This window comes from Glycine soja, chromosome 12 (assembly GCF_004193775.1).
Source record: "Glycine soja cultivar W05 chromosome 12, ASM419377v2, whole genome shotgun sequence".
Classification (NCBI taxonomy): Eukaryota; Viridiplantae; Streptophyta; class Magnoliopsida; order Fabales; family Fabaceae; genus Glycine; species Glycine soja.
In genome coordinates, this window is record NC_041013.1 from 37,060,039 (window position 1) to 37,197,941 (window position 137,903).

Consider the following 137,903-nt stretch of genomic DNA (forward strand, 5'->3'; position numbering starts at 1 on the left):
TTAGCATGCTCCTCACCATGTTCAGCAAAGTTCTGTTCCTTCTCTCAGCCAAACCATTGTGTTGAGGAGTATAGGGTGTTGGAACTTAATGTACTATTCCTTTGCTTTCACAAAAGTCTTCAAATTCCTTAGAGATGTATTCTCCTCCCCCATCTGTCCTCAAGATCTTCAAGGTTGCTCCATTTTGCTTTTCTGCATATGCCTTAAATTTCTGAAAAACAACAAACACCTCACTCTTCCTTTTGATTGGATAAACCCATAACATTCTTGTGAACTCATCTACAAAGATTACAAAATATAAATTTCCACCATATGTACAAGGTTCAATTGGACCACACACATCAGAACAAACTACTTCTAGTGGTTCTTTAGCTCTAGGAGGCAAAGGCACATTGAAGGAATTCCTAGGTTGTTTTCCTGCAACACAACCTTCACATACTTCTACCGGTGCTTTGATTTGAGGCATACCACTGACCATGTGCTTAGCAACTAATCTACTTAAACCTTGGAAGTTTAGATGTCCATACCTGAAGTGCCAAAGCCAATTGACATCATTTCCTTCAGCAGTTATGCAGTGAACATCTGCTACATTGAAATTTACCTTGAATTTTCTATTACTAGACATCTTGGCTTTCAAGATAAACCTTTGTTTTTTATCATATACTTTCAACATCAAGTCCTTCATCCTCATCTTATATCCCTTCTCAAGCAGCTGTCCTAGACTCAGTAGATTACTATCCATTGTTGGACAGTACATCACATTCTCAATTACATCATTGCTCCCATCCTTTCTCTTGATCTCCACATTTCTTATACCTTCACAGTTGATTAAAGAACTATCAGCAAACCTTACTTTGCTGCCTTGTGAAGTATCAAGATTCACAAGCCAATGCTTGTTTCCAGTCATGTGGTTAGAGCAATCCGTGTCCAAATACCAAACTTCTGATCCTCCTTTGTCAGATTTCTCAGTCACCATTAGCAAAACCTGCTCAGAGTCATTATCAGCTCCTTCTGCTAAATTTGCCTCATCACCAGCCTTGTTCCTCCCTTCTTTCTGTTTGTGAGTAAATTCTGAGGCAAAGTGTCCATACTTATTACAATTGAAAAACTTTACCTTTCTTTTATCAAATTTCTTTCCCTCATTCTTCCAACTCTTCATTCCATTCTTGTGTTGTCCTGAAGATTCTCTAGTTTCTGATTGAGTTTCTTCAAAATTCTGGCTATGAGTTTTGCGACTTCCCTTTCCTTTATGAGTGCTCCACTTCCCTCTTCCTTTGCCTTTTGAGGAATGAGCTTGTAAAGCTTGGTTCGTGGATCTTTCTGTGTCTCTATCGTTCAGCCTTTGCTCATGTGCCTCCAATGAACCTTGCAGCTCCTCTATCTTCAAATCCTCAAGATTCTTGGATTCTTCTATGGCACACACAATGTAATCAAACCAAGGTGAAAGTGACCTCAAGATTTTATCCACAACCATCTGATCATCAAGCTTCTCTCCACAACCCTTCATCAAATTGGTAATGCTGAGAATTCTTGTGAAATAATTAGCTACCTTCTCAGTTGGCTCCATTTGAATCATCTCATATTGTCTCCTTAGAGTCTGCAATTTCACCTTCTTTAACTTTGCATCTCCTGAATATGCCTTTTCCAAGATGCGCCATGCCTCATTTGCTGTCTTTGCATGAGCAATCTTCTAGAAATTCGCCTTGTCCACACTTTGATGAATAAAAAATAGAGCCTTGCAATCATGTTTCTTGGCATCTTTGCATGCGGCTTTCTGCGAATCACTTGATTGCTTTTCAAGTTCTGCAATTTCACATTCCACAACCTCAAGAACATCTTGAAATCCAAATACAACTTGCATCTGAATCCCCTATTCTCCCCAATTCGTTCCATCAAGAATTGGAAGATTGCCCATGAGATTTCCATTTGAGCCTGTCATGATCACGATTTTGTTATGTTGATGAAGCTATTGCGAAACTAATGATTCTACCTCCACGAACTCACGAATCTTTTGCAACGGAAAACAATGATTTGAACTTGTGCTCTATGATACCAGATATTGGAATTTCAAGAATGGAGATGAGAGTATTTTAAGAAGGAATAGTGAAACTTCCATATATCAAGTTCATTAGAAAATAGTTTTTATAACAAAACATGCGGGGTCACGGATCAAAACTGTTGAAGCTGACCAAAGCTACCTAACTAACTTGACTTTTGTGTCAAAACTTTAGTTGGTAACACTACTACGACTACTTTCTTTCTTTTTTATTATTTTTTTTAACTAGAATTATATGGATACATCGTATGTTGTTTATTTGGGTATGTTTAATGTGATATGTAATTGATCTTCTAAGTATATTTTTTTAAGTTGTTTATCTTAGTAAATATGATAGGATGACGACGTAAAGCCATTAAACTCGTCACCAAATTCCTAATATATAAATAGCCACATTGTTCCTTTCATGTACGTTTTATTTTACCTACCTATAGTGTCGTTGTTACTATGCTAAATGAGCATCAAAGTGTCTACAATTATGCATCCTCCCACACACGTGAGGACCCATTGATATTGATGCAACCAACTGATTAAAGTTGTTGCTACAGCAATTTCTTTCCTGACTATAAGTTAAGAATTTTTTAGATAAACATAAAATAAGACAACACTTTTCAAGAGGTTTTGAAAAACTATTAACATTTCCCCCCTTTCAACTGTATCACTTTGTCGGCGTCTTTGCTAGAGAGATCAAAACACTCCTATAAGAAGTGATTCCTAATAATGCTTTGAGTAATATCCTTTTATAAAGTAATATTAATTAAAATATTGGCATGCACGGGTTAATTCCGCTTTTTTTACTTTTACTTTTCTTAAATAACTATTTATAAAAAGATGTTAACGCAATCATTTGTCATTATCGACGAAGTTAAAAAAAAATGTAACTTGATCATAGATATTTGAATACGAAAGAATATGTAGAATTAGAAAGTTGGCGGTGTGAAGTTACTAAACATTAAGATGTTAACATAGTTTTGTTATACTTAATTATATGAAAAAATGAAAGCAAGGGAATAAAATCTAAATTAGTGCTCTTTCTTTAATAGTAAAGATACATTGCATGTATACTAGGGTTCTGTTCACTATGTGTTTGCATTGCAGAGTTATACACTCTTCCTAGTGACTAAAAGCTGCTAGTGTCCACCAAAGGATGCTTTCGAAGTTCTAACTTTGTCGTATTTGTTAGCAAATGGATTATGAATTTATTATTATCACAGTCGTATTAGTAATATTCTAAGAACATGATAATTAAAGTGATTCCTATTAGTTATTTGGCAAAATTACACTTTTACTCTCCTAGTTTATCTTCAATTTTGGATTTGGTTCTCCTATAATTTAATTCACAAATTTGATCCTCCAATTTTATAAATCCTTACAAAATTGATCCTGAAAGCCCGATTTAGACGTTGACGGCCACGTATCAATGCCATGTGTGACTGCCACGTGCGACTGCCATGTGTCAGGGTTTGAGTGGTTCCTTGTAAAGACTTCATTTTTTGTAGGTAAAATTATATTTTTGGTCCTTTAATTTTACTCTAATTTTGATTTTGGTCCCCTTATAATTTAATTCACACATTAACATATGGCATTAACATATGACAGTCACACGTGGCATTGACACGTGATAGTTAACATCTGAGGTTAACGGTCAATGTCCAAATCGGACTTCCATGACCAATTTTATAGGGATTTATAAAATTGAGGGACCAAATTTGTAAATTAAATTATAGGGGGACCAAAACCGTAATTGGAGATAAAATGGGAGACCAATTTTACAAATTTGCCTAGTTATTTATATAGGTATAGCATCTATATACTAAATTTTTTTAGAGGATAAATTTGTTAACTTTTATATTAATTAACTTTTTATATTAGCAATAATTTTGTTATTAGTTGGCATTGTAAATTTTTTTACACTGACAGCGACAGGATTTAACCTATATAATCTTCTTAATTAGTTTTCAAGCTCTTTTGATTTCCATTGGATTATTAATGACTTTTATTTTTCTTCTTGGGTAGTGCATTAACTTAGTTTTAAAAGATGCCCACAGAATATATATATATATATATATATATATATATATATTCACATGCTTACAAAGGGATAGTAGACAATTGGATATGGACGTGACTTAAAGGTTTGTCTGTCCTCGTGCTAAAGTCATGCAAGTTTCATATATAAAAAAAAGTTGGTTTAGTCCACATCAAAAGTGGGGTTATATTGACTTTAGTTGGCTTGATATTTCTCTTTTGGTATGCGAATATGAAGGGAAATCAAAAAGATCAATTGTATTATGCTTTATTATATGTCACCGACAAGAAGTATTTTATTATTTGTTTACATTAAATCAAAATATATACTATTAATTAGTTAGCATAAATTAATAATAAACTATTTTAAAAAAAATATAAATTTTAATTAAAATACACTTGCAGTATAAAGATATCTTGTATTATCATCTAATTACAAATTATCATAGATAATAAATTTAATTTATATAATAATTATTTTAAAAATCATAACTATGATATTTTTGTTTGATTAAGGGTATAATATTTTCTACGCTTACGATACAAGAAAATTAAACTAAAAGAACATCATTATTATAATGAACTATTTTATGATCCTATATTTAATGTAGTTATATGTGTGTGTAACTAACTTAATATTTTAGGGAACATTATTTACATTGCTAGCGAATAAATGGTTTCAGAAATTTGGGTATAAAGTAGAAACCTAAAAAGGTCGCAACTATGCTCCACATGTTAAACAATGACTAAAGTTAGTTATGGTCTATATGTCTGCCACCAAATAAGAATAATTTTCATATATATATATATATATATATATATATATATATATATAAAGCATGCTTTCCTTTCCGGATTTTCTTTTCCATCTTGAAATAGCATACTGACAATAACAGTCTTGTTGGTGAGATTCTGTCCTTTTTTAAGTACACGCGTCCTATGTAATTTTTTTAGAATTCGTTAAATATCTAATGCCCTTTTCTAAGGTTGTTAATTTTCTCAGTAAAAAAACAGGGGATCAATGAAGAATTGATTATATTTCAAGTTAAACTCACTGTTAATTAATGATGAGTATTGCAATTTAAGGAATCTTTTCTTACCGAAAGTGATGGTAATTTTAAATTCTTTTATTTTTAAATATAAAAGAAAAGTTAGAGTCTTTCATGATTAAATTCATTTTGTACGTTTTTAACTACATCCATCTTTTTAGGTTTTCTTGTGCATTTTTACATATTTTTTACTCCTAATTTTTTGCATTCTTGATTTGTATATTTCATATGAAATCGGTTGTGTATATTTTATCTTAAATAGAAAAAAAGCACGGGAAAATATTTTTTTCTTCCCTCTTAAAATTTCTGAATTTTGTTTTAGTTTCTTCAAAAATATTCATTCTATTTTTTACCTTAAAGGTGTCATTTTTGGTCTAAGTGTCTAACTATGCTAATTTAGTTAGAAAGATTCTAGATAAGAGATAAAAAGATATATCTATTTAACCTGTGTCGTTATGACAATAATTAAAGACATAATTATGAGATATTTTGGATTGTTTACCTTATTAGATAAATAAATGGTTATAATATGTTGATGTATATTCTTAGTCTAAAAGATAATAAAGATAATATTTATCAAGTATTTATACCTCATGTATGAGAAATTATTTTAACAGGTATAGGTCATTCATTAATCTCGGTTGAGGTAACCTTATTTTCTCAAACACTATTTATTTTTATATAAGCAAAACAAATACATTAATATTGAGATAAAGATACAGGGGTACCCTTTGCAAAGGTCCAATTATTTCAAGTTTCTTTTGCAATGAATGAAAAGACCTAATGATTTAAGCAAGATAAAAAGAATAAAAAAAAAACTTTTAAAAGTTTAATGATGCAAGTGTCCAAACCAAGATTTGTCTCATTTCTATAACTTGAAGATAAATTCAACAAACTTAAAGACAACCATTTGAAGAACATAAAAAGCATAAGAGTTTATATTCAAGATGCAACTATTGACTGAAGTTTATTTGGATGAATCAGATAGTTTTTGAGCTAAATAACCAATTAATGCCCATTATATTTTCTATTTTTCGTTAATGTTTTGTATTTTATTTTCATGTAATAAATTCAAATGCCTCTTGACATCTTTTGGGTTAGGTTTTATGTTTTTTAGCTAGGCTTCTCAAGTTATTACATTGTTAGTTGAGCTTTATTTCTAATGAAAATTTAATGTAAGTGAGAATTAATTCCTAGTGGGATGTTTAGAGGGAAGTCTAGTCTATATAAATAGGGGAGACTTTGTACCTTTGAGGAATATTGAGTTTGAACAAAAATATGAGTTTTCTCCCTTTTGTGAGAACTTCTCTTAGTTCTTAGACAAAGAATTGTATCTAATCTTATCAAAATAACTTATGGTGATTAAATTTATGACTTATGATTTACCTTCTCACTTATTTCTTGAGTGTGACATCAATATCTTTCTCTAATAGTAAACCAAAAATCATTTTCTAAGTTATTCAAGATGATCTGTCTCGTTTTCATTTTCATATCATTTGACATCAGAGTTTCGACTTCTTAAAGTTTAGGTTTGAGTTTTGTTTGTCCAGTTCTTGTTTTTTCTAGTTTGTGTTCATATTTTTTATTTCCTGTGTCATCTTGTTCTATTTCTTTTAGTTTTGTTTTCATTTTGTGTTTCCTTCTTCCGGTTTTGTGTCTTTTCACTCCCTTTGATCTTTATTGTGTTTTAGATTTCTTTTTGATTTTTGAGTTTTGTCCAATAAAGAGAGAGAGAAATTCATAAAAAAAAGAGAAAAAAGAAGAAAAGTTGCTAGAACCATTATTCTGATTAAAAAAAGAATGAAAAAAATTGTAAAAAAAATCTGGGAGGATTCAAGAGTGCATCAACAACATATAGCACAATCCAGTTTGTGGAAAAACAAAAGATAAAAAGGAAATCAAAGACTTTTGTGAATTGGAAGGATTTTATACTCTCTTTGTGAAATTTGATCTTGTGTCTTTGTTCTTATCTTTGGTGTATCAATCATCCATCTTGTTCTTATCATATTCCTTTAGAGTGTGTTTGGATAGAGAATTTTAACTGAGAAAAGTAATTTATCAGAAAATTTGAATTTCTGTAATTTAGAAATAAGTGAGAATTTAAAATTTTGGAATTTTAAAGTGCTTTTTATGAAGAATTTAAAATTTTGGAATTTTAAAACAGAATTTTAAATAACTAAAAATATGGAATTTCAATTTCCTTCTAAAAGGTGAGAAATTGAAATTCTCTTCTTACCGTCTTCTTCAAGAAACAGCATCTGAGCTCCTAAGATATCAATCGAGTGTGAGCATAGAGAAACACATATAATTAGCACACTAACCATATCTTTTTTTTTTTTTTTCATCCTCATAATTTTAATTTTTTTTATCCAAACACAAAATTTTGAAAATAAAAGAATTTCAATTGAAGTATTTGAAATTTTTAAAATTTAAAATTTCTCCATCCAAACACACTCTTAGCTCTTTTGTTCTTTAAATTCTAAGTCACTTGATTGTTTCTCTTGTTGTCGAAAAAATATTATTGATAAGGTTATCTTTTAAGAACTTTAAGAGGAAGTTGAGTGATAAAATGCAAGAGTAGCGAGATCATCATCAAACATCTTGATGGTGTGAAACACAAGTGATTTCATTATTTGAGTGAAACACTTATTAAGGGGAGAGAATCCATATTTTTACTTGTTTATTGTTGAAGGTATGACTACTCATTGGAGTTTTGTATGGATGAGATGGAAAGGAAAAATAGAAGACAGTTAGAGGATTTGAAGCTTCCAAGCTTCCAAGGAAGAAGTGAAGTGTTTGCATGCTACCAATATAGCGTAAAGAAAAAAATTAAGGTAGCCGTTCTTGTGTTTAAAGAGATAAATAAATGGCTATAATATGTTAATGTATGTTTTTAGTCTAAAAGATAATATTTGTCAAATATTTATATCTCATGGGAAGTTATCTTAACATATACAAGTCATTCATTAATCTTGGTTGAACCAACCATATTTTCTCAAACACTATTTATTTTTATATAAGCAAAACAAATGCATAAAGATTGAGGATAAAGGTACAGGGGGTGCCCAACCCTTACACAGTTTGAGCCATTACATAACCAACCCAACTATGCCAATTAATCTGCCAAATTAATTAACTAAGCACGTTGTTCTCAATGAATACGGAGGATAATTATATTATCTATACCATATCCACAAATCCTATCTCATCTTATCAGTAAGTAGCTTTTGACAAATTCCAATTCTGTTGTGTAAAAACCAGTAAACGTGAATCAATATAAATTCTCCTGTAAAAATTCTTATAGAAAAGTTTACCCAAACAAATTCCATGATTTACGTAACAGTTGTGTATGTGACCATGACTTTGTAACTACCCATTTGTTCAAGAAGCTAGCTAGCGCTGATCCCATCTACACATACATGCTTACCCACTACGCGAATTAATGAATAATGAAATTAATCTGCACCTTTGCCTTTGTGGTTTAGCCATCACACCACACGAATAGATAGGATATCCTGCATTATCTTCTCAAGCAGTAAATTAGTCATTATTTGAAGGATGCATGCATGCTTTCAAGAATTCTTTCTTAGTATAGACAAAAAAGGCTCATGATTACAATTAATTCGTTCGCATATTTTTTCCATACAAAAGTTGAATTGCATCATTCTTTGGAACAAACGGTTAGAAAAATAAAATAAAAATGAAAGAAATAAATAAGAAGAAGAAGATGCATAGTCTTTAATTAAATAATAAAATAACAGTAGAAAAATAATTTTAATTGACATCACATAAATCAATAATGTACTATATCATACAATAAGAACAAAGAAAAAGTAAATTAGGGGAAGAAAGATATAGTTTGGGTTGAAGCGCGTAAACGCTATTCTCAGAGAGAAGACGCCCCACTGCATTGGTAGAAAAATTTGATTGTACTCCTTTTCCAAGATACGACAACCCGTTGGTTCCGATCGTGTGCACCAAAAGGATCCCTGCACTTTCTGAACACCAATGCTCTTGCTCTCACAAAAATAAGTTTTTGTTGCTCTATCATCTTTTCAGAAAGGAGGAAAGATATATATATATATATATATATATATATATATATATATATATATATATATATATATATAGGCAAAAACCACCTTGTGCAAAATAAACACAACAAACTAGTAGACTCATTAAAACAAAATCTTAAGAAAATTTAAAATAAATATTTTATTTTATAAAATAGAATTAATATAATTAATATATATTTATAAATTTTAAATTAAAACACAAGTATTTACCAACATTTCCCCACATAATTTAAAATTTTAAGATATATTTTCTAAAAGATAATTTGTATAGAAACATGAGAGAAAGAGCATGTGATATTGTATTTCGATATAAGGAACCTTCTGGGTTTGAGCCTTATACCTAGTGTTTATTAACTTCCACCCGAAAAAAATGTAGTGACTTGATTGTCTTGAACTACATATTCTTTAACCGGACCTTAGTACACAACCCCTACAATATTGACGTTCAATTAGGTTCTAATCAGTGGTAGCGCGTTACACGGTCTTGCGCTTGTATCTTGTTTCGTGAGTGTCACTTAGAGATTAGTCCATATCTCACAGTGGCGGCCCCACCACCACACTCACTAGGTGAATCCTCAAAGAGTGGGTTGTGACCCCCACCCCTACAATAATTGTCATCGGATTCATTAAGAGGTATTTTGTTTTTTTTTACCAAAAATACACATATATAAATACTTCAACCTTAATATTGTCACAATTTATAATACACTTGGTCATAGGAATGAGAAACGGAACAGCTCCGCCAAATTTCATTTTGGTGTACTTTAGTCAACAAACAATTTCGTTGTTACCCATTGAATTCCATTCATGGGATCACCAATCACACGGAGACGGGTGTCCATTGTTGTAACTAAATAATGGGCTTTAGTCTCATTCTCCTTGACGACTCAAGTACTTGTTGGTGCGTCAACCCTTTTGTAAGCGAATCCGCAATATTATTTTTTGACCTGACAAAGTTAAGAGAAACGACACCATGAGAAATCAAATTTCTAATAGACTTATGTCTCACTCTTAAGTGTCTTCTTTTTTCATTAAAATTTTTGCTAGTAACTTTAGATATAGCAACTTGACTATCACAATGCGTTGGAATTGGAGGTATAGACTTATTCAACAATGACAAATCACATAACAAATTTTTAAGAAACTCAGTCTCACTAGTAGCAGTATCTAAAGCAATAATTTTTGTTCCATAGTAGAACGTGAAATAATAGTTTGTTTAGTAGATTTCGATGATACTGTACCACCAGTTAAAGTAAAAACATAATCACTTGTTAATTTTGTTTCCTTAGAATTAGAAATCCAATTTGCATCATTAAACCCCTCAATTACCGCAAGAAAACATGTATAATGAATGTCATAATTAATGGTTCCTTTTAAGTATCTAAAAACTCTTTCTAATGCAATCCAACGAGAATGATCAGGATTATTAGTATACCTTCCTAATCTACCAACTGCATATGCAATGTCAGGCCTAGAGAAGTTTGTCAAATGCAACAAAGAACCAATAATTTGAGAATATTTATGTGAAGAAATTCCTTTACTCAAATTTTTCTTTAACTTGATGGATGAGTCATAAGGAGTAGAAACAGGTTTCACATCAAAATAATTAAACTTCTTCAATAGCTTTTCAACATAATAAGATTGGGTAAAAGTCATGCCATCATTTTTCTTTATAAGCTTAATTCCCAAAATCACATCTATTTGACCAAGGTCTTTTATGTCATATTGCTACCAAATATCAATATGTCATCCAGATACAAACATAAAATGACACATCCATTATCATCAAATTGTTTCACATACACACATTTATCACTATCATTAATTTGAAAATCATACAAAAGAATAACTTATTCAAACTTTTGTGTCATTGCTTTGGAGCTTGTTTCAAACCATATAAAGATTTAACGATTTATTTTTTAAGGAAAAAGATTTTCAAAGAAAGTGACATCTCTAGATTGCATAATAATAACATTAGAAATTTCAGTCACTTCTGAATTAACAACTAAGAATCTATAAGTAGTATTATGTAAAAAATATCCAACAAAATACAATTAACATTTTTTTTCAATTTTCCTTTTCTTATTAATATGGATATTAATACCAAATCCGACCTCTGTATAACCTCTGCAAAGTAAAAGAAGTTCTTGGAAAAATCAAAGAAAAAGTCTATTCTTCTTCTGTAAAGAATTCTTCCAATAATTTTTCTGACCCTAATCTTTTCAAAAAAGTGTGCGCAATACTTTTGTGCTTACGAGCCAAAGTTTTTATACAAGAAAGCCGAAGTATATATGTTATTTGATACAAACTCTTTTTTTTTGTGGATCCATTGTAATAATGAGAAAATTTTTGGCATATCCACAAAAACCGATCAATAATATCAAAATAAGATAAATTGGCCCAAACTGGTTTACACACCCCCACACTTTAAGATATTTCAGATTTGGTTCTCTTTTTCTCCATAGCTCATAAAGATTTTTTTAAAATTTTTTTATAAGATACTCTATTAAGAATGCAACATGCAGAATATAAAGCTTCACCAAAGTGTTTACTTTATTGTTTTTGTGTTATATTTTCACAGGCTTATCTTTTATCAATGGGTTATATATAAAGAGACAATCAATCAACATGTAGCAACAAAATACTTGCAGTAATAATAATAACGTTAAACAATAGAAATTTAAAAACCAAACAACAAACGTCCTGATTTTAAAGACTTGTGTTCACAAGATTATTTGACCAAGTAAAAGATAACTTCCTAAGGCAGGAATGAAAGTAGTGAAATGTTTTTAGTTTTTCACATAAACTAATTCTAAAAGCATTTTATCTTTAAAACCATCATTAATAAAGAAAATATATTTTAATTATAAATTTCAAATTATAAGAAAATATTTTTCAACATTCTCACACTAATTTAAAATTTTAAGAAATGAAATAATATAAAAAAGCATTTTTAATGGAGCATAAAAACTCAATGTATCCATTATACACATTTTGTTAAAACAGGATGCTACCGTAGAAAAGACTATACAAGAAGAAAGTATAAAGTTTTTCTCTCTAAGACTGTTAGAAAAATAAAATAAAAATGAAAGAAATAAATAAGAAGAAGATGCACAGTCTTTAATTAAATAACAAAATAACAGTAGAAAAATAATTTTAATTGATACCACATAAATCAATAATGCACTATATCATACAATAAGAACAAGGAAAAAATAAATTAGGGAAAGAAAGATATAGTCTGGATTGAAGCGCGCAAATGCTATCTTAGAGAGAAAACGCCTCACTGCACTGGTAGAAAAATTTGATTGCGCTCCTCTCCCAAGATATGACAACCCGTTGGTTTCGATCGTGTGCAGCGAAAGGATCCCCGACCTTCTGAACACCAATGTTCTTGCTCTCACAAAAATAAGTTTTTTTATAGGTAAAGAAAGAGACAATTTTGTTGGGAGAAAGAAATCACATGTTGTCCTGTCATCTTTTTACAAAGGAGGAAGGAGATGTATATATAGACACAAACCACCTTCTGCAACGTACAAAGTATTATCATTGGAGATATGACCGTTGGAAACCAACCTACAATCACCAAAACAAATATAACAAACTAGTTGACTCATTAAAACAAAATATTAAGAAAATCTAAAATAAATATTTTATTTTATAAAATAGAATTAATATAATTAATATATATTTATAAATTTTAAATTAAAACACAAATATTTACCAACATTCCCCCCACATAATTTAAAATTTTAAGATATATTTTCTAAAAGATAATTTGTATAGAAACATGAGAAAGAACATGTGATATTGTATTTCGGTATAATGAACCTTCCGGGTTTGAGCCTTATACCTATTTATGAACTTCCACTCGAGAAAAATGTAATGATTTAATTGTCTTGAACTACATATTCTTTAACCGACTTTAGTACGCAACCCCTATAATATTTACGTTCAAGTAGGTTCTAATTAGTGATAGCGCGTTACTAAGCTTTGCGCTTGTATCTTATTTCGTGAGTGTCACTTAGAGATTAGTCTATATCTCACAGTGACAGTTCTACCACCATACTCACTATGTGAATCCTGGAACTAGTAGGTTGTGACCCCACCCCATACATGCTTACCCACTACGCGAATTAATGAATAATGAAATTAATCCGCACCTTTATCTTTGTGGTTTAGCCATCACCACCACACGAATAAATAGGATATCCTTCATTATCTTCTCAAACAGTAAATTAGATGCATGCATGCTTTCAAGAATTCTTTCTTAATATAGACAAAAAAAGGCTCATGATTACAATTAATTCATTCGCATATTTTTTCCATACAAAAAGCTGAATTGCATCATTCTTTGGAACAAACTAGGCATTGAAGTGCTGCATCAACATATAACAGCTATTATAATTACAAAGTCGATCGACTTATTTTTTTTTCATTTCTTTCCTTCACGAAAATTAAGGATGTTTCTTCCGGTCGTGTTGAGATCGCACGTGGCGTGGGGCAGTAAAATTCCCTTGGTTTACCCGTGCACTACTAAAAAAATAGATACAGCGTCAGTTTTAATAGCCTTTCAAAGATAATTTTTAATCATTTTTGTAGATTATGTTGTGAAAATTGAACACTTTTTCATTTTAGAATAAGTTTTTTTTTAAAAAAACACTTGTATCTAAGACAGTCTAAAAAAATCGTCTTTGAAATCTTGTTATTTTTAACCCAATTTTTTTTAAAAAATCGTCTTTGAATTAATATTTAAAAAAAAACATTTCTGAGACCCTCAAAGTCAAAAACCTTCTTAGAAACGGATTAATTTTTTTATTATTATTTCTAATACCATTTTGGTAGACAATTATCTTAGAAAGTTATTTTTTTTTTTTTACACGAAATTAAACCGGCAGGCCCATCTTCTGCAAGAGCCGACAGACGTTAAGAATGTTGTTCTTTTATAATAATAATAATAATAATAATAATAGAGAACAACAGAATTATTGCCATAATTAACACTTTCTTGAACAATAGAAAAATAAAATTTTAACTAGATATGGCCTTTGTCAATGCTAATTTTTAGATTACAACTCTCACTCTATCTGGATCTACAAGCATTATCTGCTCAAACATTAAAATACACTCTGAAATTCAAAATTTTATAAAAGAATATAATGTGAACAGAAAATCTAGTCAATTACAACTAGCTTCAAAGTGTTCTAAATTTAATAAACCATACTTTTAATAAATGAATTGTTGCCCAAGAACCTAAAAAGGTTGCATGCTGCACGATACTATCATTAACTGTTAATCATAGTTTGACAAAAAAAATGATATTACAAGTTACAAGAATGTACTATATTTATGTTAATTTTCTGTTGAGAAGACATATAAACCACACATAAAATCACTATAGCCAAAGAATGATAAAACAAAAATAACACTAGCCAAAGTGGGATGAATCCAGTATTTCACTATGGCCAAGGTGGGATAAATCTTGTATTTCACTGCAGGCTCCAGTACAAAATGTCACTTAGGTTGCAGTACCAAATACTTTTATTTGTGATGTCAATGCCCACTAAAAGCATAAATAAATGTCATGAGGTAAAAAAAAACACATGAAAAACTAAATATTACAAAGAAAATATTCAAAGACAAACTTAGGCATACTTACATCACAATTACATCTCCTTTTTTAGAGAAAGCAAGAATTACACTGAACATGGTGGAAAGTCCATCAGAGTACATAAATGATTCAGGGGTTCCTAAAATTTTTGCTATTCTTGCTTCACAGTCAAGGTGGACATCTGGGAAAAGGAAAGTTATCATAAGCATACAAGCATTTCCTCAGAAACAAACTTTAAGATTGAGTCCTACCAATTGTCCCAGCAGCACTGCATAAAAAATTGACAACTTCTTTGCCATTAATTATGGTATGTGACCCAACAGCACTGCATAAAGATATGTCTAACAGAACATTAGACTAGTTAGAACTACACAAAACAGAACATCTCATATTTATTTCATGTTTGATGCATAATATAAACAGAGCAATACATGATAAAAGGGAAAATGTGGTACACTTAGTTCTAATAAAAAGGGTGGAATAAAGAAAATAAAAAACACAAGTCTCATACCATTCTTTTTTTAATGTCAAATGCTACATAAAGATATGGTGACTTCATGTTCTAATTACTAATGTGTTTCTTACTTATAAACAGATGCAAGTAGAAATAATGAGCTAGAATGGAATAAGCGTATTAAAATCATTGAAGGCACAGCTCAACGACTTGTGTATTTGCACAGATATTCAAGACTAAAGGTGATACATACGGATTTGAAGGCAAGCAATATATTGCTTGATGAAGAAATGAATCCAAGAATCTCTGACTTTGGCTTCGCTAGAATATTTGGATTGCAATGATCTGAAGAAAACACCAATAGAGTTGTTGGAACATAGTAAGTATACACAACAAATCTGATAGAACACCAAGAAAATATTGTAATTATATCTATCTATCATATCTACTAAATAAGGAACTCATGGCTTTTACAAGTAACATGATAAACACTCGAGGATTCAGTCATTGTCTAGTTTTACCCAATTATACAATTCTTGTTGCTATGATACAATTTTCCTAGTAAACTTCATGATTCTATTCTATCCTAATAGGTAAACTTTCTTTATTTCTTAAGTGGCTACATGTCTCCAAAATATGCAATGAATGGTGTTGTCTCGGTCAATACAGAGGTATACAACTTTCGTGTGCTGCTACTTGAGATTATTAGTGGGATGAAGAACAATACTTGCATCCACTCAAATCATCCATTCAATCTCATAGTGGAAGCAACGACAATCGAATCTAAGTCCTTGTGCATCTATCACAACCCCTCAACACTGGATCGATCATATTATAGTGGTTCCATCAAATTTAACTTTAAATGCACATTTTCTCACTCAACTATTATATTGTTCTGAAAGCCACACAAGAACTCGCCATTATGGTTGCGAGCGCTATTCATTCCCCACCAAAAATGAAATTTAAAATGAAACGAAATAAGACATTCTAACGCTAACCTAGCTTGCATCATTATTCTAACTGAAATAGTCAAATAGGGGAAATAAGATACCGACCTTGGATGATGACGGTAGTAATTGAATGGCGGCCAAATATGTTCGATGACAGGGCGGGCCGGCATGGAAGGGTGAGTGACGAAGAGGGTGAGCTGAGTGAGGGCAGCGCGCAGGTGGTGAGTGTACTGACTGAGGGCACGAAATTGACTCAGTTAATTAAATGAGTTCACACGACTAAATGATACAAAAACCATGGCGATTTTTCCAAAAACATTGTGAAAATTATCATATGTATCATTCGAAGATGATTTTTCATATGACTGTCTTCATTTTCAAATTTCGTAATTACGAAAGTGTCACCGCGTATTATATTACAATGATTTCAGAAGATCAATGTCGTATGTGCGTCATAAAAAAATATTTTTTTAGTAGTGATGATTTTCTCTAAACTCTTTTTTTTCTGGATAAAAAGCTAGGTAACATAACATTGTGACACAGATATTGACATGTAGTATAATGACTTTATTAAAGCCACACAGCATAAGGGTATATCAATCCATTGCAGCAGAGAGATTCAGAGAAAGAAAGAAAGTGTGAGATTGAGAGTGAAGTGAGGGCGAGGCTTTTGTCTTTGTGTTTGTTTTTTGTTATAAAAACAGTTACACACCCTAACACAATAGAGACACATAAAGATATAAGAGTCGAGTGGATCAATGTACGATAATTACTAATTAGTATTATCAATCAGTATCAATAAAATTAAATTATAAAAAACCACCCCATCCTCAACACTCTTGTTTCTTATTTTTGTCTAAATCACATTTATCTTTTTAGTGAAATTCAATTTTTTTTATTAAATTAAAATAATTTCATACCAAAAAATTCACATAATTGATGTAATAAAAGGAGGACAAAATAAAGTTGTTTAATATAAAAATACAGACTTCTCTTTTTTATTTAATTAATTTGGTAGATAAAAGAATAAAAATATGTGATAAACAGTATTTAAATGGATGAAAACATGTGAACTCTGACCAGTATCATTCCTTCCTTCACGATCTTTCGAAAAAAGGAGAAATGAGAAACTGTGTGACTAATGAATTTCTCAGCCATCCAAATTTATGCCTTTCCATCCTATCAAATAATTAAGGGGTCAATCTTTTCACCCAAAATTAATTTACATACCAAATGAATCATCACAATTCTTCATTCAATTCAACCTAATCAATGTGTCTTTGTCCTGTTCCTGTGGATTGATCCTGTCTTTGTCTGGCAATAAGCAACTTTCCCCTGTTTCGTTTTTAGTCTTATTTAACGCCCGCATTCATCGAACCTTTCATCATATGTCCATGTCTCCTATCCAGTATTGTTGCTGTGGGTATATTTCATTTTAGAATTTTCATATTTATGTATAAGATATACTAAATTCTCTTATAATAATTTTCTTAATTAAGTATCAAATAAAAAAAACTAAATACTTTACATGCATGTTTTTGAAATAATAAGGTATTTTTGTCAATTTGTTTACAAAATATTTGGAAGGATCATTGAGAAAATACTATAAGGTAAAATAATATTGCTCTTATATTTATGTTCATATCGAAACATAAACAAATGAATAGTCTCTGAAAAGTTAGAGTCTAGTTTAAATTGTTGGAATTATTATTATAAAATTCGAATCTAAACATTTAGAGAAAATCGACACCTCTAAATATTTTACTAAAAAGGGATTTATATAGCTCTTAATACGGATAAAAAATATAGTTCTTAATTAACTCTATTTTGCATTTGTAAAATTTTAACTAACATGTAATTAGTTGGCTAATTATGTAAGTAGTTCTTTTTTCCGTATAACTAATTGTAAAGCTGCCCCTTGCTTAGCTTAGTTCCAAAAAGCAAAGAGCTGGTGGGTCCATCATAGCAGACAAAGGGTATCCCCATGATTACTGACCTGCAATTGGGGGGTATCACACCCATAAACAGTTACTTTTACCAAAATTGAGTTTGGACGAAATATCAAAGAGAGAGAAGAGGTGCCTAGAGTCATTATCTCTCTTTTGGATATTATACTAGTTTTAAGCAAGCATAATTATAGATGAAAGATTTAATTGGATTGAGGTTTATATATGTTTCAAGAGCTTTCATTACCACTAAATCGTGATAAGGTTATCTAAACCGGACCTACTACTCATCTGGTTCTTTTCAACTTCAAGAGTTTAAAGACTCCAAAATCCTTATATTAGGCTGATTGAATTAGTTACAATTTACTTATGTAATTTTTTTATTTGTAAGAATCAAAAGTAATATGGGAGATTCATAATAATTTATACATTTTGTTTAACCAATTAAGTTATATCCTATGGGTGATTGATACACAATTTAAAAGACAATTAAGTTAATTTTGATATAAAAAATAAAAAATACTACACATTTTCTTGTGATGCACCAAATATATTAAATTGCAATGTTATTATTTTTAGGATAAAATATGTTTAAAGTTCCTATAAAATTTGAAAAGTATTAATTTTGTTTTCATAAATTTTTTGTATTAATTTAATATCTATAAAAATAAAACATGTTTTTGTTAGTCCTCTATAATAACTCATTAGATAGTGTTCTAATGTGTCTAACGAATTTAATTACTTTCTCTTTTTATCTTTTCAAGCACCGTTAAAAGACACCAGAATCGATTGTTGCTTCATCTTTCTCTTAATCTCATCAGAAAATACGAGAAAATCGCTCAGAAAGTGACGAAAAATTACAAATTTGAGGTTTTAGTTGTCAAAAAATGTTTAATTCATTTTGAGGAACTTTAACTGCCACACATTATTTAATTCATTTGTAATCAAATTTCATGTGTAAATTTGTTAATCATATCAAATTATCGTCTGACAAAATTACCACTAAGGACCAGTATATAAATATTTTATTTTTGTAAGGAACAAATTAATAACAAATTTTTTATAAGAACAAAATTAATACTTTTTAAATTTTACAAAAATCTCAAACATATTTTACCCTTATTTTTAAATTGTTTAAATAATGTATAATCTTCCATATCACAATATCATAACCATCTTCCTAACTTGAGCAGTTCCCTCTAGGGCGTCAAAAGATGTGATAACCCCTTGTCTATTGTTATTTTACTGATAAAGACTGAAAACAATCACTCACATTTTGAGAAAAGTGGGGAGTTATATATTGCAACTAAGATTTGTGTACTAACAATGGTTTATCACAATAGAGGTAGGCGTGCTTTATCTACTTTAATTTAAAAGTTATTTTATAAGTTAAATATCGAAGTGACTTTTAAAAATGATATAACAGTTATTTGTCAATTTTTATTTTCTTTATTATAGGAAAAAGGGAAAATGGAAAGAGAGCAGGGAGAGAGAGAGGGGTAAAAGAGAGAAACCGCTAGATAAGAGGAATTATTTTTGTTAAGTTCTTTTCACCTATTTCTTTCATAAAAATCAAGTTCTTCAATTTCTTAGAAATTTAAAAAATATATTTGACATAACTTTTCCTTTTAAAAATGTAGAAGCTATTAAAAAACTAAATCCTACATAATTTTAGACAAAACTTTTGATAGAGGCTATAACATCTTTCATTAAAGAGTAAAGACAATTCTTTCAATTGGGATAAAATTACTATGAAAGCAAAACTCTCCTTTCTTTTAATTTAAGTATTTAACACAATTATATATTCTGTACTTAAATTTTATTTATAAGGGAAAGTTTCAAATCTTAAATTTTTTACTTAAAGAATGGACTTCACCTTGAACTCATTCCAATTTCAAAGTTTAGTCGATTCCTAGCTAAAAATTACTATAAAAGAAAAAACACATTATATAATTGATATTATTATAGGGGTTTGTCCCTTTGTTATAATAAATATTTATACATTCTTTAAGCAATTTTAAATTTAGGTAAAATAAATTTATATTTGAAATTATAAGATTCATAATTAACTTTAAATTTATGAGTTAAGAACATTCAAAATTAATTAATTATGCATAGTTTATTTAAATCACAACAGTATTTATATTGCATTAAGCGCTCCCAGCCATACTTGTGCATGCTAGAAAATTTTCGGGCTGCATTTACACGAGCATTATAAAAAGCCCACTAAAATTTTGAGTGCGTTGCAAAAATATATGTGCGTCGAGGGAAGGACGAATGCAAATATTCTGAACGATGATTAATTTTGGACTCAAAATGTATAAGAAGAGCTCAAACAAAGGGAAAAGATAGGAGAAGAATAAATCTAATTCAAGATTGAATTTCTTAGAATAATAGTTTTGTGGACGATTTTAAAGTCAATTTAGTTTTTTTTTTAAATGTGCAAAACGAGAAAATATGACTGATTTCATTGCTTCTGTTGCCACTAATATATATAATTGAGCACTTTTCAAAGATGATTTTTAAGTATTTTTCACAATAGTTCTAAATCGTCTTTGAATTTGTCATCATGAAAAATAAAGAATCATCATGAAAAATATTTAATTTTCATGATGATTTTTAAACCGTCTTAAAATGTTAGTTTTTATATTAATTTTTGGATAAATAATTATTTTTATTCTTAAATTTGTTGAGTATTAACAAATTGAACCCCAAAAGATAAAAATTCAAATTTTTGTCAATGAAAGTGAAAAAGTACACCACATTCATTCATCCGTTAACTTTCTTCTGTTATGGTTAATGAAAATGAAAGAGCATACGTAATGCATTCAAGGACGAATTTGTAAGTACTTTACACATTCAGGTACAAAAATGACTATTTATCCAAAATATAATTTAATATTCATTTTCTCCCTTTTTTAATCGTTGCATGCATAACATTACAATAATCACTTGTAACGATTAAAAAAAAAGGAGAAAAGATGAAGATTAAATTATATTTTGGATAAATAATCATTTTCGTCCCTAAATAGAACACTGATAAATTCATCTCTGAATGTGCCACGTAGACTCTTTCATTAACGATAACGGAAGGAGGTTAACAGATGGATAGATTTGTTACACTTTTTTCACTTTCGGGGACTAAAAATTTAAATTTTCATTTTTTGGAACGAATTTGTTGACGCTCTACATATTTAATGACGAAAATGATTATTTATCCTTAATTTTTTTAAAAATCGTCTTAGAATCTTAGACTTTTTATTTAAATAATATTAAAAATGTTAGAATTTAAAGACATTTTTTAAGAAAATCATCTTAGAAAATAAATATTTTAAAACAGTTTTAAGAAAATCGTCTTAAAAAATGTATATTCTAAAACAATTTTTCTAAAAATCGTCTTAAAAAGTAGATACTTTTAAAAACGGTTTTTTAGAAATCAATATTTTTTAATGGTTTATTTTGTTTTAGAATTCTTAATCGTTGTTTTACTATATTTTAAAATAATGACAAAGAAAACCTTGACATTGTGAGATATATGGGACACTAGTTAACTGAAAATGACCATAGCCTTCTTCGTACAACTAGTTTGTATGATAGTTTTGGCAATTGAAAGTACTAGGTCTAAAAAATTGATGAATTGAGCATGAAAAATTGGTTAAAATTGGAAAAACAATAAAAAAATTGGCAAAAAAAGGCCAATTACAGGGAAAAAATCAGTTCACAACGGGTCAATAAAAAGAATACTTAATATTATAGTATTTAAATATTTTCTTAAAAAATAAAAAACCAACCAAGATACTTGTTATTTTATTTTATTTATTTATTTATTGTACAATGTGAATCTATTATTATTATTAAACATTGGTTTGTATTATTCGAACCTAAATATAAGTATTATAATATATTTGATTTATACTTAAATTTTGAATGTTTGTAGCATATAGATGGTATTTTGTTTTTGGTTTTTAATATTATATAATTATGAAATCATGATTTTATTATTATTATTATTATTATTATTATTATTATTATTATTAAACTATTTATTCTTGAACTTGTGTTTGATATTTTAATGACTAGCTAGTCTGAACTCAATTTGTGCTCTTAATTTTCATATAGTGGGTTTCTTGTTCTCATTTAAGATTTTAGAACACCCATTAATTTTATTTTGATTGTAAAACAAATCTAATTTGTATTCTTAACTCTTTTTTTAGTGGATATCATTCCATCTCTCTGTTCACTCAACAACCTATATTTTAACTTAAAAATTATTTTCTTTATGGCCGGTTAAACAAACTTTAGTGATAGTTATATAAGCAATTTTTATAAAACTCCATAAAAGCTCGTAGTATTATCAACTTGCTTAATTTGAATAACTAACCTAAGCAACTTGTTCTAACCTTTTTTTGGGGGGGAATTGCAACTTGCTCTTACTAGTGTATGTATGTATATGTATAGTCAGCATCAAAGTAGAAACAAATGAACGAATGGAAGAGGTAGTACCACATTTAAAATTCCAACGTGGTACTAGAAGCATCACTACTTTTCACTTCTCAGATTCTTTCATTGACTTTTAAGCATTCAAGTATTGCTATTATTTTAATTATAGATTTAGGATTTTTTTTATTCTTTTGTCGTTTTAAAAATTTAAAAGAATATTAATTATTATATTTACTTATATTCTTATATGTATTTATTTCACATGTTTTTCCATATATTTTTTTAATAATTATTAAAATTTAAAGAAATTTAATATGAATATTGTTTAAATATTTTATATGTTTTAGATATTTCAAAGCATTTGGTAAAAGAAATTCAGAGCATCAAATAAATAAATCATAGAATAATAAAGAATGTATATACAAAATTAATATATTTTTAATATAAATTAGTTATTTGTATTTTTTAATTTATACACACACACACAAAATCTAAACAAGTCATTTTTTCAAATGTTTGGCGATAGTTTTTATTTATTTTTATCCCCATTTTTTAAATTTAGATAAAAAAAATGCTTTAATATTAAGTTACATGATCATTATTTTGAAAACATCAATCAACTAATCAAATATAAAAAAACTGTAATATTCTATCAAATGTGCGTCATTTTTTCTTTTATGAAGAAATTTTAGGTAAAGAGATGATGTTTTGTTTTAAAATAGGAAAAGTTTTAAAAATTTGAAGAACATTTATCAAATTTTAATTTCTATTTTCTCTACATTGTTAAACGTAGAAAAATTTAGACTATCAACCAATAAATTTTTTTATGATTGTTATAATTTTTAAAATAATTATTATAAAATTTAATAAACTAATTATATATGTCAATTTATAATTAGATGATAATATAAACATTCTTTATATTATCATTACATGCACTATATGATGCACTATATGGTCTTTAACTTATTTAAAGAAAATAAACGAGGACTCAAACTTATGACTTATCCAAAATGAATTTTATTTTATTCAGCTTAATTATCTATTTAAGATTTGCCTTAGTTATGTTTAGTGATGTTGCTTAAAGACTTATTATACGAGTTTAATTTTAACCTATTACAAAATAATATATTTTTTATATCATCAGTCAATTAACACATTATTTAGAAGCTTAGTTTCTAAATATTATTATTATTAAAATTTTAAATTAATTAATCAGGTAAAAATAATAAATTAATTTTTTTTTTCATATCCATAAAAATAACGTTTGTTATTCTTTGTTTCAATAAAGTTTCCATTATAAGTGTCTATAAATTTGATTGGATGCAGACAATTTAATGTGGGCATTTGGTCTAGTGGTATGATTCTCGCTTAGGGTGCGAGAGGTCCCGAGTTCAATTCTCGGAATGCCCCCAATTTGCTTTTTGATGTCGTGGTCCCAAATTTTTTACAACCTCTTGTATTTCGTCCATCCCACAATACGTTAATTATCTTATAAGCTCACTGATTATAATACTAGGCATCATTGTCTGTGTTTGCAAATTTCAATTATGGTTATTCATGAAAATTTAAAATATAATTTATATATTGAAAAATATTTATTTTTATACTCAGTAAAAGAATATTTATCTTTTCATAAATTTTAGTTATAACATATTAAAAGTATTCATTTATTATATTTTTTAGTTATATAAAATAAATATTTATATGGGTTTTACTAGCAAATATCCATGACTACAGATATTTTTTGTGAAGCTGAAGACCCAAAATTAGAGCAAAGCACGAGCAATAAAATAAAGTCCTCTTTGAAATTCAAGGAAATACAAAATATCTTAATAACATACAAGTAACTATTTAATTTAACTAGCTAGTTAGGTAAACCATGACTTGCATGAGATGTTATACATATTTATTTGGTAAACGAATATATATATTTTTAATGAAATTAGATAGGTATAAACCACGATTAATTTGCATGAGACAATTATACATATTATTATTTAATTGATAGTATACTTTTTTATATTTCTTAAAATATTTTGATTTGAATTAATATATTATTAAATATAATAAACTTTTTACATGCCAAACTAAATATTGTTAAATATAGTTTTTCCAATGTAAATCATATTCATAATAAATTATATCAATGGAATTTAGTATCTGAAAAAACAATTTATATTTGGAAAACAAACTTTATTTTAAACAAGTTGACCCTCCTATATCTAAAAGTAGGCGTGCAACAAGAATACTCACAAATAATTGGAATATTTAAAAGCAATACAATTAACATATTAAATACAAATAATAAAAATATTATCATGAATAAAAATAGCTTGTGCTAATTTTCTAATATTTAATCAAGCAAATAAACAATGGAATTGCAGTATATTAGTTCAAATCATGGTTCAAATAAACATAATGAAAGTTGAGCCATGGATCGAATCTATATAGCCGGTAAAGGTTATATTAATGGCTGGTAAAAACGAGTTATACTATAATATTAATGAGCCATGAAATTTACGTAGGAACTGGGACAAAGGTGATTCAACTAAGTTGCAGCAAATGTAGAAAGCTCAGCACCATGGATATACAGCTTATGTAACAAAATGCCCGAATTTAAGTCATCGTCGATCGCAACACAAGTAGAATCAATATTACGCCTAGCTAGGTAGCTTTTATTGTCCATGAGAACACGCCTCTTGATCAGTTCTATGCACTTTTTTATTTGTACTAGTAGTTATCATCTTGCACTAGGATGCAAAGTGACTCTTTCTTTGTAAATTTAATTCCAAGAAGATTCGAAGAAAAATATAAGATAACAACGAAAATGGATCAAGCCAGCTAAGGTGCGATATATATACTTGGACTATTTGGGAATTCAACTTATCGTAAGGTAAAAGCACCTATACAACCTTAGTCACTTTTTGACATTGTGGCATATTTAAGTTTGGGAATTCAACGTATCGTAAGGTAAAACCACCTATTACAACCTAAGTCACCTTTGACATTGTGGCATATATTTAAGTCATTAATTAATTGCAGAGCACCCTAGCTATTATTAATTTTAGGAGAAACTTATGTATGATCTATATGTGTTCTGACCAATCTTCTTCATCTCTCTAATATTTAAACCAAACCATATATATTGTCGTGGAAGCTCCTACGTGATAATGAGGGTAAAAAATGCAATTACAATTCGACAGCAAAGAAAAACAGCAATCAATATTTAGTCTAATCAGTTTGCATTTAAGAAATTAAGGAAAAAAATATACTATACCTGTCTTCACTGTTTGTTTACGTAAAATTAGTATCTCTAACCGGAGTTGCTTAACTAAAGTAATTTTTCACGTAAGGTACGGTCCCTTATCTAGTTTCGTGGTTAGAGTTTGGCGAACTAATTAAGCATTGTTACATAGTCTTCAACAGGGAACCGTTTCTTAATTAGCAGAAAAAAAGGGGACCAAAACTGCATTGTGGGTGTCTGGATGAGAGTGTGATACTGCGAGGTGGGCTAGCTTTGGTGGGGGATGAAAGTGGGTTCGGTGGTTTGATGCGGCGGATGACAAGGTTTCCTAAATAGTGGCCGATTCAAGACTCTAAATCAGTTAGTGCAAATTATAAAAAAATAAAAAAAAGTCAGTAGGGTCAATTATATAAATATAAATAAAATAAAATATAAAAATATAAAATTTTATTTACAAATTTAGTGAATTTTAAAAGATGAGAGGATGTAAGTGCATACCCTCGGACCAATGTAGGTCTACCATTAATTTTACATGAAATTAATTTTGAAGTAAGTGATTTATGTTTGAAAGTTTTTATTATATAATTAAGTTAGAAATAAAATTTAATGGTATAAATTTTCTGATTCAACATAAAAATTACTTAAAATTGTTTCAACTCAGAATTAATTTTAAATTTAAAATCAATTTTGAAATTGTCTATAACCTGAAATTAGGTAAAATTAATTTTGGACTCATAATTGATTTTTGAACGTCAAACCAAACATACACGTAATGCGTGTTAAAAATAGAAGAATCTCGTTTGACATTTAAAAATTATAATTATTAACTTTTAAAAATTATATCTAACATGTAAAAAATTACATTTAAAATGTGAAAGTTGAAACTACACAAAGACTATTAATGGTGAAGAAAGCTCCCCGTGAAAACACTATATATATTGGATGTTTTCTTACCTCCAATAAATCCTTGAGATATAGGGCTTTTAAATTTGGATTAAGGTCTGGTTTGCTATATCAATGACAAGTTGACGAAGCCTGATTGAAATGGTCCAGCTACCCTTGAAAATAAGCTCCTTATTAGTTTCTTCGCCTCCAAAGCATATATCTCCAAGGCTGAACAAAAGACGTTTCTTGGCCATCCAGCTACCATATATACGGCGTACCCTTTTTGTTTTTTTTTTTTATAGATAATTCGGCATGTATTTCTCATTTGAAGAATCTGCATATCCAATTAATTCTCCACGTCATTCTAGTAATTTAATAGATAGACAACTTGTACTAACTTTTTGGTATTTAATATGATAAATTAATACTCAAGTTAGTGATAAGAGTATAGTCTAGTCATCAATCAAAAGGTTAAAAAAAACGATAAAAAAGTAGAGAAAAAAATACACTTATAATATAAAGGATTTTATCATTAATTATCCACTAATTAAAAAACGATTATATATATATATATATATATATATATATATATTAATATTCTCAGTTTCAAATTATACTAATACAAATTCATCTATTTAATTCTACTCTTTCATTTTACATGGAACAAAAATAAAAATACTGACAATATTAAAAAATAATTACATAGTATCCTCTTTTTTTTTTTTTAAAAAAAAATTAGAATAAATTAAAACTGCTAATTTAAACAATAATTTGTTTTGGTATTTAAAAACCAATTTTTAACCTTTAAAATTAATTTTAATTAAACATAAAACAATTATTAAAACATAAAACTGGTTGTAAAAGTGTACTAAGCTAGTATAAAATCAATTTTAAAAATTGATATTTTTATTTATTTTCCAACCGATTTTTCCTATAACTGATTTTAACTATAACTCATTTTAGATATATAACAAAAAAATTAAATATAAAACCTGTTTTATACTAAACCAAAACTGGTTATGGAATTTAAAGCCAATTTTGATTTGGTTATAATTTCCACTTGCTATATCTAGTTATTGAAATGGTTATGGTTAGATTATTCAAATAACCTAATCATAATCGCAAACAATATCTCTCCACTTTCTATCCAAATCACTTAAAATTTATATAAAAATTTCTATATACTAGAGAGAGAAATAGAAAAAAAAAAGAAATATAAAATAAAATTAATATTATTAAATGAAATAAAAATTATGAAGATATCTTAAAGATTTTATTGACAGTAACAACACTTTAATATTTATAAATAAAAAATTAAATATCATACTCATTATATATTTATAAATAAAAAATTAAATATCATACTCATTATAAAAAAAAGTATACACATATCTCAAGTCAAATCTCTTGGTGATATAACAATAAAAGTCAACCAAATACTCCTGTTTTAGTTTTTTTTTTTATATTTGTATTTCTCTCTATTTTGTTACACCACATCATCACTTATATTGGTTACTGATCTGATCTCTCATATAGTCATATTTTAGTATCTGAGTTGTATCATAACCAATATTTACTCCAAAACAAAATATCTTTCCGTTCATATATGCGTCAAGTCAAAAGCTTTATATATGTCCGTTTAGTGAAGAGCAAACTGGATTATTTGATTCTTCCTTATTAACATTGTTATAAGTACAATAAACAATGAAATTAATTAATGACCTTCTTTGTTCGAACCTCACTCCAAGTACGTAACCCCACTATTAGAATATATAGATATCACATTATGACCCGTTCAATACGGGGAGCTAGCTAGCTGAGTTTCTAATTTTGGTCCCCCCCTCACCCATCTCTTATCTATTTATACACCTAGAGTCAAAGGAATAACAATAATAATAATAATATAAAAAAAGAATCATATTGGTAGCAACTAAAGAAGCTAAGCATGGGAGGAAGTGGAGGAAGAAATTTAGACGAAACGCCTACTTGGGCTATAGCCGTTGTTTGCTTTGTTTTGCTCTCCATATCTATCACCATTGAGCACATCTTCCATGTCATAGGAAAGGTATATATTGAATACATATATCAGTTAATTACATGTGTAAGTGTTTAATTTTAACGATCAATATTAATATAATATACTTGCACCACCATGTGTATATATGTTCATGCGAGAAGTGGTTTAAGCAGAAGCACAAAAGAGCTCTATACGAGTCACTTGAAAAGATCAAATCAGGTTAGTTTGAGTATATATGAAACAATTAATTAGCTTGTTTAAGTGACAAATTAAAGCTTAGTGAAAAATAATTAACTTGATATATGGTTGGATTACATGCATGCATGCAGAGCTTATGTTGTTGGGGTTCATATCATTGCTCCTAACGGTAGGACAAGGTCTAATATCGAGGATATGCATATCAGAAAAGGTTGCCGGAACATTTCACCCCTGCAGTACCAAAAGAGTGAAACACAGCACGCCCCCATTAGATCATGATGATGACGAAACCAATGGCCAGAGATTACTAGCGGCGATTCTCAGTTCCGATGACGAGAGTCACCGGCGCATTTTAGCCTTGGGTGCAAGGGACAAGTGCGCAGCCCAGGTATGTATGTAGGGTCAAGATCCTCTTCATGTATGTTATACGTTTTCAAACATTGATAACTACTCATTCTTTTTGAATATATTGATTACTAATTGAAATTTATTAAAAAATGTTTTTTTTCTCAAATAATTTTTATTCTAATTTTATAATAAATTTTAACTAATAATATAATGTATTAAAAATAAGACTTGTTTAAATTTGAATAATTATTTTTTAGTCATTCAAAAAAATTATTTTTATTAGTCTCTCAAATTTTTTAAAAATTAATTTTAATCTTTTTATTTCTTTGTATTAATGGTGTTATAATTTGTGGTTGCTTCTCACCACCAATTTTTTTAATTTAATTTCTTAGAAAATGATTTATAGTAATTTAAAATCAGCAGAATTCAACATTTATGTTTTTATTCCTTCTTTAAAACCATCAAAATATGTAAAAAGACTATACACCAATTCATATGAATCAAATATTTTAGCAATTTAAAATTACCAAAATCATTTTAAAAAATAATTTTGACAATTAAAAATATCAAAAATTGTTAAACTATAAACACAATGAACAACTAAAAATAATTTTATTTTTGAAGGACTAAAAAAATAATTATCTAAATTTAAATGACTAAAACTATATTTCGACCTAAAAATAATAAAAATCGTGTTACTAATATTTGGTGTATTGTTGAAAAATAACATGCTCTAACATTTTTAATATATATATATATATATATATATATATATAACACATTTTTGGTATGCCTTAAATTTATTAAAAATTACAAATATAGTCCATTATTAGAAAAAAATCACAAAATTTTGTTTCAATACATTTCTATCAATAATAATAAAACAATGAAAATAATATGTCAAAAAAAATACTAATAGAGAAACTTCCACAAATTTATATACTATTCTGCTTCCGTTTCTTTTGGCACTCTAGCTAGAAATTAAAACCAATATCTATTTGAGTTTACTATAATTCTTTTGTCTTATGTGATGTGTTGTTAACTTCCTATATTACAAGAGTTGTAGTAATGATAATTGACAAGAGAAAAATATTTCTCCCCAACTTAATTATAGTACTATGATATTGACCTCTCCATGTACGAATTAGTTTGTTAGGTAGAAATGCACTCGCGGAAAATTTTCAACTAGACAAAGGAATGGCCATTGTTCTTTGCCGTAAATACAGGGTTAGAAATATCCAACATTAATTATTAATTAATTAATAATGTTTTGAGTTTTATACATTAATTCATTTTTGGTTTGAAGAGAATCCATCATGTGAATCCTTGTCAAAGCTTAAGGGACTCATATTAAAAAAAAATAGAGAAATATTAACCATATTTTCTCTAATACTTTCTCAAAGACTCTTTCATGATTCATTAAAATTTATTAAAAATCATCAATTTTAATAATTTTATTTTTTATTTAATGCAAATCAAGAGAAAAAATTATTAAATAAGAAATGAAACCTAAAAAAAAATAATTTTTAATGAAATTTAATCAATCATAAAAAGAATATTTAAAAAAAGTATCAAAGAAAATAATATTCTAAAAAAATTCATATAAGATAGTTATTAAAAGAATGTTATGAAACACATCTACAAAACCTCCAATCAATCAAAACGCATAAAAAAGATAGTATAAATACAATATTATACCTCTTGATCAAATATAATTTATTTTTTTATTTCAAGTAGTTATTCTATTCAACTTGTTATTAACTTTTTTGTTAACGTTTCTTAATTTATGAACACTTTTAAACTTTATCTTAATCACGAAGCATGTATCGACAGGTTGAAAAGAGGGAAAATATTGTAATTGAGAGAGACTCACATTTCATTCGTTCCATTTAAAGCTAGTCATTTTTACCTTTGTTCTAAATTTTAATTCTTTAATCCAATTAGGGATAAGCAAAGAATAAGTTTAGACAAATTTATCTTTGTTCTTAACTGACCTTAAACTTTGATATGATTATTTATTTGAATCCAATCCAATCAAGACTCAAAATATAAGGAATAAGACCCTAACTTTTGAATGTAATATATGTCAATCATAACAATATTTAAAGTTAAATTGTATAATAAAACAAGTATAAAAATTAAATTAAAGTACATATTACAATATAGTTAAAACAAATAATATAATTATAAATATAATGTTATGTTATTAAAAAATTATCTATTAAATAAATTATTTTATTATTAATATACAATTATTAAAAAAATATAGTTTTTAAAAGAATATAACTATATAAGACACTGAATCATATTGAAATGATTTAAAAAATAATTTGAACTTTTTCACAAAATACATTGGATCTAATTTCAAAACTCTACATACCAAAATCAACCTTGAATCGGGCTGAATTAGTAGGATGATCCGGGTTATACTCACCCCTAAATCTAACTACATATATTTTCTTATTCAGGGTTAAGAAAATTAATTTATTTAGCGGGTCCTAGCTAATGTAGTTTTTATTGTATAAATGCGTAGGGTAAAGTCCCGTTTGTCTCATCCGAGGCCATTCATCAACTCCATATATTTATCTTCGTGCTGGCTGTGTTTCATGTTCTTTACTGCATACTCACTCTAGCTCTGGGTAGAGCAAAGGTAATTAAGAATATATATATATATATATATATATATATATATATATATATATATATATATATATATATATATATATTCCTTAACAACTTGTATATATACCTCTTTGGATACATCTGAGTTAATTACTTATTTTCTTGAATTATTTGCTACAAATAGATGAGAAGATGGAAACGGTGGGAAGTGGAAACCAAGACAGCAGAGTACCAATTTTCACATGGTTAGTCGTCTGCATATGCCAATATATAAATGTACTCGTTTTTTTTTTTCAAAAACGTTAATGTCTTTCACTTCCTTTTTCGTTCCGAAACATTTATTGTTTTAAACCTTTAAGACCTAGGTTAAATTTTTTTGTTAATCACATCCTCACTTTTCACCTATCAAACTCTATCTTTTACTAATACTTCTCTCTCCTCTCCCTCTCTCTCTCTCTTAACTGCCATTAATTAATAATAAAGCCATTTTTAATTAAAGTATAACAATATTTTTACATTAATTAAATATTTCTTAATTTATATAATTTGATAAGCAATGAATATAAGGTTTGTAATCTCACATTTATGAGTGCAACATTATGTGTTGTTATTTACCACAGATCCTGAACGATTTCGATTTGCGAGAGAGACATCGTTTGGAAGAAGACATTTGAGTTTTTGGACCCAAAATACAGTCCTTGTTTGGATTGTAAGTCATACCTATTCATATGTTTTTTTTTCCCGAGTGCGTGTATCTATAAAAAAAATCAATATCAAAGACTATATACTAATAATAAAAAGTATAATTTTTTTTAAACAAATCAACTAAGTGATGAAAACTCAGTATATAGCTCAAATGCTGAAAATCATATCATTCATGTTCTACTAATATGACAATGCCCTAAACTTATAAAAGGACAAAATTGAAATGCGTAGCAGTTCCTAGAAGATGGGAAAGAAATAAGTCAAATAACGGTATAGACAGGCAAGTTGGAAACATTTTCAGCGTAGTGACGCTGCTTCTAAGTACTGCGCGCTCCTATTTCCTGTCCCTATATATGATATCTCATATTTATATCAGTTGGACCATTCTTGCTTGTTAAATTACCATTGTAACAGAGCTAACAGAAGTTTCTAATTTCCGCAAGTTTTATAAATGAGATTTTTTTTTCATTTTTTAAATATAAGAATGTGTCGCATATTACATTTTTTTGCTTATTGTTGTAACAGGTTTGTTTCTTCAGACAGTTTGTACAGTCAGTTCCTAAAGTAGATTACTTGACATTGAGACATGGATTTATGATGGTAATCACATTACACCCTTACCAATTTCACCTACCATTTCTCTGATTATTGATTGATACTTGGTTGGTATAATGGTATGCCACTTTTTATTTTTAGAATAAAGCAAGAATTTTTCTTAAAAAACTATATAGTAGATCGATTATTTCAAATTTAACTTTATGAAATTTCATGTATATTATTTTCACCTATAAAATAAACATGCCCAAATAAATTTAGTTTTAATAAACGAATTATATTCACACCCCTAGAACTTAAGTCCAATTATGTTTTTTTTTTAACCTTACACAACCTTCTTTCAATTTATATAACAATAAATATCTCGTGTATCCTTAATACATATCTACCCTAGTTTATGAGTTACTCCCCCTATTTATTAAATTAGGGGGTATGCATATGGTCAGAAAAATAAAGGATGTCAAGTGAAATATTTATGATATGCAAATGTAATTTGCCCGGCCGTTATATATTAGACATACATTAATCGTTTAAGGTGTGCCTGCTATTTGAATAAATAATTTACTCAAGTGTTTTTTATTTAGTAAGTTTATTGCAACAGATTATATCATTATAAACTTAACACGTGGAAACTATTTTAATTCTTTTATGAAATTTATTGAAATAAATTTCAAAAATATGAAAAAGTTATAAATTTCTTTCAAGGGTCCAAATGAATTTGTATAAACTCTTCGAAATGTATTCTTGACGAAATATAACTTTAATTGGGTTTAGGCACATTTGGGGCCTCAAAGTCACCAGAAATTCAACTTTCGGAAATATATCAAAAGATCTCTGGAAGAGGACTTCAAAGTGGTCGTTGAAATCAGGTTTTGTGCTTAATTCTCGCCCTCTATGTTTATGTTTTTTTTTTTTCGAATTTTCCAACTGCTATATAAATAATAACCATTTTTTTTTAAAATAACACATGTCATAATTTGATTTACACATTTATAGTATAATTAATTGCTCTCTTTCTAAATTTTTAGTCCTCCAATCTGGTTCATCACAGTGCTTTTTCTCCTGTTTAACACTCACGGTAAGGGAATATATCTTATTATAATAAATCACTAAGCTAAATCACTTTATTGATAATTATTAAGTGTATACAACTCTACATATATACCTAAATTTCCGTACATCGTTTGTATATATGGACAGGCTGGTACTCTTATCTGTGGCTGCCATTTGCTCCTTTGATTGTAAGCACATGCAATGACTTATGTTAACTAATGATATATTTCTTTTTTCTAATTATAATTATAATGTCCACAAAATGTAGATTGTTCTATTAGTTGGAACCAAGCTGCAAGTGATAATAACAAAGATGGGTCAAAGAATTCAACAACGAGGAGAAGTTGTAAAGGGAGTGCCACTGGTGCAACCTGGGGATGACCTCTTCTGGTTTAACAAACCTCGACTTATTCTCTACCTCATTAATTTCGTGCTCTTTCAGGTGTGTGTTTTATACCTCTTTCAAAGCAATAACAATATAACATGAATCAATGCATTCATTTATTTGTCAAAATGAAAAATCTTAATTTCCTCTCATCACTGTTAATTACTAATCCAAGTTATACATGTCTCTTTTCTGACAACAGAATGCTTTTCAGCTTGCTTTCTTTTCATGGGCTGCGGTAAGTCCTGCAAAATAATTAAATTTCAGTTATATGCTACTACTCTTGTAATTATATCAAAAACGAAACTTTCCAATGTTAAAAAATACTTAAATACTGTTGCTATATTGATTTCTACGTGATCAGGACTTGTGAGTGCAATTGTTATCCGAACAAATGCTTTTACTATATTTCTGTTCGAGTGCATTTTTTACCCTTGATGCATGACACTATCTTGTTTTTTATTTGCGTTTAATTACTTATATGAGTGATAGAACTTTTTTCTTTTATGTATTTCAGCTTCAATTTATGATGAAATCCTGTTTCCATTCCCAAAAACAGGGCGTGGTGATCAGAATCTCAATGGGGTACGTGTGTCGTCCCGTTTTCTAGATTTATACTTGTTTAACTCGTATTAAAAAACTTAACCAGTATTAGTCTCAAGTTAACTGTATATATACATTAACAATTTAACTTGGATGATGTGCCAGGATCTTCGTTCAATTCCTTTGCAGCTACGTGACCCTTCCTCTCTATGCTCTCGTGACACAGGTAGTTTAATAAATATCAATTGTTCCACAAATAATTTACTATTTATTTCATTTTTCCTTTTGATTTTCTTATAAAATTTTCCTCTTTATTCATCAAAGTAATCATATATAGAGTTTAATTATTATGAATTATCGGTATCAAATTTTTTAGATTGTCTATTAATTAAAAAATATTCTCAATATAACTTTTGAATTTTTTTTTACAAAAATCAATAATCCTATCCTATATGTTTATTCGCGTTTGATTAAAATGTAAACAACTATTAATTCTAATTAAATTCGATTACATGTAGATAAAACCAAACTTCGCGTGTAGTTCATGTTTGCATTTTCTTATTTTAGTCGAACTAGTGAACTTACTTTATCTAACTTGTTTTTTTTCATATAACAATTTTTAGAGTGTCCAATATATCCGATCTAATAGTTATTAAAAGAAGATCTTTATGAACATTTTTTTAATTTAAAGCTTCTCAAACAAGATTTAAAAATGAATAAAATTTGCTTGGTTGTGGGTGAGAACAGATGGGTTCAACAATGAAGCCAACCATTTTTAACAAAAGAGTAGCCACAGCTCTAAGAAAGTGGCACCACACAGCGAAGAAGAACGTAAAACAGAACCGTGGATTGCGATTGCAGACTCCTTCATCAACCAGGCCCACGACCCCGAACCACCCTAAGTCTCAGGTTAATTTCCTACGCCGCTACCATAGTGAAATGGCCCCTTATCCCTCGTCTCCAATAAGGTTCGATTTTGAGGCAAATCTTTCTTATGAGGTCAATGCTACTAGTTCTTCTATTCACCACCATGAAATGGAAATGGGTCACCAGGCCTATGATCATGCTGAAAAGGTTGATGAGCCCAGCTCTACCCTTGTGGGTTTAAGTCTGCCTCAACGCGAGATTGATATCGAACATGGCAAGGAATTTTCTTTTGATAATAAAGAATGACTACACGTTTTATTAAATGTCAAAATGACAAAGGTGATGTTGATTTTAGTAGCATCTCACCTAGTGTGTAGATCTTTCAAGGCATTGAATATTTTGTAATATATTATTTATACACATAGTTGCAGGTGTTCCCCTTAGCAAATCATTCCAAAAGTCAGAATTTTTGTTAAGATGTAATTTGAATGTGAACTAGTGTTGTAACTAAAGGAACAAACTACAATTGGATTTCTTTTTCACCTGAAGGTGTAGAGAGGAACTTATTGTTTTCAAGTAAGTGTAAGGCTTGGTTCAAGTAGATATTGGAGTAAGGTTGACTTAGTGGTTGTAAGGGGAATTTAAAGGTTGAAGAGAGAAGGAGGGAGAGGTGGTGGATTTGAACCCACCCACTAACATTCTAATAAAAAAACTAATATATCCAATATTTAGCTAAGAAAGCTACTCGTCATGGACTTCCTATTTCCTATATTTAAAGATCTAGGATGTTAATATCTTTTTTGTTGTCTTGCTGAAATCTGTGATTATGCGCTTGAGGAGTTATGAATAATCTAACTGAGTAATTGTTTGTCCTTCAGGATATGTTCTTGAGGGGTTGCGGATTGTCCCAGAAAGTATTGTTTGATCAGCAAGTGTCCATAAAAGATTTAACAATTGAGAGGCTATAGACTGTCCGATTAACTATGTATATATCTCTTTCAACTTATAAAACTTAAAACCTAATACACTATTAATTACATTTGTATTTTAGAGAAAAATAAACTAAAAATGGAGGCGGAAAAGTACGGGACATACAACAAAGAGCGAGAAAGAGAGTGTGCTTGATTCCAAGTCTCCTTAATTAATTAATTTTTCTTCTCACACTGTCTGCTTGATGAATTGCCTTTTAATTTGTTCATCTATGGCAGCAAGGTTGGAATATAATTACCTATTTCTGTTGAGTTCACTAGTAAAGCTTGCGAGAGAGGATAGGACTTCATATATATTCATAGCAAGTGAAATCTTCTGGAAATTGTTATGTAAGGCTATTGCATAGTTCACCTCATCAAGCAGAGAACAAAAAGTTAAAACACTATTTGACATATCTTAGGAAATAATTGAAACGTTCTTTAACAAATGCTTCTCAAGCAAACAAAAAAAAAAAAGCAGATAGAGAATAATATTACTCATTGCAAATCTATATAATCACAATTAAACATCAACCACACAGACGAATCTCGATCTGTCACTAAGGGTGAGAACTCATTTGATCATGTTAAAATTCATTGTAGAGAGATAGAAAAGAGAGAAAATAGAAACTCAATATTAATTTGGATAATGATCAAAATGAGTAAAAATCAATTTTTACATGAATACATTGGGTCTTATATAGTTAAACTTGTAACTAATTTGTAACTAACTAAACTAAATCTAAATTGTAACAAACTAAACTAATAACTAATTTGTAACTAACTAACCTAATTTTATCTCTAATGCCCCCACAAACACTTTCAGCTTGGAGAAGACAATACATCAACATCAAAGAAAATGAAAAAAAAAATTGAAAACTTAAAATATAGTTAAACATGCCAGAAATACATCAGTCAAAAACAGAAACTTCTAAAAATCTTTGACCAACTTCGACTTTCTTAATCTTCTTCTAAGAGTTCAAAGCAAGTATCAAAGTTTAACCATCAAGCGAATCAGCAACAAGGTCATTTGACAAGAGCTCAAATCATCAATCCAAGAAACTATCAAACCTTAACCACCAAGCAGAAACTATACTTCAAAGTTTAACCACTTGGGAGAAGCAATGATGCTTAACCATCAAGAGCAAAAGCAAAACAACGATTCAATGCTAACCATCTATGGCAAAAGCTTAAACAATGCTTAATCATCACAGACATAAGCTTACATCAACAAAATAGAAGAATCACAAAATTTGTCTTCTATAAGGACTTTTCACAAACACTTAGTGAATCAACAATAACTAAGGCTTAACCACTTATGACAGAAGCTAACAAATGAACAATGTTTAACCACCACACATGGCAGAAGTTAAAATCATAAAAACAAGTCAAACAATATGTCACAAATCAAGCTTGAACTAGAAAATCACCACGCACAGATCTGCACATTAGGTGCAGTAGCTATCGAGATAAAGAAAAGCAGAGGCTATTGCTCGAGAAGAAAAGAGGAAAAACTTATGAACAAGAAAACAAAGAAATTGAGCAAGATGATCAAAACAAGCTTCTGTCTTATTCATTGAACAAAAGGAACTTATATACAGATTAAGAATAGATACATAAACTAACACAAAAACAGTTACAAAGTTTGTTACAAATCTGTTAGAGTTCAAAATGAATTTGGCGGGAAATGACAGCTTGATTAAGAGCCCCCCTCAAACTGGGAATAGATGTTCATCATTCCCAGCTTGGAAATCATGAATTTGAATGAAGCTGGCTGCAAGGCTTTGGTAAATGCATCGGCTAGCTGCATAGAGGACCGGACTGGTAACAATTTCAAAAGACCACTCAAACATTTCTCCCTAACCATGTGACAATCCAATTCAATGTGCTTAGTTCTCTCATGGAATACTTGGTTGGAAGCAATTTGGATTGCTGAATTATTATCACAGAAGATGTTTGTTGGTTGATTAAATGAAATGCGAAACTCCAGGAGGAGATAAGTGAGCCATTGGATCTCACAAGTAGTTGCTGCTAGTGCTCGATACTTTGCCTCAGATGAGCTACGGGAAACAGTCGATTGTTTCTTAGATTTCCATGAAATGAGAGAATTTCCTAGAAAAATTGAGTAACCAGTAATGGAGCGCCTGGTATCACGACATCCAGCCCAATCAGAGTCGCTAAAGGCTTGAATATGAATGGATCCTGAAGCTGGGTAGAATAGGCCCTGTCCTGGTGATCCTTTCAGATATCGCAAAACTCGCGAGGCAACCTTCTGGTGATCTATGGTTGGGACATTCATGAATTGACTAAGTTGTTGGACAACATAGGAAATGTCTGGCCTGGTATTAGTTAAGTATATAAGTCTGCCAATTAATCTTCGATAGGAAGAAGCAGCTGTAGCTGGCAGGGGGTCACCTTGGCTTTGAAGATGAGTAGTACAATCCATTGGTGTAGCAGCTGGATGACAAGCTAACATACCAGAATCAGAGAGAATATCTAGAGTATACTTTCTTTGGCATAAGTGGATGCCTTGAGGAGATCGAGCCACTTCAATTCCAAGGAAGAACTTCAAATTACCTAGATCCTTAATCTTGAAAACAACATCTAGTAATGAAGTGATCTGATTGATTCTTTTAATGTCATTCCCAATTAGAACTATGTCATCTACATAGACTAGGATTGCTGTAAAACTCTCATTATTGAAGGAAAAGAACAAGGAATGGTCTGATGATGCTTGAGTAAACCCATTATTCAGAAGAAGGGTAGACAATCTATGAAACCACTGTCTACTAGCTTGCTTAAGGTAATAGAGTGATCTGTTTAATCGACATACTTGATTGGAATGAGGGACTACCATTCCTGGTGGAAATTGCATATAAACCTCCTCATTCAATTCCCCATGAAGAAAGGCATTATTTACATCTAATTGCCTAAGATGCCAGCCATTTATGGCAGCTAAGGCCAAAACCAACCTGACAGTAGTAAGTTTGGCAACTGGAGAAAATGTGTCCAAGAAATCTAGCCCCTCCATTTGTGTATATCCTTTAGCTACTAATCAGGCCTTGTACCTCTCAATGGATCCATCTGCATGATATTTAACCTTGTAAACCCACTTGCAACCTATTGCTTTCTTGTTATGTGGTAATTCTGTCAGAGTCCATGTATTATTCAATTGGAGAGCTTCTAACTCAGCTTTCATTGCCTTAAACCAGCAATCATGCTGAGATGCTTCAGTGTATGTCTTTGGTTCAACAGTTGTGGAGATGGATAAGGCAAAATGTTTGTGGGATGGAGACAATCTAGAATAGGACAAAACTGAATCATGAGGATGAGTTACAGAACTCTTGCCTGGATGCATCACTGAAGCTGATATTGGATTGAGTGTATTAGTTGAATTGAGAAATGTGTGGTAATCAGTAAGGAATGTAAGGGTTTTCCTATCTCTTGTTGACCTCCGCAGGACTGGTTCAGATGGCATAGAGGTATTTGAGGGGTTAAAAGCAGGTGTATCAAATGAATATTGTTCAGACTGGAATGGTGTAGGAGAAACTATAGGTGGTATTGGCTGTGTTTCAATTTCTTTGGTTGTATGATGCAAAGGAAAATGATTTTCATAGAAAACCACATTTCTGGATGTTGTTAAATCATTTGTGTGGAGATTGTAAACTAAAAATCCTTTTGTATTTGGTTGAAAGCCTAGAAACACATATGGATGGCCTTTTGGGTCCAGCTTCTTCCTATTGGCTGACAGTGTGGAAATGTAACATAGGCATCCAAAAACTTTAAGATTTGATATATCACATGGTTTTCCAAAAAGTATTTCATATGGAGATGCATCTTTCAAAAAGGGAGTAGGTATGCAATTAATTAAATGAGTTGCATGAGTCAAAGCAAATGACCAGAAACTATGAGGCAAATCTGCTTGAAATAGAAGGGCCCTTGTTACATTCAATAAATGATGGTGCTTTCTTTCTATAATTCCGTTTTGCTCAGGTGTTTCAACACATGTGGTTTGATGCATAATACCTTTTGAGCTATAAAAATCATTCATAAGAAATTCTACCCTATTATCAGTTTTTATAACTTTAACTTTGCTATCAAATTGATTATGAACTAAAATAATGAAATCCTGAATATGTTTTCTAGCCTCAGCTTTGGTATGCATAAAAAATGTCCAAGTGAATCGTGTGTGATCATCAATCACTGTAAGAAAATACCTATGTCCTAGCATTGATGTTTTTGCACATGGTCCCCAAATATCTATGTGTAAAACTTCAAAACTACATGATGCATATGTACTGCTATTTAAAAAAGGAAGCCTTTTATGCTTAGCATAATGACATGCATTGCAAACTAAATCTTTATTGAATTTCAGAAAGGGATAAGTGCCTTGCATTTTCTGTAATCTTTCAAAAGACAGGTGTCCTAATCTAGAATGCCATAGATCTATTGGTATGATGGTACAATTTGGATGAACAATTTCTATTTCAATACTACAAGTGGCTAGTCTGGTTGGAGTGAGATAGTATAATCCATTTCTCATTTCAACTATACCAATCTTGGCTTGAGTGAGTGCATCCTACATTAAACATGAATCAGAGGAGAAAATGAGCTTGCAATGGTTTGTAGAAACCAACTTAGATATTGAGATCAAGTTAAAAGAAAAAGCTGAAACATATAGATCTGAAAACAAAACTATTGAGTCAGAAATGCATACATCACCCGAATGTGTAGCTGACACATGGTGACCATTGGGAAGCTTAACTAGGATTGGAGGATTCAATTTTGTATATGATTTAAAAGAACTAAGAGATGCCGACACATGGTCTGTTGCACCTGAATCTAAGACCCAAGTGCAGTGTGTGCATGTGTTATTCACAAAGAATGGGTGCTTACCATGGACTGGTGTTGTATCAACTGAACAAGAGGCAATCTGTTTTGAACTACTAGACATACTGTCTGAATTCCCTTCACTCGGTTGCTGGATTAAGGCAAGTAGAGCTTTGTATTGCTCAGGTGAAAATCGAATTTCTTTGGGCTCAATTTGCTGTGTTTGATCATTGGTGATTGCTTCATCTCCTGTCACCAAGCTATTTGCACTGCTCCTTGAATTAGAAAACTTAAAACCTGGTGGAAATCCATGTTTCTTATAGCAAACCTCAACTGTATGGCCTGTTTCCCCACAGTAAGTGCAGATCTTATTATTTCTAAAGCTATTCATCCTGTTCCTCTCATTACTACCCGAAGGCATGCCATGTTTTTTATAACATACACTTTTAGTATGTCCAGTCCTTTCACAATAATTGCAAACCAGTTTTGCTGCATTAACCAGGCTGGGTTTCATTTCTATGCTGTTAACATTTATCAAACTATTTCCAAGCTGCCTCTCCGGCTGTGCAACATAGGAAAAAATTCTAGAAATCTCAGGAAGTGGATCCATGAGAAGTACATGTGATCTTACATTTCCAAATTGCTCATTCAGACCTCTAAGAAACTGAATTGCCCGATCCTCTCGTTTTCTCTGTGCTACAGTTTTAAGTGCTATACAAGTGCATCGTGAACTACATGTACATGTAGGATCAGGCCTAAAATTCTCTAACTCATCCCATATTATGCGTAGTTTTGTAAAATATTCTGTAACTGAGAGGTTACCTTGTCTAATCGAAGCTGCTTCCTGTTGAAGGTCTGAAATCCTGAGTAAATCGCTTTGTGCATATCAGGATTTTAGATCTTTCCAGATCTCTTCAGCCTTATCCATCCATAGAATGCTTTGTCTAATTGTCATAGACACAGAATGTACAATCCATGAGACTACCATGTTGTTGCTCCTCTTCCAAGCTCCATAGGTCTGGTCAGTTTTCAATGGCTCAGCTGCTCCTCCATCAACAAACTCAAGTTTATTTTTGGCACTCAAAGCAGTCATCATTGATCTGCTCCATGAGTGATAATTCGTGGAATCAAGAACTCGAGATACAAGCGAAACCGCGGGATTCTCGCTTGGATGCAAGTAAAGGAAGCTGTCTATGGCTGGGATGTGTGTATCTCTTTCACTCATTGTCACAATCGAAGATCAAAGCCAGATGAAACTCAAAACAGAGGTGAAGAAAAGATAAATTGCTCCGGAAACTTCTCTTGATTGTGCAGCAGAGCTCTTTGAAGAGCTCTGATCCCATGTCACAAATCAAGCTTGAACTAGAAAATCACCACGCACAGATCTGCACATTAGGTGCAGTAGCTATCGAGATAAGGAAAAGCAGAGGCTATTGCTCGAGAAGAAAAGAGGAAAAGCTTATGAACAAGAAAGCAAAGAAATTGAACAAGATGATCAAAACAAGTTTTTGTCTTATTCATTGAACAAAAGAAACTTATATACAGATTGAGAATAGATCCAGAAACTAACACAAAAGCACTTACAAAGTTTGTTACAAATATGTTAGAATTCAAAATGAATTTGCGGGAAATGACAACTTGATTAAGACAATAAGCAAAAATCTTCAGAAGCATTTAATCAAGCATCTTGTAGGCAGAATTTGAATAGTGCTAAACATGGAAAAACTTACAAAACTTCATTTGGAGGAGATCACTTGACATTGAACTCCCTACCTACACCAACCTTAACCGTCTCGTTTCACAGGTGATTTCATCCCTCACTGCCTCGTTGAGGTTTGATGGAGCACTAAACGTTGATGTGACAGTTCCAAACCAACTTGGTTCCTTATCCTAGGATCCATTTCATGCTTTCCTCATACGCCCCTGTTATCTCTGCTGAGAAAGCATACCATGAGCAGCTTTCCGTTGCTGAGATCACCAACAGTGCCTTTGAGCCATCCTCCATGATGGCCAAGTGTGACCCTCGCCACGGCAAGTACATGGCGTGTTGTTTGATGTATCGCGGCGATGTCGTGCCGAAGGATGTGAATGCTGCAGTGGCAAGGTGGAACTGCGGCGCAGTGGCGTGGTGAAGAGAGACCAGTGGCAGCGGCAAGGACACACTCATAACATCCCACAACAACAATGACTTGTCAGCAGCAGATACAAGAATTCGATTACCACACTTTGACCAACAGACACTGGTTATTGGAGATGAACATTCATCATCTCGTAGCTCTTTAGCAATGGCCCGGGTTTCAAAATCCCAGATAACGCAACTTCCGTTGTTGCACCCAGCAGCAAGAAGTGTACCACGACGATTTAAGGCAATACATTTCATACACCCATGTTCCAAATACTCCTCTATCACTTCTGGAAAATCTCCCTGTAAGGGGTCAATGATGGGTGCGTTCATCGTAGCAAGAAGCTCGAACGTAAAGTGAGACAGAGAGAAGCTGAAGTAAAGCAAGCAAGGGAAGAACAGAGGCAACAACCAACATTACAAGAACTGAGACAAAGATAAAAGGGATGAGAGAGAAAATAAATGGTCTGATAACATGTTAAAATTAATGACAGAGATAAAAAAAGAGAGAAAATAAAAATTTAATATTAATTTGGATAATGTTTAAAATGAACAAAAATAAATTTTTATGAGTAGATTGAATCTTATATAATTAAATTTGTAATTAAATTATAACTAATTAAATTAAATTGTAACAAACTAAATTAATAACTAATTTGTAACTAAATAAATTATTTTTATTTTTAATAAATCATAAATATCTATAATAAGAAAAGATAGAATTTCTAAAACTACCTGATGAGACAAGGAAAAGGAAAAAATAAGAGACTTTTGTTTGGGCCATTTTTGCATTGACTAATAGTTGAACCCTTTATTCTTTTATAAGTTTTTATTTAACTTTTGTTTCACACAATTTTATTTGTACGCTGTTTTACACGGTGTATATATATATATATATATATATATATATATATATATATATATATATATATATATATATATATAGTTATTAAACTCTCTTTTTTTAATACTGTTGTACACATTCATACGCGTGATAATCTATTAATTAGTATATACTATTTTGTACTTATTTCATAAAAATCTATAAGTGTTGAAAAAAAAATAAACTTGTATATTAAAAATCATACAATAAAAAATAAGAGATAACATTATAAACAAAATAAAAAAAAATCATAAATTTATAACGTGATTTGGACTATCACTTCTACATTCATAATCTTAACCTCAATTTGTTTAACATAGTTTGAAAACTCATTTCTATATCAGCGTTCTATCTCATAATACAATTTTAGGATAAATTTATAAACATTCCTTCAATATGACTTCTTTCTCTCACTTAGGATAAATATTTATATATAAATCTAGTATCGTAATTTTAAAAGGAAAAATAAATATTTAATTTAAAAAATATATCTTTAATTCTAAACAATATTATATAAATAAAATAATATCATTTTTTAAATTTAAATAATATTCTAAAGACTTAAAATAGTATTTTCCAATCTAATTTCCATTGATCGTTGCCTATGCTCCATAGAACCGACAAGAGACATACAGTTAAGTGCACATGCTGCCTAGGACAACAATTTTCTGACTTCTGAGAATGACGTTTTCATGTTTGAGTTAGAATTCATTAATCTGCTATAATAGTGCAGCAAAAACCTGCATATCATATCAGAAGAAATAAAATATCGATCTATACAAATATCTACTAGTTTCTTATCCCTGTGATGCACGACTTAGTAAAAAACTTTACTCCTTATCTAGAATGCAATCTTAAAAACAAGCAGTATTTAATTGTCCATGTGTAAATGTAAGTCTTGGACGATATATTTTAAGAGAAAAAAAATATGACCTTGAGATTTATTAATTATCATTACAAATAACATAACAATAGAAAATTTATATACTAAACATGTATATGTAAAATGATCGCGATATATCGATCTATACATATTCAAGAAAAACAAATAAACATGTATGGTAAGTTTATTTATTTTTATAATGATTATTTATGAATAAATAATATATATTAAAGATTTTTTTTAATTGATGATATAATTTTTTTAAAGTAACATGTCTATAAGTCTATTATACTCTACTTTTATTTAAATTCTATTTTTCTTTCTTAACTATATAATGTCCTTTCTTGAAAAATACATTAATCAGTTCTACTCTTTTCATTTTGAAAATGAGACGCGCAGTTTTCCTTTTCTTTAAATTTCAACACATTGTTATCTACTTTCGGGTTTCTATTCTATTTATAGATTTTTTTTATGTAAATCATATTCATAATAAATGATATCAATGGAATTTAGAAAATAAAAAATTATATATTTTTGAAAAAATAAACTTGATTTTAAATAAGTTAGTTAACCTTCTTATATCTAAAAATTGGTGTGCGACGACTACGTAATATTAAAAATCAATAAAAATAATATATTTAATTAAAAATTATGAATAAAAAATTAGCTTGTATGTTTCAGGATTTTTTTTGGATACTTTTTGAGTATTTTATAATATTTAATTAGGCAAATAAACAATAGAATTGCAGTATTACACCAAATTAACCATGGTTTAAACCTCATAAAAATTGAGCCACGAAATCTATATAGGAACAGGCACAGTCAACTATGCCTTGTAGTATAATGTATAGAAAGCGAAACCTCACTGCGTACGTAATTAACTATATGATCGAATGAAGTCATGATCGATCGCAACAAGTAAAATAGTAAACCTAGCAAGCTTTTAATGTCCATGAGAATACGTTGATCAGTTCTGTGCCCTTTTTATTTGTACAAGTAGTTATCATCTTAATTGCACTTGGTTGCAGCGACCCTTTCCTTTCTAAATTATTTCCTAGAAGATCCCGAAAGAAAAAAATATAACAAGAAAGATAGAAGAATGAATACTTGGATTAATTTCGACATTGTGACATTTTCGTCATTGCGGAGCACCGTAACTATCATTAATTTTAATTTAGACCATAGTGTCGTGAAAGTTCATTCCTACGTAATTAGAGAGAAATCATTACATATTTGGACTACCACATATTTATTAATTTAGTAATTAATTAATCTCTATACGATATAGAGCAAAAAACTTAATTTACCAAAAATATCAATAAAAATTAACTATACATCATATAAAGATTACTATAGTTTGGGATCATGTAAGAAATTCTTAACTGTAATAACTAAGGAAAGAATTGCAATTTGATAACAAAGAAAAACAGAGAATACAATTTAATCACTTTACAAATTAAGGGAAAAGGTCTACTACATATACGTCTTTGATCACCGGTTGTTAATAGTATTAATTACATAAAAGTACTCTAGCAACACGAGTTGCTTAATTTACAGGTTTTTCACGTAAGGTACGGCCCCTTAACTAGTTTCATGGTTAGAGTCAAAGTTGGCAAACTAATTAAACATTCATAGTCTTCAACATTCAAAAAGAAACCATTTCTTAATTACCAGAAAAAAAGGGGACCAAAATATGTAGCTTAATGGAAGAAGGCATGTAGCTTGGTGCATGGTGGGGTTGGTGGCTATGCGCGCTCTCGTTTTCTTTTTGAGAAATGGTGAGCACATCATGGGACATTCGGACGTACGTGTGAAGTGTAATTTAAAAAAGGTAAAAAGAAAAGGAAGAGAGAAAAAGTAAAAAAAAAAAAAAAAACAATAAATATGAAAAAGAAAAGAAGAAAATGAAATAAAACAGAAAATATGTGTTTACAAATAGTAGTTTTGTCTAAATGATCGCAAGTACAATGAGGTTTAAGAACCTCATCTTAGATAACAAATGAACCCTAACTAAGAAGGTTTTCCCATACACTTAACTAGGGTTGAGAATATATGACGTCCCTCCAGATTTCCTTAATTTCCTAGCTTATTGTTGCTAGCTAGGTGATTTTTCTGCAACTATATGTGCTTAATTAAGAAGTTTAGGTTTGTGTTTTATTAATTTTGTCTGTAGGCGCCTTGCCAATCACGCAACAAATATTTTTAACAAGGGCGCGCGAATCATTATCTAAAAACAATGAATATTTAAGATGCATGTTGCTTGAAATATTGTTCTGATGAAGAGGGCAACCGGTAACAAAGGTGGGTATTTAATTAGGCATCGATAATTTAAAAGCTTGACTTGACCACAAAACTTGAGAATCAACATATTTATTATTGAATGTGCAGATAATTGAGTACAATATTTTAATTTAATCAGTAATTTTGATTTCAAATTCTAAATACGCAGTTACTTAGAAATACAATTTTATCAGTCATGAAAATCCTATTCGATTCTCTAGTTAAAGATATATGTAGGATGTGACTAGGATTTTAGTAAAGTCACGACCAACGCAAAATTAACTCCATGCAAGACATGTTTTGCTTAGACCATTGAACAAATATGTATATATCCAAGGCAAAAGCTAGAACACAAGAACATATATATTCGGCTGCTATATCAACAGGACGTGCCCTTGCAAAGCATCTCCAAAGTCGGCACGTCATTCCATTAATTTCATAGATAGAAAAATTTACTTAGACTTATATATACCAACTGTTAAACAAATGATGAAGTACAAAGGGTTAATTACTTAAAATTAAGATTAAATTGTTTGAATAATATTTGAGTTTGATTTTTGATAGAAATAATTCTTGATTAAATTATATTTATTTTTTATTGAATTTTTGACTAATCATAATATATTATTTCTGATAAATTAGAGAGTTAAGATAAAAAAATATTTAATTATTTTTCTTTTCAAATAACACGACTAATATATAAGTTAATATCCGGTAGAGTCTAATCATCAATCAAAATGTTAAAAAAAGTAAATAAAAAATGCATCTTTCAAATAATTGGGTCATTAAATAATAAATAAATATTAAATATTCAGAATTTCAAAATATATTAATATAATTTCATCTGCCCATATATATCACCATCCCATTTTACTCTTTCATATTTTCTTAGAAAAATACAAAAAATGATAATATTAAAAAATAATTGGATAGTATCTTCTTAGTTTTTAAAATAAGGAATAATTTAAAACAAATTAGAACTCCTAAAATAATAAATACTTTAACATTAAAATGATTTTTACATTAAAGATAATTTAATTGATTTTTATATATGGATATCATTTCTTTGTTGATCTTCCTACGTTTATATTTTAAATTTAAATTAATTTAAATATATTATTTATTATATAATATCTTTGAACTTTATTTGATAAGATCTTGCAATAAATAAGAAGTTTCTTAGACGCCAACTAAAAAACGATCAGGATTTGACTCCTAAAGGGTTTATTAGGGTACTGATTTTTTTTTTATTATCAAATTTCGTGAGTCATCTTGACCATAATTAATTTTAAGATTTGGCTCCTCTCATTCACAAAAATTGATGTAAAACTAAAAATAAATTGTTAGAAAGAAGTTATTTTGTGTGTTCTCTTTCTCTTTTATCTTATTTTTTTTCCCCTATAAAATTACATATCATAAAATTTATTCTCTTAATGAATAAATATTAAATTAAATTAAACTAAAAATAAAATAAAATAATTAATAAATGTAATAAATAATCTTAAATAAAAATTAAAATAGAAGAATAAAGTTATTAAAAATATTAATTAGAAGTGAAAAATAAAATAAAATATTATGCATCAAAGTCCAAGCTAAGTGAGGCAAATCTCTTGCTTTTCGTATATACGTGAAAGTCATAAACAATAAAATTTCGTTATATTATTTTATTTTTAAAATTCTTAAAAGTGTAATAAACAGTAAAATAACCTTCTTTGAACGTACCTCACTCTTCTCAGTTTCCCCCACTACTAGAACATATAGATTTTTCCGTTCAATATCGGGGAGCTAGCTATGCTTACTTGGTCCCTCTCCCTACTCACTACTCACATCATCTGCTATCTATTTATACACTCAGATTAATTCCGGGGAACGACAAAAAAGAAAAAAGAAAGAAAGAAAGAAAGAAGGTATATGATAGCAACTCAATTAAGAAGCAAGCATGGGAGGAAAAACCTTACAGGAAACACCTACATGGGCTGTGGCCGTTGTTTGCTTCGTTTTGCTCTCCATATCTATCTTGATCGAGCACATCCTGCATCTCATTGGAAAGGTATATATACATACACGTATATTAATTACATTTGTAAGTATTTGATTTTGATTATGAATATTGTCTATGTGTTCATGCGAAAATAGTGGTTGAAGAAGAAGCACAAGAGAGCTCTATGCGAGGCACTCGAAAAGATCAAATCAGGTGTGAGTCTGAACCATTTAATTAGTAAAGTTGTTTATGTGACAAATTAAATCAAAGCTTCAGTGAAAAATAATTAACTTAATTGATAGTTGGATTACATGCATGCAGAGCTTATGCTATTGGGGTTCATATCGTTGCTCCTAACGGTAGGACAAGGTCTAATATCGAGGATATGTATATCAGAAAAGGTTGCGGGGACATTTCACCCCTGTCCAAAAAAATACTATAAGAAGAAGGAAGAGTCAGAGCACCGAACCAATAATGGTCGGAGATTACTAGCGGCTTTTCTCGATTCCGATAACCAAAATCACCGTCGTATTTTGGCGGCGGGAGGTGGTGACAACTGTCCCCCGGTATGTATGTATTCATGCATTTGAGTCGATTAATGATAATCTTTTTTTGTCTTACGTTATATATATGTTATTATATTAAAAAAGTTTAAGTAATTATGGTATCCTTATAATTTCTTTTGACATGTAACAACTTATAAACAATAAACAATGTAATATATATGTTTTATACTGGCACTGAATTAAATATTTAAATCATATAATTATCACGAAATAATATTATTTAAATATATATAAATTATAATAATTATTGGTCTTTGCTTTTATTGCCGTAAATATGTGTTCTCTCTCTTTTATCTTGTTTTTATTTACTTTTTATTTCTCTATTCTTTTCCTATCAAATTACTTATCATATAATAGATTTATTATTATTTTTTATTTCTCTCATGCTTTCACCTGCATGTAATAATATGCCCCAAGTTGGCGCGTATGCTAATCATTACTCTATAATTTTTTTGTTAAACTATTATGATAAGATAAAAATAGTTCTCCCTAAATATTTTACTCGATTCAAATTAATGAGAGCTTAAAGTTATTTTTAAATACCGAATTCACCCCCAAACAAATAAAAGAATGACTTGCTTTTATAGGGTACGTACTTTTGAAAAGAATTAAAGAGCTGTATTAGTTTAAAATATGAATTACATATAGTGATAAAGACATTAAAAACAACATTTCTATAAACTTTGTTAAAAGCATGAATAATACATTTTTTAATATTCTTTAATTATAAGGTAAATTTAAAACCAATGTCATTAACTTAAGCCCATTCTTTGTGAATGGAACGAACATAAGATTTTATCAAACAATAAATAAAAATATTTAAAAAGTAGGTTAGCCTACCTCATTTAATTTTACAACGATATTGACTTCTCCATGTACGAGTTAATTTCCTAAGTAGAAATGCATTCACGGGAAATTTCTAAGTAACTAAGCCAAGGAATGAGCATTTTTCTTTGCCGTAAATACAGGGGTAGAAATTTCCAGCAATAATAATAATGTTTTGAGTTCAATACCATTTTTTTTTTTGGTTTAAAAAAGAATCCGCCATGACTGTGAATGCATGTCAAAGCTTAAAGGGAGTAATGAGAACAAAAAAAGGATGATTGAAAAATGAAGTAATATAGAAATAAAAAGAAGAAAAAGAAAATCTATTCTAGAATTCTATGAACACTGTATTTTAAAGAAACAACGACTAGTTAAAAAAATAAAAATATTGTATTTTAAAGTGAATTAATTAGTTTTTATTATTTCATTTAAAACTTGTCAATTTTATTTTTTTTTTTAAAATTATTCTGTTAATATACATGTTTTCTTTAAATATTATGATTTATTCTAATTTCAAATCCAGCTAATTAAATTAATCGAAACCCGCGCAAGAAATGCTCAATATATAAGTACTACTTGAATTTTATTTATTTATCCATATCCTAAAAAACCCATTTATTTGTCACTTGAAAGTAGAAACCTAACTAAGCCGGGTCCTATCTAATGTGGTTTTTATTGTTAAAATGCGTAGGGTAAAGTCCCGTTTGTCTCATCCGAGGGTATTCATCAACTCCATATATTTATCTTCGTGCTGGCTGTCTTTCATGTCCTTTACTGCATACTCACTCTAGCTCTGGGTAGAGCAAAGGTAATTAAGAATATATATGTACATTTACTTTGAACATTCCCTTTGGATACATCTCTGATCGAGTTACTTATTTTCTTGAATTAATTGCGACAATAGATGAGAAGGTGGAAACGATGGGAAGAGGAAACCAAGACAGCACAGTACCAATTTTCACACGGTTTGTAGCCTGCATATGCCTATATATATATATATATATATATATATATATATATATATATATATATATATATATATATATACTCCTTCTATTTCAAAAATATTCATGTCTTAACTTCCTCTTTTGTTTCAAAACATTTATTGTTTTAAAATTTAATACTGAAGTTAATTTTTTTTTAATTATATCCTCACTTTTTTATACTGCAATTATATATATCCTCACTTAGTAATTATATTTGTCTGACTTCAAAAAAACAACTATATATGTCTCCTATCAAGTATCAATCCTCTTTTCACCTACTTATTATCTTTCTCCTTTATCGATAGTACTTTTCTTTCTCTCTCTTAACTACCATTAGTTAATAATAAAGACTTTTCCAACTTTCATCTTTGTCATTCATGAATATTTTTTTATTATCTAAATTATCAATCCAACGGTTAATATATGTTAAATTTCCTTTCTCAAAATGGGAGATGTATTAAACAAGTCACTCATCACCTTTCATTGATATAATAGTAATGAATTATATATTTCTTTTAAAGGCCTAATGAATTATACAAGGAAAATTGTATTTTTGGTTTTCCAATTTGTCTCTAATTTCAATTTTGGTTTTTCTTTTAAAATTATTGATGAATTTTGTCCTCTTATTTTATCCAATCACGCAATTTTAATCTCTCAATCCAAAACTGAATGTTGATTGTTACAAAAGAATATTGACTGTCACGTGTCACGTTCTTATTGGATGATGATTGTCACGTGTCATGTTCTGATTGATCAATGATAACAATAATGTATTTTATCTTCCATGGATTCAAGATTCAATTAGAACATGACACGTGACAGTCATCATTAATAAGAAGTGATCAACGTTTCTTAATTTATAATAATCAATGTTCAATTCTGGATTGAGAGATCAATATTGCATGATTGGATAAAATAGGAAGATAAAATTTTTCAATAATTTTAAAGGGGGACCAAAATCAAAATTGGAGACAAATTAGAGGACCAAAAATATAATTTTATCAATTATATATATATATATATATATATATATATATATATATATATATATTATTGATAAGTCTTTTTAGCATGTGTGTAAAGACCAAATAAGGAGTTCAAGTGCACGGGTTAACATGCTAATTGTTTTAAAAAATTAAGAATCAGGTAAAAAACCTTTTGTTAATTATTTCCTCACTTAATATTTATGTATGTCTCTTTTCAATTATGTCTCTTTTATTAATACCTTTTTTCCCTCCCTTATCTACCATTAATTAATAATAAAGATATTTTAATTAAAATGTAATAATTTTATATCAATTAAATATTTCTTAATTTACGATAATATTCTAAAAGAAAATAATTTATATAACGTTGAAAAACTCTCATTTATAGGTGTAATATTGTGCATGTGTTTTTATCACAGATCCTGAACGATTTAGATTTGCGAGAGAAACATCATTTGGGAGAAGACACCTGAGTTTCTGGGCCCAAAATCCTGTCCTCCTCTGGATTGTAAGTCATGCCCGATACTTATATGCCAATCTTTTTTTTTTTTTTTTTATATGTTTGTCTATTAAAAATATCAATCTCATCTCTCTTTCTCTCTCTATATATATGAAGCTTTGTAGTATGTAGCTACTAGCTGGTGCATATTAGTTAATGTTTAAAGCAATCACCCACAAGCTCTAGTAAAATTGATAGATGGTGAAGTTGTTTAAGTATGCTGCCAGATGTTAATTCCGTAGTTCGTGTGTATGGAGAAAATTTTGTTTGAAGAGATAAAATTCATTTTGGTGATTTCTATGTCTTAAAGAGGACTTTGTTGAAAGAAACAAAATCCATTTGGATGATTTATATATTCTGAGAGTTTGTCTCATGACTTCTGTAAAAATATTTACTTTCAGAAAAAAAATAATTGATCATAGCAATTCCCTAAAATCAACCCAATGACAAAAAGTTTAGATAGTTTTTATAAGATTTTAGGTTTTTATGCTCCGACTGATGGCATTCTTAATATTCTTTTTTTTTAATTTGTAACAAATTGACCCAATTTTCCTCATCATCGTTTTTTTTTTTTTACTTTTTTCTTATTTTATTTTCTTTACATAAGAATCACTTCTTTGCTTTACTTTATTGCATTATATAGGTTTGTTTCTTCAGGCAGTTTGTACGGTCAGTTCCTAAAGTGGATTACTTGACACTGAGGCATGGATTTATGATGGTAATCACATTACACCATTACCAATTTTATATATTATCGTTTCTGTAATTATTCATTGATACTTTTGTTGGTATGTCACTTTTCCTTTATAGAATAAAATTTATTTCCAATTTAACTTTATGTTTTGTATAAATTATTTTCACCCACTAAATCAACATGACACAAATAAATTTTGCTTTACAATAAACAAATTATATTTACGCCCCAAGAACTTATAAATTACTTTCAACGGTCCAAATGAATTAAGTATAAACTCTTTGAAATGTCCAATATAACTTTAATTGGTTTTAGGCACATTTGGGGCCTCATAGTCACCCGAAATTCGACTTTCGGCAATATATCAAAAGATCTTTGGAAGAGGACTTCAAAGTGGTCGTTGAAATCAGGTTTTTCGCTTAATTCGGGCCATCTATGTCTTTTAGGGTTTCTTTTGTTACAAAAAAAAAAAAATATAGAATAGCAACCATCTTTTTAAAATAACATCTATATGTCAGTTTGATTTACATAATTATAGAATAATCAACTGCTCTCTTTCTAATTTTTTAGTACTCCAATCTGGTTCATCACAGTGCTTTTTCTCCTGGTTCACACGGATGGTAAGCGAGTACATCTCATAATAATTTACTAAGCTAAATCATTTTATTAATTACTAATTAAAAGTATAAATACTTACATTTCCATACATTATTTGTATACGGACAGGCTGGTACTCTTATTATTGGCTACCATTTGCTCCTTTGATCGTAAGCACACGCAATACCTTAGCTTAATTAATGATATATTTATTTTTTCTAATTGTAATTATAATTAATGTCCCCAAAATGTAGATTGTTCTATTAGTTGGAGCCAAGTTGCAAGTGATAATAACAAAGATGGGTCAAAGAATTCAACAACGAGGAGAGGTTGTAAAGGGAGTGCCACTGGTGCAACCTGGGGATGACCTTTTCTGGTTTAACAAACCTCGACTTACTCTCTACCTCATTAATTTCGTGCTCTTTCAGGCATGTCTTTATACCACTTTTTCATAGCAATAACATCAATCAATTAATGTAAATTGTTAATTTAGTTACTAAGTTTTACATGTCTCTTTTTTGGCGTGCTCATTGGAACCTACAGAATGCTTTTCAGCTTGCCTACTTTTCATGGACTGCGGTAAGTGCCGCAAAATAAATTTCGGTATTGCTTGCTACTACTCTGGTTAATGAAAACGAAATTTCCACAGGAAAATACATGAATGCTATTGTTATATTTCTACATGATCAAGACTTGTGATGAGTGCAATTGTAATCTGAATAAATGCCATTACTATATTTCTATTCGCATTTTTTTATCCATCCATGATGAATGACACTATCTTGTTTTTTTATTGAGTTTAATTACTTATATGAAATGAATGGTGGAACTTTTTCTTTTTTTCAGCTTCAATTTGGGATAAAATCCTGTTTCCATTCCCAAACGGAGGATGCGGTGATCAAAGTCACAATGGGGTTTGTCCCATTTTCTAGATCCATACTGATTTTACTCATGCTAAAGCTTTGCCAATATTAGTCTCAAGCTAATTAATTTTATACAATTAATTAACGTGGATGATGTGGCAGGGTCCTCGTTCAATTCCTTTGCAGCTACGTAACTCTTCCTCTCTATGCTCTCGTGACACAGGTATCAATTCATTCCACACATAACTTGTTGTTTATTTAATCTTTTCATTTCAATTTTTTATTATAAAATTTTCATATTTATTCATCAAAGTAATCATATACAGCGTTTATTAACTATCACTACAAAATTTCGAAATTTTTAATTGATGAATTAAAAATTATTTCATATATAAATTTCAAAAAAAATATTACAAAAACTAATAATTTTATCATATATGTTAATTTATGTTTGCAAACAATGCAAAAAACTTAGTTAAAACCAACACTTCGCATGATATTGGATCATTTTGTTTAAATTTAATTTATTTGTTAAAGTATATGTTTATTTTAATAAAACAAATAATTTTTAATTTTTTAAATATATTTGTCTAAACTGTTTCTGTTTAAAAATATAATTTTTTATTTATTTTATGAAATAAATCTTATCTGTTTATTAAAAAAATGTTTATTTTAAAATTATTTTTTTAAGTATAAACAAACTCACTGATATAGTTCATGTTCTTTTAAAAAAATCTGCTTTTTTTATATTTTCTTTTAACAATTGTAAGTTAACATGTATAAACTAACTTTTTATTTTTAACAATTTCATATGATACCTACTCATCCCAAGCTAATAATTATTGAAAAAAAATCCTTTTTAAATTTAGAATTTCTCAAATGGGAATTAAGAATGAACAAAATTTGATTGGTTGTGGGTGATAACAGATGGGTTCAACAATGAAACCAACCATATTCAATGAAAGAGTAGCCAGAGCTCTAAGGAATTGGCACCACACAGCGAAGAAGCATGTAAAACAAAATCGTGGATTGCAATTGCAAACCCCTTCATCTGCACCCTCAACCCCAAATCAACCTAAGTCTCAGGCCAATCTCCTACGCCAGTGCCATAGTGAAATGTACACCTATCCCACTTCTCCAATAAGATTTGACTCAGAGGCCCATCATCCCTATGAGATTGACTCACCCCCATCCTCCATCTCACATCACCATAAGTCCAAGGTCAATGCTTCTTCTTCTAGTTCTATTCATCACCATGAAATAGAAATGGGTCACCTAGATCATGATCCGCCACAAAATATCAATGAGCCCAACTCAACCCTTGTGAGTTCAGGTTCGAATCAACACGAGATTGATATTGAACACAAGAAAGAATTTTCTTTTGAGAAAAGATGACTATAAGTTTTATAAGAAGAAAATAGTATATACACAGATGATTTAAAGTTTTTTTTATACTATCATTCAATTAGAAATCATTAAGTTTGTTCCCTTTGATAACTATTATTTTAAAAGTTATTTAAAAAATGATTTAATTGGGTGATGGTATAAAAAATCTTATACTCATTGAAAGTTTATGAAAATCTTATATGAAATGTGAATCTTTCAAGGATTAGATCTTGTATGTATTATTTGTATACAAAATTGTAGGAAGTTAACTTCCAAAAGTCAGAATTTCTAAGATATAATATATAATTTAAAATATGGTTTAATTTCGATTATTTGAAGGGGTCAAGATCAACTTAATTTGTTAAGACACCAAAAATAAAATTAAACCGATTCATTTTCTTTTTCATTTGACTTATTTTTACCACCTATTTAACCATTTCCTTTTTCTTAACTTTTACAATTGTACAACTTTGAGTCTCCTATTTTCAATTATGCAAATTTGATTTCGAAATTTTTTCCAAGTGCCAATCAACTCCTTCCGTGAGCTATCCATTTTCTAACTTTTTTTTATTGACATGGGCTATTAGAGATGATATGGCCATGTAACGCTGATGAGGGGGTGTACGTGGTGCTAACACAGTTGTCTGAAACTGACGTGTTGTGACTAATAACATGATGCTAATGTGATAACAAATGTGTGGTTTAGAAAATGAAAAAAAAAATGTTCGATGTGAGGTTTGAATCCAAGGTTCCATCCTTACTTTATTTTTCTTCTATAAATAAGTTGTTTAGAAGTCCAAACTAACTAAGACCAACAAAAGCTCACTACTAAAAAAAAGTCCTTCTACATCGGTTCTAATGATCCTTCTACATCGGTTACGACGCGTGGTTGTAGGCCGGTGTCGTTGAAAACCCGAGACCCTACAACATCAGTTCAATGACTGACTTAGAAAGTCATGCATTCTACATCGGTTCTGGGAGGGAAACGATGTAGAATCATGTACATTCTACATCGGTTTTGGGAAGAGAAACGATGTAGAATCAAGTACATTCTACATCGGTTTCTCAACATAACCGATGTAGAATGTACTTTATTCTACATCGTTTCCCTCCAGAACCGATGTAGAATGTACCTGATTCTACATCGTTTCTCATCCCAGAACTGATGTAGTGTTTTTTTTTTCTGAAATTTTTTTGTGGCATTAAATTAAAAACCTAGGTCAAATTTCAGCTATCAAAATACTTAGTGAGTAACTACAACAAGCTATCTTGCTACCAATACATAGAAAAAAAACTTATAATTAAATAACAATTTATCATTTACCAATGTAGTTATAAAATGCAAAAATACACAAATAAGAGTCATTATAAAATGACAAATAATGTAATAATGTTAATATTCTAACATTCCCATCTAGCTAAGGCTATTAAGCTCTCAACTTGTTACAAATAAAATAAACCTTGCCAAATAGTGGAAATCACAGGTAAACCTATCCAAATGACCCCAACAGCTCAGCAACCTGTGTAGGAATAAAATTGAATAGAGCAAAAACAAGCCAGACAACAGCAACATGTGGTGAACACATACCCTACCGGTGGCAACAGCTTCACACGGGATAAGTTGCAGAGGATACACTGCCAACCAGCCCCTTAGAGTGGTGGAACCAAGCCATAAGGGGTGAAATGCTTAGTCTGAATATCCAGTGCAGGTCCACAGGCTTTGTTGAACGATGGCATCCTCTATTCATGGTGGTGGTGAGGGCATGGCCTAATTGGCCTTCCACAGGCTTTGTTGAACGAAAAAAAAAAAAACTCAATAAATTTTCAAAGAAATTTAGGTTTCATCTAATTTTCAAAGAAAAAAAACTCAATAAAATTGTTCTTTCTTTTGATAGATGACTTGTTAATTTCAAGGAATGAAAGACAAACCAACCCGTAGAAGTGAATAAATACAATCTGCTACCTGGCCTATCATATTTTTTTTGTTATTATATTATTTATAATTATAACTATACAGACTTGCTCGCATTCAAGTATTAGAATATAGCAGAAAAAAATTCTCATGCCAATTAATATTAGGTCCATAAAGAAGTTAGCTAGAAATTAATCCAATGCTAAAAATAAACCAAAATTAAGATTAAATGGCTTTCACCTTCAATTTTGAGAACTGATCCTGATGAACCAAGTCAATCAACCTAATCAAAGATAACAATAGTAGAATATCAGAAGTTGTGTGTCCACCAGTAGGGAGTTGCCAAAAATGCTATTGCTAAATGGTCAAGATATAGGCTGAGTAGGAGCAGTATCTTGAAAATAAAATATGAAAGTCAAAATTGTAATGGTTCTTGAACTCACCAAACTTTTCTAGCCACATAAATTGTTTATGCTAGAAAGCCAAATACAGTTGGGAGTGGAGTTGACATGCAGTTCCTCAATCTAATCTATTCATTTAAGACATCACAAGAAAATAATTTAATTAAATAAATTTTAAAAATAAATAAATGTATGAAAAATTAAAAATCAAACCAAAATAATAAATTTTTAAAATAAGAAAATCAAAATTATAAAAATATAAAATAAAATAATCAAAATCGCATATTACAAATTATAAAAAAATTAAAATTATAATTTAGTCTAAGTTCATATAAAATATGAATTCAATCTTTATGGACTAAACTAATCTTTAATGTCATAACTATAACTTTCTATCAATTGCTATTATTCACGCTAACTATACTTTATTCTGTTTTTACTGAGAAACAAAAGGATTGAATTTCACATTAGTAATTTACCACTTCATTCAAGAATACGCTTGTTAGTTTATGCCTCTTTTGTAGCGCTATAAAAGAGGCATAAACTAACAATGCCAAAGAAAGGAAATCATGGATAAAAAGAAAACTTGATGAGTGAAAATGAATTGGCCATGATTTTGCTTCTTCTAAACACATGAATACAAGAAATGAGGCTCCAATCGAGAAGAAGAACCCGAACCAAATCTGCTAAATAATGAAATATGGAGGATGCAGTCTGTCACACGAGAATCACTAAGATTGACACAAGAATAACTAAAAATGCCAAGACTCCTTGTTTTAAAACAAACTTAATACTGTAATATTATAAAAAAGAATAAAAAAACTTATACTTTTTAATATTATATATCTTAATTATAACTTAATCATTCCAAATTAAATATTTTTTGTCTTTTATAAAATTGTGTTGTTTTAATTTTTTATTTTTCTTTGAATAATTTATTCACTAAAATAAAATATTATTATTGATGTAATAATTTGTTTGTATTTCACTAAAAAAATCAATGTATAATTATATTTCTATAATGATTTTTCTACAATGTATACTTTATCATTTTCAATGTATTTCTCTTTTACCGTGTGCTCATAGATTCATCTGTGCAATATATTTTCTTTTATTTTTCTCATTCATTTGTTGATACATAAAACTTAACCAGATTGGATGTTCATATAAAAAACATTTAAAATATCTATTTTAAAAAAAACACGTACCATTTTATACATGAAAAAAAGGAGAAAGATAAGTTATAATTATGAGTATAGTATTAAATAAATCATTATTTAGTTAATATTAGTAAATATATGTGTACTTTTGATCTCCTACATAATATTAAGCTCTAAGTAGAAAAAAGTAAATTCCTTATGATACATTAGATTTAACTTGGTTATTGATAGAATGAATAGATGAAATAATCCTAAAATAAATTTTTATTCAAAAATGAAATCTTATTGAAACTATTCAATTCACTCTTTGGAACCATGTCACATCTCAAATATGATGAAATATGATGAATTCAAATGATATTTTATAAGTACATAGTTATCTTCAATAAATTTATTATTTATTATTTTTCGATCACTAGAACACAATAAGATGTTTCTTTTGTTCTTTCTTCAACAATTTTTTATCTCTAGTAGACCTCTAAGTAGGTTTCGAACCCTGACGAAGTTCTGATCATTTGTCAGAGAAAAAAGAATAATTAGCTCTTATAGTATTTCTAAAAAATTCTTTGATTTCTTACTATTTCATTTGCTTCTTACGTTTTATGAATAATCGACACATTGAGAAATATCTAAAAAGATTCTCTATATATAAATATTATTTTTAAAATATAATTATAAAAACACACACAATAATAATAATAATAATAACTTAATTAAGATGAAAATAATGTTAAACTTCAAATTATCTAATTAAATAGAAGAACAATTAGGACATGAATGAAAAAAGAAGAAAATAGAATGCAGGTCCAAATTTTATTGGAGAAGGTGGAGAAGATGGAAGGTTCAGTTAATATTGGTATTAGAAAAAAAGGTTTATTAGATGGTGATGAGGTGGCGTCGTGGTCAGGCTTTGAAAAGTGGAGCCATTCAGATATAGTTGCCATGAGGGGAGGCTCAACCCACCTTAATGGTGGCGTCCACCGAGAGAGAAGAGATATCACATCTTTCTACTTGGAAAATTTGCCAAGCAACACCTCTGAAAGTGATTTGTGGAAGATTTTCAGAAACTAGGGAAGGGTCTGGGCTATCTACATTTCACAAAGGAGAAACAAACAAGGCCACCGATTTGGCTTCGTACGATTCATCAAAGTACAAAACAAGATGTTCCTGTTGGAGTAGATAGAATGGAGGAGGAAGATGGGCTATGGAAGAAGGATTGTTTATGCAAAACATGGGAAAGGGTAGACTCCATGGACTCACACTCATCCATGGTTGGCGAAAGGGAAGGTAATCAGCAAATGATCTAGATGATGACCGGAGCATAGTGAGAAAAGGGCCAACAACATCTCAGTTTGAGGAAGATAAAAGGAAAAACGCTTTGTCCGATGGTCATAGTTTTGGACCAGCAACTCAAAAAATAGCATGGTAACCAACGGTCAATAACCTCTAAAAAGCAGGTTTCAAATTCAAACAATTGTTAAAGTCCTGTTGGTGAGTATGGTGAGACCCATGGTGTGGTGGTCAACAAGAAGAAAGGAAAGGCAATAGAAACATTAACTCAAACATGGTGTAGCAGGTGTCACTCTCTACCCAAAGCATACAATTTGGGTTATGGAACAAGGAAGTTAGTTGGTAATGGATCCTTTGAATTGGGCCTTTATTACCATGTGGAAAACAACATGGGCCAACCACCTTTTGGAGAATGTTTTGCTTACAAAGAAGAGCAGGTGCAACTAGAAAATACTTCACAGGGGAGGATATATGATTTTGGACCCGAACCTATAACAGACTTACAACTACAAGCCAAGGTCGATGATATTTCTCATGAGCATGGTTCAACCTTACAAAGCAGTAATAAGACAACATCAGGGGAACATAAACACAACAAAGGAAGCGTGGGTATTAAGCTAAGAAGAAAAAATAGAAGAATGAAGTCATTATCTTTCTGTGACTCTATTAGGGAGAGACTTCAAGACAATAAGAAAAACTTACTTTGGTGGAAGAAAAAAAATGATAAAGACAAAACAGATTTGGGATATGGCTCAAAAGCTGGGTATCACCTTTGATGGAAGCTATGTAGGCATTGTTACAAGTTTCATGGAATTGGATAGAAGGGATATTGAGGCAATGGAAGGACCAAGCAGGAAGCTGATCTATCATGAAGGAGATCAATTTAGTTGTCAATTAAGATTGCAACTCACAGCGTAAGAGGTCTAGGGTGGTGCGGCAAGTGGAGATATATCATAAACATGGTAAAGGAAGAGAAATTAGATCTGTTATGCTTGCAAGAAACAAAGCAACAAGAAGTATCAAGTAATTTGTGTAAAGCTTTATGGGGTGGGGATGATGTGAGTTAGATTAGCTATCCTGCAAATAATACAACGAGAGGTTTACTTTGTCTTTTGGCAAAAGGAATGTTTCACACTCCAAAGATCTTTTTCTGGTGATGACTTTACAGGTCTGAAAAGGAATTTTGGGCTAATGGAGACATACCTATTATGGTATGTCTCTATTAGCCCAAAATATGTTAACCACCACAATAAGTATGTCTCCATTAGTCCAAAATATGTTAGCCCAAAATATGTTAACCACCACAATAGGTATATCTCCAAAGATCTTTTGAGAGTCTATTTTGTTCGAAAGAAAGAAAAGCACGGTGGAGGCATATGTCTTATTAGGTGATTTCAATAATATTAGAGTCTTGTCGAAAAGAAAAGGTGAGTCCTTACAAAACTATGGTGATTTGGATAAGAGAGTTTTCAATTGTTTTATTGAAGATATGGGTTTGGAAGACCTACCTTTGATTGGTAGAAGATTTACTTGGACTAGACCAAATGGAAAATCCATAAGTAGGATAGACCGTATGCTAGTATCTAAGGAGTGGTTAGATTTATGGGAAGGAAGCAGCTTGCGGGCACTTAATCAAAAGTTCTCGGATCATTGCTCATTGGTGTTGAAGAACCAAAAGTTTGATTGGGGACCTAGGCTTTTCAGGTTTCTAAATTGTTGGCTTGAAGATACGGATTTTAAAACATTTATGGAAGAGAAGTGGAGGGTTTTCAATGTCATAAGGAGGGGAGCTTTTGTTCTAAAAGAAAAGTTGAAGTTGCTTAAAAAGGAGATAGGGGCATGGAACAAAAACCAATTTGGTGACTTGAATGCAAAGAAGAAGATTTTGGAGTAGAAGATAAGATATTTAGACATGATTTATGAAGAAAGAAATCTTGATGAATGATAACTGTAAAATTTGAGTTTAATTAATAGTCAATTTTGACTAAAAATGATTAGAATTCATTTACTTTACTATTGTTTTTTTAATGAAATAATAAGGAATTTAATATCATGTCAATTTTTTACCAGCAGAATTCAAAAAAGAAAATTACAAATGCTTTGGAAGAAAATTGATGCAAAAACTTAAACAAAAAACATTGAAGAGAAAAATTGAAGATTGGGACAGCTCGCTTAGCGCACAAGACATGCCCAGCGCGTCTTCTCGCTTAGTGGCCTGTATACGCTTAGCGCGAAGAAGGCTCACGAGGAAGCTCAAAGGCGTGCTTAACATGAATCCCGCGCTAAGCACGTGATCGTCATCATACTCGCTAAGCCCAAATGTTATCGCGCTCAGCGCGTGATCACACCGCCATTCCCGCTAAGCCCAGAAGTGCACGCTCAGTGTGAGGTCGCGTGGATTTTAAGCTACCTTAGGCCTATAAAAGGAGTAGGAAGCAGAAGGGAAAGATATACTGAGTCTCAAAGCTCTCTATTGAATACATCTTAAAGCCTAAGCATCTCTAATAAGAGAAAATCTCATTCTCTAGCCATTATTCCCTTCTCCTCTATTATCCATCCCTTCCCTTCTTTTATCCACATCAGCCCCTAAATTGTAAAACCTCTCATGGCAATGAGAGGCTAAACCCCCATTGTTGGGAGCTTGACAGACCAACTCTTGTAATGTAATTTTTTTCCTATTATTTATTTAATGCAATCCAATTTTTATTGCTCTTTTTTGTGCTTTATTATTTATTGATTATGGTCTGATCATCCATGCTCATGTATTGTTTAGGAGGTAATGCATTGAAAAATGATTATTTTCTAAGAACTGGGAAAGGACATCTAAATGAAATCATTACTAAAAATAGAGTGATATTTGTTTAGTCTATTTTATGCATCTTTAATCTTAATGCAATTTACTATTTTTTTTTATCTTTGCAAATAAATTTGGGAGAGAAAAATCAATAAATTAGGCTCTCCATGCGAAAAACCAAAGATAGAGTATCATAGTAGATGTAGGTGGAAACTGGGATAACATTAGATAGAGAAAAATTATTAACATTACATCACAAGTAGTTTTGGCATGCTAGACCCCAACATATTTGCATTCTGAATTCATCTTTTGCATTCAAATTATTGTTATTTTTCTTGCTTTCTTATCTTTTACTTCTGCCCTTCAATTTCACACTTACAATTCTTTATCTCTTCTACTTCTTCTAATTGCTTAAAAATTAGGTTTGCACCAATTTAAGTACAAACAAAGTCCCTGCGAATTCGACACTCAAACTTCTAAGTAACTTTACTACTTGTGGCAATTTGGTGCACTTGCCAATGAGTTAACAATGAAGAAGAGCTACGACCAAGATTCTTATTCCAAGGCCAATGGTGGGAGATGGCTAGACAAAACGAATCAGTGCTAAGACAAAAGGCAAGGATCAATTGGATTCAAAATGGGGATTACAACTCGAAGTTCTATCATGCCTATGTCAATGCTAGAAGGATTTTCAATTTGATAAAGGGTCTAGAGCACGAAGGACGATGGGTTAAAGAATCAATAGAGGTAAAGGATATTACTCGAAACTTCTTTTCTTCAAAATTTAGTTCAAGCAAAGAAATACTTGGAAATATTGGCTTGGAGAACATTCCTTTTAAGTGTTTATCCAATGACCAAATATCTTCCTTGGTGCAAGACTTTGAGGAGATAGAGATCAAGGAAGCAATTTGGGGTTGTGAGGGCTCAAAGGCACCCAAATCGGACAATTTCAACTTTAAGTTCTTCAAAGAGTTTTGGCCTCTATTAAAGAATGATATTTTGCTCTTTATGAAGAAATTCCACATGCATGGGTGCTTTCCTAGAGGGGCAAATGCACCATTCATTGCACTTATTCTAAAAGTGAATGAACCACATGGCCTAGGGGAATATAGACACATTTCTTTAGTGGGATTTTCTCTACAAAATAATCACAAAACTCCTAGCAAGAAGAATCAAAGTGGTCTTGCCTAGTGTGATTGATTCAAGGCAAAGTGCCTTCCTTGAAGGAAGGCACCTCATCCACAGTGCCTTGGCGGCATCCCAAGTGGTCGATGAAGCTAGAAGGAAAATGAAAAGGTGTGTAATCTTCAAGGTTGACTATGAAAAAAGCCTATGACTTGGTGAGGTGAGATTTTCTCTTTTACATGTTATAAAGGCTAGGCTTTGGAGACAAATGGGTGGCTTGAATTAGAGGTTGTTTGTCATCAAGCATGGTTTCTGTTCTTATAAACGGAAGCCCAACTAGTGAGTTCATCCCCAAGAAAGGTCTAAGGCAAGGTGATCCGCTAGCACCTTTACTCTCTAATGTGGCAGTGGAGGCACCAAGTGGTCTAGTAAGAGAGGCTAGAAGAAGAGAAGCCTACAAGGGCTTTAAGGTTGGAGACAAAATGGTGGTGGTTGTAACACCACGTTTTTTGTAAAATAAATAAAAAGAGTTTTATTTAAAAATTAATAGAGTTTTTAGAAATTTAATAAATGAGAGGAAAAAAAATTTGTTGATAGAAAATAAATAGAGTAAAATGATGTTTTAGAAAATAAATAGATGTTTTAATTGGTTATTCATTTAATGAAAGAGTAAAATAAAATTTCTTTTTATGAAATAATAAAATAAAGAAAAATAGAGTAAATAATAGGCCTAACTATAAATAGAGACACATTAGGTCAATTTTTACAATTACGATATGTCACTACGTTCTTTCTTCCTCTCATATTCGTTCTCCCTTCTTCCTCTCCCAAAACCCTCTCTTTTTCCCGCATACATCCAAACCCATCCCAATAAAATTATGATCCCAAACTTGTTAACCGTTATATCGTCCTGAATTTGGACACCACCTTTGAAACTCATTTTTGCACAGAGACAGTGAAATTGAGGCTTTAATCTCTTCTTCTTCTCTCTAATGCTTGAAAACCCTAGCAAAGCAAACAGAAGAAAAACTTGAGGAATCTTAGGGAATCGTTAGAGATGTTGCTATCATTGTCGGACTACACGCGTGAGTCCGCTTAGAGGTAAGAGATGAGTTTATCAGAATTAGAGTTAGAATAAACATGTGTAGAGATTCTTAGAGGATCAAATTGGGGTTAACTTGGGGTATTTTATGCGTTTTAATTTTGCCTGTACAATGATAATTATGAATTGCTTGTCTTTGATAGGTCAATTGATGCCCTAATGCGAATTGGATGGTTTAATTGAGTGTTTGGTTTTGGATGTTAAAAACCTAGAAAATTGGGTTTCTTGATTCTTGCATGTTTTCTTGAAATTGATTGAGGGGTTTTGTTCCCTATGATGTGACCACATGTTCTGTGCTATTCATTTTGAATTTGGATGTTTTTGAGGTTTGAATTGTGCCTCTTTTGCTTCACGAAATGGAGGTTTTTAGCTAAGCACGACCGTGCTTGATGAGAGCACGATCGTGCTTAGTGAAAATCAGTTGTTTTAAGCCTGTGCTCTTTTCCTAACAACGTGAATTAACTTGTAACCTAAAAATGAGTATGAAAATTATTGAATTATGTTTTATGTTCTGCATAAAATTTGTAGCCATAGATGTTAGCTAACAAATGTCGTTAGTTTCACCCAATTTGGAGTTGTATAGCCCCCTAGAAAGTCAAATTACTGAACAAAGGCCGAGCTGTCAGGATTAAGCAATGATCCAATCTTTACCTTAGGTTTATACATAGTTAATGGTCAAACTGGTTTTTGTGATCAAAATAAGAGTTGTAGATAATTGTCTTATTTTTCAAACAAAATAAGTATGAACTTAATAGGATTAGTACATTCCATCTAATTGTTATTTTACTCTACAAAGGTCGTAGCAACTTAGGAGGAAATGTAAGGATATACTTGTTTATTATACATGTACATGTAGTTGCTATTAACTGAATGAATAAGTAAATGATTATATTCCTTAAATATTGGAAGATTTCTATTGTATGATATATATATATATATATATATATATATATATATATATATATATGTTTTGTGTAATGTAAATATTACTATTGTGTGATATGTATATAATTCATGAGGCGTAATGACATGACGTTTTGGGTTTATGAAATTGTGATTGAGATTGAGTATAAGTGACAAATATAGCATGTGTTAATTTGTGAGATACATGTGAACATGTGATGGTAGATTGTGACGTTGTGAGATGTTAAATTGTGGACATGGAATATGGTTGTGAATAAGTGTTTGGTTAATACTTGATGTGATATTACTTGTGTTGTGAATTTTGAATTATACAATAACCCAATTGGTGTTTACCTTGAGAAAAGTGTTTAAGAGCAAGGTGTTAAAAGGAAAGTGTAGGGTTCCAAGTTAGGAACTTGAGGTGTTAAAAGGAAAGTGTAAGGTTCCAAGTTAGGAACCTTAGGTGTTAAATTGTAGCGCAATGTGTTAAACGTGTTTGAAAACAAGTGTGAGGTTGAGGGTATTGTATAATTCATGAGCAGTGTCTGCATGCAAAAGTTGTTTTAGGGGTTGGACTCAAATCAGAAAATTGAGGCCCTAACATATTTTTTACATACTAGGTTTTGAGAGTAAATACACTCGATTTGAGTGCTCCTTTAAGCCTATGTTAATCCCATATGGTTGGAACATTCTCGCAAAATAGAGTGACTCTGACTAGTCTCCTTATGATTTCACTTGGTGAGAGTGACCTAGCATACTCATTATGTGATGTGTCTTGTAATGTACTCCTAGGTGCGTTGATGTTGTTTTTCACTAACATGGTACCACATTGCATATAGGATTGAGTCTTAGTGCATCTATTGCATAGCGTCTGTGTAATGATCATTGTGACTTGTTACGTGATGATGGGTAATGAATTGTGTGAGTGTAAGATATTGTGTTGTACTTTAGATGTGTTGTTTTGAACACGTGATTAATGTAAAGGTGTAGAATGCGATTAAATCCTTAGGGACAAGTGATATTACTCAATGAGTGATAAAATGATGTGAATTGTGCTAAGTTGAGCTTGTTTTATATATATATATATATATATATATATATATATATATATATATATATATATATATATTTGTGTGTGTGTGCGCTTTCGTTTATCTCTATCTGTTTAGGAATGTGATAACTCACTCCCTGTGTATTGTTTGTGGTTGGATCCTATGATGATCTCGAACCTTATGTTCGTGGGAGCAGATGATTGGGTGGATGGATTTAAAGAACCTCATGTTAGAGGACGCTGAGACACAATGCTTTGATAGGATGTGACATTAGGACATTGGTTTCTGTATTAATTGCATGAAGTTCTGGACATGTAGTTTTTATCATTTTTGTTTCACATGCTAAGTCTTTAGTTCATTCTTTGGAGTTTTGGACGACCTTGTTTTGAACCGAAAAGTTTTCATACCCTTAATTGATAATTTTTTAATTTGATGATTAACGCGAATGTGAATCTTTTACCCACGTGAACCTTTTTATGTTTATTGAATAAAATTATTTTATGTAATTCCACATTTTCATGTATTTTATTATATAAATATGTATATCGGGGTAAAGGGTGTCACAGTAGTGGATTTATTGCAATACGCGGATGACACCATATTCTTTGGGAAAGAAAATACACAAAACATGTTGGTTATCAAATCGCTAATGCACTGTTTCAAAGTGGCATCCGAGCTCAAAGTAAACTTCCGAAATAAGTTGCTTTGGAGGCATTAGGGTAGATTTTGATGACTTGGAAAGATGATCTTCTATTTTAAATTTTAGACTCATGTTGCTTCCTTTCACATATATAGGCTTGCCCATTCGGGCTAATCCTAGAAAGGAGGCAATGTGGGTATCGATCCTTAATAGAATTAAATCAAAACTCTCCCGGTGGAAGCATAAGAACCTATATATGATGGGCTGCATTTCCCTTATAAACTCGGTATTGAATTATATCCCTATCTTCTATTTATCTTTCTTTAGAATATCTGCTTTAGTGGCCAACAAAATCATAGGCTTTCAAAGACGCTTTTTGTAGGGTGGGAATGAGGATAGGAGAAAAATAGCTTGGGTTAGTTGGGACCAAATTTTTCGTCCAAAAGAGTGTGGAGGTCTAGGAATTAAAAACATTAGGCGGTTTAATGAGGCGTTGCTTGGAAAGTGGAGGTGGAACTTATTCCATGAAGAAAATGCTTTGCGAAAAGAGATTTTGGTATCAAAATATAATGGTTGGAGTGGGCTAGTAAGTGAGGTTGAGAGTGAGAGGGATTTCTCAATTTGGTGGAGAGACCTAAGGCTTGTTTGTGGAAGTAGAAGTGAGGTTACTTGGTTTGACGACAATGTGGAGTGATCTATTGATGACGGTTAACATACTAAATTTTGGAAGCTTGCTTGGTTAGAAGAAGTACCTTTTTGCTTTTTGCTCCCTGAGCTTTTCTCTATCTCAGAACAAAAAGATTGTTCCATTTTAGGAGATGGGTCAATGGACAATGGGAGAGCGGGTGTGGAAATTTGCATAGAGGAGGGAAATGTTCCAATATGAGTTGCATACATGGCAACTTTTGTTCTTTAGGATTTGTTTACAGGGAGAAAAACAACATGGACTGGATATTTGGAAATGGAAACTAGAAACAACAAAGATATACACTACAAAATCAGCCTACACTATCATACAATATTGTCTTCTACCACAAAGTGAGAATAGTCAAATCTTCAACACAATTTGGAATATATGTCTATACCACCAAAAGTTGGTGTTTTCTTGTGGAGATTATTTTTAGACAAATTTTCATCCATAATCAATCTTTTCAAGAGGAACATCATATAGGAAGGTGTAGGTGTATTATGCCCATGGTGTAGAGACTCACAAGAGACAATTGCACAAGTGTTGTTTTCGTGCAAGATGATCGAGCCAATATGGAAGGAATGGTTCAAGGGTAAAAGCTATTCAACAGTGCTTCCACAAGACCCATCTCAACACTTATGGCAACACATACTACCATCGATAATAGTAGCAGAATCAAGAGCAAGGACAAGTGTTATGGAGCATAATCACATGGGCCCTGTGGAAGACTCGAAAGAAATTTATTTTTGAAGGGGAAGCTTTAGAACCTCAATAGCTACGACAAGAATATCTAATGGTTGCATGACCATGGTTTAAATTTCTGGGCAAAGCTAAACATTTGTCATACATGCAATGGTTTGTTGCCTCACATACGTGCTTGAAAAATTTAAGTGGTTGTGAATTTTTGTCTTGGAAATGTGACTAAAAAAAGGACAAGCAATGGTAACTTCCTTTGGTAACCATTGGTTATATGCACAAAATGGCACGATAGATAATTAATGCTTGGACCCTGAAATTGAGGTAGTGATCAATAGCTAGGGGGATATACATTTATTATAGGTATACAGGTTTAATACACATACAAATGCTAGCATTTATCTTGGTTGGTTGAACTTGGCTAGATAGCCACATGTAAATAGTTCATGTTTTCAATTATGCAACATTTATGGATTTATGGTTCATAAATGCATAATAATCGACACTTCTGAATGGCTATTCTTTTTTGTAGCTCCTGGGCATAACTTGTACCTTAGACACATCTAAATTAATATATTCATGCTTTGTTTGTCAACCAAAAAAAAGGCTTTGAAAAATGGAAAAGAGGTAGCAGAGGAAAGGAAAAGCAGGGGCAGTCGCATGCATGCTATGCGCGACGACAAGTGGTAATGGTACCTCAACAAAGATAAAATCCAGATTGCGCCCCCCTTTTCTTCAATTTAGACATCTATATGTTTTCTTCAATTTATTTATTGCCACTTATTCACTATTCAATTTGTGTTTTTAGACACACTCACTGAAAATTACAAAAAATACTTAATCAAGATATATGAATTTAGATAATTGTCTTATATTTTCTCTTATTTAAGATTTTGTTTCTTTTCAATGTAAATTGTAAATTTGTAGTTTGTTCTCTTTAACATGTCATTTTGTGAGGTTTCATATGCTTATTGATGGATTATTTTGTAGGATATTGAATTGGATTACATTTTTTTTTGGAGCAAGGTTTAGTGAAAGTTTTAAGTGGAAATTACAGCTCAAATGTGCTTAAGTTAGAATTGGAGGACCCAAATTGAAGTTCCTTTTTGGAGAAAATGAAAAAAGAAAGTTGTAGAGGAAAATTAGCTTTAACAAAATAACTTTTGGCTTAAGCTGAATATAGACAAAGGTTTAGAATTGCATAACTAGATCATTTGTTTAAGTCTGAAATTTTTTGTTTGAACATACACTCACTTAAGTGAAGATTTTTTGGACTGTATAAATAGATTCTCTCGCTCATTTTGACAGACACATTCCTTACTTTGTAAAAATACATCCTTTACTAAAGTTCTTCTTCTCCAACTCTCTTCTTCCATTGTTCTTCTATCTTTCTTGTTTTTTGATGCTATTCATAGAGATGGGTAGCTAAATCCTCCATTGTTGGGGTTAGATTATATCTGAATCTTATGATCTTATGTATTTCTTTTGAAATAGTGTTATATATTCATCTTCCTCTTCAATGTTAGCTTTTTAGTTCTATACTTTATGCTTGTTATGGATTGATCTCCCATAACTTGATTTTTAGATGAGATTGTTATTGAAAAATACTTTTTTTTTTATCTTGAACTATGGTAAAATGCTCATTAAATCTCAGAGCTAGGAATAACATGAGGTGTAATGGTTATCTTTGGGTCATTGAGCTTCAAGCAAGTTTCTTTTTTAAATGTGTAAAGGGATTGACATTTAATAGAGAAACTTGTATATTTTCACCAAAAGAATTAGGAATTAGAATACCGTTTTTGAATTGTGACCAATATTAACATTGGATTATAAGTTGAGTATCATGTTTTAGTGTAGAAAGAGTTTGGTTTGGTGAAATTTAATCTCGGAAACCTTCATCATTTGAATATCATATTATTTTATCATTGTTTATCAAAAAATCCCAAAAATATTCTACCTTGTAGCTTTGGTTTACTTAATCTTTGTTGTTGAATGCTATGTTCAAATCATCATTGTTTATTTGTTAGTTTAGATTGTAAAAATTTGTAATATTTGCTAAAACATTGCGTAATTTCTTGTGGAAATGATAACTCTTATTTATTGAATACTATTAGATCGACGACTTGGTATGCTTGTCAATGATTCAACACCGGTGGAGAGAGACATGTTCATGTTGGAGGAATTGATGGAAATGTTGAGGCAACATTTGTATGTGATGGTGTGGGTTTCATTAACTCATGACCGTGTTGATAATGAAAAGCACACTAGCAACCATGACCGCACCATACACCGTCTTCATGCCTTGCAGCATGCTCCACCAATACCCAACCACTCATAGACACGCGGATACAGGCACAATGACGTAAGGGGGGTGGTTTTACGAACAATTTCCCTCAAAGGATCTCTTTGCAAACAATTTTTGCAGGGGGTCTTTTTTTTAAGGTATCCCGCCAGCACCACCAGCGGGTTCTTCATGCATGGGGTTTCGCCACTCCCATTGGCGTGATACCCCATGCCATCAGCCCAAGACCATCACCTCCATGCATCCATCATGTCCATGCAACCATCATCCATAGCAATTTCAGCCAGTCAAAGTGGCGGTATTGCTGCAGCTCGTGGAATCCGCCAGTGCCATTTGTGGGATTCCCTAAGGCTGGTTTGATTCCCTTCGCATGTTAGTGTAACATGTGAGGGGATTGGGGGGGGGGGGGGTAGGTTTCAGTATAGGGTTCATGCACGTTGTGTCCTTTTTGCTAGGGTTCAGTATAGGGTTTTCAGAAATAATGAAGAAAAAATTAAACATGTTCAGGGTTTAAAAAATAACAAGCTTTACTTTTTTTTTAACATTGTAAGGAAAGTTTTTCCTTTGCCTTTAAATAAGAGTCTTTGTACCTATAATATCCACCAAATACACATTCTTCTCTTCTCTTCTGATTGAGTGTTTTGAGTTTTTGGAGTTTAAGTTTGTGGTGTTTGAAACAAAATTTGACTGGTGGTAGGGTTATTGAAAGCTTCAATTAAGTATGACGTAAATTTTTATATTATTATTATTCAATTTTAGTTAGTAATTGTTTTAGTTAGTAATGATTTTAGTTAGTAATGATTTGAGTTAGTAATTATATTACTTAAATTTTCAATCAGGTAATATAATTAGAATTGATATTTAATTATTTGTAATTATTTTAGTTAGTAATTATATTTAAAATAAAATATAAGTGAATTCAAGAAAATATTAGATAGTATTATATAGATGTATTTAATTTTTCTAAGTATTTTATAGTGTAAAAATAATCTAATGTTATATTAGATAGTATTAGATAGATGTTAGATAAATGTTACTTGTTATAGATGGGAGTAGGTAGATGTGTTTAAAAAAAAGTAGATAATATTAGATAGGTGTGTTTAATTTGTCGTAGTTATGACTAGTGTAAAAATTAATTAATTTTATTTGTTATAAAAAAATTGTAGATAGTATTAGATCAGTGTGTTTATAAAATATTGTGTTTAAATTTTTATACATATATCTAGTGTTAAAAAAAAATTCTTGTTTAAATTTTCGTAATTATTTCTAGTGTAAAAATAAATTAATGTAATTTGTTATAAAAAAATTATAGATAATATTAGGTTACGTCCGTTTAAAAAATACAATTCATTTTTTTTACTTATTTGTAGTGTAAAAAAAAATTAATGTCATTTGTTATAAAAAAAATTTAGATAATATTAGGTTACGTTCGTTTAAAAAATACTATTTGTTTTTAATTTTTTATACTTTGTAAAAATAAATTAATTTCATTTGTTTTAACAAAAATTATAGATAGTATTAGATAGGTGCGTTTGAAAAATATATGTGCATAATTTTTTTAATTATTTCTAATATAAAAATAATTCAATGTTATTTGTCGTTTAAAAAAATTATAGATAGTATTAGGTTGTGTCCATTTAAAAAATACTATGTGTTTTTAAAAAATAATTCAATCTTAATTGTAGATTTAGAATATTTAATTTTTAAGTTATTAAAATTGCTCCGAGATGAAGTTTTATTATTTTTTGAATGAACTTTTAATCTGTAGTATTTATTAGATATAGATAAATGTTTTTAATTGATGATTTGTTATTTTTTGGTATGTCTCCCATTTTAATACCCATTTTAATTTGATCTGTAGTATTTATTAGATTTTTATATATATTTTTTTAGAATTAACTTATAATTTGTAGTGTGTTATTTTTTAGATTTAGAGTATTTAATTTTGGAGTTAATAAAATTGCTTCAGAATTTAATTTTTGTTAGTATGATTAATTATTTATAAATTTTTTTTGTAGGTATATTTTGGTATAAGATGAATTCTGTTATACCAGTCTTATATTTCAATGGAAGGGTATATGAAGAGAATACCGGTATAATATTTGAAGACAGTAAAAAAGCAATTCAAATTAATCGTGAAATGAGTTATAATGCTTTGGAAAAAAAAAAGAGAAAAGGTAAGGTTAGCAAATAATGAAATTATTTCTTGTATAAGCTGCAGATTTTTAGTTTCAGGAAAATATATTGCATTACAAATTTGTGATGACGAAGATGTTGAAACTATGATCGAAAGTTTTCGGCAACAAGAACAAATATCAGTTTTAGAATTATACATAGAAAAGGATGTTGCTAGTGGTTCTGCGTTTCATTATGCAAATTCTGTTAGATCATGGAAAGTGCAGAGTGTCCAATGCCCATTTTATATGAGGGCAATTTTATCTAAAAAAATCGATTCATGGAAAGTGACACAATGGGGTGGACCACACACATGTCTGAATATGACTATATGAGAAGCTTGATTCAGATTTCATTGCCACCTGTGTAGTAGGTACGTGTTTTATGCTCATATTATCCTAGTTTTGCGTTTCTTGGTTATTTAATTTTTTTTATTTTATTAACAGACATGATTAGAGAATATCCATCAATAAAAGTTTCTTTGATTCAAGAAAGGATAAACAGTGCATTTTCATATAAGGTTTCATACAAAAAAGCATGGATGACGAAAAAAAAATGTAGTAGATGTGGAAGAGAAGGACACAACAGACGTCGATGTCCAATGCAATATGAATGTGAAAGTTCTTAAATTAATTGATTTATGTATTTTATTTTTCTACTTGAATGAAATGGAACTTATCGATGATAAGTTTCTTTTTTAAATTAGTTATTATTATATTTCTGTGCACGCCATTAACTTGATCAATTGGTTAACATTCATAACATAAATGATAATACAAGTCTAAATTTAAATTAAAAACATACAAAAGAATTTAAATACTAAAAAGAAAATCAATCGTCATGATGGCGGTGATGTCGTGAGGATGTGCCGCATGGACGATCCCATCTTCGTGCCTGTTTGTCAGGATTTCTTTTGCCACGATGGCCCCCCTCTTCATGTTGGTCAGCCTCAAGAGAAAATTGGTGATGCAAATCAACACCTAATAATTCATCCATATTAGGTATTGCTCCGGGTACATTCCATTGAGTACATAATGGGGCATTAGGTGTTTCAATTGGAACATCGTGTTACTATGAAAGGGTCATAGTAGGCCATGGAAAATTCCCATATGTCTCTGCAACACCACCTAATGAATGTTCGCTTGCTGACGTATCACTTTGATGAGCTTTGAATGGATACTAATACATCTGTGTCGGATACTAAGAAAATGCTAGTGGTGTGTAATACATTCCATGGCCACGCTCAGCCATCTGTGGGTACACATATGGTTCGGCTTCAACAATCTCCCTTCGTTTGACTATGCCTTTAGTTTCAATACTTGATTGGAGAATATTTAACTGTTGGGTTAGAAATTCACGTTCTGTTGCTGGACCATGTGACAGAGGTTCAATTATTCTCTCCTACTCTTCAGATAAAATTGTTATTTTCTCCACATATGGCATTAGATCGTCAACCGTTCATGTATTTCTCCCTTGTGGTGACACCATGTACTGTAACGTCTCTGCAACTTTAGCCAACAATTATTACCCGTTCAAATTCATGAACTCAAATTTTATAAATTATTTGAAGTTAAATATGACAGAAAAAATAAAAAATACCAGTGTCGCCATGTTTGAGTTTTTAGGGTCAACAAACATCTTTGTTTTACGCCTATACCACACCATGTAGTCGGAGTTAAAACTCAGTAGACCTTCTTGTCGTGGATAAACATCGACCCTAAAATCAGTCCGATTGTTCCATTGATTGATCATTGGGCCTAACAGTTGCCCCTGATTTTCCTCATGTTTTCCTCTCAAAGATATGCCATGAATATTAAATGGTTGCGAAGGAGAACTTGGAATTGGTTGTTGCATGCCAAATTGTCTCAAAACTATCGGGTTGGTGCCACTCAATGACTTGGAAACAAATTAGTGGCACCACCGCGCACCATGCAACACTTCCAACTAAACAAACTGGAGGCAACGCTGACATAACATTTGCTGAGTAAGGCTCCGAGACAAACTGCACATAGTTCCAATTTTGATTAATTTCAATGAAATATGAAATGCCAAATTTTTATTTAAGCAATAAATTTAAATGTTTTTACCTTATGTCGTTTCAATATATCTAGTTTGCGACGAAAAAGTACCAAATCATCATTACCAATATGTTGATTTCCACGTCGCAGCCACCTAAAAAAATCTTAAATTACAACTTACATTATTAATTATTTTAAAATCAAATCTAATTTTTTAAACAACTAACCTGTGTCCAAGTGGTTTGTTTTCTATTATGGGAGGAGTCCTTCTTGGAGTCAGAGTTGTACATCGTTTCCATGCCCACATTTGTATTAAGATGCACATACCTCCAATTGATTTAGTTGTATAATTGGTAGCGCTGCACATCTCTCTATATAAATAACCAATACAGCAGATCCCCATGAATACATGCTGCACTCTCTGAAATCCCGTAAAAATTGCAGGTATCTTACCAAAACTTTGTTACTGCTTTTGTCAACAAATAAGACAGCTCCAATGAATCGAAGGATCCATGCACGATAAACCTTTCTACATGTTCTAAATTACCGCCGTGGTTATTTAAATCTGGAAAATGGTGAGCCAACCAACTTAATTTAATCATATTGCCTTGAAGTTCACCTTCTTCTGGTCTGACTCCTAACAATTCTTCACATAAAGTAGCTCAATTAAGGTTTGTTGGACCAATTAACGGTAACCCATCCAAACGGAGACCTAATAAAACAGAGACATCTTGAAGAGTAATAGTACACTCTCTGTATCTCATGTGAAAAGTATGTGTTTCCGACCTCATCTTTCTATCATGGCAGTGATTAATGCCGCATTTATTTTTAAATATCCCATCTTCATAATCCAGTAAAAACCAGATTGACTAAGTAGAGGAATAATCTCTTCTGATATTTCTTCTTGTCCTTGATATGTGGGGACAACTCTTCTAATACGTAATTTTCTATCTTCTTCCTCATTCCAAAAATATGCTGTGAAACATGCTTATCTTGCATCCACAAACGTCACCATCAATGAGACCAGAATTAATTGAAATATTTGATGAACATGACGAAGAAGAAGCCATTAATACTGCACCACAAAAATTATGTGTTTAGTTTAAAAAATTAATCTTCACCTCTAAAAAAAAAGTCTTCCTACTTATTCATATTCAAATATATTTAAATACAAATAAAATTAATACCAAATTTTGGCCCTAAGGCTTGTCAAAATACACTCACAATTGCAATTTCAACATCTCAAGTAAAATTAGTATTAATATTAAAAAATCTCAAAAATTATAACATGGCAAAAAATTTCATTCAAATTTTACACTAAAAATAATTACGAAAGATTACACATAGATAATATTTTTTAAACGCACCTACCTAATACTATCGATACTTGTTTTATAACAAATGACATTAATTTATTTTTACACTACAAATATGTACAAAAAATTAAAAACACATACTATTTTTTATACGCACATAACCTAATACTATCTATAATTTTTTTTATGACAAATAAGATTGAATTATTTTTATATTAGAAATAACTATGAAAAATTATACACATATATTTTTTAAACGCACCTACCTAATACTATCTACAATTTTTTTTTTATAACAAATGACATTAGTTTATTTTTACACTACAAATAAGTACAAAAAATTAAAAAACAGATAGTATTTTTTAAACGGACGTAACCTAATATTATCTATAATTTTTTTATAATAAATAACATTAATTTATTTTTACACTAGAAATAATTACAAAAATTTAAACACAAATATTTTTTTAACACACCTACCTAATACTATTTATAATTTTTTTATAACAAATAACATTACGAAAATTTAAACACAAATATTTCTTTAACGTACCTACCTAATACTATTTATAATTTCTTTTATAACAAATAACATTACGAAAATTTAAACACATATATTATTTTATAAACGCACTTATCTAATACTATCTACAATTTTTTTATAACAAATAAAATTAATTTATTTTTACATTAGCCATAACTCCGATAAATTAAACACACCTACCTAATATTATTTACTTGTTTTTAAACACATCTACCTACTACTATCTATAACAAATAACATTACATTATTTTTACACTATAAAATACTTCGAAAAATTAAATACATCTACCTAATACTATCTAATATTTTGTTGAAAACTTAACTAAAATAATTACTAACTAAAATAATTACAAGCTAAAACTCAATAATAATAATATGAAAATTTAAATGACACCTGATTGAAGCTTTCAATAACACCACTGGCCCAACAAATTTTTTTTTGAAGCAGCACAAACTCTAACTTAAAAAACTCAAAGGCAGAATACAATACAAGAAGAGAATGCGTGTATTTGATGGATATTATAGGTGGAAACAACCCTATTTAAAGGAAAAGGAAAGAGGATGGCTTCCCGCACGTTCAAAAAAAAAAATTAAAGCCCGAAACCTTTCTTCTGCAAACCCTATACCTAAACCCCTGAAACCCTAGCAAACAGTATAAAGCATGCATGAAGCCCCTACACTGAACCTACCTCTGCATCACTACACATTGGCACTGCACCAAGGGTTTCTCGCCAGCACTGGTGGCGAAATCTGCAAGGCAATATCGCCAAGCCTACTGGCAGAACTGGTGCGAAACTGGACACTGGATGGCGCTGCAGCAAACGCGCCAGTTTGATTGGCGGAAAATATGCATGGATGGATGGCATGCTGGTGGATGGTAGGTGGATGGATGGCATGGGGTATGTCGCTTATCCCACTGGCGGAACCTTTGGGTGCTTTATGCTGAACCAAGCCTGAAGCAAACCTGCCATTGGCAAGACATCTTTAAAAAAAGAACCCCCCCCCATGAAATTGTTTCAAAAGAGACCCTCTGAGAGAAATTATTTGTAAAAGTACCCCCCTTACGTCATTTTGCCCGCGGATACATCTTCAATTCTATTTTTGCATGCTCATCAACCATATATGTACATACTGCATTCGCCTGCTCTGACTACTTTCTTGTCGTCAACTTCTTTCTTGTACTTTTTCAACGTTACTCAAAACTCTTCTTTTAACTTCATTTTCCCTTTTCATTGTTGCGGACAGGACAAATTCAATTGCAATAATGTCAATAGGGGGATACGTGGCACATAGACAAAATATTTATTCACCAACAAAATATTTTCCTTATAAATTATATGTTGGTTAATTTGAAAATCGAGATGATACTAGATAAATCTGAAGTCGTGTATAACACTTTCAGATTGAATCAAATTTCGGGGTTCAACCAAAATTGTTCAATCGGATAAAATCAGAAAATTATAATTCAAGAGTTTTGTTTTGGTCTTGTATGTTTTGTCACCCGTTATGCTTTCTGAACCAGAATGATTATTTATGATCAAAGAACAGGTGGTTTTTGGCGGTTGATGGAAGTTTTTTCTTTTTTAAAAACTGCCATTGATGGAAGTTTTAGTAACTTTCATGTAACTTCCAAAATTTGTCTAAACCGAACATCTCGTTATTACATTAAAACAAGCGTGCACTCTTATTTTAACATAATAAAGAGATCAATTACACTAAAATGTCCAACATTATAATCATATCATTAATCATAAATGTATATAAATTACTAAATTAGAGAAAAGAAACATTTTTTAACGCAAACAAAATCATATCATTTCATTAAGGATAGTTGAGAGTACATAGGTTGGGATACAAATAAAATCATGAAAACTAACCTGAAATTTTGATGTCCTAACTGATTTTGATGTGCTAACTAATTTGTGAGCAACAAGATTAATTTTTCCTCACAAAACTCACACAAGAGTTTCGAACTGATATGAGAGAAGCCCTACACTTGCCTAATAACGTGGCCATTTTTTGTTTATTCGAGATTCTCCTTTATAAACTTGCAATCTGTTTCGAAGACAACATTGGTGAGCTGGAGTTGCTGGAAACCAAGCGTCTTAGTTCATGTAGTATAAATTAACTTAATTACTTTGGCAATAAAGCAGTTTATAATTATAATTTTAGTAAAAGAACTTATAGATATGTACATGTTTTTCTTAAGAATCAATATTTGAAACAAACCAATATATGGAGCTATATAAAATATTAGCATATCAAGCCATTAATAAAATAAAAATTATGATAGAGCAAGTATTTTATGACTAGATATGTTTACGAGCTACTGTTGTATTTTCATTTGTAAATAGAATCTTGTCGTAGGTTTAACAAACTCAATAATGCATATCGAGTAAGGGATGTGCCCCGTGCATAATTATGGTGGGTGGAAATTAATTGACAGTTGAACCCATTACTGTTACTTTGACAGAAAAATCTGTACCTAATTGTCCTCTACTGACGGGTCCTATTATAAAGAATCAATAAATAAATATATCATCCATTAATAATTTATTCATTCAACTAATATTAAATTCAATATCCTTTAATAAGATCATAAATTCAAATATTATAAATAAAAAAATATGATTGAGAAAAAAAAGTTCACTAAAAATAATTAATAATATCTTTTAATGAAGATTAATTATCAATAAAACTAATAAATATTTCATATCAATATCATGTAAAAAAAATATAATCTAGATATGAAACAATATAATATAATATCTCAAAGATGTTACATTAAATAATTAATAAAAATAAAATTTTATTAAAATTTAAGATAAAAGTTTATTAATTGATAATATTTTTTATAAAAATATTTTACTTTTAATATGTATTTTAATGGTATTTTTTACAACTAACTTTTTTAAGGACTTATAGTTTTTGCCTCCTAAACTTTTTTGAATTTATGCCTTTAGTCCTAGTCTAAATTTTATCATATCAAAGTTTATGACTTTTTTCTTCGTCGCGACTTTTAATTCTTGCATTCCAGTAAAAATATTAATTGATAATATAACAACGATGTTAACAATGCAATGACTTATTACATCATCAAAAAATCTAACAAGATAGTAAACCTTAAAATAATCTAAAGTCATATAAGGTTTTTGTCCCTAAACTATTTCATAATTTGATTTTTAGTTCTAAAAAAATGCCACTTTTAGTCCTTATTTTATTTTGTTAGCATTTTTAGCCCTTGGTATAAATTTAGATTTGTTAAGTGATTATGTGTCCAACATAAATTCACTTCAACATGATACATGCAGGTCATGTGCCATGGATGTTATGTGGCCCTGCTTGAATATACCATATGACAACCTCATGTTATGCCAAGTGTTATTACATGGAGGTATCATGTGACATTACTTGAAGGTGACACATGGTAATCTTGTGGGTATGTCACTTATTGTGGTGTTACGTGATACAATATTTTCTTTGCATTTTTAACTCTTAAAAAAATTATAAATTTAAATTTTAGTCTCTATAAAATTTTTACCTTTTGATTTTAGTCTTTATATTTTTTAGTCTTAATTTTTTTTAATTATAATTTAAGTCCTTTAATTTATTGACTCAAAATAACTTGAACTTGCATTTTTCCTAATAAATTTGGGATAAATACTAGTATATTTTATTAGAATTACTCATCAATCCATTATGATTGGACTTAGACCCCAAAATATAAGATGTGTTTGACCTTTATTAAGGATTAATGACAAATGTATAAGTGAAACCACATGGTCCAAATATCCACAACTCACTTGAAATACTTAAAACTCACCTAACTAGTAATCTACCCAAACTGAAAGACTACTTGGTAAAAAAAAATGAACTTAAAATAAGTGTAATTAGTTTCTCACTTTAGATTTTTTTGGCCAAAATCTAACTATAATTGATCAATGAGTATTCCTAATAAAAATAGTATTTAATATTCTAAAATTTAGGGCTAAGTGAGCTTTTGATTTATATGAATAATAGGTTAGGTGTGCTTAAGGTATTTCAAGTTAATCCAAGTGAGTTAAGCTAACTAATGTCTAGATCTCTTGGTTCTACTTTTATCTTTTTTTATTATTTCTTAATAATGATTTGAATAATATTGTGTGATCATTGTGTGATCATATTGATGAGATGAAAGCAAATAACGAAGAGATTAAATATTCTAATATTGACTAAAGACAAATCTTTAAGGACTATAAAAACTAGAATTAAATGTTTTTTTTTTTAGTGATTAAAATTGAAAATAAGAATTTTATAAGGATTAAAATTGAAAGGTAAAAAATTTATAGGAACTAAAATATGAATTTAAATATTTTTATTTTAAGGACTAAAAATAGTATAAAAAATATTAAAATGGATAATTTTTTTTACAATAGTTTATTTAACACTATTTTTTCTTATCTTATTAAAATGTACTATATGACTCTTAGACGAATTGGTTGTGATATTTTAATTATTTTAACCCCGAATAAATACCAATTTTGATGACTTCATTCTAATTTTTGTAACCCTCGTTCTTTCTGCCCTACGCCAATTTTGTTTTTCGCCTTGTATCTCTCCCAATTCCTCAGTTTCCTTCTTTCTTCATCTTTGTGTCATGGCCAGAGGTTCTTCCCAGTCTCAGTCCTCCACTTCAACAGCCACGCGACCAGGACCAGCAGGCATGGCTCCCCGCGGTTCCGCCGCCGCCACCGCCGGCATGCGCCGCCGCCGTCTCGGCGGCGGAAACAGCTCCGCCAGCACCGGCGTTGGAGGCGGCAGCAGCAACATGCTGAGGTTCTACACGGACGACGCCCCGGGGCTGAAGATTTCGCCGACGGTGGTGCTCGTGATGAGCCTCTGCTTCATCGGCTTCGTCACCGCGCTCCACGTGTTCGGCAAACTCTACCGCTCCAAATCTGGTGGCGCCGTTTGATCTTTTGGAGATGTAGTTCCGATCCGTACCCGATCGCTTTGTTTTCTGTTTTTAATTCCGTAATTTAGTTAACACTTGCTATTTTGTAGTTGTGAAATCAAATCGTTGACTATCTTCTTACTGTGGTTAATGGAAAGTCGCTTTTGTTTTTGCTTTGGCCTTAAACGTGGATCTGTTGTTTTGCTTAATCATGTATCTTAATGAGTTAGGTTTGCCATTCTTCCTTTTTCTCAAAGGAATTTGATGGTTTCCTTTGGACAAGTTATATTTGATCAAAGTTTATCAATGCTAATCTTCTTTCGATTTTTATTTTATTTTTCCTTCATGGTGTATGTTCGGAAAACAAGTTGAGATTTTAGTCTGCAGAAATGATTTCAGAGCATATCACATAAAAAACATTGTAATGAAACCTAATCTTGCCTTAATTAAACTGAATCAAAGGAGCGATTTTAATTAAAACAACTCCAGATTGATGTAGAAGTTTTCTACCATCACTCTAGGATGTGCCTGAATAATGCTTGATGTTAGATAGAATGCATGTTGTCTGCACATGTAAGAATTTGACGGCAAAATCAAACTGCAAGATAAAAAATGTTAATGAAAAAAAACGAGAACATTAATCAGTCAAAATTTAGATTAAAGATTAAAAATGAAATTTTGAAAAAAAATTTAAGGACAAAAAATGATATTAAACCCTTTTAAATATCATAAATAATTGAAATACTATATTTTTATGAAACAACTAACGAAAAGAAGAAAGTGACTAAAAGTTAATATGTTTGTGACTTTTTTTTCCACGTGTCTTTCTTTTTGGAGATAATTTTGTTTGATTTACAATTGATTACTAAATGTGAAACTTTTTCTAACAAAAAATTGAACTTTGATTCAACACAATATGAGGAACTAACCTCTTCCACTGGATCCAATTCTCTGTTGGCAATATGTTCGTGACTTTGAAACTTACTTTTCAACCCGTCCAATTTGAAAAATGTTACACCATTTTTAAAATATATTATATTATTAGGTGAAATTTATACAAATAAAATATGAATTTACTTTTTTATTTATTATTTTATGAGATTTACATAATTTTTGGGGGGGAATTACACAAATTTTATTTAATAGTAAAAGTATATTATTAACATAGACTTATTGAAAATGAGGTAAAATTAAAGGTAATCATACCAAATACTAGGATTGGAGGCATTGGTTAGTTATAATATATTTGAAACAGAAAGGAAGTGAAGTTTTGAAAGAAAGAAAGGAAAGGCAAAGTTGTCACCTTCACCCCTACGGCGAGAAAGGAAGTGAATAGATATGCATTGGCATTGCCACGCTATTATCTGGAAATAGGTTCGCGTAGCGTTTAATGCGCTGAACGCCTCATTTGTGTTTGAGATGGAACAGTGCAGAGTAACCAACTGTGCCACAAACACAACCACACACAAGAACCCAACCCACCTTAACTTTCTCTCGCCGCACTCACTTCGATCTGTTCTGTCTATCACCATTCACCACTCCTTATTTCTCAGCGTTTCCCTCTCAAAACAACAACCTGAGGAGAAACCTTAACAACAATGTCCGTCATCGACATTCTCTTCCGCGTGGATGACATATGTAAAAAATATGACAAATACGACATCGATAAGCAGCGCGAGCTCAACGCCTATGGCGACGACCTCTTCGCTCGCCTCTACGCTGCTGTCGAATCCAGCATACAATCCGCTCTCAATGTTCCATTCTCTTCTCCTTAATTAATTCATTAATTTTGCTCTGTCTCCATTGCTTTTGTTGTTGAAAATGACGTTGATGTGTTGTTGTTTACTTCAATGCAGAAATCCGAGGTTGCTTCCACGGAGAAGAACAGGGCATCTGCTGCGGCTTTGAATGCGGAGGTTCGTCGAACCAAAGGTAGACTCATGGACGAGCTTCCTAAACTCCGCAAATTGGTCCATAAGAAGGTGAACCTTTTTGTTTCACAACTCTAACGTTTCACTGCTCTGTTTCTTCACTTTTTCATCCTATTAAGAACACCTTTATTAATCTTTCTTTCGCGTACACTAAGACAATCACTGATTGTCTTCCTATACAAAAAAAAAAAATGCATGAACACTGCACATCTTGAGAGAAAAAAGAGACGTTTAAATATAATAAGGAATATGATGAGTGACACATTGACTTTATAATAATGGAATGTCCACATATCATTGTTCTATCAAGAGAGTTCTTACACTAGAACAAGAGATTTAAGGAAGTTCGACAAATGTGTCCTCGGAATGACTATCTCTTTTTCTTTTTTATAAACAATGAATTATATTGTAGTATACCCCTACATTATCTTAAACCGCGTATATTATTTTAATGTGTGCGGAGGCTTTGCCCCCATACCCAACCCACTTCCTAACCCAACAACAGGTACCCTTATACTGCACTCTTACTTTGTCTTGCCCATAAAATACGAGGCATGTACAACAGAAAGAAAACCAATTCTAAGTGATCATTGTTTAAACCATAATGAATTTTTATGTTTTTTATGTCATTAGAAGGAATGACTTTTCACACAAGAGATGACTGTGATCATGGACTTGAATAATTTGTCTGCTGGTTTCATTTCATTTAACCTGCTTTAAAAACATGTTCCATTCTTTTGATGGTTTGTTTTCACTAGAGTCCCTTTGTCACTTGTAGAGGGTTGGCTAAAACTAGATATTGTGTTTCAGAAACCTTTCAAATGTGCCCAATGGCCCACCTTCTACTGGTGTATGTTTCAGCAAGAAATCAATGGATAAAAATAAAAACAAACAAGGCTATGCTTTAGTATATTTAAATAAAAACCAATGCTATTTAAATATATTTTCAAAAGAGGGAAGGTTTTAGTATGCTTCAGTTTGCTTTGTTTCTTGGGGTCTATGCTATCTTCGATTAGCAATAATGGAAGAAAGGTTTTGGTTGCGTTTCAAAATCTAATACTATCAATAACAGGTTAAAGGTCTCACAAAAGAGGATATGGCCATACGTCAGGATCTTGTTCTGGCATTGCCAGAGAGAATCCAAGCAATACCAGATGGTATTTCTGGTGCTGCTGTTCAAACTGCAGGATGGACTGCTACCTCATCTCAGCCGCATATCAAGTTTGATTCATCAGGTCATCGGCGTTGCTTATACTAAATGCATTTAATAGCAGCATTTGAATTAAGTTTCAATACTGATTGTCTCTTTCGTTCCCAACCTCAGAGGGGCATCTTGACAGTGATTATTTCCAGCAAAGTGAAGAATCCAGTCAGTTCCGACAAGAGTATGAGATGCGCAGGACGAAACAGGTAAGCAAGATTTCTTGAGTATTTCAATTACCTTGTCTGTTAATTTCTAAATTAGGTTTATAATCATTTTATGGTATTTTGCCACTGGCTGATCTACAGTCTTAAGATGATTTAAATTTTTATTTGTACAGGATGAAGGACTTGATATCATATCAGAGGGACTGGAAACCTTGAAGGATCTGGCACAGGATATGAATGAGGTTTGTTGTGTTGTGCATCTAGCTCGGTTTAGGAGTTTTGTTGAAACATGTTGGATTTCAAGAGAATAATCATTTTCTCATATTTCCCTTCCCCCCAACTATGCTCAGGAAATTGATCGGCAAGTTCCTTTAATGGATGAAATTGACAGAAAGGTAAAATAGTTATTTATTCAGTCTTGCTTTTCTATGTTCAGATAGATAGTTTTCACAAAATAATACCATGCGTGACCTGATTATACAGGTGGATAGGGCAGCAGCTGATGTGAGAAACACTAACGTAAGGCTGAAGAAAACTCTCACCGAGGTAATTGACGTGATTAATTGCACTGTCCTCCTTTCTGCGGAAATTTGCAAGTTTACATTGAATTTCAATTTTTGTTTCCTCTACAGATAAGGTCTAGTCGAAATTTCTGCATCGACATCGTTCTGCTCTGTGTTCTTCTTGGAATCGTTTTGTATTTATACAAGTAAGTTCATTGTCATATCCCTAATTCCGAGCCTTCTAATTGAAACATTGTCGGTGACAAAAACATTTGCTTATGTTGTCCAAAATTTACTTTCTCTGTTATTAATTTGCTTTTACTATTGAACTCTGCAAACAGCTGCTTGATTTCTTACATGAAATACCACTGCTCATTTGTGTACTTTACAAGACTACTTATCGTGACTGCTTTTTGGCACACTACTAAGTGAGGTCATCTATCTAGATTTTGTAACATGTACTGGCCTAGATACCCGTTTTTGTGCCCTTTGTGTTTCGTGGCACCCTATATTTGAATGAATTGTGAAGTGCTTTGACATTGATTGCAGCAGTAATACTAGTCTCATTATCATCATGTGCTTTGCACTATTATATAGGAAAGCCTTTGCTACTTCAATTTGCTGAGTTGTATGATAAATTCTGTTACATGCGTATAATTGATCATGTTATTATGATGGTGGGACATTGGATGTACTTTATTTAGTTGTTTTAAAGCCAATTAACAGGAATAAGCCATATTACTTGTGTCTGCAAGCATGGTCTTTTTCTGCTTTAATTGTATGATTGGTATTCATTGGTTGTGAAGATGACATCTCTGATACATTAAATATCAGCTACTATTTTATTCATCATAACAAAACATGCCATGAGTGTTGATATTTATTTATTTTATGCTAATTCTGCCCTCTTTCTTTCTTCTCCTGGTTAACACAACATCTTCTCTTTATTTCAGTGCTCTGAGGTGACTTGATATTGAATTCTTTCCCTTGATGTACTGGTGTCCGTTTGTAATATGGTATTACATCCTTGCGCTATCTGAGGGCTTTCAGTGTAATTTTCCAATATTACATCATGGTTCAGCTGCTGGATAATGGCAACATATATTATACCAATGTGCTTTGTAATCCTTTGATGTATTAATGGCCACTTTGATATGTCTTTTCTATAAATCTTGCCTACTATTTCTCTTTGACTGAAAGTCTCTGTATACTAGTTAGAAGATTGATGTTTGGGGCACGTCTGTCTTTTAACTCCATTCTCCCATAACCTCTCAAAAACAACTTTTCATTATTAAGTATTAGCTCAATCTACCGTTAATGTTAAAACAATGGCTGAAACACACGGTGCAAAGTGCAACGTAAAAGTTTTGATGTCCACATATATATGCATTTACTTGAAGTTCATGATGATTTATGCTGATTCATCGCTGAAGTGTTTGGCTTAGTACTTCAATATGACTTTCAAATAACACGTAACTCCTGTAAGTTGCAGAAATACAGAATACAAATTGTATCTACACGTTATAATTACTAGGTAGGATAAAGTTCTAGTTGAACTGACACAGGGCACGCTCAAGAAGCTAGTTGGCCGGGGCATTGTTTACAAGGAATTTCATGAATGCATGGAAACTTCTATATGTAGCTATTGCCCCATGTTGACTATGCATAAAGAAATACAGCAATAATTCGCCGGAATAGGGCCCATTATCCTTCAGGTTTCTCCTACGTCTTAAGTTGTATAATCCATGAAAATCTACCTGTGAAGTAAAGGGACGTTGACTGTCTTATAATAAATACCTTCATCACTGATGGTACCTTCCTGAAAAGTCTAATTCGTTTAGCTCTTGAAAATTGATGGTAGGATCTGGTGGGTTCCCATTGAAAATGTCATCTTGAGAATGGTTTTGGTTGTAGCAATTCAATTCTCTACTGTTCAACACTTTGCTAGTAGATCCGTCCATTCTGTTATCAGTGTTGAACTTCCTGTTGAAAGAAATGAGATTTCCATACTGTTCATCTTCATTGGATTTTCTTGTCAGTGGGTTGAAGTAACTTTCCAATGAAGGAATTGTCGTTTGAGAATTCCCTTTAGTGAAACCATCTTCATAATCTGAAACTACATTGTTGCCTTTGCAACCCTTAAAGCTCAGATTTGGCATGCTTTCAATGGGAGGAATAGGTCCACCAACAAGAATAGAGGCTATGATTTGATAGTCTTTATATTGATAATCAGGGATCATGTCAGCCCGACAGTTCATTTTTGTTGGGTTTTCTTCACTCCTCAGTAGTTTTGCTGACAAGTTTAGTTCACTAGGACTCTCTTGATTTTCACATGAATTCTTCTGAGAGTAGCCTTTATATCGAACCCGGCATAGTACCCAGTCATCCAACTGTGACAGCAAGAGGTATCCTTATTATTGCATCGAGTTCATGTATTATGAACTAGGGGATCACATATTCAGAAGCACATATGAAAATAGTGTGAATAGACGTAGCACGTTGCCTAGTACAAACAAAATCCTATATTATCTTTTCTTGGTATAAAATGATTGGTGTGTCTCACATTAATATATAGAATTTTAGTAACCATAAATCTAATTTACGTGAACAAAACTGAATTCTAAATTCATACCTTAGAGAAGTTGCCCGGTCCATGCTGTTCATCAATGGAATCTATATTATACTTTACTACGCTGTTCAATTGGCTTTGTCATGAGTTTTTAGTAGAATGGTGAAGGGAGAAATACCAAAATTCTATCCATGAAGTTGAAGTTAATTTTTTATGTTAAAATTTTTTATTTTAAAAAAACTGTTTAAGTTTGATATATCATTAAAATTGGGAGTGAGATTTTTAATCATGAATTCTTTTTTCTCCCTTTTAATAGGGGCACCAATCCGACCCTTAGCAGGACCATCAAGTATTGAACTCGGTGGAAAAATTTGTGCAGATATTTGTTTTATTTAAACTGTTATATGCTGCATTTCTTTATTCAATAGATTTTAAGTTCCTAGTAATCATGTATTTGATGAGGTGGTTTAAAGCTGCTCTTAAGAACTATGAAACAAAACGGAATGACTATAAATATCCTGTTATGTTAAACTAGTTATTTTCTCCCCCAAGGAACCATAATGTTTATTTACAAGAACACTTACTCTCATGGAGCCTTTTAGCCTTGAGGATTTGATGGTTGTGTCAACCAACCTATACTCATTCATGATCCAATCTGTCTTAGCACCCTTAGGAGGTCGACCTGAATAAAACACCAGAGCTTTCTTCACACCTATGCGCCTCGATCCGCAAGAAGAAAGAATTGGCTTGTCAGTTCCAGTTGCCTTCCAGTATCCTGAGGCTGCAGCCCTGTTTGGCCTCAATCCATTCGGGTACTTCCTGTCTCTCGGGCTAAAGAAATACCATTCTTCCTCTCCAAACAAGGACTTATCTGCACATTCACAACAACAACAACATAAAAAAAGATTCATTTTTCTCAACTGTATAAACTCAAACAAGACTTAGTAAACACAACGAGTGCATGGCAAAGGACAAACTCGGTAGCTCCCACGGGTTATACTTATAGAGATCAATTTCAGCAATAATGCAAGCTGGAAGTGGACGTGAACTGACTTTGTTTTCCAAGTAATGAACTATGAGTTCTTCATCGGAAGGGTGGAATCTAAAGCCAGGTGGAAAAGAGTAATTAGAGCCATGTTGATCTCCCTCCATCAAAGAAAATACTTTGTTCTTGACAAAAGGAGAGACCAAGGGAATCAATAAGTGCGATAATACCAATTTGGCTCCCTTGAAATAAGAGAGTAAAGTGTCATCTACTTATCCGCATTATATATATAATATTTCTCTAGTCCCATGCAGATATTGCTAACATTGTGGAGAAGATATTAGACACAGGAACCAATTAGTTGCATGTAAAGTTTGAGAGAAGAAGACAGAGAAACCCATCAATTTGGCTTTACTCAATGAAATTGACCTTCACCTACGTACTAGATAGCAACTTGCGCATGAGAGAGGTAATATATTATCTGCTTAACACCTCATCAGCACAATGCATAGTAGTTCTGCTATAAATTGAGCTTTGCAGAAAATTAAAATTGAGATTTAAAATTGATATTGTGACATAATAAGTTAGTGTCACTTTCGCAATGGTATTGTAGATAGTAGTACTCTTGTGCAAAAAAGAAAAATGTATCCAAAATGAAGCAGATTCACAGGTGAAGATAAGTTACTTGTTTGATTGGATTACACAATGCAGACCAGCAATTTATATAGCCTCTGACACCGACTCTCTAATTCTCTATTAATCATTCATACCTAATAATCATCCAATAGGGTCTTTCAAAATCAGTAGTTTTCGGATGGTTTTTTTTTTTTTTGGCAAATCAACTACGTAGTAGTTAAATTTGGATTCCTTTATTTTTCCCATCTTTTCAGTTTTCCTTTGACTAAACAAGTCTTTGAAATTATTTTTTTCTCTTTTATCATAATTTTTTAATTACCATAATTTGGGTCTTTGGTTTTTATTGGTAAGATTCCAAAATATTTTCACAAGTTTCAATTTCAATCCTTTGAACAGAAATTAATCACATTTAAAATTCTTGATCCTCCCTAAAAATATATACCATGGCAATCAAATTCAATACTACTATTTTATTAGGAGAGTAAAACTCATTCTTTTTTAAAAAAAAATAATTATATGCTTTCAATATTTTCTGTTCTCCTTTCCAGATGTATTACACACATTATTCTTGTAATTAAGAAGAAAAAATTCTCTTAAATATCTCAAATTATATTTCTTTTATTTTTATTCTAAACTGAATTTCAATGATTTAAAAAATATCAATAATTAAAAATAATTTTATATTAAAATTTAAAGTATTCATTATAGATCTAAAACAAAATTTCTGTAAACAATAATATAAATTTTAATTATAATATAATTTATATATTAAAATATTTTGTTATTCAAAAATAAATATTTATAATATACAATACACAAGTTATAATATTAAAATTTAGATCTAATTACCATTAATTTCATAATAGTTTCGGGTAATTATTCCTAAAATAACAAATGGAAATTACTAATTTTTCTTAAAAAACTATTATGAATATCATTATGATACTTGTTGAAAATTAAAATATTTAATATTTTAATACATTAGACATTATATTTTTTAAAGTAATTTTAATTCTTTTCTAGACTTGTCAATGTGATTAAAGAATCAATAAATACAAAGTATTTATTGAAAATTATGATTCACTAATAATATTAAATATAATAATTATAAGAGAAAAAAATCATTTTTAATTTATCAAGAAGATCTTTTCCAATACTAATTAGCCTTTATCCATTTTTTTTTCCTATTTAACAGTATAGTCTCACAAGAATTAAAGATGCTCTTGAGAGCTTAGTGAGTCTGATGGCATAGGTTTCTGCGCTAAGCTTCTGTCCCCGTAGAACTTCTCGAGTTGTCTTATTACAAAGACATAATAAAGCTTCTTCTGGTTCTTGAAATGATAAGTGTTCTAATGCCTTGAAACTTCCTCATTTGAATATTAGCTTTGTCCTCATTTCTTGTCCTTTTTTCCCTCCTTTCCGGATGAAATAACACTGTAGAGTTTCCAAACAGTGAACTACTTATAAACCAAGTTACGTGGGGACTACACCACGCCTTACATGAATACATGAGTTTTTTAAATTATTTTTCATTATTCAAATGGTAGCAAAGAATGAAAAATGTCGTAACCGGCATCTTACTAATAAAAATAGTGTTAATCAAAAGCAACAGAGGAAAAGATCACCTTAATTCAAACATAATTTGAACTATCATTTTGGTCGCAAACAAACCGATGAAACCCAGGTTGTCAATTTGGTCGTGACCAGCGAAAGCAGCTTTTGATTTGGAACTTACCTGGCATAAGTCGTAAATAATCAAAACACAGGTTCACGTTGACAGAAAAAACTTAGTTCCAATCGATTTTGTTTGTCATCTTTTGCCCATTAAGACCTCGAATCCTAGGAGGGTGTTTTCATGCGTCCATCTCTAAGTTATTTAACTAGTAGCCAAGCATTTTACTGTGCAGTGAGGTCGTCCAACTTCACATGATGTTTGATAAGCTTAATTTAAATAATAAAAAGTATCTACTCTAATGGCATAAGCATTATGCTTGTGAGCTAATTGATTTATAAAACACAAAAACGATTTTAAAAATATTATATAACTTAAACATGTCTGTAAAATCCTTAAGTTATGGTTTGGTTGTGTGTAATGAAAAAGAAGATAAGATAATTGATAAAAAAAATATTTGAATTAAAGTAGTGTATAATAAAGATATAAGACTCACAAAATTTTAATTTGAAAATTTGATCTCAGTTTTTCTCTATTCAAAAACAACCAAACTATAACTATATGATTTGTAGTTAAATAAGCGACAAGTTAAAAAGAAAGAGAAGCAAATTTAACCATATCTCATCTGTTATAGTTTTACTTAAGTAATAGTAGTAATGAGGAAATTGCCAATTTAGTTCCTAAAACAATAAGAATCGGTCAAATTAATTAAGGATATTTACTAAACAATAAAGGTTCTTGAAATTATAAATTATCAATTAATTAGTTACAGATATTTACTAATTTGTGATTCTTTTTCCTCTGTTATGTGATTGTGAGTGTTATCAACCTCAACAATGTCACATATCTTGGTTTTGGTATTACCATGGTAAGACTTTTTTTTATTATCAAAATCAGTTATTTCATAAAATTAATTATCAAACTGAATATTTTACAAAATTATTTACTTTTATTATGGATGATTTTTGTCACATAAGATATAAAAGGTGTCATACCAAATGACATCTTGTGTTTCTTTTTTGTAGGTGTTACCTTAATATATTTCATTAATAGCAATTTAATGATTAGATCATGTGTCTCATTTTCACTTAATTTAACATCAATAAACCTCACACTAAATTATATGTTTAATGATAAGATCTCATGTCACGATTTCATTAAATTTAATGTCGGTGAGTGATGAAACATATCGGGGTGGTAACTCCTATCATAAGAAAAAAAAACACATTTCAATTAAAAAAAAAAAGAAGTCCCACGATAACATTCTTTTTATTGAGTAGATTAGGTGGCTGTTGCATAACTAATAGATATATCAGAAAATCAAAGATATACTAAAGGGAAAAGTTGATTATTATTATGCTAACTCAACTTTTGAGAGGATCATTTTTAACAATAGTAAAAAAAATAAATTTGAATCATATTAGATAATTAATATTTTGTCACGTGACTATTTAAAAAATTCATATTAGATGACTTATGACTTTTGTGTTTTATTAATCTTAGATAAGATCTAATATTTTATGTTTATTTTTGTCACTCTCTTGTAAAAAAGGCCATCTCATATTCCATATGTATATAAAGTATCAAATGGAAACTCCCGTAAGAAATGAAAATAAGAAATATATAATAATATTATATCATATTTAAATAGTAAAAAATAAAAAGCAAATACATACTATTTTTTGTTATTAATTATTTAATTACTAATTAACTTTTAATTTGAATAATCTATGTATAATGTTATATGATTAGATTTATAATTCTTACATTCAATTTTTCTCGCTGAAGATATATATTTTTGTCCCTATATATGTTTGTACATTTAAGTAAGAAAATACTATACAACTTTTTTTCAGCTGTACGAACAATGATTCTGTTAATCAATCGTTGACTTATATTTATTTATATATTACTTCTATCTTTTATTTATTTTTTAATTCTCTATCTTTGCTCACATAGTTAATACTCAACTAATCTTATGAGGTTAAATTTATTTTCAAGAGTTATGCTATTTGGTTCCAAATTTGTTTGAATGAAGGTGTACAAATTAATTAGGAAAAAAGCTAAACTGAGAGAGCAATTACGAATTTTAGTATCTAATCAAATCTGTATTTGCACTAGTTTTTTTTATATATATCTTTGGAAGTTATCTGATGTGATATTTGAATTTAAATTAATTCTTATCTTAGGAAGTTAGTTTCACAAATCCTTCCCAATTGACCTCTGTTGTATCCATATTTTTTGAACACCATGATACCAAGAAAGAGATAAAGGAGAAAATAAAATACGTATTGGTTACATTCTATGTACTATAGTTTTTGTATATCTTAGGAAGTTATCTTATCTGATTTTGATATAATATTTGACTTTGAACTAATTTTTATCTTGGGAACTAAGTTTCACAAATCCTTTCCAATTGTTGTATTCATATATATTATGTACACACTTAATGTAATTCATACACATTTAATTTTCTTCTTATTTGTTTCTTTCTTGATATCAATTGGTGTTCATAAAATGATGATTCTCAAGTTGGAAAGGTTCAGATCAAAGGAAAACAATTCATGACTTGAGAAAATTTCAAGCGACAGTTTAGAAACATTCTTGTAGTTCTTTATTAGTTACATCGCCATCAAAGTTTCATGGAAAGAACATTAATAACGGAGTTACTAACAAATAACTATGAAATTTGTTTAGTTCATGTGGCAAGAAGTTATGTGAGAGTAAGGAGTTTGGTTTTGTATGCTTCTCCAACATGCATGGAGTCTAGTAGTCCTCTAAGTACTTTTCATGGCTGCATGCAAGATCCTTTCTCTCTTTCTCTTTTCGTTTTAGTCTTATTCGTCTCTTTGCCTTAACACACTCTCAATAACTTCAAAGAAAACCCGTCCAATTTGAACTCTGAGAATTATAACGATGTTTAGTAATGATGTTTTATATCTTGTAGATTGGAACGTTCCTTCTAAGGTAGGATGAAATGTGCTTATTTTGCGCTATACCCAATCTAAGTGTTGGGTTCAGGGTAGAGAGTTGTTTATGGCTAAGGAATTCTTCATCATTAGATTTGAGGTAGTATTCAGTTAGAAGATTTGTTAATCCATACCTGACTTTGTTAATTGAAAACACGTTAATAATTATCAAACATTAAGTTATTTATGTTCTTTAAGCAATTTTAATTTGAAAAGCATCTAGTTTGAGCTTTATGTCAAAACAAAACTCATAATTAAACAAAATTGTAACCGAATCTCTTTTTACAATTTTCATTACTTTTTTCCGAACTCATTATTTATCATATATGGCCAAAGGAAAAAGAGTCCTAACTTTTTACCAGCTCCTTTTATATTTTTCTCGGGACCCATGTCTTTGTGACCCCTACTCATTGGCAACTAAATCACATGCAATATCAGTCTTCTTTACTTTGCCTAATTAAATTGTAAAATTATGGTTGCATTCTAAATCTTAATCATTTCTTTTTTAAGAGGCAAGGATGGTTATTTTGAGTAGGATAAGAGGACAAATTCGTTAGCTTTCTCCATCAATAAGTAAGAGGCCCAATGTACATTTATGTAAAATAAGTATTGATATGAATCAAATAATGTAAACAAAAAAGTGTAGTTCTTTACTTATTTAGCTTCTGTAAGTGTAACCTTTTAGAAATTTTCTGCCTTGGTCTTTAGTGACGTCATAAATTAAACTTTATCTCCGTTATCATATTTTTATAGAAGTCTCTCTTTTTGCTGGATAAAATAAATTAGAAATAATATTTGTGTTCAAATTTGTATCCTTCCGAAAATTATTCAAGGCTCCGGCTATTGATTTCTGTTCATTCTAAGCCACAATGATATTAAATTATTTTATTAAAGTTGTGTGTTTGTGCTATATGTATATATGATCATTTTATTTGTATTATGTTTATATGCGACGTTTTTTATATATAAATGATCAATGTTAAATCTTGATAATTTATATATAAATGTATAACCTAGAATTTATTTTCATCCCAAGTACTTAAAACCCAATGCGTGTAAAAGTCGTGATAAAAAAATCCAACAACTTAATAAAAATTGAAACAAATTGAGAAAGCAAACACATTTGATTCGGAGATCCAAAAGACCTTTTCTGTTTTTCTCTTTATTCTTCAAATTGTTACCATTTTTTTAAGAGTTATATTTTTTAAGTTTAATGATCAGGATAAAACAAACTTACCATAAAAATTCGTTATTAATATGATTTTTTCTCTTAAAACATTTAGCCGTTATCAATTTAAATACGAGAATTTAATCAATAATCATTTATAAGTAATATAGTAATTTTTTGCAAACAAATTTACATATTTATTTTGGTATTTAACAAATTTACATATTAATATAACCAGCATAATTTACTTTTGCTATTCAAAATGAGTTGGATCTAATTTGTTGGGCCATTTTCTAATTATAAATAACTAGTTGCATGGCTAGTGTTGCACATTTGATAGAATAACCCATTATATATTTATGTGACTTTTCTTACTATATTTCTTATATCTAGCTGACTTCAGTTTTCTTTTAAAAAAATATCTTACTGACTTTTATTCTGATTTCTGACACACACGTATTTATTAATTCTGATTGGGAGATCCAAAAGACCTTTCTGTTTTTCTCATTATTCTTCAAATTGTTACACTTTTTTTTAAGAGTTATATTATTTTGGGTTGAATGATCATGACAGGATAAAACAAACTTATCATAAAAATCATAATTCGTTATTAATATAATTTTTAAAATAATTATCATAAACATCAACAAATTTATCATACATATAAATCGTGATTGAATAAAAATATAAAAATATTTTATATTAATGGATAATCTTTTTTCTCTATTGTTTTTATATATGTTTTTTTTACATTTTTTTCGATTTTTTTTTCTTAATCCTTCTTCATTACATTATCTTATTCCAAAGCTTTCATCTCTTTTCTTTTTATCTTTCTTTTAGTTGTCTAACAATTAAGCTATATAAATGGAATTTCTGGTTTTCTTTATTTTGGATTATGCAAACACTCAAAATGTTAAGTACGTATTTTTTGAGTTATTTATTTATAACATATTTCTAGAATATTTTCTTACTACTTATCTTTTATATATCAAATTATTCATATTCCCACACTCTTTCTCTTCTTTTTATATCTCTTCTAGTTGCCCGAGAGTTATATATATATATATATATATATATATATATTTGCGTCTTGTATAATTACCCAACAAACAAGATGAATAATTTTAATAATGATTTATTACATTATTAGACAATAATCATAACTAGCAAAGAGATGAGATATATATAGTTGTATTATTGCATGCATGTTGTGTAAAAATTCTTAAGGGGTTTCCTAGATTATCAATTATAGAAAATCAACAGGATCTTGAAACTTATGATTCTCACTAACAATAAATAAATAGATAATGCATACTTTTCTCCACAGGAAGACTTCTCTCCGGTGTACTTTGATTTCCTTGAAAGAGGAGAGAAACAAAATTTCACTTCCTTAGACTATTTTTTCTACCTCTCTACGGTTGTGATGGCTATAGATGAGAGATAACTTTTATGTCAGGAAGGGGACCTCATTTCACGTTAGTGGGTATTAACCCCCTTTTATAATCACTATTCCCACCAAGTAGCAGTTACCTTCAGAAACTTCTCCTATTTAACCCAATTACAGTTTAGTCCTTAATTATTAATTATTTATTTATTAGTCCCTATATAAGTCACATGTCTCTCACATGAGACATTAATTCTAACATTCTCCCACTTGACTCGTGTGACATTACTAAACATTATGGACTAAATAAATAAATAGATTAAACTAACATAATGTGCATTAAAAAAATGACTAAATTGTTCTATACATTGGGTACATCATATATAATTTCATGATTAAGGATATGAATTAATTTGAGCCATGACAGTTGTGCATCATCTAATCGACATAGTCTCTTCCATGTACTACAAATTAGTCTTTTCCTTAATATGACCATTAGTTAGGAATACATAATTGGTCCAACATAATGTCTTCATTCAAGACAAAACCTGTTAACATTACTCTAACACAAACATTCATGCAAATATAGAGAACAGGTAATAAAAAACATATCATAATTGAGCTCAGAGCACTACTACAAATTGTGATTTAGCGACTGACAAATTCAGTCGCTAAATCATCAAATCGGTCGCTAAAAGTGTTAGTCACTAAATCCTCAAAGTTTAATCAAATGCAATGTAAAAGTTTAATAAGTTCAAATTCATAACTAACGTGGCATAATCAAACTAAAATAAATAATAACCAAGAGTCAACGATCATTTCCCATGTCATGAGGACGATCAACCTGAGCATCATTAACATGGTGCTCAGTTCCATCTGCTATGGTAGCCGATAGACTAGGAGTTGGCATGATAGACTGAATATGCAAGTGTTGTAATATGCGCTGCATTTGCTCATTTTGTTGACGAATTTGCTCATTTTGTTCTTGCATCTGTTGTCGCATCTCCTGACTTTGGTGGTCATGATTCTCCATCAGCTGTAATATCTTTTCCTCAAGTGTCTTCTCCTTATTTGCCTTTGCCAAAAGCTCAGCATTCAATTTATTAATTGTCTCACGCATTTCCTCTATTTGGTCTTCCACAAGAGCAATAAAAGTAGATGGAGTTGATTTTGAGCAACTAAACCTTTTGCTTAAAGTACCTAGCCCGTACACGTTCCCCTTGTAATTTGGACCTCCAACAACATTCAAATATATTTCATCATCATTAATAGAAGTAGCAGTGTTAGGGAAATCCTGTGTAGATGTGTCTTCCTCTGTCGAATGTTGTAAGATTTCATTTCGACGATGTTGATATTTTTCCTTCAATATAAAGTGAGGTACGAAGAAAAATTGTTAAATGTGTAGACACATAAGGATTAATATTCAAGAAAATCACCACTAATACATGAAAAAATTGACTTTAATATACTATAGTAGGCTTCAAAGTTATACTAGCCAATCACAAACATTTAACACTAGCTAAAGAAAAACAAATGAAGATGTGTAAATAGGTTCAAGAGATATTAACCAAAGGTAAGAGTTCATTTATAATATCAGCCACTATATATCAAATAAAGTGATATGATTAGAAAAAGCAACTTAAAGCAAATTTGCGTGACTTGTCATTGACCCATTCTCCCGACTTCAATTTCTTAGTTTTCTCCATCACCTCCCAAAAAGTTGGTGGTCTTTGAAACTCCTTTGACTACATAAATTTAAAAAGTTAAAACTATAAAACATTTAACTAATTACATTGAATTGAAAATCAATGAGGTACACACACACATACACATACACACACACAAAGTGAAATTACCAACTTTTCAAAGTGAGCTACAGTAGATATGGAACCACCACAGTATGTTGAGGCTCCTCTATCAACAGATCGATTCACCTTGGCGATGGAGCTCTTGTTTAGGAAATCTGTAGAACCTCAATGTTCATCCAAGGCTGCTCGAACATTGGTCGTAATCCACTTTCCTTTATCTTGACCATTCCTGATCTTGTTCATTGCACTTTTCAAAATGCGTGAACCTTTTGTCTCAAAAATAGCTCTAATGGCTCACTCTTCTTGTGGATGCCACCTATACTATTTCTGAATAAAATAGGAAACAAGAACTAAATTATAAATGATACAAGAAACAATACATTTTAAATTAAACCACAAATCAAGTTACCTTAAACTCTCCAAACAACCTATCACGAAGGTCAACTGACACCGTCAACCAACTTGCAGCTGGTTCATCAAATTTTGCCCTAATGATATTTGATATGATATTAGAACACCCATATGTTGGTTGAAACCTATGTATAAAGACATTGTCAATACCATATTTAAAAAACATTTTAAGAAAAAATAATAGTTAAATAAAATGCACTTACTCTCCTTTATATGCACGAATGAAAGGCCTCTGATCAACAATATGTTCACAATTTGGATCTGGTGGGTACTCAGGTGTAAGAGAATCATCTGGTGCTGAAGGTGAAGCATCTCTAATAGGGGTAGTGGGAATTCACTCCCTTACAAAGGTAGGATTTGGTTGGTCTTAAGCTGTAAGAAGTGTGTTTGGAGTCGGTGCAACAACATGAATCATTGACTCTGAGGTTGATATGTGAATGGATGAGGTGGAAGGGTTGGTGGTAATTGGAGCTCCCAAACTAAGACTACGTCTTCTACCACGATTAAATATTCTACGACCACCACCTCTACCTCTGTCTGTCATCTGCGTGTTTGATTTTGTTAAACACACACACACATATGATATTTAAGAACAAATAAATAAAAAAAATGAAGTACCACAAGCAATACACTTTAGTAAACAAATAAATCCAAGTTGTTAATGAAAACTTACATAAACATTTTTTCTACACCAAAATAGGTCACTTATCTTCTTTTTCATATTCACTACAAGAGTAAAAGTAATAATTATTACAAACCACAGTCATACAAATGTAAAAATACACACATACATATACACAATGAACATAAGACATGCAATCAACTTTAATGTATGAATTACCTAAGAAGTATTTGTATAATCAAAATCAATCTCGATGTCATTCTCACTTAACATGCATTCATCCTCGTCTGGTTCAACCAAGTCTAGTTGTTTGAGTAAATCTGCATCTATCTCTTCTCCACCTCCATCAACATCCGTAAGAGATTCATTAATGACATCAGGGTCAAGTTCCAACACTTCTTGAAGCCCTACAAGCTCATCATCTTGGTATGGAGCCTCTTGCTTAGTTTCACTTACTATATTGTCAGTGATTCTGTTGTGGGCTTTTGTCTTCATTACGGCTAACCATCCTCGATGTCCCTCGGGATATGTTGTGTAATAAACTTGTTCTGCTTGTTGTGCAAATATGAATGGGTTATATGCTTTAGTATATCTTTTTCATTGTCTTACTTCAACAATCTCATACTTTTTATCTACTCGTGTCCCTATATAAGGAGTATTATCAAACCAATCACACTTGAATAGAACTAACTTCATCAATGGGATGCCAATATACTCCAATTGAATAATATCAGACAACATTCCTTAAAAATCATATTCTAGTTGGCCATCAGTTCCTCGTACATGAACATCATAATTAGAAGAATTCATGCCTTCATTCCAGCTAACTATTTGAAATTTGTATCCATTTATAATGTAGATAGGCCATGATTCAACTTTTCTCTTAGGTCCCCATGCCAAATTAACCAATATTGAATCTTGAATATTATTTTATGGATTTAGAACCTAAAAAATTTAACAATTAACACCATATATAACACTGTGTCATTATGGAAGAAATGTTATTTCAATAATATATAAGGTGTTAACCTATATATTGCTTGAACCATGTAGGAAAGTTGGATAAAATGTCTTGGTTAAGTTGAGCATCCGAAGTAGTGGGATTCAACTCCCTCAAAAAATTCTCATAAATATTGGAAAAGAGAAAACAAATTACTCGACGTAAAAAACATAACATCATTAAAATATTAATTAGAGTTATAAAAGTATTAAAATCATCTTACTTTAAATATGACTCAACCTCTGGACAATTTTGAAGAGCGTACAAGTGAGCAACATGAAGATCAACTTGGTCCAAAACATATGTTTTGGATTTACCACTCGCTCTTCCTGGGTAATTGAAAACTGATATAGGAGGAGAAGATGAAGAACCTTCATCCGCATCAACATTTTGAGGCATCCTAGTCCTTCTTGTTGCAATTTGATCAGGATAGTAAAACGAGACAAAGGTAGATGTCTCCTCCACTAAGTACGCTTCACAAATCGATCCCTCAACTCTAGCTTTATTCTTGACTTTATTTTTGAGGGAGTGTAAAATCCTAAAATTAATATGAATAAGTATTTTTAAAAATGACTATATGTATATAATACAATGGTGTATAAATGATTACTCATTTTATACCTCTCGAAAGGATACATCCAACGATATTGAACTGGACCACCAAGTCTTGCCTCATAAGGTAAATGAACTGAAAGATGCTCCATTGAATCAAAGAAGCTTGGTGGGAATATTTGTTCTAACATACACAACAACATTGGTATGTTATTTTCCATAATTCTTAGTTGTTCAACATTTAAAGTTGTTGAAGTTAGTTCTTTGAAAAATTGGCTAAGTTCAACAAGTGGTTTCCAAATAGGTTTTGGTAATGAGTTAAATGCAATTGGAAGCAACCGTTGCATGAAAACATGACAATCATGACTTTTCATTCCATTAATTTTTCCCTTGTTAAGATCCACACACCGACCTAAATTGGAGGCATAGCCATCTGGTAACTTTAGTTCTTTGACCCATTTAACAACAGCGAGTCTCTCGAATTTGGTCATTGCATAAGCTGCCTTTGGTTTAAAGAACTTGCCACGACCAACATCTACTAGCTCAAGCTCCTTCCGATTACATATTTCTGTTAAATCTATTCGAGCATTGTGTGTATCCTTACTTTTGCCATTGATGTCTATCACAATGTTAAAGACATTCATAAACACATTTCTCTGTGTGTGCGTGACATCAATGTTATGATGCAAAAGCTGGGTTTTCCAATATGGTAACAACCAAAATATACTTTGTTTCTTCCAATTATGTTCAACACCATAACCAGGAAAATCTTTTTCTTCTTGCGACTCAAGGCAGAGCCGTAAATGTGCAACTCTATTCCAAACGTCAAGACTAGACAAACGTGGAGGAAGGGGTGAGGTCTCAACGCGACCCTTCTTGAATGACTTTTTATTCCTCCTATATGCATGATTAAGCGGAAGAAATTGGCGATGACAATCAAAATAACAGACCTTGTGAAAATTTAAAGTTGTGAATGCCTTTGATCGTTCCATACATATGGGACAACCAAGTCTGCCAGTAGTTGTCCAACCTGACAACATCCCATAAGCCGGGAAGTCATTGATTGTCCACATCAAAGTAGCCTTCATCAAAAAATTCTGCTTCAATGACACATCAAAAGTTGGTATGCCATCATTCCATAAGGTGCATAAGTCATCTATCAGTGGTTACAAGTACACATCAATCTTGTGCCTTGGATCTAATGGACCTGGAATTAAGACAGTTAAAAACATAAATTTTCTCTTCATGCACATGCCATGCGGAAGATTATATAGAGTTAAGATAATCAGCCAACAAGAGTAAGTCTTCCCAAATTGACCAAAAGGACTAAATCCATCTAAACATAATCCCAATTTGACATTCCTAGGGTCCTGACTAAATTCTGGATGCATTCTATCAAAATGCTTCCATGCTTCACCATCAGATGGATGACACATGATATTCGGGTCCCTCTGATTTTCACTATACCATCTCATGTGAGATGCAGTGGCCATTGAAGAGTACAATCTTTTTAGTCTTGGAATGAGTGGAAAGTACCACATTTTTTTAACATGAATTTTTTTTTCAATCCCTCTCCTATTAACTTTCAAGTACCGATCACTTTTACAAAATAAGCAATTAGTTATACTCTTATCTGTATTTTCTTTGTAATACAACATGCATCCGTTCGAGCAACAATCAATTTTCAAACAACCGAGACCCAATTTCTGCACTAACCTCTTAGCTTGATAAAAATTACTAACCATAGTATTGTTTTTTGGCATGGTGTCGCCCATAAGTTGAACCATACGATTAAAACACCCTTCTGACATATTATAATCATATTTCAAGCTAAGACAGGCCAAAGAGGCTAACAATTCTGAATGATGCTCGCATCTTTCCCACAATGGTGCTTGAGCAGTTGCAAGCATATCAAAGAACTTTTGAGCTTCAGGATTAGGATTTTCCTCCATGCATTCTGTCTCAATTACACCTTGTTGTTCTATGTATTGGCCAATTGATGGTCTAGCATGATCCATGATCATTTTCTCATAAGGATTCAATTATTTCCTTGCCTACCACTTTCGTAGTATGAACCTTGCAACACTATTGGAGGAAATTGTGGTAACTTTTCACCGTGGTTTGTCCACCAATAATAAATTGGCATGAACCCTTCCTTATAAAGATCCCTCATCACATCATCCACAAACTTGAAAACTTTACATTGCATTTCTTGCAGGGACACCTTGTTTGTTCTCCTTGCATTTGAAACATGTCCTGACTAGTAACAAACTGTACAAATTCAAACACTCCTTCTCTAAACTCATTTGTCCAATGTTTATTACCATCCAACCTTTGATACATCCACTTTCGATTCTTAGGAATCTCCATTGATACAAACTACCAACAAGAAATCTCCATTAAGAAACGTCAAGAAGTAAGACAATATAATCATGAAATGAAATGATTTGGTAGTATTCAATGGAGTGTGTTCATGCAACCACACAAGAGACATACTATTATAGTGTTTGCATGGAAGTTGAAACAGTCAAGTTAATGTTTATTTACTATGATTGATTTTAAACTTTAGATAAAGTAAGGTTGATGATGGAACATGGATATTGTGTATTACAAGTACCTCGATGTAGGTATAATTAGACTTGCATGGACCACTAAAAGTAGTAGGCTTCAGCAAGAATGTTTGTTTTACATGTATGATGAGGCGAAATATGTGAGTTGCTCTGGCATGTGGCTTTGCAAGCCTTTAGAAAGGCCTGTTGAATGTACATTTACAAAAGTTTAAGATTGTGTGTAAGGCATAATTGTGGCATGGAACCGAGCAAATGAAAAAAATTATTCAAATTAATGTTATCATTTCTATGAAACACTATAATTAACACAATGAAGAAAAACTCCTGCCCGAAATTAATAAAACACATTATATTAAATCTTAATTAATTAATAGGGAAAAATAGTGCAAACTTACATATGCAATGCTCTTTTTTCTAATATCATTCATGTTCCTTAATCAATCTGTGTCCCGTGATCTAAGGGCTAGCTTGGATAAGTCTTTTTTATTTTAAAAAAATAAAATCGTGTCTATTCTGTGGAATTAATGAATTATAGTAGTACTATACTAGTGGAGAAAAATAAAATAATAGTCTTCCTTTTGAATAAATGATAAATAGGGATTTTTTTTTCTTCTTCCTCCCACTTTTTTATGTTGACATATTTTCTGTATAGGGGGCTTTTAAAGCGTTCAAATTATCTAATAGGCCGTCCTACTTGCACGCGACTGCGGAGGTTGGGGATGTGAATATTCAATAAACTTTTATGTAAAAATTTTGTACCCAAAGAAAAAGTATTTTTAAATCAAATTTTATAAATTAACAAAAACTATTGTTCAGAGCTTAGTTCAAATAAGGTAATTATAAATTTACTTACATTTAATTGTGAGCCTAAAAAAATATAAAATAGAAAAGAATGATTAATTTTAAATTATCTAATGAATTATCTTTAACTTAAATTTAAATATATTTAATTAAGTAATTTATTGTATCAATATTATAACATATACGGCAGCAATTTAAACATGAACAAAAATGACAAACCAAGAGAGGGGTCCAATGAGATGTGTTGGCCACTATAACTGGTTCCTCTGCTGTTTGCAATCCACGTACACATCAAACCATCTTGTACTAAAATTGTTCAAAATTCAAAAACACTTAATTAATTAGACAAAACCATTAACTTATATTAAATAATTATAAAATACAATAGACTATAATATAATATATAAAAGCTTAGATTTGTGCGGAAATGAAAAAATAGAGTAAGCAAAAAAGATGAAATAACGTACTGTAAGAGCCATTGATACAAAATAGAAGAGAGGAAGGAATAGTGCATGCTACGGCAACAAATGTAGATAGGATTCAAAAGGTGAAACCCTAATAAAAGAGGAAGAGCAGTGAAAAAAAAGAAGAACTGAGAAGAGGATAGAGAAGGAGAGTGATATGTAGACCTTTATTATTATTATTATTATTATTATTATTATTATTATTATTATTATTATTATTATTATTATTATTATTATTATTATTATTATTACAGTTTCTCTACTCCTTTTTTTCTTCTTTTTTTTTTTCGTTTCTTTCTATCTTTTCTTTTTTTTAAGAGTGACACGTTGCTTCTTTTTTTCACGCTTCGTTTCTTTTTTATTTCTTTTTCTTCTACTGTTCTTTCTTCTTTTCTTTTTTTTTTTCATTTTGTTTTTTTATTCTCTTTTTTTTCCTTTTTTTCGTTTTGTTTTTCTTCTTCTTCTTTTCATTTTTTTTGCATCTTTCTTTTTTTCACGTTTTTTGTTTTTCTTTTTCATGTCTTCTTTCCTTTTTCTTCTTTTCTTTTTTTTTTCTTTCTTTTTTTTTCTTTTCATCATTTTTTACGTCCTTTTTTCTTCTTCTTTCTTTTCTCTTCTTTTCTTTTCTTTTTTTTTTCTCTATTTTTTCTTTATTTTCTTTCTTATCTCTTTTTTTTCTCATTCATTTTTTGTTTTTTTCCTTATTCTTCTTCTTCTTCTTCTTCTTCTTATTATTATTATTATTATTTATACATTTTTTCTTTTCTTTTCTATATTTTTTTTTCTCTTTTTTTTCCATTTTTTCATATGTTTGCTTTTTTTATTCTTTTTTTCTTGCACGTTTTCTTGTTTATTTTTTCCTTCTCTTTTTCTTTTTTTCTTCTTTTTTCTTTTTTTTTTCTTTTGGAACCGGATAGATTAGAGTTTGACAATCAAATCAGTCCCCTTATTTTTTTCGTTCATGATCTGAGTTCTCCTATATTTCAAAATTTACTATATTAGTCCTCAAAGCTAATTTTAACTGTTGACTTACCGTTTAGTGTTAAATTTTAAACATTGACTACACTAGAAATTTGACCAATATTTTCTTAAAGAATAAGAAGTTTAAAAAATGCTTGAAAAGACTACAACCATGGTCCTTGGAGTGAATGACACGTTCTTTAATCATTACAACCATGTGGTCATTTGAATATTTGATGCAAAATATAGTATTAATATAAATTTTATGCCAAAATAGTTCAAAATTCAAAGTTTATTTTTTAAAAAATTTATTATATTTTTATACTCTTATATATTATCTTTAAAATATAATATATAAGATTAAATTTTATTTTTTCACATAAAATAGAATGTGTATACTTATATAAGCTTTATTTTATATTATATTATAAATGATATTATGTAAGACTAAAAACATAATAAATTTTAAAAAATAAACTTTGAATTTTGAACTATTTTCACCTAAAACTTATATTAATACTATATTTTGTTCCAAACATTCAAATGAGTAGTTCGGTGTAGTGTAAAAACTTATATTAATACTATATTTTGTATCAAATATTCAAATGAGTAGTTGGATGTAATGTAAATGAGTGTATTTCATCCTTCAAAGACTATAGTTCTAGTCCTTCTTCAAACTTTTTAAAGTTTAGACAAGTTTCCTTTGAGGTGGATACCTGAATGCCAAGTATAGCTCGTAATAATCTATCTTCGGGGGAATACGAGGATTCTTTTGCCATTTGAGGTGTTAATTTACCCACTAAAATATCGCCCGTTTCTACCCATGATCCGAGGATCACAGTTCCATTTTTGTCTAAATTTCTGAGTAAATGGGCTTCTAGATGTGGAATTTTATTAATGATTCTTTTAGAACCATAGCCTGTCATATGAGTTTGAATTTCATATTTCCGTATGTGAAAAGAAGTATAAATATCTTCGTAGCCCAGACGCTTTTTAAGAAAATGTTGGTAAACTTTCTAGCATTTTAAAATTCTTAATTTCACAAATTTTGATTATGACATATTTTTACAATATAAGGGGTATATATTTATTATAATTTTTAAATAATTTTATAAAATAAAAAATTATTTTGTATAAAACACAAATAAAAATACTAATGATAACCACGATTTATTTATCTTAATAAAATAATGTAAATATTGTTCTTTTAATTTTATTAGAAATCATCAAAATATAATTAAAAATAATATATAATTATTATGATTTACAAAATAATGAAATTATTGATTTGTTAATTTAAAAATATTACTAATACATTAATTTCAATAATTTTCAAGAATAAAAGTATTTAAAAATATTTCATATTTATTATGATTTATAATAAATTAAAAATTTAACTTCTTAATTTTTCTAGAAAAATAAATAAACTCGGTCGCAAATTCAGTCGATATCGACATAACATGTGACCCAAACAAATTGGGTGGCTAACGGTAAGTCCAAATTGGTCTCTAATTCCGTCACTAAAGCACTTTTGAATTTATGTCTGCATCGCGACTGAAGTAGCGACTAAGGTATTCAGTGACGTTTCCCTTCGGTCGCGAATACGGTCACTGGGGCAACTTAGCTACTAATTATAATTTTGACCGCAAATGCCTCTCTGATTGCTATTTCGGTCACTAACAGCGACTGAATAGTTTCGGTCACTAAACTTTATTTTTCCAGTAGTGGAGTGTCACTAAAATGCATAAGATAAATTACACTTAATGATCATCAATAACAATAATGTTCATACTTTCAACATGTTCTATAATGTCTTGGGTGGTAATCCATTATTCAAAGGGTCAGCTATCATAAGGTTTGTGCTAATATATTTCTATTGACACTCTTTGTTTTTTAACTTCTTTCTTCACGACAAAGTACTTCAATTCCACATGTTTAGCACCCTTACCCTATGTTTCGATGGAGCAATTTAGCAGGAGAATTCATTTTTTCAAGGAATTTAAAATTATTCATGATAAAATAGCTTGTTTGGATAAAGTATTTGAAAGGAGATTTAATTTCTGGTATTTTTATGAATTATTTTGATTGACTAAAATATTGGGATTTCAAATTCTCTCAAAAAATATAGAATTTGAAATTCTTTTTTCGGAGATGCTCACTCTAACTCACGTTCTTGCTCGCGACTCTTTTTCGCTCATCACTCACAACTACGGGTGACTAAAGTTTTTACGACCGATATCAACATAAGTTGTTTTTCACTGACGTTAGCCGAGGTTTTTTCGGTCAAAGTTTTTTTGTATGATGTTAACCAAAGCTATTTTTTGCCGATATCGGCTAAGATTTTGTTTTAGATGATGTTGGTTAGGGTTATTTTCTCACTGACGTCACTCATGGGAAATCTTTGCTAATGTCGACCAATGATTTTTTTGGTCATTGTCATCCAGGTTTTTTCAGTTGATGTTGACCAATGATGTTTTTGGCCAACGTTGGTTAGATTTTTTCTACTGACATCGGTCATGACTAAATTTTGAGTAAACACTTGTTAGGGTTTTTCAGTTGACGTCAGCTAGGTTTTTCTAGCCAACATTAGCCAAAGTTATTTTTAGCCAATATCGGTTAAGGTTATTTTTTAGGTGATGTTAGCTAGGGTGTTTTGGCTGATGTCAACTAGATTTTCTTAGCTGACGTCAGTTAGGATTTTTTTGTTGACATTGACTAGGGTTTTTTGGCTGACATCAATCAGAGCTATTTCTTAACCACATTAGCTAGGTTTTTTGGTTGATGTTGGCTAGGGTTTTCTCTGCTAACACCAGCTAGGAATATTTTACCAACATCGAGCATGATTATTTTTAGTCGACATCAACTAGGTTCTTACAGTCGACATCTACTAGAGTTTTTTCGGTCAACATCGGTCAGAGCTATTTTTTAATCAACATCAGCCAAGGCTATTTTATATCCAATGTTGGGTAGGGTTTTTTGTCTAACATTTGTCAGGGCTATTTTTTTTTAGCCAACTTCGACTAGGGATTTTTCGGCCAATTTTGATCAATGATGTTTTTCGGCTGACATCGGGTAGGTTCTATTGGTTGGCATCGACCAAGATATTTTTCAGCCGATATTGAGTAGATTTTTTTGTCAACGCCTATTAGGATTTTTTAGGTCGACGTTGGCTAAAAATAACATTGGTTAATATCGTTCGAAAAGACCTTAGCCGGTGTCGGCCAAAAAAACCCTAGTCGACGTTGGTAAAAAAAATCTAGCTAACATTAGCTGAAAAATAGACTCAACCAATGTTAGCCAAAAAATAGCTCCGGCTGGCGTCAGCTGACAAATATTTCCAGCATACTTTGACAAAAAAAAATCTTATTTAATGTCGACAAAAAATAGCATTGGTTGATGTCGGTTTAAAAACATCACTGGTTGTGGTCAGGCAAAACAACCCTAGTTAAAATTATCAATATTTTGTATTTATAAATTATTAAAAATTGAAAATATTTTTTTATTAGTATTTCAAAATTAGATTGTGTTTATTTTCTATGAAGTTTAATATTAAAATTCCATCTATTTAAAATATAAAATTGAAATTTTGCATATGGAGGAAATTGAATTGCCTTATCCAAACAAAGAATTTAAAATGGAAGAAATTTGAATTGATTTATCCAAACAAAGCATTTGAAAAATGAAGGAAATTAAAATCAAAGCAATTCAAATTCTAGGTATTTCAAATTCCTTGAAATTCCTAATTCAAACACAAGGTTAAAGTACTTGTCGTTCATAAAATTACTGGTGCAGAGTTGTCATAATACATTTTCAGCGGCCTAACAGTACTGTCGATAATTCCAAGCCCTGAATATAAAGTTCCGCAGCCAATTAGCCTGAATTGTAGCCTCAAAACATACTACAAATTTAGCTTTCAGATGCAAAAACAGTTTAGGCATACAAAATTGCTTCCATTTGTTTTCGTTCCATATCATTTCTAGGACATTGTGCGAGAATAAATTTGTCTCCTTTCTAAATTAGAACAGGTGATGTTAAACACCTTTCCATCTTGAATCTCTCTAGTACTTTATTGATACATGCTTTCTAAGGTAATCCTAACAATCCTTGTGATCTATATTGGAATATTTATATCCCTATGACATAGCTTACCTCACCCATATCTTTCACTTCAAAGTTTCTAGAGAGAAATTTCTTAGTCTCATGAAGAAGACCAAGATCGTTAGTTGCAAGTAAGATATCATCAATATACAGAATTAGAAAATAACCTTACTCCCACTGACCTTTAGATATATACATCGATCAACAATATTTTCCTTAAATCTAAAGGAAACAATGGTATCATTAAACCTCAAATACCATTGGCGGAAAGCTTGCTTTAAGACTGTATATTGATTTCTTTAGTTTGCACACCATGTGCTCCTTTCCCTCAACTGAAAACCCCATTGGTTGGTCCATATAAACATTCTCCTCTAAATCTCCATTAAGAAATGCAGTTTTCACACCCATCTGATGTAGCCCTAAGTCATAATGGGCCACTAATGCCATGATAATCCTGAAAGAATCCTTTCGTGAGATCGGTGAAAACATCTCTTTATAATCAATGTCATCTATCTGAGTAAATCCCTTAGCAACAAGTCTAGCCTTGTAACATTTGAAGTTGTCATGAGGGTCATGTTTAGTCTTGAAGACCTACTTACAACCAACTCTCTTACAATCCTTTGGTAATTGTACAAGGTCGTCCCAATCATTATTATGTTCCATGGAATTTATCTCTTCTTTCATGGCATTTAACCACTTCTCAAAATTATCACAACTTATAGCTTGTGAAAATGAAACTGGATCATTATCATTAATGCTTAAGTTTGTTTTTGTACCATGTAGGTATACCACATAGTCATTCAAAATAGCTGGTCTCCTTTCTCTTTGAGACCTCCTTAATGCTACTTCCCGTGGTTCTTCCATAATAGGTTCATTATGTATCATGGGCTCATTATGGTGTTGTGCTTCTTCATTATTGTTTGTAATAGTAACTAAAGGATCAATCACCTTACTGCTAGAGGCACAAGCTAAAGGAACTTGCACTCTAACTTCTTTAATTTCCACTTCTTGTGGAACTGTACTCCCATTGATTTCATCATTTTCAATAAACCTTGCATTTCCAGTTTCGACAATTCTCATATTATGATTAAGACAATAAAACATATACCCCTTTGACTTTTCTGGATATCCAATGAAATATCCACTGATTGTTCTTGCATCCAATTTTCTTTCTTGGGGATTATAAATCCTTATTTCTGCTTGGCAACCCCAAACATGCAAGTGCCTTATACTAGGTGTCCTATTTGTCCACAGTTCAAAAGGTGTATTTGGAACTGCCTTACTAGAAACCCTATTCAACAAATACATAACAGTTTTCAAAGTATACGTCCACAAAGATATGGGTAAAGTTGAATTGATTAACATACTCCTAACCATATCCATTAAAGTTTTGTTATGCCTTTCTCATACACCATTTTGTTGTGGTGTACCAGACATTGTGTATTGCACACAAATGCCATGTTTTTGAAGAAGCTTAGCAAGTGGATCTGGGTGTTGCCCAATTTCATCGTATCTTCTATAATACTCACCACCTCTATAAGATCTAATAATTTTCACCTTTCTGTCTAATTGTCTTTTTACTTCATTCAAGTAAATTTCTAAGGCATCCACTACCTGAGATTTCTCATGCAGTAAGTAGACATAACCGTAACGTGAATAATCATCAATAAAGGTGATAAAGTATCTTTCATTTCCAAAAGAACTAACATCAAAAGGTCCATAAATATCAGTATGCACAATTTCAAGAAGCTGAGTGCTTCTTGTAGCTCCTTTCTTTGTATGTTTTGCTTGTTTTCCCTTAATACAACCCACACAAATATTTAGATCCGTAAAATCTAGATAAGGAAGAATTTCATTCTTTATTAATCTTTCCATCCTATCTCTAGAAAAGCGACCTAAACGTTTATGTCACAAGAAAGTAGATCGTTTATTCACTAAACTACGTTTAATGTCAACATTATAATGCAGAGTTAAAAAAGTTTCAGCAAACAACCCATCTAATTTCAATTTACATAAACCATCACAAAGAATACCAGTACCAATGAGATTATTATGCTTAAATAAACTGAAACATTCATTACCAAAATTAAAAGAGTATCCAGTAACATCAAGTTTAGATAATGAAACTAAATTCCTAGATAAACTAGGTACGTAAAAGGTTTCCAGTAAATCTAAGCGATGTCCAATGTCGAGTTTTAAACAATAAGTCTCGACTGCTTCCACTGGAGCTTTCACTCTATTCCCCATGAAGATGAACTTCTCATTTGGGCATATGGTTTGGATTGTAAAGAATCCCTGCATATTGTTAGAAACATGATTCATACATCCAGAATTAATCCTCCATGTATTATGGGGAACTTCAGTTAAGTTTGATTGAAAACATACATGAGCATTAAGCTCACCTTTCTTTTCGAACCAAGACTTACACTTTAGGCAATCCTTCTAGAAATGTCCTGCTTTCCTACAAAATTGACAATTATTGCCCTTTGATACCTTCTTCTGGATTTGCAAAGAGTCGTCATTGATCTTTAATGACCTTTTGCCTTTATCATGCTTCTTCATAAATTTCTTTCTAGCTCCTTGATTCCCTTGGTGGCTTACATAATGACCTGAGTGACTTCCTTGATTCTTAAGCCTCATTTCTTCTTGAACTAACATACTGTGCAATTCATGCACATTCCATTTATCTTTCATGATATTAATTATAGCTCATTTGGAATGGGTCATACTCAGACGATAATGAGTTTAGAATAAACTAAACAAGAAAGTTCTCATTCACAGCCATTCCCAAGCTCTTAAGTCTTGCTGCAATGTTTGTCATCTCAATGACATGTTCATACATAGTACGTGAACCATCAAACTTTATGGTGCCAATGTACTCATTAATGTCCCAGCAACATACTTATCAGCTGTTTGAGAGTGCTCTCCCACTAATCCCATAAACTTTTAGCACTTTCGATTTTAGGGATGTGGAAGCAATGCCTTCCAAGGTTATTTTGATGATGCCAAAGAATCAAGAGTTAAGCAAAGTTTCAAGCAAAGATTCAAGAATCAAGTTTCAAGATTCAAGACTCAAGAATCAAGTTTCAAGAATCAAGATTCAAGAATAATCAAGATCAAGATTCAAGAATCAAGAAGAAGGCTCAGTCAAGATAAGTATTAAAAAGTTTTTCAAAACATTGAGTAGCACATGAAGTTTTCATAAAATCTTTTACCAAAGAGTTTTACTCTCTGGTAATCGATTACCAGAAGGTAGTAATCGATTACCAGTAGCCAGCATTGTTTTTCAAACTAATTTACAAAGTTGTAATCGATTACCATAATCATGTAATCGATTACCAGTGTTTTAAAACGTTAAGATTTTCAAAATTCAAAATGAAGAGTCACGTCTGTTGATGTGTAATCGATTACACCTTAATGGTAATCGATTACCAGTGACTGTTTTCGAAAAACTCATTTCCAAAAGTCACAATTCTTCAAGTGACTTGTTTCTGAAGATTCTTTCAAAAGTCATAACTTTTTAAGTAATTAGTTTTAAAGGAATTGCCAAGAGTTACAAGTTTTGACTTGAGTCATCAAGAAATTATAAATATGTGACCTTGGCATGAAACAAAAATCATTGATCTTAATCATCTCTTTCAATCAATCTTTCAATATTTTCTTTCATCTCTTTCAACAGATTTTTTCTGATTCATCTTCTCTTCATCTTTCTAAAAGTTTTTGTTCAAAACTTTCTCTTCCAAGAAAAGTTCTTTGTTCAAAAACTTGTGTTATTAATCTTTTTCATTCTCTTCTCCCTTTGCCAAAATGAATTCAACAAGGACTAATCGCCTGAATTCTTTTTGTTTCTCTCTTCTCCCTTTTCCAAAAGAACGAAGGACTAACCGCCTAAATTCTTTTGTGTCTCCCTTCTCCCTTTTCAAAGAATTCAAAAGGACACAGTCTGAGAATTCTTTTGATTCTTCCTTTTCCCTTAAACAAAAGATTTCAAAGGACTAACCGCTTGAGAACTTTGTCTTAACACATTGGAGAGTACATCTTTTGTGGTACAAGTAGAGGGTACATCTACTTGAGTTGTTGTAACTGAGAACAAGAGAGGGCACATCTCTTATGGATCAGTTCAAGTGGAGGGTACATCCACTTGGTTGTTCAAAGAGAACAAAGGAGGGTACATCCCTTGTGGATTTTTGCTTGTAATGATTTTTACAAGGTTGAAAGAAATCTCAAGGACCGCAGGTTGCTTGGGGACTGGATTTAGGCACAGGTTGTTGCTGAACCAGTATTAATTCTTGTATTTGTCTTCTTCTTCCCTACACTCTTTAATTTCCGCTGTGCACTTTAATTATCGCTTTTACTTTTGGTTAAATTTCTATTTCTGTTCTTTACTTTCTTAACATTATAGTAAAAGCCTAATTGAATCTAGTAACATTAAGAAAGATAGTTTTTTAATTAGTAAAGGTTCATTAATAATTAATTCAACCCCCCTTCTTAATTATTTCGAGGCCACTTGATCCAACAAGGGAGAGTTGTCTTAATCCTATTTGCAACAGTCATTCTCATTTACATTAGGTTGAGTCTGTTAGATCTTTCTCAAGTTTTATAATGGGTTTCTCTTCATTGCTACTAGCATCAATAATAGTAACAAACTTCTCTTCTAACATAGCAAGACCAAGATCCAAAACACCGAGGTGAAATTGGACTTGCTCATTCCAGTCAGAGAAGTTACGTCCATTAAAATTGGCACAGATGATACATGAGAATTCAGTGAATTGGAAACATATATTACATAATAAAATTCACATAAATGTTTTGAGACATAAAATACATGTCATACATATGATTCATTCAGATAACAATCAATGCATATTGATGTTCTCCTTTAGGTGATACACCAACACACAACATACAAACATGATGATGCTAATAAAAATTCTTAAATTTTTTTTGGCAATTAAATATGCATCAATTAATAGTATCTATTTCCTTTCGGTATATAAACCCTATACTTTTCATTACAAAACCAATAAACCTGAAAAAGATGGATTATTTTGTGAAAGAATTTTTGGGCCTATAAAAAGTGGGATTTGTGCTTGTGGAAATTATCGAGTAATCAGAGATAAAAAGGACGACCCAAAATTTTGTGAACAATGCGGAGTAGAATTTATTGATTCTCGGATACGTAGATATCAAATGGGCTATATAAAACTAGCATGCCTAGTAACTCATGTGTATAAAACTAATGATACACACAAATCGCCTATAATTATATTCATTAATTATAAGAACAACTAATCAACATTTGGGCTATCCATAAATGCCTTATAACAATGAATTTCAATTACCCATAAATCAATAATCAATAACTTAGCATCCATTATTCTATGAGTAATTGAAATAATCATTAATTTGGAATTAAATAATTAACCTTATAAATTTGGCCACTTTGGTGACTAACAAATTTAACATACATTTAATTCCAACCAAATATATATGGCCTGCACATACTTATTGCTATTAAAAATTCATAGCCATTTTATTAATTTTATTCTAGGCCATAAAATAATATTCACATTTATTTGTGTTTTGCATTCAAACACGTTCAAAGAAATATACAACATATATATATTTACTGCTATCAATAATTTCAAAGCATTCACGTTAATTTAATTACAGGGTATAAACTTTTAATCCTTTAATCATGTTTAATAATAATTTTCGGGAAAAAAATAAGCAAGTGAGATTGAAAATAGCAAAAAAGGGTCACAAATAGCAATTTCAAAATTCCTTCGCCCCCGCCACGAACATGGGTGCCACCGGCGGATGCTTTCTCCATTAGAAATAAAAACTAGTAGTGTTAATGGCTTTTTCCACATTCAATATATGTTAAAGGAAAAACCAATATCAGTCATTATAATCAAATTAAATTAGATAGCACAAAACGATAAATCTAAAATCTTTCCCCAAATTTAATATATACAATTCAAAGTACTCACTACGTACAAATATCATAAGTTTTTCTTCATTGAACACAATCAAAATAATATAATTTTACGCATTCATACTTGTGATTTGAAAGCTAATTTAATTGATACCCTTTTCAATATAAGATTCCATACTTGCAGCAAAAAAAAATCCATAAATTTCATAATTAAGGTTCATGCATAATTGGGAGAAATTAAATCATTCCTAAATTTCATAAATAGGGTTCATGCATAATTGGGATAAATAAAATCATTCTTGGAGAATCATAAATTTCATAACATATGTTCTGATACCACATGTAAAAATTCATAAGGGGTTTCCTAGATTATCAATTATAGAAAACCAACAGGATCTTGAAACCTATGATTCTCACAAATAATAAATAAACAGATAATGCATACATTTCTCCATAAGAAGACTTTTCTCCAGTATACTTTGATTTCCTTGAAAGATGAGAGAAACAAAATTTGACTTCCTTAGACTATTCTTTCTACCTCTCTACGGTTGTGATGACTATAGATGAGAGATAACTAAGAGGACCTCATTTCACGTTAGTGGATATTAACCCCCTTTTATAATCACTACTCTTATCAAATAGCAGTTACCTTCAGATTTCCTATTTAACCCAATTACAATTTAATCTTTAATTATTAATTATTTATTTATTAGTCTCTATATAAGTCACATGTCTCTCACATGACATTAATTCTAACATGTTGTAGAGGTATCATTTTGATGGCTAAAGAGATTTGATGGGAACAAGAAATAGAGTTTGCCAAGTATCATTGGATGCCAAAGAGGACGATTATTGGTAAATTTGATTGTTTTTCTCTTAAAACATTTAGCGGTTATCAATTGAAATACGGAGAATTTAATCAATCATTTATAAGTAATATAGTAATTTTTTGCAAACAAATTTACATATTAATATAACCAACATAATTTACTTTTGCTATTCAAAATAAGTTGTATCTAATTTGTTGGCCCGTTTTCTAATTATAAATAACTAGTTGCATGGCTAGTGTTGCACACTTTATAGAACAACATATTATATATTTATGTGACTTTTCTTACTATATTTCTTATATCTAACTGACTTCAATTTTCTTTTAAAAAAATATCTTACTGACTTTTATTCTGATTTCTGACACACACACGTATTTATTAATTTGAATATTTTAATTCGAACAGGGTTTAATTACAATGCATACATGTGAACATTCTCCCTAGATTTGAAAAATCGGATTTCAAACTCGTGACAAACAATGGGGTATTTTATGAATTAATTAAATACCAGCACAGACATAGACGCGTGGAATATTTTTTGGGAGCCCCCATTACTATTAGAAATTGTTATGTATTCCAAGACATTACGTTTTTATAAACCGATTAATATCTATAGAACATGTATTCAAGATTGGTTTTTAAGTTATGAAAAAGAATTACTAAAATTTAAATTACGTATTACGTATTACGTATTACGTATTACGTATTACGTGAAGATTAATTCAAATCATGATAGTTTTGTAATTTAAATGTCACTAATTTTTTCCATTTCCAGAGCTGCTAGAAGGTTGGTTTTCGTAAATGATGACTTCACGATAGAAAGAAAAAAAGTACCAAACATTTGCAAATGCGTACTACCTTGATTCCAAAAAGAAGTGTATACAGGTTAAGGATGAGGACATTTTTTTTTTCTGAAACAAATTATATGATCCCTCGCGCCTATGCCCTTTGAGCGAAAGATTAGATGCCAAAGCCGAAAAAAGCAGAAGCAAATCAATAAAATAATCATGGGTGCATGTTTAGCCACGATTGTTATTTATTTCATGATCACGTTCACGTTCAACTTTTATCGTTGAGTATTATAGACGTACCATAGATTAATATAAATTGGATACGTTATGAATGTTAATACGTTTTTTTTTTCTTTCAATAGAAGGTTTACAAAATGTGTTTTGATTCTTAAACTTTCAATTAAACTTAGATTAGTTCATGTAGTTTTAAATTGATGAATTTAATTTTTTAACTTTTAAAATATGTAAATTTAGTCTTTCAACTTATCATTTATTAACTGTTTTTTACTGTTATAAAATTAGAAAAAAATATTAAATTCATATATTTTAAAAAAATTAAGGAACTAAATTCACCAATTCAAAAATATAAAAGCGAAATTCAATTTTAACTGAAAAATTAAAATTCAAAAACACATTTTGCTCTTATTATTATTTTCTGTGGTCGAGCAAACAAAGCAAAACTAAAGAAAGAAGACGAAAAATTGCGCAGGACACCAGATCATGATGTAGGCCACGGGGGCGAATTTATGGAGAAAAGTGAAGCAATATGAATGATACTTGCTAAGGAGTTATCTTATAATTTTGTGTTAATTATCGCAATGTTCAATAAAATAAGTATCACTAATTATTTAAAAATACATAAACATATTTAAATTTTTGAAAATATAAAAATATCAAATTCTTCATAAATAAGTAAAATGAAAAAAATTATACAATAACAGAATTTTAAATTATTCTTAATTAATAATTATTCTCTTAAAAATAATAATTAAACATGATAATAAATGTTTTAATTTATGATAATTATCAAATTTTTAATTCTTATATAATATTTAAACAAGAGAGGGATAGAGAATTACAGGGGATATGCTTGTTCCGATCTAAGAATCACATTTCCATCTCAAGCAAGTATCAATATAAAATATCTATAATCAAAATAAAATTATCTGTTAAATTAATTTAAATTTAAATATTAATATTTATTCATAAAAAGTATATAAATAAATGTGATGGTAATTGTTTTAATATTCATTCCACTCACATTTGAGCATATATGATATATTAATTTTAAAATAAAAATTAATATTATACTATTTTTCTAGTTTGTAATTGTTGGAGTACAACCTTGATATCAAACTCTATATTGGTTAGGAATGAGAAAATTAAATACTATGTAAATGAGGATAAGATATATAAATTTAAGTTTTAAGATTTTGAGTTAAGATTATTTATAGTCCATTATAAAATAAAAAAGTTGGGTATTTAACTTCTTATATGCACAACAATTGGTATCAACCTTAAGCTTTTAAAATAAATTATGATGTCAAATTCACTTATTACAACAATAGTTATAAAATTTAAATCTTATTTTAATAACTTAATTTTCTAATATTAAAATTATTATTATGCGTATTGCGTAATACTGTTGCTAGGCCACCTTGCTTCAACTTTCAAGTAACAGGTACCAATATTCAGATACAGATAAATACAAAAAATGAATACTAAAATTATTATTCGTTCAAATATAAATATAAAAGCAGTTTTTTTTTTTCTAAGACAAAAATAAAAACAAATATTATATATTATAATATTGTGTCCAATCTGCTGCAATCGTGATCGTATTCGACACTACAACCGGTACCCGTTATCTCGTGGCTTTGTTGTTGTAGTATCAAACTTTCTCTCACTCACATAATCGTTTTTGTGTTGTGGGCTCCCATTTCCATCCCCAACCAGTTAAGACTCACGGACAGCATCAGCACCACCCTCTTTCTCTCTCTTCCATCTTTGTCCTGAGATTACCCTATTCATCACTACCAGTATAATGATGCAACTATGGCATAATCATTTTCACAGTTGGCTGTAAAGTGTCATGATATTTGTATACTACTCTAAAATGGAGTGAATATATTTTTTTTATTTGTAGAAATACAAATATCAACGAAAAGTTTTAACTTTTAACAACTCTTGAGTTAGATCCGTCTTTAAGGCAGATTAAAAGTAATCTTGATAACTAATATATTAATTAAGAGTAAGGGTAATTGTTAAAACAAAAAAGAGAGAAATGGTATATGCTTGTATAGCATGTTATACAACAAATTAAAGTGTACAATCAAAAAAAGAGAGAAAAGATAAAGAAATTTGAATTTGAAATGTAAGGTGAGAGAAAGAGATAGACATAAAAAATTTGTTCTATAAATTGTTGTATGTGTATCATAAATCAATTTACTCATCAAATTATTATTATTTTAATTTAGAAAAGAGCCAAAACGAGCAGGAAACAAGAAGACATACAGCTAACTAACGAATAAAAGAGATGGGTGATCATCAGCCAGCAAATGAAAGAAAAGAAAATCTGGGGGACATTAAACTATATATATTGCAACCCCAATCCAAAATAACCCATCCCATGTTTTGCCAAAACATCTGCTGGGAAATTTGTATGTTATGCCAAGAAAGGCTATCCGTATTGGCTTAATTAAAGCATAGATTTCGTTAATCAGAGAGCTAGCTGGGTGCAAGTTAGAGCATCTACCAAGAATTTTATTTATTTAAAAATGATTTAAACTTTCTATTAAAAAAAGATGATTTAAATTATCATATTTGACCACCTTATGAAAAATTAAAATAATTAATGCATGATATAACAAAAATATTGAAATAACTATAATGAGACAATTAACACTTTAATTAACATGATTTTTGAATGAATAATTTAGGGGTTTTGCTTGTATATTAATGAACATAATGAGTATATCTTGAAAATTTTAATAGTAACTGATATTTTATTTTATTAAGATGATAATTAAACCAAAGTTAAATATGAAATTTATTAGGAATGTCTCCCTTCTAAAAACATAAGCAAGTACTCTAGGTAATGGCAAGGTGAAGAAGCAATGCTAGCCAGCTCCATCAGTCTACGAAATTAAGAAAGATACATAGATAAATGTATGTATATGAAATTGAAATATTGATCGATGAATGCACGTGCTGGGTCTAACTCAAATAACAGTGCGAAGTGCCTCGAAAGCTTGTATAATTTGACTTGGTATAGAATTACACTGTTACTTTGATTAGTAGCTATTGCCTATTGGAATATATGAAGTGCGAAAGCGAGAGGCAGAGAAAGAAAGAAAGTGGTCCAGCTTAGTCTATGGCTGACTGACACCCATAGCAGCCGTGTTGATAAGGAGAGAAATTTAATAACACATTCAGTGGGCAGCAACAATCAATTTTTTATTCTTTCTCTCCTCTCTTTCACCAATTCTCCAAAAATTCAACCCCCCAAACTCAAGCATTTCTGCTGTCAGCGCGATTCACATGTACGTAACACACCACCCAATTTCATTTTCTTCTATACTATATATCTATGTACCTTTTCTTGTCTCAAATCCAAATTTTAAATTTCTTGGATGTTACTTTCTTTATGCAGTGCCTATGTCACGGTTTGTTGTCTGCTTCAAAGCTTTTGTACTTTCGGAATTTGCAAGGTATAGCTTGTTAATTTAGGATAGTTTTCAATTTTCTTCGGTTCCAAACATGATGTCTCAAGAAGCAATACCTGCTCCTTCCAACAATAACAACCTCAGAGACTCCACGGTTCAACTTCATGAACCAAACTCAAACCCTAATCCTAACCCTAATTCGGTTAAGAGAAAAAGAAGCCTACCCGGAACACCAGGCAAGTTATTATTTAATTAAATCCTTCTCTTCTGCATACTATATATGTACTTACTGTTCTGATTCTTAATTCAGAAAAAATATATTTGTAATTAATTACGGGTTAATTATGTGGTTGTGGTTGCATGGACCAAGCAGATCCGAATGCAGAAGTGATTGCTCTGTCGCCAAAGTCGCTGATGGCTACCAACCGATTCATCTGCGAAGTATGCAACAAGGGTTTCCAGAGGGACCAGAACCTGCAGCTGCACCGGCGAGGGCACAACTTGCCGTGGAAGCTGCGGCAGAGAAACAAGGAAGAGGTGGTGAAGAAGAAGGTGTACGTTTGTCCAGAGAAGACTTGTGTGCACCACGACCCTTGCAGAGCCCTGGGGGACCTCACCGGGATAAAAAAGCACTTCAGTAGAAAGCACGGTGAGAAGAAGTGGAAGTGCGAAAAGTGCTCCAAGAAATACGCTGTTCAATCTGACTGGAAAGCCCATAACAAGATTTGTGGGACTAGACAGTACAAATGTGACTGTGGTACAATATTCTCCAGGTAGCTATTAATACAACTATATTACCCCACCCCTTCAATATATCATCAACCTCATTCAATTAATTATATATTAGTACTTCATTTGTTGCTTTAATTATGTCCATTGTAGTCAAAGAAGCTCAACATCCTTATGCATGCATGTATGCTTAATATATTATGAGTATAAGTTAATTTTTTTTATCCAGTTTTATTAGAAATACTAGTTGGAGGTATTTGAACCTGACTTTTTTCTCCATCCCTTCTCCTTTTATCATTTCCCTATCCCTCTAAACTGATATGAAAAAAAAAATTATATATTAGACTTAAATATAAATAAATTTAACCAATTTTGTCATATTTAACACTATTACTCCTAAATATCCTTCATTTAATTCTAATTCTATTTTCAATGATTTTTTTCTTAATAATAAGTTTTAATGAAATACATTTTAAAAATAATTTTATTTTATACTTTGAGATTGGTAAAATTATACACTATCAACTAACTTTCTTAATTAATACAAAATTAATTGTTTTTGCTTGTATAAGAGTTGAGAAGCTATAAGTTAATTTGATTTGTCAAACTATTTATGACACCAGATAAAATATATCATGTGTCTAATTCATTGAATTTAATGCATGCCGGGACATGAATTAAATAAGTTTTTGACTTGAGAAACGGAGAATAATGTTGAGGAATTAATTGTTATACTTGTGTGACAATTCAGGAAGGACAGCTTTGTAACGCATAGGGCTTTTTGTGACGCCATGGCGGAGCAAAATGCGAGGCTTCCGTCGGTTTTGTCAAACCTTGGAAGCGAGATTTTGATGAATGCTGCTCAAGCTCCAAGAGTAATGCCACAGGGTTTACAATTACATGGGTTTCATTCAGAGTTTGGTGGGCCAGGCCAAGAACCATACATTGGAAATTTTGCGGATGTGAACCATCATGAGCATAAGCTAAGGATGCCACTATGGCTAGACCAGACCAATAATCCTCTTCAGCTTAATCATCATCATCCTCTAAGCGTTTCAAGCAACTCTTCAAGTTTGTTCTCACCAGGAACAACTTTGGCTGAAGTGAATAACATGTTTGGGACATCGTCGTCGTCACAGGGACAGTGGCTGAATTACCGATACCCCCCAGAAGCAATATCATTTACACATGCCAATGTTTCTATGGCTCATGGGCTGAAGCTAGAGCAAGAAGAAAACAAAGGAAACTTGTCGCATAGCGTGAGCTCTTTGTACCCAAGTCACATGGAATCTGCAAGGATATTGAGTGATAATAATAATTCGGCCTTCGACAACTCCAACTTTGGCTTGTTGGACCCGAACAACATCTCAAGCACGTCCAGCAACAACAACCGCCACAACAATAACGTGGTTGAAATTCAGAAATTGTTCAGGCAAGGAAACCAGCTGGCTGAGAACTTCAACCACATCGTGAATTCCCAAGCAAGCACCAACATTGGAGATCAAGGGTTTTCATTGAGTAGCATGAATAAGGGCTTGGAGCACATGGTGATGCCGCGGATTGAAGAGTGGGAAAGTGGAGAACCAAAAAGAATGGAGAATCAACAGGTACTACAATCAAGTACTTCCAACACCGAAGAGCACTTAACCAAAGATTTCATGGGTGTTGGAGCAGTGATGAACCTGCAAAGCCAGTTCCATGGACATTACTGATCATGGAGATAGCGAGCTAGGTTCAAAAATAATTAATGAAGTTAAGGTTAAGGTAGTGAAGTTTTATGATACATGAGAAATATTAGAATCATACTCTTTAATTAATATATTCTTTTGATCAAATCTATTTTTATTATTGAAAATTTATTAAAATTATAAAATTTAATAAATCTTACCTAATATTGAATGATTATCTCTTAATTTTATAATTTTTAATATATTTTAATGAATAAAAAAATGTGTTAAAGAGTATCCCAAGTAACACTCCTTAACCTAACATAGCTATTAGCAGTAGTAGCAGATGATATGTGTATTATTTACCTCAAAGTCACGTACGATAACAATGAGATGATTAGGCACATGATATGATAACGAGTCGGATTCGGAAGCATGTACAGTGAACAGGGGTGATATCACGTGATGATAAATATCGATGTCATAAAGCCATCCCGTGAAGGAAGTGGGGGCCATTGCGTTTTGGAAGAGACAATATATATTCCCTGCATTCTATGCTATGCTTGGTGTATTGTATTGTATTGTATATTGTTAAGGTTAAGAATTAATTTGCTTGTTTTAATTTCTTTAAGTTTTAGCTTCTCTCGTAGTTGCATTATAATGTATTATTACAGGGCAAAGAAGTAGATATACGTACGCAAAGCGCTTTCCTCCATGAATGTTGTAGAAACTGTAGCACTTACGTGCGTTGATTGAATAATGGCTTAGCTGATTGATTATCTTAATTAGTCGATCACTCGCTTTCTTGTCCTATGTGTCAATTTTAAGATAATTTATTATTAGGTCGTTCAGAATTATTATAGTCGCACCAATTAATTTATGCTTTATACTAGTATATAATTAAGTGTTATTATTATTTTTTTCAATTTACTTTATTTTTATGTCTCAATCGTCACCTTGTCTTTATTCTTTAGTTTATTTTCATCTTTTTTTCCTACCCCATTTACTCCAAAATGACGTGCACGCATGCATTATTTTTCTTTTCCGTATAGTATTAAGTGATGAATAATTAAATTTTAAAATTAAAATTAAGATATATTTTATAGTATATAATTAAAAATATTATTAGCATAAATATAATATTATGTTATTCATTGAATTAAGAAATTTTATTATTAATGTATAATCATTAATTAAAAGAAGTATAATTTAAAAAAAAATATACAACCAAAATGGATTTACACGTACAACTCAGAATATATTATTCAATGTCATCTTCAGATCACATTCTTAAAATCAAATAAAGTATTTGTTTGGTTCAACATTCTGAAACATTAAAATGCACCTCAAAAAGTTATAGAGAGTAGTAGTTTCCACATTTTTTGTTTGACACAAAAATTGGGAACTCCTACGTTGAAAACGCTAATCCAAAAACACTGCAATATTAAGAGCAAATTAAGTATTTTAATAGTTTTCTTTTCTTCTTTCACTTAGCTGATGCTGCGTTGATACAACTTTACTGGCTACAGCGTCTTGGCTATGACCTACTTTTATTTGTTTTCTGTGACCTTTGGGAGGCCGTGAACTGCTTTCCTCTTGAAATATAATACTACATAAAGAGGCAAAAGCTTTCTTTCCAGCTATTTCAGTTTTGTTGTTTTTCACACTCACATATGTTATCTGATGTATAACAACATCACGAGTGATTCAAGTTCAACAATTAAACAAAGTAATATGTACAGTAGTTTTCTGCTTATTTATATATAGGAATAGATCTAGAAATCTATGAAAGAGAGATTTAGTTTTTTTATTTCTTTCTTTATAATTGTTTATATATCTAACTTTAAATAAATAATAATTTTAAAAAAATTGATAAAAAATTCGTTTTTAAAAATATTTATTATTTTTAGACACAATTTTATATTTAAAATTTCCATTACATAATTTTTAGTAATTGTTTGTCTCGGGATAACAAAATCAAAAGATGCCGTGAATAACATATCATTTTATTAGTTTAAACATTAAATAATTAACATTTTTTACTACCATTTCTTACCTTTTATCTTGTTTCATAGATATGCATATAAAAAAAAAATTAATTACTTAGTAGATCACTATTTTTTTGTGAATTTTTTAATAAATTCCTGAAGTATTTTTTTTTTAACTTGGGTCCCTAAACAAAAAAAAGTTGGTCCATGAAATTATCTTTTAGTGGCTTAAAACTATCATATATAAAACAATAATTTAGTTTGTGGTAGTTTTAAAAATCTTAAGAACTCAATTAAACAATAATAATTTAAGAATTTATTTATAAATTTACAAATAGTTTAGAACTTACTTTACTATAATAATTTAACCTATAAAAAATACTCGTATAAAATTAACAACAATAATTAAGTTTTCCACTTTAGTTGTACATACAACATCTTCAACAAATATTTGAAAACTCCTTTACCTCCAAGTTCATTTAATTGTTAATAGTCCATATGTTCAATCAAATGATTAATACTTGACCAAAACAATTATTGATTAGGCTCTACTCAAACCCCAACTTAATAGATCCTCTTGCTTGATGAATGATTTAGAAGAAAAAAAAAAAAAGTCGTTATGTTGTACTACTACAAATTGATCATTCAACATCATCAAATCTATATCGGTTATTGGAAAATCGATGTAGTAAAACATGCGGTGTTATTTTTGCCATTTAAACCAACTTTTTAAAGGCGTTAATGACAGTTTTTTTGTATAACACCGTCTTTATTTGTAACCTGACTAATGAGTTTTAGCTAGCACCATCTTTGAATTCATCATATTTTATTTCCATTATTTTTCATTTTCTAAGCTGACAACTACAACATCTCATTCACTTTCACTTTCACTTTCACTCCTTAGCCTGGTTGTAGGAGTCAGGGTTTATCGAGGGTTTGGTTTCGTTCCTTCCTCTCTGCTACAACAATGGCGAAACCTGGGTGAGGTCGTCGCTCTCCCTTCGGTTCTGTTTCTGACTCCTCCTCTCGCTCCTCTTCCCCCTCCTCCTCCTCTTCCTCCCGAAGCTCTCGCAGTCGCAACCCTCCCCCGCAGAGGCGTCGAAAGTACTGCTAATTTCCTCGATCGGAGTGCAATTTGATTTTATCTGTTTTTTCTATTTGAAAGCATGTGTTGTTCTCTTGGCTGCTGAGTGCTGATTGATGTTGAAATTAAGAACTCTTTTTTTCAGTTTTAGGATTTCATGCTGCTGAATGTTTTCGCTTGTGGTATTGACTTTTGAGTGCGGCATGATTGAGAGCCTAAAGATTCCGCTAATTTCTGTGATTGAAACGGGGAAAGTACTCCGTGTTTCGAAATTTGATTGTGTCTTCTTTTTTTTCAATTTGAAAGTGTGTGTTGTTCTCTTGGCTGTTGATTGATGTTGAAATTGAGAACTCTTGTTTTTAAGTTTTTGGATTTCACGCTGAAAGTTTTTTCAATTCGTATATGTTCTTCAAATTTAAAAGCATGCGATGTTCTCTTAGCTGGGGATTGATGTTGAAGTAGAGATCTGTGTTTTTTTCTTTTTAATTCTTAGATGCTATGCTTGAAGTTTTTGAGTGTGGTGTGATTGGGAGACATGTGGAAATTGAATCCTATCGAGCCTACAAGATTGATTGTTCATTTTGTGTCGTTTCTAAAGATGATTAATGGTCAAAGTTTTAAATTGTGCCGTAGTTGTGGTTTTTCCACAATGAATGGACATATGCAACTGCAATTGCAGTTGTCATACAGTCATGGTGACTTTGAAATCTTTGACCTTGCTGCCAAAATTGTGGTCTGTGACTCTAAAATCTTTGACATTCTCCTGAAATTATGGTTGCGAACATTTTAAAACCTTGTTAATGGTCTCTTTGATTTTCTTTCTGCTGTTTGTATTTTTGAGTTGTACACTGTGAGATAATTAGATTGGTAAAGTGGGTTGGAAATTTGACTGTGGGACAACATAGTTGATACAGTTTTCTGTAGTGTCTGGTGATGACAGTCTCATGTTCCTTTAGTCCATATTATATCCTTCAAACTGTTGTAATAATTATATTTATATATTTTAATTTTAATTTTGGATATGATCTATTAACAGACTTTTTTTCCTTTTGTGTTACTCGTACTTCTTGCTTATGTATTTATCTCCTATGTTTGAACTCAGGAAACCTTCTCATATACGCAAATCACTTGTTCTTCATGTAGAAAAGCTTAACAAAAATGTCAATGAATGGCACTTGAAAGAAATTTTCAGTATGTTTTTAATTATTTATACCTTCTAGTTTTATCTTACATTTTGAATGTAATAATATATTATATGCTCTCTGTTATCCTCGTAGTTGCCAAATAGTTGTAAGAGTTATTATTTGGCAATTCACATGTACTGGCATGTCAGTCCCGGGAGAAGTAAATGGGACGACATTAGACAGGCAACCTACATCGGAGATGGAGACATGTTTCACAAATGAGGAAATAGCCAGAGCCTAGAGGAAGCCACACGACGGGAGCAGTGGAGAGTAGAGTGTAGCAGGGACATCCCATAAGGCAGGGATCATTGACTTCATGCACGACCAAGGCACACAATACGATTGTGGAGTGGGTAACATACAGCTGGCACCATCTAATGATACATGTGTTCTGCAAGCAGATGTTAGTGGACACATAATTAAAAATAAAGAAACAATACACACACCAGTTACCAACAGTCACAAGGAAGCATGTGACCTTAGTGCTGACGTTACTGGGCCTCCGATAGTGGGCCTTATTAGCCCTACCCCTGTTGAATTAGTTACTCAACAAAATCTAAACCCAACTGTTAATACTGAAACACCAGGAATGTTGAAGATGTACATGAGAAGTAAGGGGTGTAGAAAGCAAAAGGCCCACACCAGTGCAAATGTGTGTCAAATGGATGAAAGTACAAAGATAAACACTCTGAAGCAGATCAAAGTGGATATCACAAAAAATAATTGGAGTAGCAAGGAAGCTGAGTTACCTCCAAATGAGGCTCTGATGTCTAGTGCATGCCAAGTTCAAATAGTAGAAGAACCACCAAGTACTAGTGCCAATAGCTCACAGTACCTACAGGAGGCAGAACATCAATGGATGATGGCAGGACAAATGGGGGTGTTGTGGGATACAGATCATAAAAGTATCATTGATAAGATATGGGCTATGGAGAACAAAGATAGGAAAGAGGCAGAGAAGCTGGGCAATAAGAGTTGTGGTCAATGAATATCTTGTCATATAACGTAAGAGGGCTTGGAAGGAGGGTCAAATGGCCCACAATAAGGAGGCTAGTGAGGAAGCACAACATAGACCTATTATGCCTCCTAGAGATGAAGAAAGAGCAAATTGACAACACAATGTGCCAGGCATTATGGGGAAATCCTGATGTGAATTGGGAACTACAACTTGCTGTAAATATAGCAGGGGGACTATTGTGTATATGGAGTGAGAAAAGTTTCAAAGTGGAACGTAAAGTTAGTGGCAGAGGGTTTATTCTACTGGAAGAAGTATGGATTGGAGAGGATCATAAGCTGATTATAGCTAACATATATGCTCTTTGCGATCCTAGTAGCAAGAGAGCTCTCTGGGAGTCTCTCAAACAACTCAAAAATCTGAACCCTACGGGCCTATGGTGCTTGTTGGGATATTTTAACAATGTCAGAAACCCAGCAGAAAGGGTGGGCTTATCCCAGAGGGGAGCGGAGGACAAAATCGTCAGTGAATTTAATGAGTGGATAGAGGATCTTGAAGTTGTAGAGCCACCATGGGTGGGGAGAAATTACACGTGGTTTAGACCAAATGGGACATCAAAAAGTAAACTGGATAGAGCACTTGTATCCCCTGACTGGTTCACCAAATGGCCTACTAGTACACAATTTATTTTGGACAGAAATTTCTCGGATCATTGTTCGGTTCTGCTCAAATCCAAAAATATGGATTGGGGGCCCAAACCATTCAGGATACTTGACTGCTGGCTCAAGGATAGCTCATTCGAGAAGACAATTTCTGAATGTTGGTCATAGCCACAACAAAAGGGGTGGGGTGTTTTCGCCCTAAAAGAAAAGATCAAATGCCTCAAGGAGAGGTTGAAGCTGTGAAATAAGGAGCAATTCAGAGACACCTTCAAGAAGGTTTGGAATATAGAGGCTGAATTAAATAAGCTTGAAAATGACACAGCTGACAGACAGTTGACCTCCCAAGAAATTATGTATCAGAAAAGGTTGCAGCAAGACTTGTGGACTGTAGCCAATTCACATGAATCATTAATGAGGTAGAAGGTGAGATCAAAATGGATCAAAGAAGGTAATTGCAATTCTCGTTATTTCCATCTGCTGCTTAATTCCAATAGAAGGAATAACGCATTGAATGAAGTGTATATCAATGGATCCTGGGTCGAGGAACCAGCCAGAGTGAAAGAGGAAGTATGCAGGTTTTTTCAACTGAGATTCCAAGACCCCTTACAGTGCAGACCAGTCCTGAATGGCATAAGCTTCAGCTGTATTGGGTAACAAGAAAACAATATGCTGGTGGGAAGTTTCACTGAGGAAGAAATAAAGTTAGCGGTTTGGGAGTGCGGTAGTGAAAAAAGTCCAGGCCCAAATGGTATCAATTTTAAATTCATCAAACAATTTTGGCAGATTCTGAAACCTGACTTTCTCCGCTTCCTTGACAAATTCCATGCTAATGGAATTTTCCCAAAGGGAGGTAATGCATCATTTATTGCACTAATACCTAAGGTGCCCGATCCTCAAAGCCTCAACGAATATAGACCTATCTCACTAATAGGTTGTGTTTTCAAAATAGTGGCCAAGCTCTTAGCAAACAGACTAAAGAGGATACTACCACTCATAATTGATGAACGATAGATCGCTTTCATAGTTGGAAGACAGTTGCTGCACTGTGTAATCATCATTAATGAAGCAGTGGAGGAAGCTAGAAGGGGCCAAATGCCATGTTTGGTGTTCAAAGTAGATTACGAAAGGGCCTACGACTCTATCTCGTGGGACTTTCTATTTTACTTGCTGCGAAGATTAGGGTTCTGCAATAAATGGATTCAGTGGGTTGAGGGCTGCCTCAAATCTGCCTTGGTCTCGGTGTTGGTAAATGGCAGTCCCACCTCAGAATTTACTCCTCAAAGGGGCCTTAGACAAGGTGACCCATTAGCGCCCCTATTATTCAACATTGTAGTAGAAGCCTTAACTGTTCTCATGAGGGAAGCAGTAAACAAGCAGTTGTTCACTGAATTTCCGGTGGGGAAAAATAAAATACCAGTCAGCATTTTACAGTATGCTGATGATACTATCTTTTTCGGTGAAGCCACATTGCAAAATGTCAAGGTAATCAATGCGATACTGAGAGTTTTTGAACTTGCCTCTGGCCTTAAAATAAACTATGCGAAAAGTAGTTTTGGAGCTGTGGGAAAATCTGAGCAGTGGTGCAAGGAGGCTGCTGAATATTTGAATTGCAGAATTTTGCCTATTCCGTTCATATATCTGGGCATTCCCATTGGGGTAAACCCAAGGCGTAGTGAGTTGTGGGATCCGATCATTAGAAAATTTGAGAGGAAACTGGCTAAATGGAAACAAAGACATTTGTCCTTTGAAGGGAGAGTGACTCTTATAAAATCAATCCTAACATCTATCCCCATTTATTTTCTCTCTTCTTTCAGGGTTCCCAACAAGATAGCGGAGAAGATGGTCAAAATTCATAGGATATTCCTATGGGGAGGAGGATTGGAACAAAGGAAGATTGCTTGGGTCAAATGGGAAATAATTTGTCTCCCAAAAGAAAAGGGAGGGCTGGACATAAAAGATATTATGACATTCAACAAAGCATTACTTGGAAAATGGAGGTGGGACATACTCCACCAAAATAAGGAATTATGGGCTAGAATATTGGAATCCAAATATAGAGGCTGGAGGTCATTGGTTGAAGGTGAAAGAGTCAACAAAGAATCATTTTGGTGACAGGACCTCATGGCAGTCATCCATGAACAACAGCTGAGCAACGTCTTCCAAAATGAAACAAAATGGAGGGTGGGGAGTGGTGACAAAATCAGATTTTGGGAGGACTGTTGGACTGATGATGGTGAATCATTAAAGAGGAAATATCCCAGGCTATATCTAATATCTTGCCAACAACAAAAACTCATCAATCAAGTGGGCAGATTTATAGAAATAGCATGGGAGTGGAATCTTGAATGGAGAAGGTCACTGTTTGATAATGAAATTGATGCGGCTGTCGTTTTTATGGGGGACATATCACATGTCACAATACAACAACACATAGTAGATTGTTGGGTGTGGAAACCACAACATAACGACCATTATTCTACAAGGAGCAGCAGCGGAAGAGATAATGGACACTGCATTTGGGGACTTGTGGAAGCTAAAAATCCCAACTAAAGCTTCAATCTTCGCTTGGAGGCTGATTAGAGACAGGCTGCCGACTAAAATCAACTTAAGAAGGAGACAAGTACAAATAAGTGATGCATTCTGCCCCTTCTGCAGAAATGAGGAGGAGGATGCATCCCACTTATTTTTCGATTGCACCAAAACACAACCTCTATGGTGGGAATCCCTATCGTGGATTAAAACCCTAAGGGCATATCCTGTTAATCCAAGACAACATTTCTTGTGGCACACAAACAGGAGGCATGGAAAGAAAAACTATAACAAATGGAAATGCTGGTGGGTAGCCTTAACCTGGACCATTTGGCGGCATAGAAATATAATCATTTTTTCAAACGAATCATTCAATGGAAGCAAGATGTTGGAAGATGCAGTGTTCCTAGTTTGGTCATGGTTTAGAGCAATGGAGACAGATTTTGTAATGCATTATAACCAGTGGTCTAGTAATCTAATTGTAGGCTTTGGTAACTAGGACAACACATCAGCTGATGGACTGTATAATGGTATAACTGGTAACTAGCTCGGATCCTATTAGGCCGAAATCCCTATTGGATCCAGCAGGTTTCCTAAAAACCTCTACTTTATCATTAGTACCACTGATACTTTCATATATATATATATATATATATATATATATATATATATATATATATATATATATATATTACTTTTGCTGATAAAAAAAGGGATGGAGATTCATGCACACACAAAAATCTGACTAGGGTTTCAAGAACGTCAATATAGATTGAAGAAATGAGTGATAGTCGAGAATCGAGAATGAGCTTTGTATGAGTATGGGTCAAGTGAGGTTTGAAAACAAACTAAGAAAGGGTTTCGTTAGTGAGAGAAAGGGGCTTGTCGTTAGTTGAAAAGCTTTGTCCCGAGAGCATGCATTTTTCAAATTTTTATTTTTGCTATATTAAGTTTTAAAAATAATATATATATATATATATATATATATATATATATGTATGTATATATATATATTTGCTATATTAAAGAATAATATAGATATATGGTTTAACATATAATTTTAAAATAACAAACATGCTATTTATATGTTATTTCGAAAAGTACTTTGTAGAACTAATATATGTTATTTTAAAAAGTAATTTCTAAAATTATATTTTAAGAAATAAAAAGATATAATGGACAATAAATATTATAATGAGAAGAGAGAACTTAGCAAACAGAGGTTGAAAATAGCATTTACCCTCCTATTCATCCCGTTATCTCTTTTAATAATATTTTTATGTCCAGGTTTTGTAAATAGAAAAAAAAAAGACATCAGAATTTTTCTTTGTCCAGGTGCAGGTAACAAAAAGAAAATACAACTTAAAAAATCATTAAAGGAATATAACAAATATTTTTTCATTGTGAAAGATAACAAATCTTAACAACTTCTGATTTGATTTATCTAGTTAGAAACAGAAGCCGCCTTAACAATTTTATCTAGATTCTCAATATAATTTGTACAAGATGATGGACCGTGGTTATCATCTCAATGCTCTGTCTACTTTCTTGCATTCATTCATTCTCTTTCTTGCCCATCACTAAAAAAACAATGACTTTCTGCATGGGTTCCGGTTCATGAGCCAGCCCGGTCCACTACGGATTAGAGGTGGGACGAGCTGAATTAAAAAAAAAATAGGTACCGATAATTTTTCAGCCCGCCCCACTTAACCCGTGGATTAGGTGGGCTCAACCCGTGGGTTGATGGATCAGCCCATCAACCCACCAAATTTAAATAATATATTATTTTATTTTATTATTATTATAAATTTATAATTGTTAAGAAATTAAATTTTTATTTTGTAGCTAGCAACTCAAGTGACAATTCACATTTAGTGATAGAGCAAGCCCAAACAATAACAAAGTCCAATTGAAGTAGCAATTTGTTAATGGTCTGCAACGCAACTACGCAAAGCACACCTTTCTTAATTTCTTAAAAATATAATTTCTTAATATTTTATTGGTATTTAATATTATTTAATATATATATATATATATATTAATAAATTTATCTTTTTCTAAATATTTAGTATCATATTAAATATAATTACATTAAAATTGAGTAAAAAAATTAATTATATTTTTAATTAAGCAGGTATTATCTTCAAATATGTTTAAGCCTATTGAAAGTTTCCATGATTTGCTCATTATGTGTATAAATTAAAAAGAAATAGTAAATATAAATTTATAATTATTTAAATTTAAATTCATTAAACTTTTGCATTATAAAATATTTATAAAATAAATTTTTTATTATTTTATAATTTATTATAAATAATTCATTATAAATGAAATTTATAAGTATTATGAATATCTTTTAAAATTAAACATATTGATGATCAATCTTTTCATGGGATTATCATCATAAAATACAATATATCAAATATTATGATTTGTTAAAGTAACTTATCACATATTTTCTTATAACCAGTATATTTCGTATTTATTAATATTTAAATAAGTAAAAAGAGTAAAATATAAAATAATTAACTTAACTTTGAAATCATCAAAGATATGAGTATAGTTTTATAGCATATAATCATAATAATTGTTCTTAAAATAATCATAACAATAATGTGAGTAAATTTCACATTTATATAATTTCTCACTCACATAATCAATACGAAGTAATTGGTAAAAACATAACAATAATTGTTCTTAAAATAATCATAATAATAATGTGTGTTGTTTTATTTATTTGACTTATTAATGATATTATTTTTTTTGTCTTTTTAGATGAAATTAATGGTGTTGTTGAAAAAGAAGAGGAAGTTGTTCTGAATTTCACAGTCCATGTCTCTAATATTTAATTTCAATGGTTTAGAAGTTTATTTTTGATGATATTTAAATTTCAATTATCTTAATGTTGAATGTTTATTTTGAAAACTTCAATCACTTTAATATTGAATGTTTGAATTTGATTTAGTTTGATTCTT

The 137,903-nt window shown here is 31.0% G+C and overlaps 8 protein-coding genes, 1 long non-coding RNA gene and 1 other non-coding gene across 11 annotated transcripts; 7 read left to right on the forward strand and 3 right to left on the reverse strand.

The window, feature by feature from the left end:
- Positions 1-14,508: 14,508 nt before the first annotated feature.
- LOC114379651 (long chain base biosynthesis protein 1-like) lies at positions 14,509-16,882 on the reverse strand. Of its 2 annotated transcripts, none has more exons than XR_003659552.1 (4): positions 16,330-16,879; positions 15,528-15,619; positions 15,072-15,145; positions 14,509-15,001 (listed from the first exon to the last, which is right to left on the reverse strand). XR_003659552.1 is itself a non-coding variant. In XM_028338338.1 (4 exons), exons 1-4 carry the CDS (start codon positions 16,392-16,394, stop codon positions 14,865-14,867), a joined length of 384 nt encoding a protein of 127 aa, XP_028194139.1. In that variant the 5' UTR covers positions 16,395-16,882; the 3' UTR covers positions 14,509-14,864. The 2 variants fall into 2 exon arrangements, 1 of the variants encoding a protein (XP_028194139.1); XM_028338338.1 differs by having other exon boundaries at positions 15,072-15,161; positions 16,330-16,882.
- A 7,069-nt stretch (positions 16,883-23,951) lies between these two features.
- On the forward strand, positions 23,952-24,023 carry TRNAP-AGG. The gene has a single exon. It is a non-coding gene; the product is annotated as a tRNA-Pro (tRNA).
- Positions 24,024-28,680: 4,657 nt separating this feature from the next.
- On the forward strand, positions 28,681-36,615 carry LOC114379673 (MLO-like protein 6). The gene is made up of 15 exons (XM_028338365.1): positions 28,681-28,807; positions 28,921-28,978; positions 29,089-29,345; positions 31,839-31,955; positions 32,112-32,172; positions 32,548-32,636; positions 33,158-33,232; positions 33,962-34,056; positions 34,216-34,265; positions 34,388-34,428; positions 34,509-34,682; positions 34,828-34,863; positions 35,143-35,210; positions 35,334-35,394; positions 35,916-36,615. The coding sequence occupies exons 1-15, from the start codon at positions 28,688-28,690 to the stop codon at positions 36,339-36,341; spliced, it is 1,728 nt and encodes a 575-aa protein (XP_028194166.1). The 5' UTR covers positions 28,681-28,687; the 3' UTR covers positions 36,342-36,615.
- A 13,251-nt stretch (positions 36,616-49,866) lies between these two features.
- LOC114379593 (MLO-like protein 6) lies at positions 49,867-58,402 on the forward strand. The gene is made up of 15 exons (XM_028338280.1): positions 49,867-50,051; positions 50,138-50,195; positions 50,304-50,548; positions 52,065-52,181; positions 52,278-52,338; positions 53,765-53,853; positions 54,488-54,562; positions 54,854-54,948; positions 55,109-55,158; positions 55,265-55,305; positions 55,390-55,563; positions 55,679-55,714; positions 55,982-56,049; positions 56,161-56,221; positions 56,926-58,402. The coding sequence occupies exons 1-15, from the start codon at positions 49,941-49,943 to the stop codon at positions 57,391-57,393; spliced, it is 1,749 nt and encodes a 582-aa protein (XP_028194081.1). The 5' UTR covers positions 49,867-49,940; the 3' UTR covers positions 57,394-58,402.
- A 283-nt stretch (positions 58,403-58,685) lies between these two features.
- Positions 58,686-59,643, reverse strand: LOC114378253. Its single transcript, XR_003659279.1, has 2 exons — positions 59,537-59,643; positions 58,686-59,171 (listed from the first exon to the last, which is right to left on the reverse strand). It is a non-coding gene; the product is annotated as an uncharacterized LOC114378253 (long non-coding RNA).
- Positions 59,644-84,023: 24,380 nt separating this feature from the next.
- LOC114378502 (protein transport protein Sec61 subunit beta-like) lies at positions 84,024-84,765 on the forward strand. The gene has a single exon (XM_028337099.1). The coding sequence runs from the start codon at positions 84,139-84,141 to the stop codon at positions 84,454-84,456; it is 318 nt and encodes a 105-aa protein (XP_028192900.1). The 5' UTR covers positions 84,024-84,138; the 3' UTR covers positions 84,457-84,765.
- A 973-nt stretch (positions 84,766-85,738) lies between these two features.
- On the forward strand, positions 85,739-89,618 carry LOC114379442 (syntaxin-71-like). Its single transcript, XM_028338093.1, has 9 exons — positions 85,739-86,189; positions 86,292-86,417; positions 87,439-87,601; positions 87,691-87,776; positions 87,908-87,976; positions 88,085-88,129; positions 88,218-88,280; positions 88,367-88,443; positions 89,191-89,618. The coding sequence occupies exons 1-9, from the start codon at positions 86,034-86,036 to the stop codon at positions 89,201-89,203; spliced, it is 798 nt and encodes a 265-aa protein (XP_028193894.1). The 5' UTR covers positions 85,739-86,033; the 3' UTR covers positions 89,204-89,618.
- A 60-nt stretch (positions 89,619-89,678) lies between these two features.
- Positions 89,679-92,091, reverse strand: LOC114379441 (NAC domain-containing protein 2-like). The gene is made up of 3 exons (XM_028338092.1): positions 91,784-92,091; positions 91,391-91,677; positions 89,679-90,627 (listed from the first exon to the last, which is right to left on the reverse strand). The coding sequence occupies exons 1-3, from the start codon at positions 91,956-91,958 to the stop codon at positions 90,040-90,042; spliced, it is 1,050 nt and encodes a 349-aa protein (XP_028193893.1). The 5' UTR covers positions 91,959-92,091; the 3' UTR covers positions 89,679-90,039.
- A 31,697-nt stretch (positions 92,092-123,788) lies between these two features.
- On the forward strand, positions 123,789-127,305 carry LOC114380477 (zinc finger protein BALDIBIS-like). The gene is made up of 4 exons (XM_028339554.1): positions 123,789-124,007; positions 124,118-124,366; positions 124,504-124,903; positions 125,611-127,305. Exons 2-4 carry the CDS (start codon positions 124,225-124,227, stop codon positions 126,569-126,571), a joined length of 1,503 nt encoding a protein of 500 aa, XP_028195355.1. The 5' UTR covers positions 123,789-124,007; positions 124,118-124,224; the 3' UTR covers positions 126,572-127,305.
- A 4,461-nt stretch (positions 127,306-131,766) lies between these two features.
- LOC114378976 lies at positions 131,767-132,567 on the forward strand. Its single transcript, XM_028337550.1, has one exon. It carries the CDS (start codon positions 131,767-131,769, stop codon positions 132,565-132,567), a length of 801 nt encoding a protein of 266 aa, XP_028193351.1.
- The last annotated feature ends 5,336 nt before the right edge of the window (positions 132,568-137,903 follow it).

What these genes read in the sequence shown, in the direction of transcription:
- LOC114379651 (XM_028338338.1), bottom strand. Translation starts at nt 16,394, where the DNA reads ATGCCGGCCCGCCCTGTCATCGAACATATTTGGCCGCCATTCAATTAC. An exon ending in TACTACCGTCATCATCCAAG is followed by an intron (nt 15,620 to 16,329) that starts GTCGGTATCTTA and finishes TGTTTTCTTCAG; the next exon opens with ATCATTGCAATCCAAATATT. An exon ending in CAGTGCTGCTGGGACAATTG is followed by an intron (nt 15,002 to 15,071) that starts GTAGGACTCAAT and finishes TCCTTTTCCCAG; the next exon opens with ATGTCCACCTTGACTGTGAA.
- LOC114379673 (XM_028338365.1), top strand. Translation starts at nt 28,688, where the DNA reads ATGGGAGGAAGTGGAGGAAGAAATTTAGACGAAACGCCTACTTGGGCT. An exon ending in AGAGTACCAATTTTCACATG is followed by an intron (nt 32,173 to 32,547) that starts GTTAGTCGTCTG and finishes TATTTACCACAG; the next exon opens with ATCCTGAACGATTTCGATTT. An exon ending in TCTATGCTCTCGTGACACAG is followed by an intron (nt 35,395 to 35,915) that starts GTAGTTTAATAA and finishes GGGTGAGAACAG; the next exon opens with ATGGGTTCAACAATGAAGCC.
- LOC114379593 (XM_028338280.1), top strand. Translation starts at nt 49,941, where the DNA reads ATGGGAGGAAAAACCTTACAGGAAACACCTACATGGGCTGTGGCCGTT. An exon ending in TAGCTCTGGGTAGAGCAAAG is followed by an intron (nt 52,182 to 52,277) that starts GTAATTAAGAAT and finishes TTGCGACAATAG; the next exon opens with ATGAGAAGGTGGAAACGATG. An exon ending in CCTACTTTTCATGGACTGCG is followed by an intron (nt 55,715 to 55,981) that starts GTAAGTGCCGCA and finishes TCTTTTTTTCAG; the next exon opens with CTTCAATTTGGGATAAAATC.
- LOC114378502 (XM_028337099.1), top strand. Translation starts at nt 84,139, where the DNA reads ATGGCCAGAGGTTCTTCCCAGTCTCAGTCCTCCACTTCAACAGCCACG.
- LOC114379442 (XM_028338093.1), top strand. Translation starts at nt 86,034, where the DNA reads ATGTCCGTCATCGACATTCTCTTCCGCGTGGATGACATATGTAAAAAA. An exon ending in GCAAATTGGTCCATAAGAAG is followed by an intron (nt 86,418 to 87,438) that starts GTGAACCTTTTT and finishes TATCAATAACAG; the next exon opens with GTTAAAGGTCTCACAAAAGA. An exon ending in TGAAGAAAACTCTCACCGAG is followed by an intron (nt 88,281 to 88,366) that starts GTAATTGACGTG and finishes TTTCCTCTACAG; the next exon opens with ATAAGGTCTAGTCGAAATTT.
- LOC114379441 (XM_028338092.1), bottom strand. Translation starts at nt 91,958, where the DNA reads ATGGAGGGAGATCAACATGGCTCTAATTACTCTTTTCCACCTGGCTTT. An exon ending in TAACCCGTGGGAGCTACCGA is followed by an intron (nt 91,678 to 91,783) that starts GTTTGTCCTTTG and finishes GTGAATGTGCAG; the next exon opens with ATAAGTCCTTGTTTGGAGAG. An exon ending in GGCTAAAAGGCTCCATGAGA is followed by an intron (nt 90,628 to 91,390) that starts GTAAGTGTTCTT and finishes TTGCTGTCACAG; the next exon opens with TTGGATGACTGGGTACTATG.
- LOC114380477 (XM_028339554.1), top strand. Translation starts at nt 124,225, where the DNA reads ATGATGTCTCAAGAAGCAATACCTGCTCCTTCCAACAATAACAACCTC. An exon ending in AAGCCTACCCGGAACACCAG is followed by an intron (nt 124,367 to 124,503) that starts GCAAGTTATTAT and finishes TGGACCAAGCAG; the next exon opens with ATCCGAATGCAGAAGTGATT. An exon ending in TGTGGTACAATATTCTCCAG is followed by an intron (nt 124,904 to 125,610) that starts GTAGCTATTAAT and finishes GTGACAATTCAG; the next exon opens with GAAGGACAGCTTTGTAACGC.
- LOC114378976 (XM_028337550.1), top strand. Translation starts at nt 131,767, where the DNA reads ATGAATATCTTGTCATATAACGTAAGAGGGCTTGGAAGGAGGGTCAAA.